Source organism: Gopherus flavomarginatus, chromosome 3, assembly GCF_025201925.1.
Source record: "Gopherus flavomarginatus isolate rGopFla2 chromosome 3, rGopFla2.mat.asm, whole genome shotgun sequence".
Lineage (NCBI taxonomy): Eukaryota > Metazoa > Chordata > Testudines > Testudinidae > Gopherus > Gopherus flavomarginatus.
In genome coordinates, this window is record NC_066619.1 from 153,642,185 (window position 1) to 153,786,363 (window position 144,179).

At 43.3% G+C, this 144,179-nt stretch overlaps 1 protein-coding gene and 1 pseudogene across 1 annotated transcript; both read right to left on the reverse strand.

Moving 5' to 3' along the window:
• Nucleotides 1-52,393: 52,393 nt before the first annotated feature.
• Nucleotides 52,394-98,470, reverse strand: NPFFR2 (neuropeptide FF receptor 2). The gene is made up of 6 exons (XM_050945038.1): nt 98,384-98,470; nt 65,028-65,087; nt 63,010-63,137; nt 62,004-62,343; nt 56,181-56,280; nt 52,394-53,392 (listed from the first exon to the last, which is right to left on the reverse strand). The coding sequence occupies exons 4-6, from the start codon at nt 62,329-62,331 to the stop codon at nt 52,549-52,551; spliced, it is 1,272 nt and encodes a 423-aa protein (XP_050800995.1). The 5' UTR covers nt 62,332-62,343; nt 63,010-63,137; nt 65,028-65,087; nt 98,384-98,470; the 3' UTR covers nt 52,394-52,548.
• A 45,337-nt stretch (nt 98,471-143,807) lies between these two features.
• The window catches only part of LOC127047359 (CAAX prenyl protease 2-like), a 1,654-nt pseudogene continuing 1,282 nt past the window's right edge, over nt 143,808-144,179 (reverse strand).

The following is a 144,179-nucleotide window of genomic DNA, read 5'->3' on the forward strand; positions in this document are numbered from 1 at the left end:
CCAGTCTGGCTAAGAATTTTTTTTCTTTGTCAGAAGACCATGTTTAGGTTATTAATTATCTTTTCTTTCTTTCAAAATCATCAATATAATCCCCTGGGAGAAATCAAGTTCCCTGTTTGCTCTAAATACTTGGTAATAATATGCAAGAATAGGTATATAATTGTTGCACATTGAGAGTGAATGTTGTTGTTCTCTTTTCTTTAACAAGATGTTACAGGAACCTTGCAGGGAGGGGTTGTTTTTGGTTCACTCACTGCTAGGGGTACCTTCTCCTGGCTGCTCTGAGGATTAGCTCTTTCCAGGAGCTTGCACCTGTCTCTTGCAAAGTCATCCCCTCTCTCTCTCCACCTGTCATCCCCTCTCTCTCTCCAGCCTCTCTTGCTCCAGGAGCTGCAGCTTCCTCTTTGTGACTTGGCCCTGTGGCCAGGTCACTCTGGTCCTCCCGTTCCAGGGTTGCAAAGTCTTTCAGGGCAAACTGTCCCAAGCAGTCCATTTTCCAGTGCCTGGTCTGTTCCATTTTCCCAGTGGCTGTCCAGGGAACCTGGACCTGCTCCCTACTCTGGGTTCCAGCTCTGGGACCCTCTACTTAGCAGCCACAGCCTGTGTGATCCTATACCTTGCTGAGCCTTTCCTACCTTTCTGGTTCCGTCCTCTCTGGGTTTGCCAGACCAAACTCCCTCCTCCAAGGGAATAACTATAGACTACACTCCATAGTCCCAAACATGCCTCCCTTCACCCAGGGAGTAACTGCCAACTATTTCCCTGAAGCTCCCTTTTGCTCTCTGCTACTGAGCTTTATAAAGGCCCCTTCTGTTCCCATCCAGCTGAGCCACATCTAATTAATCCCTGCAACCAGGGCAGTTAATTGGCCCACCTAGCCACCTTAATGCCTTTAGGTCTTGTGTGGGGTGGACACCACATCACACCATGTAACTGTCCAATCCTTTTTTGAATCCTGCTCAGCTCTAGGCTTCAATGATATCTTGTGGCAATGAGTTCCGCAGGTCCTTTGTGTGAAAATATATTACATTTTATGAATTTTAAATTTGCTTTCTTTCAATTTCATTGACTATAACCTTGCTTTCTTGTTTTTTTTACCATGAGAAAAGGTGAACAGCAGTATCGGATCTATCTGCTGTAGACCATCAACAATTGTGCATTTATCACTGAATCATAGAGTTTGAGGCCAGAAGAGATCATTAAAATGTTCATTTTGTCTGACTTCCTATATATCACGAGCCATTAAATTTCACCCAGTTGCCCCTGTACTGAGCTAAGTAACTTGCACTTGACTAAAAGCATCCAGAAAGGCCAGGGCCAGCGCTTCCATTCCATTCCAGGAGCACGGAAGGACCCCCGCCTAGGGCACCAAAAACTCTGGCGCCGCTCCTGAGAGAGGCATTTCAGTCTAAGATATCAAGAGATGGAGAATCCACCACTTCCCTTAATAGTTTGTTCCATTGGTTAATCACCGTCACTGTTAAAAATTTATGCCTCCTTTCTAATTTAAATCTGTTTGACTTTAACTTCCAGCCATTGGTTCCTGCTGTGCCTTTCTATTCTAAGTTAAAAAGCCCTTTCATGCCTGGTATTTTCTCCCTGGGAAGGTACAATACACTGTAATCAAGTTACCCCTCGCTCTCTTTTTTTAAAAAAAAAAAATAAGATGAACAGATTGAGCTCTTTAGTCTTTCATGGTCAGGTATTTTTTTTCCAGGCCTCAAATCATTTTGTGGCTGTTCTCTGCAACTGCTCCAATTTTTCAGCATCCTGTTTGACAAAGTAAATAATTGTTTATACATCCAGGGATCATTGCATCAAAACATCACAATCACATTAGTTCTGTTTGACACAGCGTCACCCTCAGAGCTCACGTTCAGTTGTTTCTCCCCTATAACACCTAAATCCTTTCCAGAGTCAGTTTTCCAAGATTCTATTTCCCATTGTGCAGGTATAGCCTGCGTTCCTTATGCCTAGGGATACGAACTTGTATTTGGTTGTTTTAAAATGGATTGTGTTTGAATGGGCCAAGCTTACCAATTGATGTAGATCCTGCTGTCTGGCTGCCCTGTCCTCCTCATGATTTGTCCCTCTGCCAGTCTTTGGTGTCCTTCTGCAATTTTTTTTCAGAGATGATTTTTATATTTTCTACCAGTTCACTAATGAAAATGTTGAAAAGTGTTGGGTCTAGAACTGATCTCTGTGGAAGCTCACTTTAAAAAAACCAAAAAAAGCCCAAAAAAATTAGACAATGATTTCCCAATAACAACTACCTTTTGAGCACTGTCAGTTAACCAGTTCTTCCTCCATTAAAGTTTGCTTTAGTGATATTGTATAGAGTTTGCTAATTTTTTAAGATTGTCAATTTAATCGCCGTTAACTCAGGCAATTAACTAAAAAATTAATTATAATTAAAAAAATTAATTGCGATTAATTACATTGTTAAACAATAGAATACCAGTTGAAATTTATTAAATATTTTTGGATGCTTTTTTCTACATTTTCAAATATATTTATTTCTATTACCACACAGAATACAAAGTGTACAGTGCTCACTTTATATTGTTTATTACAAATATTGTACTGTAAAAATGATAAACAGGAATAATATTTTTCAACTCGCCTCATACAAGTACTGTAGTGCAATATCTGGTAAAACTAACTTACAAATGTAGATTTTTTTTGTTATATAATTGCATTAAAAAACAAAACAATGTAAAACTTTAGCACCTACAAGTCCGCTCAATCCTACTTCTTGTTCAGCCAATCGCTAAGACAAACAAGTTTGTTTACATTTACTGGAGATAATGCTGCCTGCTTCTTATTTACAATGTTACCTGAAAGTAGAACAGGCATTCTCATGGCACTTTTGTAGTCGGCATTGCAAGATAGTTACATGCCAGATATGCTAAACATTTGTATGCCCCTTCATGCTTCAGTCCCCATTCCAGAGGACAGGCTTCCATGTTGATGCTCATTTAAAAAAAAAAAAGCGTTAGTTAAATCTGTGACTGAACTCCTTGCGGGAGAACTGTATGTCTCCTGTTCTGTTTTACCCGCATTCTGCCATATATTTCATGTCATAGTAGTCTCAGATGATGACCCAGCACATCTTTGTTTTTAAGAACACTTTCATAACAGATTTGACAAAACGCAAAGAAAATACCAATGTGAAGTTTCTAAAGATAGCTACAGCACTCGACCCAAGGTTTAAGAATCTCACGTGCCTTCCAAAATCTGAGAAGGACAAGATGGGAAGCATGCTTTCAGAGGTCTTAAAAGAGCAAAACTCCAATGTGGAAATTACAGAACCCGAACACCAAAAAAGAAAATCAACCTTCTGCTGGTAGCATCTGACTCAGATAATAAAAATGAACATGTGTCAGTCCACTCTGCTTTGGACCATTATCGAGCAGAGCCCGACATCAACATGGACGCACGTCCTCTGGAATTGTGGTTGAAGCATGAAGGGACATATGAATCTTTAGTGCATCTGGCATGTAAATATCTTGCATGAGGGCAGGGGACTGGACTCGATGACCTCTCGAGGTCCCTTCCAGTCCTAGAGTCTATGAGTCTATGAATGCGACTACAACAGTGCCATGCAAATGCCTCTTCTCACTTTCAGGTGACAGTGGAAACTAGAAGTGGGCAGCATTATCTCCTGCAAATTTAAACAAACTTTTTTGTCTGAGCGATTGGCTGAAGTAGGACTGAGTGGACTTGTAGGCTCCAAAGTTTTACATTGTTTTATTTGTGAATGCAGTTTTTTGTATATAATTCTACTTTTGTAATCTCAATTTCCACAATAAAGAGATTGCACTACAGTACTTGTATTAAGTGAATTGAAAAATACCATTTCCTCTGTTTTTTACAGTACAAATATTTTTAATAAAAATAAAGTGAGCACTGTACACTTTGTATTTTGTGTTGTAATTGAAATCAATACATTTTAAAATGTGGAAAACATTAAAAAATATTTAAATGGTTTTCCATTATTGTCTAACAGCAAAATTAAAAAAATTAAATATGGTTAATCACGCAATTCATGTGATTAATCTTGCGACAACCCTACTAATTTTATTACCAGAATGTGGTGTTTTACAATGGCAAACATCTTAAAATAGTCTCAGTATATTATATGTATGAAGTTACATTGATCAGTGATGTTCCCTGCCATTCTGGCAGACTATGTAGGATGAAATGAGCCAGCTGCTGGCCATTAGGCTGTCAGACTCCATTTATGTGATTGTTGATGCAGATGCAATCAAGGATGCAGCAAATTAAATTGCATATTCAAAATGGGAGATGGAATAGCTAAAGATAATAAGATTATGGAGTGTCAAAAAGAATCTTAGCCCTCTGGAATGACTTGTCTCCTTCCAAACTGAAAGGAAAGACTGGTGCTTTGTCAGAAAGAACCATTATCCGGCTACAAGTTAATAAGGTATCATGACATTTGAAATTCATCCCTTGTATAACTCTACTGACTTAAAGGATATTACACCAGGAATGAATTTGTCCTTAAACCTCTTTACAAATACACATAGGAGAAAACAAATCTTATAATAAAATTGATTATGTAGCACAGTGAATGAAGAAAATACCTTCAACTCCATTTTTCCTCTCCTTATAGCTGCTTAATTATTTTTCCTTTCCATTCTTCTCTTTCTCTTTCATTGGGATTACTATTTCTCTGAACATTTCATTCAATACAGTATAAAATACACACAGCAAAACATATGTGGAGTTGAGAGAAAATGCAGATGCATGAGATTAATTTTGGAAGCCTGTGATAAACTATATTATCACATGATTCTTCAATGTAAGCAGGCACCTTTGACCCCTATAACCAGGGGAAAGAGAAGGACCGAAAACTCAATGAATACTCTAGGGATCTATGCCAAACTCTTAAACTGGGGAGGGAGGGGGCACTCAGACCTTCAAAAGTATTTAGGTGCTGAGCTCCCATTTAAATCAATGGGAGTTTGGCCCCTAAATTCCTCTTAAGATCTGTGCCTCAAAGACCACTGTGATGAGCACCAGTCCAAAACCCTACGAAAGTATTTTGTAAATATGATGCTAGTCGTACAATTTAGAGACTGGAGTCAGGATGGCTGGATTCCATCCCTGACTCTGTAGCTAGCTCCCTGTATCAGTCAGCGTCTCTGAGTCACTTCTCTGTGTCTCTGTTGCTTCATCAGTAAAAATGGGTAGAACAGTTATGGCAGGTCAAATAGTGGACAAGAAAGATTTCATAAATAAAAGCACGGAGCTGGGTTTGTTCTGGGGGGTTGCATTGTTTGATATCTGAGGATATCTGAGCAGGGTCCGCTGTGTATTTGTGGAAATGTTCACAAAGCCAGAGTGTTTTTGGTGAGTTTCAGAACCAATGTTCGTTTGTTGCTTAGACATTTGTCCTGGGTGTTCAGCTTTGCTATTGTCCAGTTTTGAAAAGTTTGTTAGACGCAGGAGCAGGGAAGGATGTTTGCAGTAGGTTCTGTGGCCCCTCGGTGCCTCAATGAATGTGTGACAGACCATGAGGTAATGGATATTCCAGCCTCCGCACCCCAACATGCCCAGATCAGACTGCTCTGTGCAGGGGCCCCACTTGTAACACACTTCTGCTCTGTGCAGGGAGGGTGCACTTGGATTGCCACCTGTACAGATTTCCCCAGTATCTCCCCTTACTTGAGGTAGCTGTCCCAGGAAATCTGTAAGGGTTCTCAGTACACACTGCCAGTGGCCCCATTTTATGGGATCAGGATCATCATGGATGTCCCAGTTTTTGTACCTTCAAGGTGTCAACCCTACTGCACACCCTTGCATGAACCCCCTGCACCCACCCATCTTTGCAGGGGGGGTTAAATTTCACCCACACAGAGCTGGGGATGGATTTGCTCCTCTGTGCATCGTGTACTACGTATGGCAATCATTATGGTATGTAATGGTCTGCCTTTGACTGCATAAGAAAATACTAATTTAAAACCAATTCAATACTCTACCTGTGTGATAGTTAAAGCAGGGATCGTTTTTCAAACGCACGTTGCTTCACAAAGATTTGCAAGAGGCAGAACGCACCCACAGCCCATGAAAAGGTGCAGCACTATTTTGTATCACAACCCACAACCATGCTAAGTGTACACTCCACGAGGCACAGGGAGTCTCTTTAATCATTATAGGAGTAGCAGTCACACTCTTCCAGTCAAAATGAATGGGAATTTTTCTACCTGTTAGAAAAAGCCATTTGAAATGTCAAGGCCTTTTTTCAACAGTTGTTTTCACCTTGTAATGAGTTGGATTAAAACTTCAGAATTCAGCTTTCTCCCTTTCACTGGATCTTGGCTGTGGGAAGACACTTACGGATTAATTGTGACATACTTTGAATGCAATTTCACAGCTTGTTTTTCAGCCATATCTGTAGCAGTTTTTAAATGCCAGTCTCTTTTTACTTCATATTTTAAGCCAGGAGTTCTCAAGCTGGGGGTCGGGACCCCCCGGGGGGTTGTGAGGTCATTACATGGAGGGTCACGAGCTGTCAGCCTCCTCCCCAAACCCGGCTTGCCACCAGCATTTATAATGGTGTTATACAAATTAAATATCTTTTTTAATATATGGAGGAGGGGTTGCACTCAGAGGCTTGCCATGTGAAAGGGGTCACCAGTAAAAAAAAAAAAAAAAAAAAAAAAAAAAGTTTGAGACCCACTGTTTTAAGCGTATTGAATGTTTGTCAAAACCAAGCTGAGTCACTCTCCAGTGTTTGGTCCCGATTCTTCTTTACACTAAGGCCCCTCTACACCACTGTGGCAGCGGAAAGGGGTCTTAAAATTGGAATAAAGTTTTTCTCCCACTTTGGCAGTGTAGAGAGACCTTAGTGTAAAAGAGAATCTGGACCTTTATATTTCAAAGGAAGATTAGAAATTTTGCCTATTGTGATCTGAATCATCCTAAACCATATGCTGCAACTCTTACCCATGCTGAGGAGCACTTACTCAACTCAAGGGGCCTCATTCTCTGTGTGGTCACTTGGACCTGTGCAAAGTGGGAGTAGGATGCTATCGTTGTGATCTGGTAGCACCTTGCCCTGGTGATGGAGAACAAGGCCGAAGTTGTCTCATTGCCCTGCTTGCTCAGCAGCACATCGTGTCTGCAAGTAACCCCACTGAATTTAGTGATTACTAGCCATGAAGAAAAGTACTAGTCAGGATGGCTCAGCTTAGTCCTCAAGTAGCCCCCTTGCTTCAGTGGTCCTACATGAGGGCTAGCCATTACATGGCAGCAGAAAGGTTGCAGAGAGAGAAGTAAGGATTTTCCTCTCCATGTACGGTGCGGCCCACTTCTGGACCAATCTGAATTGCTACACCTGAACTCAGGGGAGCACACCAAATTACGCTTCCCTTTGGAACAACTCTCCAAAAAAAGAGGAGGGGGCAGAAAATTGGTGCTGCTGGGGCTTTTACCCCCTTGCTGGGCCATGGAAGATGGAGTAGGCTGTATAGCAAAAACAACTCTCCATCCAAGGTCACCAAGAGGGGAGGAGGGGGCTCGTGGATGTGTTCTGCAGCTCTGCACTCTAAGGGGCCTTAGTGTAAAGCAGGAATCATGCTCTAGTCCTGTGTGAGTGATGCTCAGTGTGAGAGTGGAGGCCAGCAGTTCGCTTTTAATCAGATTTGTAACCAAAATAATAAACACTGATATGAAACCTGTGTTACAAAAAATATTCAATTCAATTTTTTAAAAAAGTAAAACCAAAACAGTTGATATGCTGTAGTCTGATTATTTTTAACTGTCTTAAATAAAACAATCAATTCCAAAATGGGAATGCCCATGTAGATTCTCACTGAGAACACTAAAGGTGTGAATTCAGTCCTGTTCAGTTAATTTATGAGAGTCCTTCTGTATCTGCTCGTAAATGCTATTAATGACCTCATTTGTAATGTACTATGCCAGCAGTTCTCAAACTGTGGGTTGGGCCCCCAAAGTGGGTTGCGACCCCTTTTAATGGGGTCGCCAGGTCTGGCTTAGACTTGCTGGGGCTCAGGGCTGAAGCCTGAGCCCCACTACCCGGGGCCAAAGCTTGAGGGATTAAGCCCTGCGTGGCAGGGCTCAGGTTTCAGGCCCCCTGGCTGCAGCTGAAGCCACTAGGCTTTGTCTTTGACCCCCTTCGCTGCCCAGGGTGGTGGGACTTGGGCAGGCTCAGGCTTCACAGTCCCCCCTCCTGGGATTGTGTAGTAATTTTTGTTGTTGGAATAGGGTCACGGTGTAATGAAGTTTGAGAACGCCTGTACTATGCTATGTATATTTGCAGGGCTTGAAGGTGGGACTTTTAATTGTACTCGGCAGTGGAGTGGTTTGGGGCCTGGAGTGTTCCCCCCCCCCCGCATTCTTGGGAGTCTGAGGCGGCTGTGGAACATGGGGAGAAGGGTAGGCAGTTTATACAGTGGATGCAGCAGGGGTCTGTTATCTTGTTGGCTTTCCTGCAGCTCCCAGAGATGCATCATTTTGCTCCCCCATTAGCCTCAGCATCGTGTCCTGCCTATGCTCTTCAAGCTCACTTAATTCTTTTCTGGCCTCTGCCACCAAATGCCTCCATGCATTAAGCTGGGCCCTATCAGTGCGGGAGGACTTCATGATCTTGGAAGACATGTCATTGAGAGTGTAGGTTTTTTTCGCCTTCTAATCTGCAATAACCTCAGGGGCAGAGATGTTGGGGGAGTGTAGAAATATTCTATGCTCTATGTTTGGAGGGGACTGCATGGTCACCTGTGCTGCTGAGTTTGCCACGCTGACCAAACAGGAAATGAAATGAAATTCAAAAGTTCCTGGAGCTTTTCCTGTGTACCTGACTAGTGCATCGGAGTTCAAAGTGCTGTCCAGAGTGGTCACAATGGAGCACTCTGGATAGCTCCCAGAGGCCAATACCGTCGATTTGCGTCTGCACTACCCCAAGTTCAACCCAGCAAAGTAGATTTTAGTGCTAGTCCCCTCATCAGGGAGGCGTACAAAAGTTGATTTTTAAGAGCCCTTTAGGTCCACGGAACGAGGTTGGTTGTGTGGACACATTCATTTTTAACTTGACCTAACGTGGCTAAACTTGACCTAACCCCATAGTGTAGACCAGGCCTAAGGCATAGAAATTAAACATCTAAACTCCTTCGAACAGGATACAAAGAGCATTTCATTAATATTCACCTCTCTCTCATTGCTTTCTTTTACTATAGTCACCTCTACACTCTGCCTTAGGCAAACTCTCCCATTTCATTCCTTCACACCTAGAAAACTGAAACATTTTCTTTTCCTATTAAATGACCCTTTTGAAACGAAGACCCAATTGTCATTTTGAGTAGCAATGCCTAAGACTGTCTAATTTGTGTATGCAATCTAAATATTTCAGTATTGTGCTAAGCAATGAGAACCTGGAAGTAAAACTGACTAGAAACAGATCAATTGCATTTCAGTGTTTAAAGCTGTGTACACTCGCAGAAAGAGAGCCACGTAAAAAATGATGAAAAGCAAACTAGGTATTTTTAAATTTTCTGTTTTTCATAATCTAAGCTGTTTTGAGTGTATAATTAGAGATAGTTAAATAGTATTTGCCAAACTAATTTTATTTTATTTTATCTTATTTATTACTGAATTTAAGCCTTTTGTTTTGGTTTGAAAATAAGTTCTCAACAATTTCTGATTTCTGCAAATATAGTTGTTCATAAGTATTTGTTCAATTTTCAGAATGTGATTTTTTTTTCAACATTTTTTTGGCCTATTTATATTGATCACATGGTATTGTATCTGCTCCCTGGTCAGATGACAAACACTGTAATGTGATGGTAGTTAAGTAGCAGCAAGATTTGTGAAACTTTCCATGAATATCAGCAGATCTATGAATTATCAATAGATAACTAATGAATAGCAGTGAATCAAACTTGTGTTATTAATTGACCACTGTACTCATAGGTTGTCGTGTTTTTTTCTTATCCCATTTTTCAGCAAGGTCTATTAATAAACTACTGTAAGTCAGGAAACAACTTTTTAAAGGATATGGTTCTGAACTTGATCATTCTCCATTTTATTTTAAATCACTCAACTAATGCACGAGTGGTTAGAGCAATAGCTTTTCATATATAGATAATAACTGCATTCAAATCTTGGCACAGGTCGCAAGTGAAAAACAGTTTGGCTGACTCATCCTATCCTTCAGTGGACATCACAAAATAAATAGTTTAGCTAGGCATTCTTACACACACAAGAGATTGGTTCTTAATCATAGATTTTTAAGGCTACAAGAGACCATTATGGTCATTTAATGTGACCTCCTGCAAAACCCAGGCCAGAGAATATCATCCAGTGATTCTGGCATTACACCCAGTAATTTCTGATTTAACTAGACTAGAGCATATCTGGTCAGGATTGGCATAACGGCGCATTTGGGGCAGGTGGAGGCAAAACGGAGTGAGGCAGCTTGCATGACATCAATGCGCACTTGGGCCTGATCCAAAGCCCACAGAAGTCAGTGGAAGACTTTGCATGACTCAGTATTGCCATCCTTCGAAAATCGTGAGACAAGATCCAGAAAATCATGAGATTGACTTTAATAATCATTAGTTGTGTTTTGTTTTTTTTTTTTTTTTTACAACGTTGGCTTCTTTTTATTTGCTTTGTGGAGTTGGACCATTTAGGGTTCACATTTTCAATCTTTTCTCTGCAGCCATGAGGGCTAGAAACTTTTTTTAAAAAATTGTATTTTAATGTTTTTTAAAGAAAGCTGTAACTCTCACATAGTAACCTGATTGGAACAGCTAGGGCTCCAACAGAAGCACTAACTATCACAAGGCTCATGATAACATCATGAGAGTTGGCAATACTGATGAATTCAGTGGACTTTGAATCAGACTCTATACACCACATAAATCCCACTTCAGCCTTACTTAGGAAAAATTAACCTGGTGTACAGACCATGTGTGGGATCTCTGCACAGCGGTGAATTTTCTCCACTGTGCCTGGTTGTAACCTACTATATTTGCTAGTTAGCATTAAATTCAGTCACAAGAGTGTAATATTAGAAAAGCTTACCCTATGTTATTCCCAGTGATTAAAAAAAGAGCAAGCACGTGTTTGACTCACTTTTTGTATATTCCCTGATGTTTTTTAAGAACAATGAATGCTGCTATCTGGAAAGATGTGCTGAGGTTTGCTATGATCTAGCATTAACTTAATGCATTAAACTGCTGTTCAAAATACTTCTGTAAGATTAATAACAGCAGTCCTGGACAGGAGAGAGATTGCATTTCAAAGGAATCAGGTTATTCCATCTTAGCAAAACCTGTAATCACTGTGGTGTCTACAGTCTGATGATTAGCTTTCCAGCCAACACAGACAACTAGCTGGGCTAGTGAGATAGAATGGGTCATTCCAACAATCAGGTCTTTACTGATCCCTCTCAGAGCCAATAGGAAGGAGTATATTTTGAACTGGTGGTGTCCACCTGCACCCACATGTAATTATGTGCACAAACACTTGTGCCTTCTCTTTGCTAGTGCCAATATTGGTGTGGTTGCTAAAGCTTGCATACACTTTTTAAATAGTGTACCACCAGCATATGCACAAGTATTAGCATTTGTACCTGCTCTAGTCCAATGACTAGGAGTAGAGAAAGAGGGTCAGGTTCAAGAGGGGGAGCCGAGTTTGGCGTGACACCAGAGCTCAGGTGTGCAAGGTGGACCACACTGCAGCCTGACAAACACAGGCCCTTATCTTCTCCATGCAGCTACGTCATCTGGGCCCTCACTGCTGCCAAAAGCAAATGTATTAAATTCTTCAAAGACATCATTCCTAACGCTATGTGTAACCTTCATGCCCTTACTCCTGATGCTCTTCTTGGTCACTAGGGTTTTCCCATTCCTGTTAGTTGCCTCAGTAGATATCTGCATAATCCCTTGCAGATACTGGCAGAAGTTTGCCTTACTACTCTGACCAAGTGCTCCAGACCAGGTCCATAGTATTGCTGTCCTCAGAAAAAGCAGCTCACTGTCCTTGTCACTGCAAATAGTTCACAGAGCTATTGGAACAATCTGAGACCTAAAGTATTAAATAAAGCAAAGCTTATTAGAAACCCAAGAGAAAGTCAGAGGCAATTGGAATAAAATCAGATTCATAATAGGCCTAGTTAGCTAGCTTAGAACTTTCTGAAACTGAACATGGACTTTAATGGAGCTACCCTGATTTATACTAGTTGAGGATCTGTTTTAAGAGATACAGTTGTGTTAAATCAGAGATTAAAATCTTAGTCTGGCCCATCGTGCAGCCTGATGCGTTCTCTTTCTCCGCTTTTGCTGACAGGATGCACTTCCTAATTTACAAGTCTGTTCAGTCATTCTTCACAAAAATGTATTCTCTTTGTCAGGGAACCTTCTCAGGAATACTCTTGGCTACATGGCGTCAAGTTTAGGTGTGATCCCCCTGAATTACCATTATAACTCTGAACTCATCCTTCGTGTGAATCTATTGACTCATACAGCGTGTGTGTGTGTGTGGGAGAGAGAGAGGGAGGGAGGGAGTGCCTATTTGTGGGTTTGCTCAAATCTAGCACTTAAAAGCAACTTTATCACAACTAGAGCTAATCTGGGAATAGGTTCCCCTTCCCCCACACTCATGGACAATTTTGATTAGAGAAAATAGTTTTCCTCTAAATTTACCCATGAACATTCTGACTTTTTGGCAACAAATCAAAGAGAAAAAATTTCAGCTGCAAACTGAAAATTTCAATTAGAAAATGCTGCCCCAGTGCCTCATGGGAGTTGTAGTTTGAGTGCTTCGTGCCATCACTCTCCTCTATGCTCCAAGCTCTCTGACTGGACTATAACTCCCCTGATGTACCACTCTCCTCCTCCTTGGTGAGCCAGCATGGTCAGAGTGCACTGTATTATTGTTGGGGAAAGTATATGTGTAATTTTTGTTAAGGGTCTCTTCTTGGGACCACCCTCGGCATTGCCCCAGGATTTATCCTTCCTCCGGGGAGGGATAGCTCAGTGGTTTGAGCATTGGCCTGCTAAACCCAGGGTTGTGAGTTCAATCCTTGAGGGGGCCATTTAGGGAACTGGGGTAAAAATCTGGGGATTGGTCCTGCTTTGAGCAGGGGGTTAGACTAGATGACTTCCTGAGGTCCCTTCCAACCCTGATATTCTGTGATTCCCACATCTGGATAAAGGTATTGATCTATTGACAGGTCTCCCTGATGATTTAACTCTTGCTTTCCCAAAAGTCGGGGTTGGTATTTAGTCAGAGGTATGTGCTTTGGGATTTCGGATCCCATTAACCAATCCCAAGGGGCTGTGCCTGACATACTGGTACAAACACCATGGTGAATGAGAGGAAGATCAAACCTTCTGTATCTGACAAACCCCCATGTCCCCATCCTGGACCAAGCTGCTGTAATGAAGTGGAAATGTTCTTAATGTTTTCTCTGAATAGTGTGTGGGTGCCTCAGCTTCCCCTATCCATTTCTTAGGTATCTAGGTGTGGGGAACAGGGTGTGTAATTGTTGCAGAGCCCAAAAGGGCCCCTGTAATACTGTCTGCACAAAAAAATGGCCAACACTCTGTCACAGGGCAACTAATGGCTTGGGCCCCTCCTCTTCAAAGGTGCCCACTAAAGGTGTTGAAGAACAAAGAAATCAGGTGACTTCCTGGCCCGGGAAAGGAACAAAGCCAAAGGAGGGGCTGAAAAGTTTCATTTTAAAGCTGGCAAAAAAAATGGAGGGGAGGCCAAACAAAACTTCTGGCCTTCCCTGGCTCCCCAAGATGGACCCGACTGAGGGGTTCCTGTTTGTACCTGCAAGGCCTGTCTTAAACTGTGTTCCTGTCGTCTAAATAAACCTGTTTTACTGGCTGGCTAAAAGTCATGGTAAATTTCAAAAAGCCGAGGGTGCAGGGCCTTGTCTCCCCCAAACTCTGTAACCACCGTCTTCCATCCTCTCTGAGCCCTCTCATGCCAGGGTGCAGCATAAGCTCAGAATGATGAGTTTGTTGGGTCTGTGGAGTAGATTCATTCCAGTTCCCAAGCCTGTCCTGTCCTGCTGGCTCCAGAATGCCTTTTCTCTCAGCCCCATAGCTGTCTCTTCCTCTGTTGCTGCTTCCCAGCACAAAAGTGAAAGTGAAGTGAAGCTGACTGGCAGATGAACCACAGCCAATCCCTTCTCTTGATTTTTGCAGTAACATCGCATTTCCTCCTCTCCAGTGAAACTCAAGTCACTGCCAAACAAACCCTGGTCTTTGTTTGGGAGTGACACTCCTCCTCTGGAATGAAAACCTGATGGTCTATTAGCCAGTCTCCTGCTGCCATTCTGCCCGCACAGTAGAGGACCAGCCATGGCTGAAGTTAGGTGGTGGTACTCAATTTAATCCCATACTGATCGAGGCATTTTCCTGGGGAGAAGAGGGCTCTGTGCTATTCCACACATATAAATCTACAGACTTCAGCTGCGTTAAGGCTGATTTACACTTGTGCAAAGGAGACCAAAAATAAGGCCGAGAGATAGCTATCACAATGAATCAGAGCAGGAGTTTTCAGCAAACATGCCTTGTCTCAAAAAACAGCAAACAACAAATTTCACTTCCTGCTGACTCCTGGCCTCTGAGATATATTGTGCATTACAGTTACCATTTTCAGTTTATGAATTTTACAGAGCTCGAATGGAAAACCTTAAATAGAATAGAGTACTGGCTTTTTTCTCTCCCATTTACATATACATGAGATGCTTTACCCATGAGATGTTATATGTGTCTGTATGTATATATCGTTTATAAGCAGTAATAGTTCAGTGCTAGCTTTTAAATTTCATATTATTCTGATGGCAAATTATTGCAAGTCACATAGAAATATTCAGGCAGCATTGCCTAGCTGTTTTAACTGTATAATCTATGACCATAATGTAGTAATGTCTCATTCAGAGTGCAAGTTAGTGATCTCAAGGTAGGGGAGATGTCACTGGTTTCGTACATCTGCAGAATCATAATCTACAGTGTGGTGGGGGGACTCACAGCTTCCCCTGACCCCCAGCTCCAGGTCCTCTGGTTGGTGGACATTTTGATAATACAGTGTTGTCAAAAAGGGCTTGAGTTGGGTATCATTCAAAAGCCCTTTCTCCCACAAACACAGGAGTACTAAGTATGCCAAACCTAGAACAATTATATAGTTATATATTTGGGGAAAAGTTTATAAACAAACATTTTTGGATTACACTTTAACACAGGGATGCATTGCTTTCATGAAAAAGATGCTGATCTTTAGTAATCCTAGGGAAGTTAGCCTTGACATGAAGAACTGAAAACATTTTTTCATCAAAGTCGTCAGCAGTGTTGTCTCCACCCAGAGCACCACTGCTAGACATGTTGACACCCTGATCCTCGTCCACATTTCATTCGCACATCTCTGCACAAGGCAGGCTGCCAGCTAGACATTTGCAGGATGTGAGCATCTGGTCTTTGCACATGAACATTTGATTAGCTGAAGGATTGATTTGGGAGTATATGGTATTTCACACGCAACTTGTATGATCAGTCATCCCTAGACCCATCCATGCCTGATAGGGAAGGGTAGTTCTGGATATGCTTGATGATTCTGGAGCCATTCCATTGCTTGATAATTTGCCCTTTGGATAGCAGGCATAAATGCACCCTTTATTGGGAGGATTTTTTCTCCATTTGACTGCTTCTTGGAAAACATCTGTCAACATAGCTCTGCCACCATCGTTTAACTTTCTTCTTTGCATTTGAGCACAGCTGTAGTCTGTTCTTCTTGGGTTGAGCCCATAGATTGATGGAACCTTGAATAATTCTTTGGGTTTTGAAGGCTTCATACAAGTCATGACCCAAAGTATACAGTCAACTGACATTTTCAGCAATCTCCTCACTGAAGACTGACTTTCCATAATATTAACAAGCTACGGTCCATCATATGCAAATGGATTGCCAATGCAAGGAAGCTCATCTTGTAGCTTTAAAATTGCCTCTTCTTGAGTCTTTCTGAGTTACTTCTGGGAAAGTCATCCCAGCCACATTTTAATGTTTTGTTCAAAACGCAGTGGAGTCCTGGGAAAAACTGAGAAGGATCATTTGGATGCTATGTTATGCACACCAACCTCCCAACAACTTCCATTGCTCTATTTTCATGTTCTAGGGCTTTATCTGAACCAAATGCACAGAAGGGAAATGGTGACTTTTTCCTCTTTCCCAATTTCCTCTTTTAAATTCTTCCCACATGTCAGGGTCACTCTTGTCTACACCTCTGATTTCAGCAAGGCACCAGGCAGACATCACAGAATAGTTGGTTAAATCTGAAGCAGAAATGCATTTCACAGTCTTCCAGTGCTACAAGCTGCAAATTCCAATCAGCAATCTTGAGACTGAATAAAGAGCAGTGAAGATTCAGTCATCTTCATGTATTGCTGCAACCTCCCAAAAGTTGACTTTGTCATTGATTCAAGGTCATTAAATTGCTCGATCCATTCTATGATATTGCAGTTCTCCATCATGCATAATAGGTCATTTGAGAGCAGAGTGTACACTGGATCTGTGGAAGTGGTCTCGCAAGTCCTGTACCCTTTGGGAAATGACTTTGAACACATCAATAGGTTTTTCAGATAAGACATCTAGGTAGCATTTTTTGAAGGGCAGCCAATGTTCAGGTATGTGCTTCTATAGCACGTCACAACTTTTTCCCAGGAAGAATTTGGTTCACAGCAATGTCACTGTACAAAATCCACCAGATCTCAGGAGTACTAGTGGCATCGACTAAGGAACTTATTTCACATATCACTGCAAAGAATACATGCAGTTCACCAGGCTGTAGAATCCACCATCCACAAAGACCATCTCGGGACATTATTAGCTGTTGAAGAGGTTGTAAAAGCTCATGTACAGAGTCACAACACCTTTTGATTCATTCCGCTGATGTCTTTGTCCATGCATTCCAGCTGCGTAAAGAATGTTAACTAAATTGAGCCATCAGTGGGGCTAGCAGGTATGATTGGCAGGATGCATACATGGGTCCTTTGCTCTGGTATCTCATGTAGTGCTGAGTTAAAGGCTGACCATGTTGGAATGTACCATTCTCCTGATATGGTGTGGCATGGTATGTCCTGGGTGTCCAGAGCATTTGATGGTACGTCTCTTCAGCTGAGGTCACACACAATGATTTTTCACCTGTGAAGTGCATCTCACTTTTGCACAATTACTAAGTGAACATAGTAGAGCTTACTACAGTTGATTGAGCTGCTGCTTCATTGCAAATTGAACTTTTTGGCTTCAAAATTTTTGGACCTTGGTAGGAAAGTGAGTCAGTCAGGAAGCTCCTCCAAGGAACAGTTCTTTGCTGATACAGGCAGCACTTGAGGCTGGGACTGGTACCCATGAATAGACTCCTGATAGACTATAACAACAGATGTCAAAGATACCCTTCATGTTACTGTATCTTCAAGGAAGTCTAAGTTTTCTGGGCAGCACAAAATATGAACCTAGCCTTGATGAGGTCTGAGGGAATGTATAACCCTTCATTCAGTTCCATGCACTGAAGAACTTCCTTTGCAATTGCTCTCTCCAGGTGGAGTACTTCATTGTAGTCAATGGAGAAGCCAAAGCTGTGCATAAGCTCTATGACCAATTTGCTAACTTGCTACAGGTTTTGGAATGAATTGTTAAACCAGGGGTGGGCAAACTATGGCTCACGGACCGCATCCGGCCCGTCAGACCATTTAATCTGGCTCTCAGCTCCTGCTAGGGAGCAGGGTCGGGGGTTTGCCCCACTCCGGCGCACTAGCTGGGAAGCAAGATCGGAGGCTTGCCCCACTCCACACAGCTCCCAGGAAGCAGCCGGCATGACCCCCCTCCGGCTCCTATGTAGTATGTGGAGGTGTGGCCAAGCAGCTCGGTAAGCCACCTCATCCACAGGCACTGCCCCTGCAGCTCCCATTGGCTGCAGTTCCCTGTGCCTCGGAGCCAAACGAGGGAAATACTTCCAGAAGCTGCTTGCAGTAAGCACTGCATGGAACCTGCACTCCTGCGCCCTTGCTGTGCCCCAGTCTGTTGCCAGAGCTCTGATCCCCCTCCCACCCTCTGAACCCCTTAATCCCAGCCTGGAGTCCCCTCTTGTACCCCAAATGCCTCATCTCCAGACCCATCTGGAGCCCTCACACCCCTCCCCCATGCCCCAATCCCCTGCCCCAGCCCTGATCCCCCCCTCCTGCCCTCTGAACCCCTTGGTCACAGCCTGGAGGCCCCTCCTGCACCCCAAATGCCTCATTCTCAGGGCCCCACCCCAGAGCCCTCACACCCCACACACAAACACGGAGCCCCCTCCCGCACTCTGAACTCCTCATTTCTGGCCCCACCCCAGAGCCCTCACCCCCTCCCACACCCCTACCCCCAATTTTGTGAGCATTCATGGCCCACCATACAATTTCCCTTTCCCCCAAGCCAAAAAGTTTGCTCACCCCTGTGTTAAACCAACTTGTAATGGTAGATTATGTATTTGTCATACAGTTGTGTGTGCTAGAAACCTGCCATTCACTCAAGGAGCTATATATGAGGCTTTACAATAAAATGGCAGCCTTATGCACCACTTGCTTACTGTCATATGCTGAAGTCACTGGAACCACCAATGCACCACTTTAAGAAGTACAGGTCATGCGGTATTATCTTTTCAGGTTTGGTATCAGCTATGGATCCCTGAAACAATCACATACTGCAGGACAAAATGTGTTCCCATCAAAATTTAGCAAATGTAGATCGTCTTCATGTTACTGTTGACATCAGTGCTTTCTTATGCCTTTGATAGCACCATGTCTTTGAATCTCTTAAGGATATGCACTGCGGTTCATTTCTGCAGATAGGATTGCTAAAAATGATGTTCATCTTGCTGTCAGAGACTTTCTGCTAAGCATTTATTCCTCTTCGATCCTGTTCAAAGGACATATTTCTCTGTACGGGCCTCTGCATCGGCCATTACAATGACTCTTCCGGCCATTACAACCTTTGTGAGGCAATTTATGAACTCCAACTGAGTCTCATAGTTTGCTGTAGTAAAATCAGTATTTGCTTCTGTTGCTTTTACCTTTTGATGCAACACGTTACATACATTCTTGGTGTAGCACTCAGTGCGATACCCAATGTCATATGTGTGGGCACCTTTTGGGCCAAAGAAATCAGATGAAACGGGTCACTTGCTGGAGGATTCTCTGCAGCTTGAGGTTTTCAAACCACAATTTGAGGACTTCAGTAACTCAGACATAGGTTAGGTGTTTGTTACAGGAGTGAGTGGGTGAGATTCTATGCCCTGCATTGTGCAGGAGGTCAGACTAGATGATCATAATGGTCCCTTCTGACCTTAAAGTCTGAGTCTAACACACCCACTTAACTTTACTTTCTATGCAATGTGCTCAGTAAGAGTGATTTTCTTCATACAGTTTCTCACCTGTCTCACGTGTTGAAACTGTGCTTAATGGATGCCTTCAAGCTTCCAGCTTACTGCAGGAGAGGCAGGAAAATGCATGCCCTTCTCAAAATGCATGCCTTTGGCCCTACTGCCCATAGCTGGCACTTGTCCCAGCATCTTCAATTTTTTCCAGATGCTCGATGCACTTCCTCACCTTGCCAAATTCAGTTCACGAGTGCACTTCTCATAGCATGTAAGATGCTATGGAGTGTTGTGTTTAACCAGGTGCTCCGGGTCAGCTTTCTCCAAAGATTTAGCTACTATTTTTACAAATCAAATGACACTTCCCTTACCTTTTCATCATTAGCTTGCCCACAGAATTACACATGCTTCCAGACTAATAGTGGTTGGCGTGATTCTCCTTCCAGGTGCTTGACACAGAACTAATTCCCAGCTAGAGCAAAACAGCTGTCATCACTTATTTCCTAGTCATGTAAGTACATCCCTGTATCTGTCTGGTGCTCTATTGACTTCTAGGAGCACCTGATGAAGTCCTCCCCCCACATGCCTTTTTCAACTTCAGAGCCTTAGATTAAAGTCCTTCTCCAGGGAGTCTATATCTTCTGATATTACTGTACTGCAGGTTCTTATCTTGACTCAGGCATCAGAGTGCCATCATAAAACAAATACTGTATTGCTTTAGAAAACCCAGGTATAATGTTTCCTTATTAAAAATACTGCTTTTTCCATCAACATTGTATCTGCCACTCCTTGCCCCCAGGAGACTTGAGTCTTCTGTTCCTAAACTTCTATAAAAACAACGAGGAGTCCAGTGGTACCTTTATAGAGTAACAGATTTATTTGGGTTTTTATTGATACAGACTAACATGGGTACCCCTCTAAACCTCATCTGAAGAAGTGGATTTTTTGCCCATGAAAGCTTATGCCCAAATAAATCTGTTAGTCTTTAAAGTGCCACCGAACTCCTCGTTGCTTTTGTCGCTACAGGCTAACATGGCTACCCCTCTAAACTTTTATAAATATTGTGGGTGAGGAGAGACTTAGATTTGTCACTGGATTGATGTTGGTGTAATGGAACCTGGGCGACTGTGAAATCCAAATAGTCACAGGATACAACTACCCTTTCTATACACTATTCTCTTCTATACAGGTTCTTACATCACCCCCAGCATGACCTTGCAGTGGTGCATTAAGAAACAGGACTATTGTCTATCATGCTTCATTCATTCTTTCTCTCATCCTCTCCCAGGGCATAATAGTGTGTGCATTGTAATGTTTGGGGAACTTTTTTTGCTTGTATTATTGAGAACAAAATTAAAATAAATAATTTACTACACTGCTGATGTGTTTGGTTTTGTGCATTTTGCTTTTGTCCTCAGTGGCTGGTAGGGAAGGAATGAGACTATAATTCTCTGCTCTTCCTTAAACATAAATAAATAAAATATGCTGTGTAAAAACCCAGAATAGTTTAAAAGCCAAGTAAAACAACATCGTTATCAAGCGCTTTTATACACCTTGTTATTGCATAATCACTTTTACTCTCCTGACACATTTTTGCCCTCAGACAATCATTTTATTTTAATGAGCTGGTTTGTCTGCCCCCATTGCAATAATGTTTGGGGGTTGTTGTTTTTCTTAACAATGCAATTTACCTTCCTCTTTCAAAGCAACTTACTTTTTAAAAACGTAGTTTATTTTACGGCAGTGATTTTAACAGCTTGTTTGTTTTTTCCCTTCAGAATGGGAAGACTTTTTATGTCTCATTTATTTTATGTATGTTTGACAATGTTCTAAATTAATCAGTAAACAAGGCTTTGTAAATCTCTCAAAAGTTCACATGGATTTACAAGGAGGCTGCCAAAGTTTTGAGTTATCTTGGGATTTTTATGTTCATGATGCCTGTATTTATTTTTTTTAATTATGCAGGCAATGAAATCTTTGCTTCTTAAAAAGATATAAAATTGATTTTTAGTTCTTAGTTGACAGTATCGTAAGTCTGTTCTTATTATTACATGATGTAGTATTTAGAGGTTCTCACCATGATAAGGGCCTTACTGTGCTAGGCAATGTACAGACACATAGTAAGAGTCTCTGCTCTCAGGAGATTATAATCTAAATAGACAGACAAATGACGGGAAAACAGGTATAGAGAAGGGAAGTGAATTGCCCATGGTCACCATGTAGTTCAGCATTACTGCTTGTCCTAAGCAATTAAAAATCATGAGTCGGGCCCTGAAAAATCATGTAATTTGCTTTAAAATGAATATTTGAGCTTTTTTTAAAAATTGCCTTCCAGTTTTTGAGTTCTTGGAGTGCATTTGCTTCACATTTTCAAGCTTTTCTCTGCTTAAATGAAAGGCTAGAAATTTACTTTTTTAAATTAAAGCTGAGAGCTCCGTGTAATCTCAAGACTCATGATAAAACTGCAGAAGTTCCGTACTGGTTCGGTGACCGGGCACCCTGCAGAGTGTGGCTCAGATAACATTTCTGTGTAGTTTTCTTTGTTTATCCCTCTGTTGAATTACAGAGCTTTGTAGCCTTACAGCTGAGAACTGTACTGCTTCCTTACGAACCTAGTGCAGAAGTAACTAAGCAAATCATATACAACCTGAAGGTAGAGCTTTAAGGCTCCACAGAGAAACAGAAACATATGCAGGGAAGTTTTGAATAATGCTTTCCACCCTCCTTTGGAGATAGCTTTATAGCCACACAAAAACTGGTTTTTCTCTTCTGCAAATGTTCCCTTTCCTCATTTTTCAGTGTACATACACACACTGAGAGGGGTATTTTGCTGGCTATACCTGTCTCATGGCTGCATTTTAAGGCACCTCTAATGATTGGATGCAGCTTTACATCTTTATGATCTGTATCTCCCATTCAAGTGAAATGTTAGCCCCTGTCTCAGAAGAATAGTGCGATCGAATTGGGAATAACAGTGCCTTATTTATAATAAAATAATGCCAGCTTCCTGGGGCGATTTCTGTTGGCATGCTGCACTGTGCTGCAGCCAGTGAGTCCAGCGACGTTTTGCAGGCATGTTCCATCAGCAGAGAATTTACCAAACATCTTCAAAGCAGAGCTGAGTCTCCTTGTGCTGCTGCCACATAAGGGCTTCCAAAGGTTTTAGACAAAGGTGGGGAAAAAGCTGTGGAGGCAGTACCCATCCTGTTCTGTGCATGCTGTGCCCAGACCCACAGGTTCTTGGCTCCACCCTTCTCTGAGATATTTAATGACATCTGTGCTTATAAGTACAATTAAGTAGACATTTGAAAAATCAGCCACTAAATGTGTGGCCAGGAATGCTGCACTGCAATTGCTCAGCGTATAATGGCGTCACAGCGGTTTTTGTTGTCCATGGCGGGGACAATGGAAACCGGTCTTGGAGAAGCAGAGTGGAGGTGTAAATAAGCCCATTCTCCTGTTCCGCAGGAGGTGCTGGAACTCCCTGTCTCCACAGTAGAAGAGGGCTAAGGCTGGCCAATAATGGTTCCCAGCCAGTCTGTCTGAAATCCAGAGGGCAAGTGTGGCAGGGAAGTACAGTTCAGCATGGACACCATTGGAGTAGTTCTGTGCTTTGGGTGGGCGTGATGGGAAAGGGGAGGAACTTGGGAGAGTAGACTCTATCCCAGTGATCTTCCTCCTTTTCAAAATCCCCCTCCTCTTAACTCCTCATCAAACTCTTGTTACCCCACAGTCTTTTCTCCCAAGGGCGTCTCCTGACAGTCATTCATATCAGGGTATCCCCTGTACCTTACTTTCCTCATAACACTTCTTGAAAATCCTCACACTGCCCACTACTCCTTCGAGATGCTCCTGACATGCTCTCCGATACAGCTACCTCTAATCCCTTTAAAAGGCTTCCTAGAGACATTCCCCCATCCCTACAAATCCCGCAACAGGCACTCAGAAGTTCCCTTCCCCATCTTTCTTGATGAAGGTGCAGGGCTCTGTGGCCACAGAGGCCTCTACAGGGCACCCTCACCACGGAATTATGATTTCATGGTTTTCTTGTGCTTCCCCTCTTAGGCGCACCCTGAGTGTATTCCCCAGTATTGCCAGCCCTAAGCATTCAAAAAGCATGAGTTGGGCCCCAAAAGTCACAAGACTGGGTGAAAAATCATAAAACTTTTTTAAAAAATTAATAAATGTTGGGTCATTTTCTTTGCCTTCTGGTGTTTGAGACTGTAGGGGTCACAATTTCCCTCCAGAACCATGAGGTCTAGAAACTTACTTTTTTAAAAAAGAAATGAGAGCTAGGAATCTCAGATAATCACATGAATGCAGGAGCTGGAGCTTTAAAAATATGTAATACCGTGAGACCTGCAATAATAATACTAGAGTTGGCAACACTGCCCAGATTATGCAAAAATGTCTATTCAGAGGTGATCATGGCCCAGCACAGAGGCTGCTACCAATTGCTGGGGTCTTTAACTTTACCAAAGGGCTGGGGGACCCAAGAAGGAACATTTCAATTGTCTTAAAAGTTCAGGTTCAGGTCAGTTCCAAGATTGGTCCAAGATTCAAAGTGTCATCTTACTCCCTTCATCTTCCCTTGCTTGGGCAAGAAATGTGATCATGATAAATGTCATCTAAAGATCTGGACACAACAAAATAACAAGCTCCCCATATAAACTATAAGTGATGTGACAAAACTATAGTTTTATTTAAATCTGTTTTATGATTGCAGTAATCTTAAACTAATCAATTAACTGTAATCTATAGCTGTAATTTGAGAGGGAGCATGGGCTAGAGAAGCAGACATGGGGTTGGACTGGGAGTCGGTAACAACCGAGTTCTAAAGTCAACTCTGCCACTGACTTGCTATGGTACTCTGTGATTCAATTTCCTCATCTGTAAAATGGGGACAGGAGATGTTATCAGGATTAATGTACAGTCCTAATGTTTGTGCAGCACTTTGAACCTGTAAAATGAGGCATAAGGTAATAAATACTGTTGTTTAAAAAATACTTTCAATATTTTAGTGGTTCTGAAAGGGAAATGGTTAATTAGTTTAGTCCACAGATAAAGGCTTTGCTTAAAAAATTGAAATAAAATGTGTGTTGATGTGGGAGAGCTTGCAAACCCTAATATGACAGAAACCTCAAATTCTGGAAACCCAAAACAATAGTACTGTGCCAGTGCAAGAGACCTGGAAAATGTAACTGGTTAGAAACAAAGGTGAAACGGACCATGTTAGCAACATGCAAAAAATGTAAACAAAAGCCACATGAGATTTTCCATACACTCAGCACTGGCCTAATTCTGCACCCACTGAAGTAAAAATCCCACCCTAGATCTTCAAAATGCTTTCAGATTTCAGAGTAGCAGTCGTGTTAGTCTGTATCTGCAAAAAGAACAGGAGTCCTTCTGGCACCCTAGAGACTAACAAATTTATTTGAGCATAAGCTTTTTGTGTCCTGTTTGCTGGAATGGAACAGAAATGTCCTTGGGAAGAGAGGCCTGAAAAAGGAAGGGGTCTTGAGTTTACTGTTCCTGTTCTGTTTTGGTTATATTAACCCTTTTCCTTCTGGGTGATTCTTATTCACTTGGAGGTTATTTATGGTGATACAGAGACTAGTCCTAATGCAATCATGCAGGGGAGTGTGGAGGAAGAAAGAGGGAAGCCACACCTGGACTTCCCAGATTATAGAATCATAGAATATCAGGGTTGGAAGGGACCTCAGGAGATCATCTAGTCCAACCCCCTGCTCAGAGCAGGAGAAATCTCCAACTAAATCATCCCATCCAGGGCTTTGTCAAGCCTGACCTTAAAAACCTCTAAGGATGGAGATTCCACCACCTCCCTAGGTAACCCATTCCAGTGCTTCACCACCCTCCTAGTGAAAAAGTTTTTCCTAATATCCAACCACACTGCAACTTGAGACCATTGCTCCTTGTTCTGTCATCTGCTACCACTGAGAACAGTCTAGATCCATCCTCTTTGGAAGCCCCTTTCAGGTAGTTGAAAGCAGCTATCAAATCCCCCCTCATTCTTCTCTTCTGCAGACTAAACAATCCCAGTTCCCTGAGCTTCTCCTTGTAGGTCATGTGCTCCAGCCTCCTAATAATTTTTGTTGCCCTCCGCTGAACTCTTTCCAATTTTTCCACATCCTTGTAGTGTGGGGCCCAAAACTGGACACAGTACTGCAGATGAGGCCTCACCAATGTCTAATAGAGGGGAGTGATCATGTCCCTCAATCTGCTGGCAATGCCCCTACTTATACAGCCCAAAATGCCGTTAGCCTTCTTGGCAACAAGGGCACACTGTTGACTCAAATCCAGCTTCCTATCCGCTGTAACCTCTAGGTCCTTTTCTGTAGAACTGCTTCCTAGCCATTCGGTCCCTAGTCTGTAACAGTGAATGGGATTCTTCCATCCTAAGTGCAGGACTCTGCACTTGTCCTTGTTGAACCTCATCAGGTTTCTTTTGGCCCAATTCTCTAATTTGTCTAGGTCCCTCTGTACATTTGGGGGTGATGGAGATAATCTGCTTCCTTCCCACAAAGCATGTGGCTGGGGAGTGCGGAAGACAGAGCCGTGGCATGTCTGAGGCACAATGCCCCCCAGTGCTCTCCAGGGAATGGTGCACCTGTACACCACCATGTTAACTCAGGGCTGGCTAAAGACCTCTACTCCCTACCGTGAGTGGTTGCTTACTTGTGTGAGGGAGCACTCACCAGTGTAAGGGCTCACATTAGCTTTCAGCATTCGTAATGTTCATTTTTATGGGGAAATGTATAAGCGATTCTTACTTCTGTATCAAGTTGTGTTAGAAGAAGAAAATCAGCTGAAGAATTTTGCGTCACCTGTTGTTAGCTTGTCTCCTCGTTCCTCCCCTCACACCATTTGAAGAGCTGGCTGCCCTCTCACCTCCCTTCCACCCACAAGTCACCAGTATTTATCATGATGTCAGTAAAAGGCAATGCTAGATAATATACTCCTTCATTGCCTCTTGACTGTTCTTGGCTGAGCTGCCATATGGGGTGAAAGAACACTGCATGTTACAGTCAACAGCAATTATCCCATAAATGTTTTACTCAGTGATATAGACACAACAGTGAAGTGGGATGAAATATGGTCAGAGTCATTAGCATCTTGGCTTAATGAGGAAGGGATGACATTTTCCTTTCCTCTTCTGTTCGTGGACCCTGAGCACAGATAACTTCAAAGGCTCCTTTCAGAAAGATGTAGAACTTATTATGCAGTACTTCAGGAAATGAATGGGGCTGCAAGCACGCCCCAAAACAGTTTAGATGATGCATGTGCCATCTGGTGCTCTGGCACACCACGATTAGGACTAGAATTGTATGTAATCAAGTAGCTGACAGCAATTCACAGCCTTTATCAGCACCTGAATACCTCTTTAACACTGCTCATGGTAGAAAGATGCTTTCGTGGGTGTCGTATTGCTTCTTTTAATAACTCCAGCAGGCTGTTTGGCCAAGTGAGGTGTAGGATAATTGCTGCCTGTATCAAGTGAAGAGGAGAAAGAGATGAGTGGAAGTATGGCTTTGTGATGAAGGCACTAGGCTAAGATTCAGGAGAAAGGGGCCCAATTCCTGGCCCTGCCATAGATTTCCTGTATAACCTTGGGCAAATCACTTTATATCTCTGCCGCCATTTCCCATCAGTAAAATGGAAATGATCCTTTTTGTCTGTTTAGATTGAGAGATGTGCAGGGTCTGTCTATCATTATGTTTGTATAACACCTACCGCAATGGAATCCCCCCTCCTTGATCTCAGCTGAAGACTCTAGGTGCTACTGAAATGTAAAACATAACAGGTGAGTTCGCTTTTTGTGGTAACAGAAGTTTCCCAAAATAATACATAGTGTTTGAAAGTTGTCATTTTCTCTTGATCCTTGCTAGCTGTGGGAAAAGAGAGCGTACATGTACAAATAGCGCATCTCATTTGTTTCTTATCTGTTGCAATTGCATCCCTTGCATCTTCTCTTTCTCTGTTTTAAAGAAAAAAAGTCAGTAAGGAATAAGGGATTTAATCAAAAAGAGAACTGTTGCTGTGGCTTGCCCCCAAAATGCATTCCACAGACTTGTGCAAAATCTCCTATAAAAACTCAGTTAATACAAAAATAAATCTGTAGGAGTCTTACTGTGTCCTCAGAGGCCTCTTCTCACCAGTTTAAACAGAGCACTCTACTTCTGCCTTTTTCCTTGAAGGCCCCACTTCACAATAAAAGCAGCAAAGAATCCTGTGGCACCTTATAGACTAACAGACGTTTTGGAGCATGAGCTTTCGTGGGTGAATACCCACTTCCTCAGATGCATGTCATGCCACTTCACAATGACTGTCCATGACTGAGAAGGGCTAGAAGGCATTCCTTGTAGAGCGGCTCTTTGTCCATTGGCAATGGAAGCTGGAAAGAGACACGTAGTAATGCTCCCCTTGAGGTGCTCTGCACTGTGTCTTGTCCAGCCCCTACCAGGTCGTAGAGACAACTCTTGGGAACTGATCCTGGGAGTGGCTGGCCCATCAGTTTGTTGATTTACCCATGTGACCATGTAAATATACAGTGACTCCAGGATCAATCTGCAAATCCAAGATTCCAAAATAGGGAACATGGCCTCCCCAGAACCACTCCGACAACCCCAGCACAAACGCCAATGGGTGCTTATTTGAGGTTTAATTAGACTACAGAATGTGAGGTAATAGCTGGGTGAAACCACCCAGCTAGCTGGGAAAGCACAGGTGCCAATGAATGCAATTGCACAGGTGAGCAGTAGGAGAATTAAAGTTTTGACTTTGCTCATTTTCCCCCTTGTTTGAAGATGTCTTAATTCTGTCTGTCTGATGCCAGGAGTTACTGGGTGAAATTCTGTGGCCTGTGTTATGCAGGAGGTCAGACCAAACTTCTGGCCTTATGTTCTTTGGACCTGTTGTCTTAGACTAGCTAAAGACATGGAACCATTTTATTTAATTGGATTTAATTTAATCTGGATTTCTTTGTGTTCTTTCTATGATTTGATCATTGCATATTACTTAGTACGTTGTTAACAAAAGGCTTTTCAGTGAAATGGTGTTTTTACATTAGGAATAACTTTCTAAAAGCCCCAACCAAACTGCTGATGAGCAACCACTCCCTTTTTTTTATGTCCTGCAGAGAGACATGAAATGGCCGCTGCCTCTCTGTAATTTTTAGGGTATACCATTAATGTGGACAATGTATTCATTGCAAGGTCACACGTAATACAACATCTGTATACACCATCTATGGAGCTGCTTGGAAAGATAGAGGTGGTTGTGTTCATCACCATGGAGAAGAAACAGGACTAGGGGAGTAGGAAATCCAAAGAGCTGCTGAATAAGAAGCTTGTGAACACACAAGTCCTAGCTCACAACCACAGTGTACCACTCATCTTGGCCTGGACTGAGCAATCACAGAAAGTATTGCTGACTTCAGTTAACTCACAATCTGTAAGCTCTCCACTATTATCTCCTGGCCTTAGGTGCGCTTTGCCCACAAAACAAATGCAAAAAAAAGAGGAGTAGAGGTGGGTGTCTGGCCTTTAGTCAGGGGAAACAAATAGCTAATAGGGGCAGTGAGAAATGAGAACAACATGGGTCAGTATCGTGTCACGGTAGTGCTTGAAAGGAGATCTAGGAGCGGCCCTTTTGCCACTCTGCCCTGCTCATCCTATTTTCTGGGTTCAAATGTAACCAGTAGAGAATCGATTCCCTTTTGTTATCTGCAGGTGGAGGTACTATGACAGGTAATGTCTTAGGTTACGCCAACACTGCACAAAACCACCCATGGCAGCGAATCTCGGAGCCCAGATCTAGACTCAGGCTTGCGGGGCTCATAATGTGGTGCACTGGGTTTCTGAAACCTGAGAGGGAGTGGCTTTCAGAGCCCGAGCTCCAGGCCACGCAGGAATAAATTGCACATGGGCCCCACCCTAAAGTGATTCCAACTATAGTAACTAAGGCTCCAAAATTATAAGTTGTTACTATTTTAAGAATTTCCCAGGCATCAAGGCCTTTCAGAAAAGGTAGGACAGAGGGCTAAGAGAATAAAAACTTGAGGTCTAACAGCTAGATTTCTGCAGCCTTTCACAAAATTACAGTGTGTGTCCTTGCTTTGTAACAAGTTCCAATCAAGATTGTTGTAAACTGGCTTTGAAACGGAACAAGTTCCTGGAACACTGAATATATGTCTAGCATAGCTAATGGTTTTATACTGCCTTTCAAATTCTAGATGTATCTAGATCAAAAACAAGACCAAGAGTGCAAGCCTTTAGAATTACACTCAGTCTATAGAGTTTGTTATAAATGTAAGAGTTTGTTAGGCGTGTTAATCAGATCCTGGGGCTAATATAATTCATGAGGACATAGGTTCAACGGACTGATTACTATAGCTCCATTAGGGAACTGGCATGTAAGTACTTGACCAAACTGTGGTGTGTGTTAGCTTTGGATTGTGTTTTCCTCTGTTGTATTAGCAACACCATAGTTGATAATCAAATGGCACAAATGAGGCCCTTTTCTGAGGGAATCTTAGTCAAAATCTAAACAAAGTCATCTTCCCAGAATAGTGATTAAATATAGGTTTTGTTTTCCATTGCAGTTGTGGGTTTTTATTCTGAAAACCTGGATGGTTATCATATTGACCAATGTTCTGGTTTGTTAGCAAAGTTATAGTCCAGTACTACTATTTTTTCCTTTTCATGTATTATTCTAGTAGTTGCTGTTATTAAGGATAGTTAATAAAACTCTATAAAATTAAATTCATCTCTTGAATCCTTTTTCTTTAGTTAAGCAATCAAAATGAACTCTAAGCAAGAAAGGTGATTTAGGTAATCAGTTAATTAGTAGGCTTAATTAAGGTTTGTTTTGTACCCTTCCTTTGTTAGGCCATCTAAAAATTAAAGAGAGTACTACTGTGCTTTCTCTGTGATTTTAATTTGTGATGCAGAGAAACTGACAATTTCCCTCCATAGTTTTGCTGTAACCTTACAATCCATTTAGCAGGCTCTTTGCCTGTGATGTGGTTTTAAAGAGGCTTGTGCAATCCACTTCATGGTTTTAAACCAGTCTTATCCGTTCGCTCCTGCTACAAATTCAAGACAGAGTTCTGCAATGTATGCTCCTTAGCTGTGTTCAGCCTGAGATAATACACGTCTTTGTGATTCATCCCTGGAGATCCAAGTTTGCCTGATGCCAAATCTAGAAAATGTTGTAATTTTAAAATTGTTCTTGGGGTAATGCAAGAGCAGCTTGTTCTTTCATGTCTTACTAATCTGGAAAGTTGTGCACCAGTTGATATGGTATCTTTACACGCACCTTTGGGATTATTTGTCTCTCTTCAGACAGTATGATTTATGTGACTGGCATGCATTCTGTAGCTGAGGGCATGCATTCTATAGCTAATGACAATTGTCACCTGTTCCCTACACCGCCTCCATCAAATATAATATTAGCACAAAACAGCTTTTTGGAAACAGCAATTCAATTAAAATGTTACATTATCAGGGGCCTAATCCTGGAATCTACAGATAGCCCCTTTCAGGTTTAGGCACTAAATATCCCACATACTCAACAGGAATTGCAGATTGAGGTAGGTGAAATTTTTTCAGGTGAACATCTTTTTCCACCAAACAAATGCACATTCAGGTTGACTGAAACATTTCACAAGTCCATGTCAAATTCCCTGAATTGTTTTGGCCAAATAAATTTAACCAAAAAAAAAAGTCAGAACATTTTAATATTTGTCAGTTAAAAATGACTTTGTGTTTCAAATTCTGTATTAAAAATAAACCTCCACCAAAACAAAATGCTTTATTGAATCTGAATTTTAAAAAATAGCTTCGTTTGGCCACTGAACCGAAATACCCATTTTTCTCACACCTGTAGTTGCAGCTTACGCAGTCCTTCTCACAATCCTCATGCAGTTCTGGAATGAGAACATAAGACTTTTTTTCAATCTGTCACTGACAATTTAGGCATTATCTTGAGAGAAGTTTCTAGAGAGCTGGGCACAGAGGGATACTGAAGTAGGAGAAATGCTGGGCTCTCTGGGGTCATCAAGGAGAGAGAGGTTCGTGGGAACAGAGAACACCCTCCCCTACACAGCCTTGAGAATGTGACAAGGAGAGCCTGAGTATCTGAAGAAAGCTTTTGAAACAGTATGAAAATTAGAAACAAGAGCTTCAGGCTTGATTTGTCACACTTTGTAATCAAGACATTTAGGTATTGATGTAAAAGCACATTACGGCCAATGAAAGTCTTTCCTTTAACTGCAGTAGTGTTTGGGTAAGCCCTTGCCACCAAACTGTAGAGCCCTTTCTTATGTGAGTCCTCCCAGTGGGACATCTTGAGGAAGAAGAAATAAGTCTCATCTTTCCGTTGGCTTCACTGGGCAATGAGTCCGGTCCTACCTTTCATGAAAAGTGCAACAGGATCTTTAATTACTCTGAGGGCTTGTCTGTACAGAGATGTAACATCAGAATACCTTTGCTTAGTTTGTCTTAAAGTATCTTACAGCCACATACAACCATTTATTAAAGCAAATTATTTGGTGTTGTAGGTCCCAGTAAGTAAACTTCACTGGCATGGCAGTAACTCCACTTCACAGGGAGTTTGTTCGCTTTAAGGTTCACGTGGCTGCATTCCTAACTGTTGTGCTTCTGCCAATCCTCCAACTACTCTTGCACAGTGTATTGCTTCCCACCTGGGATGACCTGTCTTGGTATCAGTGTGCCCTGCATTGCTCAGAGGTCATCTCGACCCATTGTCACCTCTCTGTTTAAATGCTGGCATGCAGCTATGAGTGCCCCTTTTCAATAACAGCAGTAGTAACTTCACATATCCATCATAGCAGCCATGTCCCCACCCACCTGTGCTTCCACGTGGACCCCTTCCAAGGTAGGACTTGATTGTCCTCTGTGGAGAGCTGCATGTTCTGCAGAAAAGGACCTGGGGTTACAGTGGACGAGAAGCTGGATGTGAGTCAGCAGTGTGCCCTTGTTGCCAAGAAGGCTAACGGCATTTTGGGCTGTATAAGTAGGGGCATGGCCAGCAGATTGAGGGACGTGATCATTCCTCTCTATTTGACATTGGTGAGGCCTCATCTGCAGAACTGTGTCCAGTTTTGGGCCCCACACTACAAGAGGGATGTGGAAAAATTGGAAAGAGTCCAGCAGAGGGCAACAAAAATGATCAGGGGGCTGGAGCTCATGACTTATGAGGAGAGGCTGAGGGAACTGGGATTGTTTAGTCTGCAGAAGAGAGGAATGAGGGGGGATTTGATAGCTGCTTTCAACTACCTGAAAGCAGGTTCCAAGGAGGATGGATCTAGACTGTTCTCAGTGGTAGCAGATGACAAAACAAGGAGTAATGGTCTCAAATTGCAGTGTGGGAGGTTTAGGTTGGATATTAGGAAAAACTTTTTCACTGGGAGGGTGGTGAAGCACTGGAATGGGTTACCTAGGGAGGTGGTGGAATCTCCTTCCTTAGAGATTTTTAAGGTCAGGCTTGACAAAGCCTTGGCTGGGATGATTTAGTTGGGGATTGGTCCTGCTTTGAGCAGGGGGTTGGACTAGATACCTCCTGAGGTCCCTTCCATATTCTATGATTCTATGTTTGGTCTTATCTGGAGAAGAGTCATCACTATGCAGACATCTACAGGGCATTGTCAGAGTAAATGAAGGCAAAGGGGCACTCCCAGAGTTAGTCTCCATGCTGAGTCAAAGCAAAGGAACTCTGGCAGAAGTACCTGAGAACAGGAGCTCTGGTAATGCTCCCACTTCCTGCCCATGCTGTGAGGAACTGTAGTGCAAGCAATGCTACCACTGACCCTGAAAATGCTGTGCTAGATAGTTACCTACTCAGACAGTATGGCCAGCATCCAAAAACCCATCAAAACTCCCTTGATGCCATAGGGTCCAATCAGCAGGGGATTTATCAGGGCTGCCAAGAACCATATGACTCCCAAATCTGGAGATTACACAAGAACTCCATGTAGGCACCCTCACTGAAACTGCTGTGCTGGATTGCTGTGTCATGACCCAGCCTGACAATGCAGAGAATGGGAGCTGTACCTGTTAATTTGATTTCCTGTATTATAAAGCAACTGCCTATGGGGCTTTCAATGAATTTCCCAGTGCTGCCATTTTGGACAGAGCGAGGCATCTCATTCTGCCTACTTGGCATTTTAACCCTCTTCCCCCACTTCCAGTGTGCAGAAAATAATGTTCTCACCAGACACTTAATGCTTTAAAGTTATTTCCCTGCAGTATCCAAAACCATCGCCCACACTTGCTGCCCCCATAACTCCCTTCCTGATCTGCTTGCTGTCCCGCTTCCCCCCACTCCATCCTCCCACCACACAACCTGTGTCATCCACCCCTCCTCCTCTGGCTGCTCAGGGTGTCAGCACCATGGGGGTAACAAAATCAAACTCATTGCATGCCCAGCATGTTTACAGTAGCAGCACCTACAGAAAGAGAAAAGCAATAGTAAGATACATTGGCTCCATTTCATTAATGCACTTGGCGTTTAGCAAAGCTGAGCTTTCATGAGGTAAATGGCCCAAATCATGCTACAGAGACATTTCAAAAGACAGAGTTTGAGGCACTATAAGGCATTTGGGATGAGAACAACTACTGCAGCATTCTATTAAGTTTGCAGCACATTTTATGCTGAACTGTAGGCGTCATAAAAGAGACCGTAAGGCAAAGATGGTGCTCTGTTTTAGCATGCACGTTGCAAGGCAAAGTAGCTCTCTAGGGTTGCCCATGTAGCTAGTGTTTCCTTTCCATTCCTGCACCTACTGGGGGTGGGCACACCGGCCTGGTAAATGGTGCCTATCTTCATGGTTTGCCCATTGCCTCTTATGTTCCCTCAGGGTAACATCCTCCAGTGTACGAACAGCCTGCCAAGTTGCACATGCAATTACTAACCTGCTGACGGCTGCTTCTCACGTACCTGAAACCAATATGGCCACTCAAACATCCAGCCTTTGCTACGGGGGTCTGTACTATGGGGAGGTGGTTTGGAGTTTGTCTTACCCTCTTGGAGCAAACCCCAGAGTGGGAAGAGAAAATGGGAATGGTATTTCAAACCTGTAGGAAAAGATACATTTTTATCATTGTTGGCATGGAGACTAGGCATGGAACAATGAGTACTTCTGCTTTCTCTGATCTCCATGAGCACTGGCAATGCCACACCTCAGGTGATGTTTGGAGTTATCACTTGTTGAGAGGCCGACAAAACTCCACTTCAAACAAACAGAACAAGTCAAGAGAGGATCAGTTCCAGGAACGAATTCATCCCAGCCAAGGGCCACAAAGGCAGACTTGTGGAGGAATGGTTTCCTGGAGCAGTCTCAACAAATCTGAAGGGAGCATCATCCCTTAGCTATATCACTATGGTATAAACACTTCTGCAAAACCATAGAGCCAAATCCATCCACCTGCCCAACTGCAAATGCAGGCTTGCCATCCTGTCTGTCTGAATGGCTGCCATGGTCAGAATGTCCCCCATGCTACCTGACAGCAGTTCAAAAATTGGCCAAGTTGATATATGCCATGAGAGGAATTATGGGAGTTTTAGTTTGATTCCCCACGTGAGAATTCCTGTCATTTCTGATAGGCATCCCACAATGCGCCAGGAGAAAAATCTTAGTGAACAGAGCTGAGCGGTAGAGCATTGCGCTGTGGGATAGCTTCCCAGAATGATGAGTAGCGGTTAATTCAAGCAAACACAGAGCTGTGCAGATTCAATGGCCAACAAGGAAAGTATCTAAATCTGTCATAACAAAGTCATGTGGAGGCACTTCAGTTTGATAGCTCTACGTGCAGTGATTTAATAACAAACCAATCCAATGCAACCTCCCCAGGTAGACTTGGTCGATGACTGTTCAGAGCCTTCTGGTTTTTGCATTTCATTTGAAATTCAGACATCTTTCCAGCAGCTCATTTCTAAACTCTAGCAACAGTGTCTCCTAACACCACGCTGGAATGTTGGCGCTGTACTTCCTACAAAGGGGAAAATGCCACTTACAAAATCTCTAGTGTCGTCCTACAGCACAACTTGTAACTTCCTTGAAGGTCTCCCATCCATGTTGTCAAGGTATTATTCCCACTTTGAACTTTAGCATCAAGAAAGTGGGGACCTGCATGTACCCCTCTAAACTTAATTCCTAGCTTAGATCTGATAGCGCTGCCACCAACCAGAAATTCCAGTGTCTGGTACACTCCCTCTCTCCCCAAAATCTTCCCTAGGGGACCCAAGACCCAAACCCCTTGGGTCTTAAAACAAAGGGAAATAAACTCTTCCCCCTCCCAGACTTTCCCTGAGAGGTATACTGATCCAAACTCCTTGGATCCTAAAACAGAGAGGAATTAACCTTTCCCCCTCCCTTTCTCTCCTCCCACCACTCCCTGGTGAGTCCAGACCCAATCCCCTTGGGTCTTACACAAGGAAAAAAATCAGTCAGGTTCTGAAAAAAGAAAGCTTTTAATTAAAGAAAGAAAAAATAAAAATATCTCTGTAAAACCAGGATGGAAAATGTTTAGAGTCTAAGCTTATACATAGACTAGAGGGACTCCCTCCCCCCTAGCCTAAGATACAAGTTACAGCAAACAGAGGTAAAATACCCTTCCAGCAAAAGACACATTTGCAAATTAAGAAAACAAACATAAAACTAATTCACCTTTTCTAGCCAGTACTTACTATTCTGAACATGAGAGGCTGTTAGAAAGAATGGAGACAGATCTGGTTGTACGTCTGATCCCTCTTATCCCCAAGAGCGAACAAAGAACAAAACAAACAGAACAAAACAAAGACTTCTCTTCACCAAGATTTGAAAGTATCTTGTCCCTCGATTGGTCCTTTGGTCAGGTGTCAGCCAGGTTCACTGAGCTTGTTAACCCTTTACAGGTAAAAGAGACATTAACCCTTAACTATCTGTTTATGACACGCCCCCCAAATCTCAGACAATGTGGAACCACACTGGCAGTGATTTCTTCCTAGAACTTTAGAATAAACAGATTAATAACACATGTGCACAGTTACATATACTACTAATTAGGTAAACTACAAGATTTTTCACATTTTAAGGACAATTTTTAACCAGTTGATTTTGGGAAACTTTTACGGGAGAGTGCATCAGCTACTTTGTTAGAAGCTTCTGAAATATGTTGAATTTCAAAATCAAAATCTTGGAGAGCTAAACTCCATCGAAGAAGTTTTTTGTTGTTTCCCTTGGCAGTATGAAGCCACTTTAGCGCAGCATGGTCGGTTTGTAGCTGGAACCTCTGTCCCCAAATGTATGGGCGTAGCTTTTCCAGGGCGTACACAATGGCGTAGCATTCTTTTTCACTGATTGACCAGTGGCGCTCCCTCTCAGACAGTTTCTTGCTGAGAAACACGACAGGATGGAAGTTTTGATCAGGTCCTTCCTGCATTAAAACTGCTCCCACACCACACTCAGATGCATCTGTGGTTACTAGGAATGGTTTGTCAAAGTCTGGGGCCCTTAGCACAGGGTCAGACATGAGCGTCGCCTTAAGCTGAGTAAAGGCCTTCTGACACTCATCAGTTCACTTAACTGCATTTGGCTGGGTTTTTTTGGTTAGGTCTGTTAGTGGGGCAGCGATCTGGCTGTAGGTGGTGGTACAAATCGCCTGTAATACCCAGCCAAGCCTAAGAAGGATTGAACCTGTTTTTTTGACCTTGGGAGAGGCCACTTTTGGATAGCATCCATCTTGGCCTGTAGGGGGTTTATTGTTCCTTGACCCACCTGGTGTCCCAGGTAAGTCACTCTGTTTTGGCCTATTTGACACTTTTTGGCCTTAACAGTTAGTCCTGCCTGCCTGATGTGCTCAAAGACTTTTTCCAGGTGTTCTAGGTGTTCAGGCCATGAATAAGAAAAAATGGCCACATCATCGAGGTAGGCAACTGCATAGTCTCCCAATCCTGCTAGGAGACCATCTACAAGTATTTGGAAGGTGGCGGGTGCATTTCGCAGCCCGAAAGCAAGCACATTTAAATTCATACACCCCTGCATGGGTGATGAAGGCTGACCTTTCTTTGGCAGGTTCATTTAGCGGTACTTGCCAGTACCCCTTGGTTAAGTCTATTGTAGAGATGAACTGGTCACGTCCCAACTTCTTCAATAGCTCATCGGTGCGTGGCATTTGATAGTTGTCGGGACAAGTTACCACATTTAGCTTAAGGTAGTCCATGCAAAAGCGTATTTCCCCATCTTGTTTGGGTACCAGAACCACTGGAGATGCCCATGCCCATGCACTGGTAGATGAGCGGATTATACCCAATTGTAGCATGTTTTGGATCTCCCGTTCTATAGCAGCTTGGGCATGAGGAGACATCCGGTAGGGTGGGGTTCTAATTGGGTGAGCATTACCTGTGTCAATGGAGTGGTATGCCCGTTCAGTCCGTCCTGCGGTGGCTGAGAACAATGGGGCGAAGCTAGTGCACAGCTTCTTGATCTGTTGCCGCTGCAGACGTTCCAAGGTTGTGGAGAGGGTCACCTCTTTCACGCCACCGTTACTCTTTCCTTCGTAGTAGACACCTTCAGGCCACTTAGCGTCATCATCTCCCTGGGCTGTAAACTGACAAACCTTTAAGTTTCTGATATAAAAAGGCTTGAGAGAATTAACATGGTACACTTTAGGCTTTAGGGAGGAATTGGGAAATGCTATGAGATAGTTAACAGCTCCCAGGCGCGCTTGGACCGTGAATGGCCCTTTCCATGATGCTTCCATCTTATGGGCCTGTTGCACCTTTAAGACCATAACCTGGTCTCCTACTTTGAAGGAACGCTCTCTGGTATGTCTATCATACCAGGCCTTTTGCTTTTTTTGAGCATCCTTTAGGTTTTCTTTAGCAAGGGCTAAAGAGTGTTGGAGGGTGCTTTGTAGGTTGCTTACAAAGTCTAGAATGTTAGTTTCTGGAGAAGGCGTAAACCCCTCCCAATGCTGCTTCACCAACTGTAAGGGCCCCTTAACCTCGTGGCCATACACAAGTTCAAATGGTGAAAACCCTAAACTGGGATGTGGTACAGCCCTGTAGGCAAAAAGCAACTGCTGCAACACTAGGTCCCAATCATTAGAGTGTTCATTGACGAATTTACGTATTATGGCCCCCAAAGTTCTATTAAACCTCTCCACCAGGCCATTGGTTTGATGGTGGTACGGGGTGGCAACCAAGTGATTCACCCCATGAGCTACCTACAGATCTTTCATGGTCCCTGCCAGGAAATTAGTTCCTGAATCTGTAAGGATGTCGGAGGGCCAACCTACCCTGGCAAAGATGTCTCTTAAGGCCTGGCACACCGTTTTAGCCCTGGTGTTGCTTAGAGCTACTGCTTCCGGCCATCGGGTAGCAAAGTCCACGAAAGTCAGTATGTACTGCTTTCCTTTGGGGGCCTTTTTTGGGAAAGGACCCAGAATATCCACAGCTACTCGCTGAAATGGGACCTCATTTATGGAGAGTGGCTGGAGAGGGGCCTTGACCTGGTCTTGGGGCTTTCCCACTTTTTGGCACACCTCAGAAGACCAGACATAATTGGCAACGTCCTTGCCCATCCGCTCCCAGTGGAAGGACTTCCCCAACCTGTCTTTGGTTCTGTTCACCCCAGCATGGCCACTGGGATGATCATGGGCTAAGCTTAAGAGCTTTCCCCGGTACTTAGTTGGAACTACTAACTGTTTTGGAGGATGCCAGTCTTCCTGGTGTCCACCAAAAAAATTCCCTTGTATAAAAGTCCTTGTTCTACAACAAACCGGGATCGGTTAGAAGAGCTAAGAGGCGGTGGGGTGCTCCATGCCGCCGCCCAAGCTTTCTGAAGGCTGTCATCTGCTTCCTGCTCAGTCTAGAACTGTTCCCTTGAGGCTGGAGACACCAGTTCCTCCTTAGATTGTGGACTTGGGCTTGGTCACTCTGGAAGCGATGTAGGTGATGGGGTTGTTTTCGTTGCTGGTGAACCACTCTCCGCTGGTGCACCAGGTGGTATTTCAGGCTCTGGCTGAGCCTCTTGGGTATGGTTGTCTGCTGCTTCTGCCAGTTCAGACCTGCTGGCGCCCTCTGGCATTGGGGTTGGAGATGGGTTTTCAAGCGCTGGCGTCAGTGCTGGCAACGGTTCTGGTGCTGGTTGCTTTTCCAGTTCCGGGTCTGGGACTGGAGGCATTGTGGCTGTTGCAGTCATTGGCAGGGGATCCGGGTCCACCACCTCTGTCTGGGTCTCTGGTAACACAGACAGGGCTCTTGTGGACGGCTCAGGAATGGGGATGGGTCTGGAAGCTTGCCTGGTTTGGCTGCGTGTAACCATTCCCACCCTCTTGGCCCACTTTACCTGGTTGGCCAAGTCTTCCCCCAGTAGCATGGGGATGGGATAATTGTCATAGACTGCAAAAGTCCACATTTCTGACCAGCCTTTGTACTGGACAGGCAGTTCAGCTGTAGGCAAGTCTACAGATTTTGACATGAAGGGGTAAATTGTCACTTGGGCCTCTGGGTTGATGAACTTGGGGTCCACTAAGGATTGGTGGATAGCTGACACTTGTGCCCCCGTGTCTCTCCACGCGATAACCTTCTTTCCGCCTACACTCAAAGTTTCCCTTCGCTCCGAGGGTATTTGAGAGGCATCTTGGCCTGGGGATCTTTGGTGTGATGATGGTGTAATGAACTGCACTCGGTTGGGGTTCTTGGGGCAGTTGGCCTTTATATGTCCCAGTTCATTACATTTAAAGCATCGCCCAGCTGACTGGTCACTGGGCCGAGGTGAGTTGCTGGAAACTGGTGAGGTGGGACAATAGGGAGTCTGAGGCTTTCCTTGGGTTGTAGGTGGGGTCTTGGGTTGCCCTCGGTGATAGGGTTTATTGTCTGTTTGCCCCCTGTGATATTTGCTCCCCTTGCTAATAGCTTTTTTCTTTTCTGCCACTTCCACCCATCTGGCTCCAATCTCCTCTACGTCAGTTACAGTTTTGGCTTCTCATCTAGGATGTACCTTTCTATTTCCTCAGGAACACCCTCTAAGAACTGCTCCATTTGCATTAGGAGGGAAGCTTGTCCAGAGATTTAACATTTGCTCCTGATATCCAGGTATCCATATTCTTTCCAATGTGGTAGGTGTGTCGGGTAAATGATGCCTCTGGTTTCCACCTTAGGGCTCTGAACCACCGACGGGCATGCTCAGGTGCTAGCCCCATTCTGATTCTGGCCTTGGTTTGAAAAAGTTGATAATCGTTCATGTGTTCCTTAGGCATTTCAGCCGCCACCTCTGCTAAGGGTCCACTGAGCTGTGGCCTCAGCTCTATCATGTACTGGTCTGTAGAGATGTTGTACCCATGGCAGGTCCTTTCAAAATTTTCTAAGAAGGCCTCAGTGTCATCACCTGCCTTGTAGGTGAGAAATTTCCTGGGATGAGGAACAGTACTTGGAGAAGTGTTGTTAGGGTTGGCTGGAACATCTGGCTTAGTCTTTGCTAAGTCCATGGCCCGCTGGTGGGCCTCCCTTTGGATCTCTCTCTCTCTTCTGTGGGCCGCCTCTTTGGCTTGTTCTTCTCTTTCTCTTATCTCCATCTCCTTTTCTCTTATTTGTATCTCTTTTTGTTTTATCTCCATTTCTTTTTTTCTCATTCCTATTTCTTTTTGTTTCCTTTCCATGTCTGTCTTGTGGGCAGCTTCTTTGGCTTGTTCTTCTGCATCCAGTGTTGCCTGTTCCTTGGAACTCATTGTTCCTGCTTTCTTGTGCTGGCTGTGCCCTCTTGCAGCTTACTGCCTGGAATGTTGCAGCCCAGACTGCTTCCTTAACAGAGAATTCTAACTATCTATGCCCAAAGAGTTAGAAAGAAAAAAAAACAATTCATTTGCAAATGCCCTTTGCCGGTGTCTGCTGGCTCACAGCTTGCCCCCTTTTTAACAAAGACCCTTGTTAAAGAACTTAACACCTATGCCTTCAGGCTGCCTTCCTCAGCCACAAAGGAGAGAAGAAAAAAAAATTCACTGGCTGTGGTTTTAAAACCCAATCTTCTCAGCCTGCTTTCAAGCAGCTAGAAGGAGAGAAAAAAAATCCTACTGGCTTTTGCTTTTAAACCCAACCCCCTCTCAGCCTGTTTTCCAAGCAGTTAGAAAGGAGAGAAAAAAAAAACTCACTGGCTTTTGGGTCCTAGACTTTCCACCGCTGCCACCATGTCAAGGTATTATTCCCACTTTGAACTTTAGCGTCCAGAAAGTGAGGACCTGCATGTACCCCTCTAAACTTAATTCCTAGCTTAGATCTGATAGCGCTGCCACCAACCAGAAATTCCAGTGTCTGGTACACTCCCTGTCTCCCCAAAATCTTCCCTGGGGGACCCAAGACCCAAATCCCTTGGGTCTTAAAACAAAGTGAAATAAACCATTCCCGCTCCTTCCCCCTCCCAGACTTTCCCTGAGAGGTACACTGATCCAAACTCCTTGGATCCTAAAACAGAGAGGAATTAACCTTTCCCCCTCCCTTTCTCTCCTCCCACCACTCCCTGGTGAGTCCAGACCCAATCCCCTTGGGTCTTACACAAGGAAAAAAATCAGTCAAGTTCTGAAAAAAGAAAGCTTTTAATTAAAGAAAGAAAAAATAAAAATTATCTCTGTAAAACCAGGATGGAAAATGTTTACAGGGTTTAAGCTTATACATAGACTAGAGGGACTCCCTCCCCCTTAGCCTAAGATACAGCAAACAGAGGTAAAATACCCTTCCAGCAAAAGACACATTTGCAAATTAAGAAAACAAACATAAAACTAATTCACCTTTTCTAGCCAGTACTTACTATTCTGAACATGAGAGACTGTTAGAAAGAATGGAGACAGATCTGGTTGTACGTCTGGTCCCTCTTATCCCCAAGAGCGAACAAAGAACAAAACAAACAGCACAAAACAAAGACTTCCCTCCACCAAGATATGAAAGTATCTTGTCCCTCGATTGGTTCTTTGGTCAGGTGTCAGCCAGGTTCACTGAGCTTGTTAACCCTTTACAGGTAGAAGAGACATTAACCCTTAACTATCTGTTTATGACACATGTACAGACCCTACTCAATCCATCTTCATTTATAGGGGATAGGGTCACAGCTTGAGGTGGAAGCGTCTTTGTAATTGTTACTGTACTCAGAACTTTATTTTGCATGCTGTATGGAGGAATGGATTCATTCTTACTTTGAAACTATATTAATGCTACAAAAAACTGTCATGCCACACACAGACAAGCTATTTAGAAATGCAGCATATCTTTTTAATAGTGCTTAGTCGTTTTCTAAATGTCAATGGCCGAATTATCGTCTAGCAAGGCAGGGGCTTCCTTGGGGGATGCTGTAACAGAAACAGCTCTCTGCTTGAACACTGAACATGCTGGCTATGTGTTACATTTATACATGGAAATTAGGCTTGTGTATTTGATTTTTCTGACATTGATGCTTTTCTTTGCAATTTCGTATCTCCTGGGTGCTGACAGAAAAGTTCAAGGCATCATGAATCACAGGTGCTGCTGTCTATGATGACAAAGGTGCATAGTTATCAATTTTGCCAGGCAATGAGTGCATTGCAATTTGCAGTGGTGGCGAGATGAGGAACTGTAAACACAACCTGAAGTGTACATTTTACTTGTTTGAATTTTGTTCTAGACATGTTGAGACCATTTGTTTCAATACTATTCTTTTTTAAACTGATAACTTGAAACAGTATTCTGCACTGGATCTTTGAAGATATTGGTTTTCATTTTATTTTGAATCTAGCTAGGATTTGGATGAAAAGATATCAGTCTCTCTTAATCAGGAAGCATATATTAAAGGAAACAGCTGCTAGCTACAGAGAAATAGAAACAAAGCTTGAGTTCTACTTATCTCCAGTCTTTTCCAGGGTCCATACCTTGCCTAAAATGCTTTATAACACACAGTGGCATCTCTGAATAATATACTGCAAGTATCACTATTATTTATTTATCTACATGGGTACTTATATGGCTCTCATCACCATTATATCTGGGCATTTCCCCATATTTAAAAAATAGCATTTTTCTCCCTTTCTTCCTCCCCTGTTAATGAGAAGCAAGTGTTGAAGGTAATTTTTTTGTTGCTATTTATTTATTATTAGTTGGATTCCAGTAGTGCCTGAGGTCCCAGCTGGCAACAGGGCCCCATTTTGCTAGGTTATACATACAAATAATAGGAGATGAAGTAAATTTTTCACATGTGCCCAAATGGTTTAAAAGTCTAGATTCCATTTTCAAATGTGATTTAGGCACTTAGGTTCCTAAGTCTTAATAAAAGTCAATGGTCCAGGCTCCTAAGGCCAGATTCTCTAAGGATATGCGTACACAGCCATGAGCCTGTGCTCAAGCCTAAACCCCCTTGTGTCCATACACCAATTGTGCTAATCTAGGGCTTGGTCCCAGGACCCTGCAGGGCTGGAGGGTCCAAGCCTCTGTTAAGTTGAGACCAAGGCTTTGAGTCCTATTGCTTTCCTGTGTGCACGTGGCCCCGGCTTGACTCGGGTTCTAGAAGTCCTCCAGATGTATCCCAGAGTTCCCAGAGTCAGAGGAGCAGTGCTGCAGGCAGCCAACAGAGCTGATGGAAGTGCCATTACTGCCTGGAGGAGCGTGCTCACCCTTCCTGCTCCGGCTCCTCCTCACTGCTGTGCAGAGCTTGCCTGGAGCAGGGAGCCAAGCTGACAGGCAGGTGGTAGCTGACAGCCACTGGGACATTGGGGTTCATCTTTCCCCCAGCCTGTTGAGCTGGGAGCCCTGCTGCTCCCCTTCCCTGCAGGTCAGCTGCTTGGTCCCACTTCACTCTCTAGTCCTTGCTCCCCTATCCCCCCCCTCCCTGCAGCTGTGTGTGCAGAGGCTCCCAGGTCGCATGCCCAGTGAGGGCAGTGAATGGGAGTATTTTATCTTGTTTTGCCTTTGACTTGTCTGTGTCATACAATCAATACATAAATAAATTAAATAAAAAATCAAAGTCTGTGGGAAAGACATTAAGGCCCCAAATCAGCAAACACTCAGGCACATATTTAATTTTGGTCACTTAGCCATTGGAAGCTATGGGATGACTCATGTGAGTAAACTTCAGGATCAGGGACTTTGTGTTAAAAGGACAATTCCCACTCCATGCCCATATAAGGACCAGGATGTTGTAGAATTGATCTCCTTCCTTGTCTCCCTCTCATCATCATCTTTGTTCAGATTTACTTTGGCTGTGGCACCAGCTAGTGGAGTGCACCACAGCAGGTCTCTGCAGGGTCCTGTTTTGATGGAATTCTGTTCTCTAAATGCAGTTTATTATTTTGTGGTGATAATATCCTGTCTAGTCTGGGTGAAGTGTCATGAAATTCTGAACAGAAAGTAAGATTTTTCTCCAGAGGCTTACCAAATCTCCAACAGCTGTTTGGTGCAGATTTCTTCTAACAACTGAAATGGTTTGTTCAGTCTCGTCAAGGGAGCTTTAATCAAAATTAACGTTAAATGTCTTCCCTACAGAAATTCTTTATATAAATATTGAAGGTCTGACAGAAAATTAGATATAACTTCCCCCTCCCCACACATCCCCACCTCCAAAACACTACGAGTTACAGATGCATTACTTCAGGCTGCAGAGTCCCTGAGGTTAATGCATACCCTCCCCCCACCACACACACACACTCATCTGTGATTTCATTTTCACAATCCCTTTGATTTCCTTAAATGACTCCTCTCCTGGCTCTCAACTTCTCCACCCATTTGGACAGTCTAAAACACCACTGGTAAAGGCATCTGTGCCTGCTATTTTGACTGCATCACACCTTCTGTGGTTTTCTGGCTTTCCCTTCATTAAATTCAGGTTCCTTGTTCTCAACTTCAGTACCCTAGATTTCTTCCAGAAATACTCACATGGACACAGCTATGGAGCAAGTCACACTCTCTCCCACCCGGAGAGCTGAGACCAGACCTATGATAACTGGAGTTGGTAGTAAATCTCTGATCATCCCTATGGGTCAGACACTAAATAACGACCACACACATATATATTGTGGTCTGCTTTGTGCGTCCAGTAATGGAGCTTCCTGCACTTGGAACAGTTTCTGTTTTATTGTCTGCTAAGCACCATCTCCCTTTATAAGCCACGTCTTCCAGAAATCCTTCGTCCCTTATTATCCTCACCAATAACTTCTTCACACACTCCTTCACTTATATTGTAGTCTTGTCTCACCTTTGGCTTGTCTCTGTCAGTCAATAAGCTTTTTGCTGCAGGATACATGCCTTGCTCTGGGGTTTTTAAAGTTCTGTGTTTATTTGTGGCTATACTTTGCCAAAAAAGAAAAAAAATAATAGGAAAGTTTATCTATTGGGGGATGCTATAGAATTCCTGTATTTTATCCTCCATCCTAAATCAATTTTCTTTTCAAAGGTGCATAGGAGGATAATACGACTCTCTAGAAGTTTTACAGTAGTACTAATTTTGGCCATAAGCCAATAGCTCAGCCATTCCACTCAGCTATGTCAAACTGATGGCACTGCGTACAACAGTAAAGTGAAACGAAACATAAAAATGATGAAGTAGTAATCATAATAAAAATCAATAACCATGTCATTACTTTGAATAGCTCGAGTAGTTAGAGTTCAGTGCCTACCCTTTAAGTGGCTACAGGCAGGTTTTTAAAAAAAATAGTTACACAAGGCAAATCGCAATATACTGGGCCAAATTTTCAAATTCAGGTGCCTGAAACAGGGCCACCCAGAGGATTCAAGGGCCTGGGGCAAAGCGGGGGAGCTGCAGCACTTGTACTCACCCGACGGCGGTCTGGGTCTTTGGCAGCATTTCGGCGGTGGGGGCCCTTCAGTCGCTCCACGTCTTTGGCAGCACTGAAGGGCCCCTCCGCCACTGAAATGCCACTGAAGACCCGGACCACCATCGGGCCAGGACTCAAGGGGCCGCTGGGGAAAATTGCCCCACTTGCCCCCACCCTCCGGGCAGCTCTGGCCTGAAGTAAGTCACTGAAAGCTGTAGTTCAGTCTTGAACAAAGCTCTGATCCTCAGACTTCTCCGTGCCGGAGGACAAAGCCTGAAGGGAGGTTCTTTGGGGGTGGAAGGTTCCACTCACAGCGAAGCGTTCACAGCACTGGGGCCTAAAAGTCCTAATTTTTCAGCAATGCCAAACGCTCCCCGCAGCTCCCTAACACGAACATTGGAGACGTCACTTTAACAACAATGGGGGATGGGGGAAGAGATGTTTTCTAGCTACAGTCAGACGTTAAAAGATAAATTATCATGGTGTATGTGAATATTGACAGTGAATACATGTGCTGAGATATTATAAATGTTTGAGAGAATATGATTTGCAAACCAATGAAACTTGAAATGTAGTGTTTCTAATTCTGCTTGTTAACTCCTTAGCAAATGCAAGACATACTGTAACGAAACATTTATCACTTACTATAAATTCTCAGCGATTAAATGACGGGTAGATTTTTATACTTTGAGGTGAGAAGGCCTCTTATTTGTGGGCTTGTAACTCATTAATGTTGATGAGAAACTCTTAATCTAAACCTCAGAGAACAGTTAAAGCAAGGAACTATGTCGAATTAACTCCCAATACATGTTTGATAACAAAAAGGAGCATATGATGTGAATGAGGAACATTGACAATCCACTTGACATTGAATTATCAGCTATTAAATACCAGAGATAAACCTAAACCAAACCCATATACCTGAACAGTCAGAACTTTGGGGTGGGAGCATTCGGAGCTGCAAGGTGCTTAGCTCTTTGGAAAAACAGGCCACCTATTTAGATACTTAATATGGATTAAGCTACCTTGACCTTAATATATTAGACATCTCGGACCTGATCATGCTTTTACTGAAGTCAGTGGTAAAAGTTCTATTGACTTCAGTGAAAGGAAGATTGGCCCCTAGAAAGGGTCTAAAAATAATAATAAAAATTCAGGACCATCTCAAAACAGATGCGTATTGGAGTTAAGATGTGCATGTACCTATTCATCCTTTGATAACATTCAAATCCACGAAGTATCCAGTTTTTATGCTCACTACATTTAGTATCTATTGAAGATGAACTAAGGTCTATATGGCAATTAATTCAGACTGCTTGGTATTAATTATGTAACCAAGCATGCTAATTCACTGTTACCTGAATTGCCAAAAAAAAAAAAAAATCAGAATGTGATGTAATTAACTCTGCCATGGATTATCAGCAGTAAAACAGGCCAGATGTGTGATGATTTGGGGATGGAAATATTCCCTTTTAGTGGAGCTCATTTGAAAATGCAACTCCCTTTGCAATTGAAGGACTTCACAAAAGCATGCTGATTTTGCCAAAATTTCATTTTATGAGAAAAACAAACTTAAAAAAAGTTACAGCCATATATCTTTGGAATGAAATGTTTTGATTTTTCATTTGAAACGGCTTCTTGTTTCAGTTTTAAAAATTTTGTATTACATACAATTTTTAAAAGTTGGATTGGGTTGAAATTAAATGTTTTAATAATTCTGTGATGGGTTAACTACTCACTGCAGAGCTGTTTCCTTGAGGTTCATCTGTGAAATGTTTCTCAGCTGGTCTGACGCCCCCTCCTTTAGTTGCTCACCATGGTGTGTGTGTGTGTGTGTGTGTGTGTGCCTCTCTCTCTCTTTGGAGTCAGTTGCTCTCTCCTCATAACTCAGTCCACCAACTTTGTCACTATTGTCCTCTTCTTGTGGGGTAACAAAGGCACACTGGACAAACTGTCTCAAGCAGGCTTCTGATAGACTGCCTAGTCTGTGCCACTTTCCTTGTGGCCGTTAGGGGAACCCTGGCCTGCCCACTACTCCAGATTCCAGCCCAGAGACCCTATGCCCAGTAGCCACAGTCTGCTCAGTCTCTGGCCTTGCTGCTGGTTCCCTGCACACCTTCCTACCTTTCTTCCCTATCTTCTGGCTCTATCATGGGTTACCATTGGTGCTTCCTTTGCTCCATGTGGATACTTCACGCCTGTTCAGATTCTTGCCAGAGTCTATAGTCCAAGGCAGGATCCCAGGGCTCACTCTCCTCATAGAATCATAGAATATTAGGGTTGGAAGAGACCATTGGAACTGTGCCCTCTTACTTCATTTGGAGCAGGATCTGGTCCTGGCTCTGTAGACAGGTGAGTCTGTAGGATATGAGAGCACAATTCTTCCTCTCTTTATAGGCCTATCCCAGCTCCTCCCAAGGCTGGGCTTTATCAGACATTAGGCCTTGTCAGTTCTTGGCTTCCCTCCAGGATTAATTGGCCTATTTTGCCTGTTCAGGCCCTGTGCGGGGTGGACACCCTATCACACATTTGGAGGGGGGGGAAGTATTCCTTTGTGCAGAATTTCTACATTTTCAGGTTTTGTTCCAATTCAAAGCAAAGCCAGATTTTGAAATATAAAAATCCCTCCCAAAACAGAACTTCTTTTCCGTGTGGAGCTCTATCTTCAAAGCAGTAGACGCGATGTACTTTGTGAACCATGTCCTTTAATGAAGGGTAAACCTTCTGAACCAATAGCGGCAGTCAGCATCTGTTTTCTAGGCCCTGTTTCAGTAAAGCATGCCCCATTGACTTCAATTAGACGTACGTTAAACACACACTTAAGTGCTTTGCTGAAAACTGGGATGGACTTATACATACTTAAAATTCACCATGTACTTAAATGCTTTGATGAATCACCGCCTTGCTCAAGGAGCACCTTGTGGCAAAAACATCTCAGGCAGAAAAAAGCCACTGCAACATCCATCTCAACTATTAGTTTATTGAATGCCACTCTTGTATCAAAATGTAGCAGGATTAACTCAAGTAGGCCTTAAAGGTTTATACCATTAAACTGGGCACATTAATTTGATTATAGTTTTGGAGAGCCCAGAGGTTGTATCTCCCTTTGGTAATGTCATCTATCTCTCTGCTGCCATACAAGTGCACTCTTTCTTTTTGGACATACATTGAATGATTTGGACATTCTCAGGTATAATATATACAAACAGGGTGAGAAACTGATGAAGCTCAGGGTATTTCTCATCTGAAATAGCTGTATTCCTAACACACAGGCCACACCTTTGTTCACCCGCAACTCAGAGAATGTGAACCAGTCCACACGCAATAAACAGCTCACCCCAAGCCAGCCGTAATTTGGCCTGTAGAGTATAAAGGAATAAGCTTCAGGAATCCGTGAAGAACAAACCATGCCAGGCAACCCTAAGCCCATTTTTTAAAAGTGCTGTGAATGAAGGAAAGAGTAGTGGGCCGAAGGAATGCAGTAGGCTCATAAGACCAGGTCCTCAGAGGTATTTATGCACCTATGTTCCACTGAAATCAATAAATGGCTAAGTAAATGTGAGGATCTGGGCCTTAATAGCTGGATTTCAGTGAAGCCTTTATGCTGTGGTTTTCAAAGGAGCCTAAGGGTGTCAGGCATCCAAATCCTATTGGCTCCTTTGAAAATCCTAGCTTTAGTAGTAATGCCTCATAAAATCTTACCTGCAAAATTAGAGCTGTTGTGGCTGTTTCTTCAAAATCCCCAAATGCTGTTTCATTTTGACCAAAAAACACTGTGGAAAAATGTTTCATGTGAAATTTAGTTGAAATGTTTTGATTCCTATAAGCTGTGTGGAGGTTTCATGAACTAAAAACAGTCAAGTTTCATCCAAAAATAGCTGTATTGTGATGAATATTCCAGCCTGGACTAATTGCTGGGAAGAATTCAGCATTGACAGGTGGATACTCTCTATTATTCCATAGGCCTTCATCATGTCTGCCTTGTGAAGCCCCAGCTCTGTGTGAATGGAGCCTTGCGTCCACATGGAACCCCAGTGACTTCAGAAGCATGTGTGCTTTGATTTCAGTGAAGCTCTGTGTTGGGGGTGCAAGTCTCTGCCCCTGCGGATCTGACTGGAGGATCGGAGCCTTAAAATACTCCTGTTACTGTCTCCTGGTGGAGCATTGATGTCATGGTATCTAGAATAGCTACCATCAAAATGTGCAACTTAGATGCTGGACACACAATTTTGGCAAGATATTTCTTTATCAAAGATTTGAAAAAATATAAGAACAAGATTCTGAGAACTCACCAAAACTGCAGCATAAGAGCAGCTTTTCTTTTATTTCTCACATCCTTAATCCTTTTTATTTCTCAGACTGAGAGACAAACTGAATGACAGTTCAACCACAAAATTAACTAAAGAATCAGCCAGAAAGGGGAACAAATAAGAAGCTATAGAAGCTGCAGACCTCACACCAGTTCACACAGGCAGATATATTAAAAAAAAATAAATCTCCAGGCCAGAAGCACTGTGAATACAAATTACACATTTGCCTGGAAGCTGGGTGGCACAATATTCTATATTCAGAGGTATTAAAACATTAATGCTGGTCTATTAAGCAGATCTCTAACATTTGAGTTAATGGTAATGATAACGTAGCAGAATGAATAATTTCAGGAACAGGCTATTATGCCTGAGCAATCAATATAAAACAATGACACTGGGAGCGGCTATTAATAAATGAAGTGAATTCAACAGCTAACTTGTAAAAATGAAGGTTTGTTGGATTATCCTGACTTTGTAAAATGGATACTATTCAATTAAAAGTGGAGGATTTTTCATTAGTCTCATAAACCACTATCCTAATCTGCAAAATTTTATTTTGATCATGTCCAAAATTGGCTAATGAAAAAATAATGAAAGTGTTCCAGCAGAATCATTCCACAATTCGCACCCAGACCAAGGCCCAACATCTAAGTGGATATTAAATAAATCAATAACCTCTTCAGATTCTACTCTGACAAAACTGTTGTATGGATTAAGAGCAATAGCATTACATGCTGTAACATTTCTCTAACAAAACTTTATGCAACCCTGTTTCACCTATTCTGAGAACAGTGCAAACCTAAAACCAATACAGGCCCAATTCTGCTCCCCAATACACGAAATGTAAATCAGGAGCATCTCCATTTAAATCAGTGGTCTTCGTTCCGCTCTCACTTATACCATGTTTATGCCACTGACTTCAATGGAGTTGTTCCCAACTTACCTTGGTATAAAGGGGGGCAGAATTAGGCCTCCTATCTAGTCCAAGCAACCAGCTGTTCTACAAGTTATACGTACTTTACAATAACAACATCTTAAGATGTGGTTTTGTTTTTTTGCCATGGAGGGCTTAAATTAGGGGTCGACAACCTTTCAGAAGTGGTGTGCCGAGTCTTCGTTTATTCACTCTAATTTAAGGTTTCACGTGCCAGTAATACATTTTAACATTTTTAGAAGGTCTCTTTCTATAAGTCTATATTGTATAACTAAACTATTGTATGTAAAGTAAACAAGGTTTTCAAAATGTTTAAGAAGCGTCATTTTAAAATTAAATTAAAATGCTGACCTTACGCCGCCAGCCTGCTCAGCTTCCTGCCAGCCTGGGGTTCTGTTCACCTAGGCTGGCAGCGGACTGAGCAGGGCCTGCGGCTGGGACCCCAGACCTGGGGGCGGGGTTCAGGAGTCAGGGCTGAGGAGGGGGTTCAGGGCAGAAGGCTGGGGGGTGGGGGTTCAGGAATCAGAGCAGAAGGCTGGGTGTGTGGGGGTTCAAGGGTCAGGGAAGAGGGCTGGGGGATGTGGGGGGTGCAGGGCAAAAGGCTGTGTGTGTTGGGGGTTCAGGGCAGAGGGCTGGGGTGTGTTGGGGTGCAGGGGTTGAGGGCAGAAGGCTAAGTGTGGGGCAGGGTCAAGGCAGAGGGCTGGGGTGCTCGGCTCATGAGGATGCTCTCTGCCCTCTGCAGAGCAGTGAGCATGCTGCCACTCTTCCCCCTCCCCCTCGCAAGGGCCATCGGCTGATTGGTGCAGGGAAGGAGAGGGGGTGGGGCAGGAAAGCTGGAGGAAGAAGGGGGGGAGGAGGGAAGTTTGGCTGCCGCAGAACCAAGCTTCTGCCTCCTGCCCCCACAGGGTGCTGAGTGGGGCTGGGGGCCAGGACCACGGCAGGCAGCTGCATGCCGCTCAAAATCAGCTCGCGTGCTGTGTTTGGCACACGTGCCGCAGGTTGCCAATCCCTGGCTTAAATCATGTGAACCTCACACCACATCAGACTCTGCCACGTGAAGTTGGAATAAACCAGTTCATTGCAAATTTCATTTTACTTCATTGTCGTTGGTTGCCCTTTCTAGGTCTTCCATCATCAAGTCCTGCTGGTTGTTCATCCAGTTCCCTCTCTGCATTGGTTTCTCCTTGTCCTTGGCATTTTGAGAAGGCTGGTCCTCCAGCAGCTGGTGGGTGGTTGCCGGTAATATGGCATTGCTTTGGCCCCGCTGGGAGTAGAACTCCCTGCGCATCATTTCCCTGGAGCAGAGCTGAAGCTTAAAGGCTGCCTGGAAGCCTCGGCGAAAGTTCTCGTTGAAGAAGCCATAGATGATTGGGTTGATGCTGCTGTTGAAAAAGGCCAGCCAGTGAGCGAAGGGGTAGATGTAAATGTTGATGATCTGCAGCTGGACCTCCGTCAGATTGGCATAGTCTGAGAGCATCATCAAAGTCCACAAAGGGAGCCAGGACAGGATGAAAAGTAAAGCCACAATGATGAGCATTTTGATCACCTTCTGCTTCTTCTTGGACACAGAGCGGCGCTGCTCCTGGCTCTGTTTTCCCCCTACAGGTGCCGCTTTGTTGAAGAGCGCTATCCCTATCCTGGCATACATGACGACGATGAGTGAAAGGGGGGCCAGGTAGATGTTGGTAAACAGCACCGTTGTATAGATCTTTCTCATTTCCTGATTGGGCCAGTCCTCCCGACACCAGTATATAGGGCTGGTTTGATTGCCATAGCCAAGGATCACCCTGAAATACTTTTCCTCTTGTACCTGCAACATGACTGCAGACGGACACATGATGGCGATAGCCAGAACCCAGATGACTGCTAGAATGACAACCGCAGTTGATGTGGTGAGCTTCTGCTTAAACGGGTAAACAATGCATCGGAACCTGCAGTGAACAGAATGCCAGAGAATAGATCTAAAAGCCACATAAGCAATGTCAATAAAATCAAGTTCAGTCATTTATTTTATATGTATGTGCAGTGAGGGCCTCAGCTGGTGTAAATCAATGTACTGATGTCACTGGCCCATGATTTGTAACAGGGGGTCAGACTTGACAGTGTGGTCCATATGTCAGTAGAGAAATTGCCTCATAGACAGTTCCCTTCCCATTCACGATTGGCTGGGCCACCTCCCTGCCCAATGGCAATTGAATAACATCCCCGTGGCAATGGCAATAGCTGCTGATGTGGAAAGGTGGCATTAGGAAAGTATTTCATGTAGTTTTAGGTGTCTCAATGTCACTTAGCAGCTGGACATGAGGAGGAGGAGCCACACCATGTGACCAATCAGCGAACCATGCATTGGTAGCACATGGACCACAGTTTTGGAATGACTGATTCATAAACGTTTTACTTCCACTGCAAAACAGTCTCTCTCGCTGGGCCTACAGTACTCACAGAATAAGGAATTTTCTACCATGCTGCACATCTTAGGAAGGAGGTGCACAGCCTGGGGGGTTTGATCTATTGAACAGATCATTGGGCCAGGCCCCCAGATGCAACGCTGTATACACAGCTCTGCGTTGTCTCTGTTGTACGGCACCGAACAGTCACATCAAATGTGGTCCTACTCACTGACATCACTTGCCATTAAGAAAGGGTCAGACTCAACAAATGGCTAATCTTTCACTGAAAAAACATTTACTTTTATGCTAATTTTGAACATCCTCAACTGAATCCAAACTCATGCTTAGGCAAACTCCTACATCACCACAGGGGTGGGGCCAGCGGAAGCTGCCTGAAGAGACTGCAGCTGCTTCAAAGAAGGGCAAGGGTGGAGTCGAAGGGAGAAGGAAGCGGCTAGGAATCTGGGGCAGGAAGGGAGAGACATACCCCTGCTCCCAAAACGAGATGAGAGAGGCAGCAGGGGACTGAGGCGGAGCAACTGGCTATCTGCCCCCAGTGGTATTCTGGGAAGGGAACAAGGGAGAAGCACCCACCCCACAGCATTGAAAGGCCAGAAGTAGAGGCTGGGATGGAACATTTATAACATCCTCCCAGTGATGAGCTGCCAAAATATTAACAACAGGTTCCCTCCTCCTCACCTCACGAGGAGATTGTGCACCCCTGGGGGGTCGTGCCCCATCCAACCCCCCATGTTCCTTGACACACGCCCCCCCAGGGACCCTGACCCATCCCCCCCTTCCCTGTCCCCTCCCTGCCCCCTGCTGCTCCATCCAACCCCTCCTCTCATTCTTGATGTTCCCCCAGGACCCCTGCCCCATCCAACCATCCCTTCTCTCAGTCCCTGACTGCCTCCGCCACTTCATCCAACCCCTGCTCCTTCCTGACTGCCCCCCGGGACACTTGCCCCCATTCAATCCCCGTTCCCTGTCCTCTGACCGCCCCAACCCCTATCCACCCCCCCACAACACACTGAACACTGCCTCCCTGCTCCCTACCCCCTTACCACACTGCCTGGGGCCGGGACCGGTTCCCCTCCACCGCGACCAGCGCCGCAGGGCCCGACTTCCCGGGCCGGGACGGAGCCATTCGGCCAGCACCGGGACCGGCGCCATGGGGCCCGACTCCGCGGGCCATGCCAGCTGAAGCTGCTTGGCCAGGACTGGTGCTGCAGGGCCGGAGTTGAGCCGGGTCGGAGCCGTTCGGCCTGGACCAGCCCGAGCAGGGGTGCTTAGCCGGGACCGGGCTGGGGCACTCGGCCGGGGCCAGGTGGAGCCAGACTGGGCTGTGCGCGCCGCCTCCCCGGCTCAGCTTACCTGCCTGCTGCTTGTTTCAGGCTTCCCACGAACATTTGATTGGCAGGAAACAGGGGAGGGGGAGGAGAAGGAGGGCGGAGAGTTCAAGGGAGATGGGGAGGTGAGCTGGAGCTGGGGCTGGGGGCCGGGTGGACAGCTGCCCGAGCCTTTGTTAAATTTAAAAGCTCTTTTAGAACCGATTGTCCTGGAACAACAGGTTCTAAAAAGGCTTCTAAATTTAACAACCGGTTCCTGCGAATCAGTGCGAACCAGCTGGAGTTCACCACTGCATCCTCCCTTACCCCCAAGAGGGACCCAGCGCAGCCTGGCTGCGGGATGGGAGAAGAGACGCATCCTTCATAAAAGATGGACAGGCTCGGAGGGAGGAGGAGCCCTTTAGAGTAGCCCAATGGGCTAAGTCCTGTGACCCTGAGCACGGAATTGCCACCCCTCCTGCGGCTGCTACAGCCCGGGGAGGGACCCTTCTGGTCCCAGCAGCTCTTTGATCTGCCACTGGAAGGGAGAGCAGCAGACACAGGATCTGCCAGTCTCCACCGGGGCACTCTCCCCAGACCAGGATGAGTGAATTCTTTGCTCTGATGGGGGATGGGGACTCACAGGCTTCTCTTCTCTCAACAGCAGATCAGAGGGCCCGAGGCTCAGAATATAGACCCATTGTTCTCAGCTCTGCAAGCAGCAGGTGGGAGAGATGAAGCCACACTAAGAGGGTTCCCCTGCGGTGCCTGCTCCTCTACCATCTTTATGGAAATTAAGTGGGGAAAAAATGATGATGGCCACACTTTAACTTAGCTGTGCCTCATTCTGCCCATCCTCAAAATGGGCACAATACACCCCATCTCATCAAGGTGTAATGAGGATGAATTGGTGATTGTAAAAATGCTGTGGATCCCAGGACAATGAGCAATATATTTATTTTTTTAATGAATATTGGTTTCAGAGCTTTACATCATCTTACCTGTCAACTGCAATTGCAACCAAAGTGAAAACAGAGGCTGAGACCGAGATTCCCTGAACCATCCCACTCATTTTGCAGATCATGCTCCCAAAGGGCCAGCCTGGAAGGTACAAATTGAAATAACCTTAGAAAGGTAAATTGCCTCCTTTTCACTACAACGTTGAAGGCTCAGCAAAGGAGCATCCTTCCCAGAACACTTCCAGAGCTGAAGTGCTCCCTCCAGACATAATGCTGTCCACGTGCAGGTGAATGATGGTCCACAGTGACCCACCACAAGGTAATAAAAGGGGGCAGAGATGTTCTTCTGATGACTCTGATAGCAGCACACATGCATCTGAAGCATTAGCTTGAGCACCTGTTAGAGCAGCATCATGTGAGAGGAAAGGAAGATAGACACTATAGCTGCAATGGTCTCACATGCTTCCATATAAAACAGGGACCTTACCTTGCAGAGGTATAACTTTCACCTTGTCCTAGCTACCCACAGTATGTATCAACTTAGGCTCATTAGAATTGGTTAATCACTTAAACTCATTCCTGGTTACCAGCTTGCACACTACCCTTTACACGCCATCTCTGAATTTGACCACCAGAGTCTACTGAATCTAACTGAGAGTAATGGCATCTAATCTGTGAAAACGCACGTGCCAAGGGGTAGAAAGGAGGAATGTAGCAAGAAAAGCAATAAGGACAAGATATAGGAAGATGTGTGTTGAAGACGACCATGTCTTATTTTAAATGACACTTGCTGGTGGAATTTATATGCTAAGAAACCAGAGAAGACTACTTCAAGCACCCTTACAAATGTCTGAGTGTGAGTAGGGCTAATGGAGTGTGACTGTACATCTAACATAGACTGCCTCCTTCACCACTCTGAACATGTTTAATTCCCAACACTGCAAATAGTCATAGTAATAACTCTATACTTCCATCACAATGTATTTGTTGGCAAGTGTCCATGTCCAACACTGCAATAATGCACCAATCAAAAGCTCATTTTAGACAGCATGTCCCTCCCATTTCCCACCCTCTTTTTGTCCAGTGAGCTGGCTGCATGGCTCTAAAGGTCCTTTCAAAGGTCCATTTCGAAAGTGCCTCAGTATCGTTTCTGGACCTGTGGGCACTTTCACTGCCATTTGATCATTTTGGAAAACAAAGAGGTTTTTATCTTTATTTAATGTATCCTTCTGAATCTTTAAAATAAATAAATAAAAATATCCCCCTTTTTTTTCTTTTTTTTTTTTTTTTAGGAAAATATGCTTTTATGCAACTAGTGTAAATCTATATAAATAAATGCAAATGGTCAGAAGAATAAATAGGAAGTGATGAGATTATATTGCATGGATTTTCCAAATTTTCTTAATTATACAGCAAATTTACCTCACTGGCCAGGTCACTTACAATATTCATATAATGATTAAATATGATTCATAGCCTAATATGTAGCAGCTCCATGACTGTCACACCTGGATTAAACATTCATCATTTGTGAATTGAGAAGGAAGTTTTATTTCCAGGATTCAGCGTACAACCCCCTCATTTCCAAAGAAATCTGATGAGATTCAACAAGGACAAGTGCCGAGTCCTGCACTTAGGACAGAAGAATCCCATGCACTGCTACAGGCTGGGGACCATCTGGCTAAGTGGCAATTCTGCAGAAAAGGACCTAGGTGTTACAGTGGACGAGAAGCTGGATATGAGTTGACAGTGTGCCCTTGTTGCCAAGAGGGCTAACGGCATTTTGAGCTGTATAAGTAGGGGCATTGCTAGCAAATTGAGGGACGTGATCATTCCCCTCTGTTAGACATTGGTGAGGCCTCATCTGGAGTACTGTGTCTAGTTTTGGGTCCCGCACTACAAGAAGGATGTGGAAAAATGGGAAAAAGTCCAGCGGAGGGCAACAAAAATTATTAGGGGGATGGAGCACATGACTTATGAGGAGAGGCTGTGAGGGAACTGGGATTGTTTAGTCTGCAGAAGAGAAGGAAGAGGGGGGATTTGATAGCTGCTTTCAGCTACCTGAAAGGGGTTCCAAAGGGGATGGATCTAGACTGTTCTCAGTGGTAGCAGATGACAGAACAAGGAGCAATGGTCTCAAGTTGCAGTGTGGGAGGTCTAGGTTAGATATTAGGAAAAACTATTTCCCTAGGATGGTGGTGAAGCACTGGAATGGATTACCTAGGGAGGTAGTGGCATCTCCATCCTTGGAGGTTTTTAAGGTCAGGCTTGACAAAGCCCTGGCTGGGATGATTCAGTTGGGAATTGGTCCTGCTTTGAGCAGGGGGTTGGACTAGATGACCTCTTGAGGTCTCTTCCAACCCTGATATTCTATGATTTATAAAGATGTATTATAGTAAAAAAAGAGCATGAAAATTTTTTCACGGGCTATACTTTTCTATCTGTTTTGAAGAACAGAGATAAAAATTGCAACAGCTATCATTCACACAAACTCCCATTCTTCACTTCCCTACACTTCCTTTTGCGATATCTGATGGTAATAGGATGGTAAAAGAGATGTTCATTGTGATCCAGCCTCTCCAGTTCCTTCTGATAAACATTTTGATGTTTCATCAGAGATCTAATGAACAACAAACAACATTTTTATCTCTGTGCTTCAAACCGTTACAAAATTCTGGATCATTGCTTTTTTCTGGCTCTTTTTTACTATCAGATACCTCTGTGAATGAAGGGTTTGTATTCTCCTGGAAATTAAACTTGCTTAACTTACATCTAATATAAGAAAGAAATACAGCATTGTAAGCTGTCTGCAAGAAGTTTCGTTTGTTTGTTTGTTTTTCTCTTGTTTTTTGAATGCTATGCAAAATTAACAGACCTCTTGCATAGTTTGAGCCAAAGGGGCTAATTTTCAATAATTCAAAGTTACGTGAATAAATACATAACATTTATGAGTCAGTGGGAGAAATTTAGGAATATTTGGGGTTGGGGGACTCAGGGCTTGTAATACCATTAGGGATTCTTTATTAGTTTTAAATAAACATGTAAGAGGGAATGTGTGGAAAAAATTATTTAGATATGTTAGATGTGTGCTCCTTTTGGTGGGTATTGTAGTTTAAATCTCCATTTAACAATAGCAGCAAAGTTGGTGTTAGCTCAGTAATCAGGGTAAAAATTCCTCTACTATTTTAACATTGTACACTAGTGAATGGGCTAAGATTAGGCCAAAAACAAGATAAAGATGCCTTTTATTTTATATATTCAGAAAACGAAAATCCGTAGCAACAAAACCAAAGTCTATGTAGTCATTCTTCAAATATTGATGGCAGGCTCTGAGATACAAAATGCATGTGGGAGCTTAGATGAAACATAAAATAAAGGATACTTGGAACACAAAGTCTGTTTTATCTTTAAAAAACAAAACACCTATTTTTCAATGTCTTAGAAATAATATTGCCCATACAATGGGCTATGGTCTTAACTGGACAAATTCAAAGCTGTGTCTCTCTATCCCGTGTGGTTTGAGTGCCATTATGTTGCACTACTCACGTACTATGCATACCCATTATATCTGTTAAAATAATTTGAATAAATAGATTTTAAAAATTTGATACGGAAATCTAGATGAACATTCCGCTGATAGGTACACAAGTGCTAGATAGGCTCTTTTGTCAATAGCTACTGGTCAAAAATATTGGGTTTTTTGTTTGTTTGTATGCTTGTTTTAGTCTAACACAACTCCGGAAGCAAGGGTTCTTTATGCTGTGTCCTTGAAACTAATACATTCTTGGTAATTCACAAATGATAAATTTCCATGACAGGTGAGAAATACATACTTATAAACTGTTTCTATAGAGTATTTTATATCCTATGCAATTAATTAGGTAAAAACATACTAAAATTAAAAAGCCTCTTATGCAGTTTAACCCAATAGGTACTAATTTCTAATAAATGTAAAAAGATAAGAAAGGTATTACTTTGAGCAAATGGAATATGAATAGAGATTAAATCTGTGATACCTCTAGGGGTTCTCTACCAGTTTTGAAAAACAGTTGCTACTAGATTTTAAAGACAGCTATTCGAGGGATTTAATTAGAAAGAGGAAACTTTTATTCCTGGTTGAAAATTAAAAAAACATATATGGCTAACTAGTAGGTGGTATATAGGTTTGTGTCTTCTGATTTTGGTATTTAACTTTTAACTTGCATTTTGATATGCTACTGTGTGTAATCCCATAAAAAGCCATATTGTTAAAGAGAACCTCCCTCTGACTCAGGAAAATGTGGTACATTTGAACGTGCTCTGATGTATAATTCCATTAAAGATGGTTAAAAATGCCTTTTGATTGGCTCAGCAAATGAGTGTTTTTTCTCAAAACTCTTCTGCAGCTTCTGTGCATTTATTTAATTTGATTTATACAGAATTTTATTAGTGGCATTCCAGAATAATTCCATCTGAAAAGAGGTAAAATGCATGAAACATACATGATTTCCCATTTATTCCTCTGTCATCACGCCTTTCTGCATTTATGTAATTGATTTAGAATTGTACTAGTAGTTGTATACAACGATTTAATTGAATATATTCAGATTTATGCTAACTGCATAAAAGCACATTTTCCTAAAAGGTAAGGAAAAGGCATGAAATTTATGTTTGTTTTTAATCAGTCTCATTAAGAATAGATTTTTAAAAAATACAGTTTTCTCAAAAGAGCTGAGTGGCACCATAAATGCACACCTGTCCAAAATGATACTGATGGGCCTCAGAAAGGGTAGTTGGGACTTTGAAATCCATACAGACAACTTATGTGAGAAAAAGGGGGCTGAGGGGAAGAAAGGTGAGCAATTTAACACAGGCTTATATCACAGCACTGAGTGTGGACACCTGTCAAAAAATATGTGGGGTGGAAATAAAGTTATTACCACTAATGTTCATCACATTGTGTAATTGTGTCCAATGTCTGACATCAAAACAAGCTCAGTTCAGGGATGACCATACCTATTTAAATGAAAAATATATATATTAAATTAACCACATGAAAAATCTGCCATATAAATATAGTCAATTTAAAAAGTCAAAATTTGCCAACTGATCACACACAGTTGCCAGGCTATTTTCTATTCTGTTCCTGGTTCTGCTCTCATTTACACCAGATTTTTGTCAACTGAAGTCAACAAAGCTTTGCTGTTGTACACTTGGTGCATTGGAATGGTGTACTGGCCTTCTAGGAATGCCTGAGGTACCCTGAGAAAACAGATGTGCCTTAGCTGTGGGTGTGCTAATGGCTGGCAAACACTCACTTTTGATGCTAGCCCTCTATACCATGTTGGTGATCTCTGCCATGGTTAGGTAAGGATTGGTGACAGACAGAGCTCAGAAGGTTCTGACATTTATCTGAGCCTCTGGAGGCTAAAAAACTGGGTTTGAGATTTTTACAAAAAAAGAATCTGTGTGAGATTTTTTTAAGCTGTCTGATTCTAATCCTTCTGGAAACAGAAAGAGGGGAGATTCACTCAGTACTTTCACATTTCCAACTCTGGCTAGGACTTGGAAGTGCAGGGACACGAAAAATAACAAAGAAAAAAAATGAACTGGAGGCCAGGTCCTTGGGTCCAGCCAAGATTCACTCACTGCAAGACCACAGAAGTGATGGGAAAGGTGGCCAAGTTGGTGCCCTCTTGATCCTGGGGGGCAGCCAGGGACTGGACTGGCTCCCTTTTGTATATCTGAGTAGCCTCAGAGCATGGTAACTCATGCCTCCAACACACATCTCCCCCCACACATCCCTGATACCAGGGGGAGTTGGAAGTGGTGGTGAAGAGCTAGCTAGGCTGACATTTTATCATTGTGGGGTTGGGGTTCACCTACCTGCTATGATGTTATCCAGGAGAGTGGTGGGCATGCAGAATATCCCCACCAGTAAGTCACTGACCGCCAGATTCAAGATGAAGAGGTTTGTGACTGTGCGCATGTGCTTGCTCCTCAGAACAATGAAGCAAACCACTCCATTGCCAAGCATACACAGGAGGAAGATGAGGAGGTAGGAGATGATGAAGATGGCTGCCACTGGTGGCTGATGAAGGTAGAAGTCCACATAGGAAATGTTATCATCTGGGTATGGATACTTGTATGTGCCATTGAAACTCCATATGTGAGGCCAACTGAGTGAAGAATTGGAATCCACTTTCTCATCCATATTGAATTGTGCCTTGTAAAATTAAGAAAAAGAGCATACTATAATATGCCTGAAAGCGGCCTAAAGCGATCCGTGTGCCCATTTCCCATTAAAATAGGCACTGCTGCTGTATTATAATCTTGTAATACCTGTACAAACAATTATATATACCACATCTGGCACCTGTACTATGCCCACACATATTTGCCAGGACTGATTATAGCAGCCCATCATCTGAGCAGCCACAAACAGCTGCTGCTTTTTCTTTCAAAATATACAATGTACCATAGAAGTTATTCCTTCTTTCCTTCACTAATTGGGGTGCTTGTGGTTTCTGGGTGTCCAATTTGAGACAGCTTGGGCCTCCTGTTTAGACATGGCTTCTGCAGGCGCTCAACGGGCTGTGTTTAAAATTGGGCACCCAAAATTAATGGCCACTTTAAAAAAATGTGGACCTTTCCATCTGGTACTTCACACTTTTCAGAGCTAGAGTAAGGAGATTTCAGTCATTAGAAATCTAGGAATCCTTCCTTTCCAATGAGATGAGGCTTTTGTTTCTAGCAACTGGAGATCATAAGATATCATGAGATTTTAATGTCAGGCTATTTCTACTGTGGTATGTTTAGCTATGTATCTGAAAGGGGATGTGGTCATTCTGTTTTCTGTGAGCTGCACCTTCCAATGAAGAGAAGTTGCTACCTGTTTGCAACGGCAGCTGCGAGACTGTTGATCTTTTGTGTTTCGCTTCAGGTGCAGAGTATTAGTGAATCATCGTTCTCTCTCTCTCTCTCACTCACGGAGACTTTATATTTGTTGTTTCTTCTTTCCTTTAACAAGAAATAAGACATTTAAACCAGGAAATGCATATTTTGTGCTTAGGATCATCTAGCAGTTAAGGTGCTGGCCTAGAACTCAAGATATCTGGATTCATTTCCTGGCTCTGCCGCTGACTTCCAGTGTAACTGTGGGTAAATCATACTTAATCTGTCTGTGCCCCAGCTCCCCATCTATAAAAAGTAGATAATACTGCCTTTCCCACTCTTCATCCATCTCATATATTTGCACTGTAAGCTCCTTAAAGCAGAGATCATCTCTCACTCTCTTTGTACAGCACCTTGCACCGTGGCGCTCTGATCAGGGTGGAGGCATCTACGTACTACTGCAATATGATTTATAAATATTAATAATAAATAATTATGTTTCTTAGAGCTTTTTTTAATTTGCTTGCTTGTAAAATGTTTCCTATCTTTGTGCCTTCCTTGGGTATATTAGAAAACTTAACCGAGTTCTGCATCATCCTGGAATGCAGTAGATTTGACTAACCAAGAATCGTAGAGTGCCAATGTTTGTTAGTATTAGAAACAAGGTGGGAGTGTTTTGGTGACATGGGCATCTGAGTCTGACAGCATCAAACTTGTATCGGTCATTGCCCACAGATATTTCAACAGTGTTGTTGACTATTCTAGAGTGGCCCTTAGAGGCAATGTGATCTGTGCAGTTTTCTCTTCCCCACCCCACCCCAAAGAACCCACTCATCAAACTACACACAGTAACTTATTGAAAATAACACTGTAAGCCAGATTGTCACCCAGCTCCCTCAGCTGTGCCAAGGAGTCAGGGATCATAGGCTAGCTCAGCCACTGAATCCCAGTAATAATACTGTATTGATGGTAGCTCAATAGATAGGTGCGGCTGAGCATGTTCAAATGCAGCTGGTTAACATTTCCACCTGAACCATTCACCTGCCTTGGAACTTCAAAACATCTTGCGGAATTTCACACTGCAAAAACTTGATCTAACATTTTTCAGTTTTACTGTGACGAGGTTGCTGCACAAACCATAATATTTTGCAAACAAACTAGAAGAAAGCGCTTGGGATTTAAAACACGTCTTCCCCCTTATTTGTTTTCATCAATGTTTGAAGTGCTTTTTTTCCGGTCCCACCTAAATATTGGGGCATAGAATGTAGGGGTTTAAGGACAGATTGTAAAGCCATTCCTCACGTGAGTGACATTGTCATCAGTGGAAGTGCTTTGTGAGGAAGGGGTTCACAAGCTGGCCCTGAGTGTTTAGACTGATTTAGTCAGAATAGAAATAACTAAGAGGTAGAACCCTCCCATGCTCCACCCACGGCACACCAAAATGGGATGCCACTCACAGGAGTTGCACAGCTGTAAAGAGAGACAATGAAATTATAAACGTGTTAGCCTTTCCGTTGCTTAACTATTCCTTTGTAACCGAGAGCTGAGCCTCGCTTGCTCACAGTTCTCTCAGTGCTAGCCCAGCTCTGCTTTTATCGTGTTTAATTTTTATTTAGAGATTTTTGTCTCTCTCTCTTCAAACTTTGTTTCACTTTGCATGTGTGCAATTGGTGGCAGAGACTGCACACTTAGGGCTATGCTTTTGTCAGATGTTCATAAGTCAGGGAACCCGGTCACTGATCTCAGAGAGGAAGGGGTCATTAACTTCAGAGGAAAAGGGGATCATATGATCAAAAATGAGGGCTCTGCAAGGACTGTCCCCAGCAGGTGCTGTGTGGGAGCTAGTATCAACCAATGTGAGGACAAGGACTGCTACAGAACAAGAGGATTGCCTGGTGAGTGCAGTTGCAATACCTCACCCAGATGTTCCCCAGGTTTGCATGTCCATACAACTCAAGAAATGAGTGGACACCAAACCAACCAAAATGGCGGACACTGAGAACTGTGGGTACTTACCTACCGCCTCTGAAAAGCAGGCCCCAAGTGCCACAGCAAATCAGCCTTGTTCAGAAAAGCCTTCCAATGTAGAAAAAGAGGAAAATCTTGTTATGAAACCCTTTCGCATTATATGTCTTATATAGAAAGTAACTTTCTAGATCACTGCCTAACATATATCCCAATAGTACCTAACCCTTTATGGGCCAGATCCTCAGCTGATGTAAATAGGTGTAGCTCTGTTGCTGGCCCTATTCTTGTACACAAAACTATATATAAAATTAAAAGGAGGGGAAAAGCAAAAATCGTTGTGTAGGAAGGATTTTTGTTCACCTTGAACCTGAAATACAAAACAAATATTAATAATGCAGCTGACAAAATATTTCCACCACACTTCCACCAGGTCTTGAGGAGTTATACTGTGCAGACATTTTAGATTCATCCTCTCTTTTTATTTTACATTTATATTTATATATTGATATTTTTTGCCTTCTAGATCCAGTAGAACTGTGAGATCCTGCACATTCTTAATCATAATCTTAAACCATATCAGACTCTTAACCTGTGTGACACAACCCATGTAAAACGGATATTAGTCACCAGATTACACCTACATTGATGTCATGACATCTACAGTGACTCCAGAGGCCCTAACCTCTTTTCAGCACCCAAGTGGCTTAAACCGATTCTTGATTTTATCTTCGATGGAGACTTTGAAACTCAACTAAATTAGATACTGAATAAGGTCAGATTTCTATCCAACGTACAACTGACAATTCGGAAGTAATTTAATTAAAACAGGCTTATTTATTTATATACTGAACAGGCATATCTAACTAGGTCAAAGGAGTAGTGTTGATTTTAGTAAGACCAACTAACTTCATATTAAAATAGGTGACGAGACACAAAAATAATAAATAAGAAAGGAAGCTCTCAAGACACTTCCAATAATTGTTTCTCTTGACTGGGTCATAAAGTGAACCTGGGAGCATCCATGAGTGTGACTAGTCATGGAGAGGGAACAGAAATGCTGGCTGGATCTTCTCTTTTGATGGAGAATTGTGATGGGCCCACGAGCGTTAAAAGTGTGTCAGAGTGTGAATATAGACGCTGGCAAATAATGACACCCAGGACTGGCCTCAAATCAGGGTTCTGAAGAAGAGATGTGTATACTGGAGCTGGAATGGTGTAAATTCCCATGCTAGCTCTGATCTACGGGAAAGGAAAGGCTCTGCCACCAGGGAGGCAGCAAGAAACTACACTGCCAAAAATAGCAGTGTAGGCAGGGAAGGCACGGCTTGGGCATGGGGAGAGAGAGAGAGCTGAACCCATAGGGTTCAAATATGTCTTTACTCATCTAAGCAATGCCTCACCATCTACACTGCTATTTATAATCATTCTAGGGGCACGCAGTGCATGTCCTCTGTATGCCACCATAAGATCTGTGCAGTATAGACATACCTCCAGAGCCAGGCTCTGGGTAGATCATACATGGCTTGGGATGGGACCTTATTCCACTGCTGGGATGACTAAAATAAGGACACATTCTGTCCCAGTGGAAACACCAAAAATTGGTGGGAAGTCCTGATTTGTTTTAAAAGTTGTATTTGGCTTCATTTTGTTACTAATCAAGACAAACCTGTGGGGATGCCCAGCTACCAACATTACAGATTGCTGCTGAGACTCACCGAGATACTTAATGAAAAGTAAATGAAACACCAAGAAATGAAGCAGCATGTGTAAACAATGCTGCATCACCGATTTGTCTTGCAGGGTAAACAAAGCACCATAACATAGCTTTATAAAGGTAATAGGATAGTGCAATCAAAATGTAAGAAATTCACACCCATGCGGAGGGCCAGCAGGAAGCTGCTGCCTCAGTTAAGACTCACAGCCTATTTGGAAGGCTTAAGTGGGACACTGGCAGTACAGTCAACCCCCTATGTTCTTAAAGAGCAGAAGTCAGTCCCCCAAAACCCATGAGATTTAAAAAAAAAATACATTTTTGCTTCTTTTTATTTGCCTTCTGGTTTTGAGCCTCTGAAGTCGACTTGTTTCAAGTTTTCAACCATGAGGACTAGAAATTTACTTTTTATTTTAAAAGAAAGCTAAGATTCTTATAGAATCACTTGACCCCAAGTACTGGGGCTTTAAGGAGAAGACCAAATATCAGGAAAGCTGGCAACACTGCAATGGTGCAAAGACCTTGCGCTGCTCTTTTGCAATGGCGTGAATTTCATGCTATGTTGCATTCCCTGATTTGCATGGCTCCCAGAGAATCTTTGCCATCAAAGGGCAGCAGAGGGGTAGGGGAGGAAATGTCGTCATTGCAGGGAAAAGAAAATTGTGTGCAGATGCCTCTTGCCTTCAGCAGATCTATGGCTCTTCCAGAGATCTATAGATTGTAGAGGATGAACTCCCTGCCATTTCAGAGAAAGAATTAAGAGGAAAGTCCATCAACCAGATGTGCCCTTGCTCTGTGCCCTATGTTGTCATTTATATCAGTGCAAAAAGCTGCTATTCTGATTTAGAAGGGTTTTACAAACAATTTGGGTCCATGGGTATGTCTACACTGCAGTTAGACACCCGTGGCTGGCCCGTGCCAGCTGACGCAGGCTTGTGGGGCTTGGACTAAGGGCTGTTTAACTGCAGTGTAGACGTTTGGGATCAGTCTGCCACCTCACAGGGTCCTAGAGCCTGAGCTCTAGCCCAAGCCTGAACACCTACATCGCAATGAAACAGGGCCTTAGCCCAAACCCTGTGAGCCCGAGTCCGCTAGCAGGGGCCAACCATGGGCATCTAGACATACCCCGTGAGTACAAAGTCTCTGCTGTCCTTAGTATGACTCCTTAATCAATGGGGAAATTGAATTAATGCATACAACTAAATCAATGGGGAAATTGAATTAATGCACACAACTGATAGGCATGCCTAACTAGTGCACTGTTTCCTGCAAACGCACATCTCTGTCCCTTCCCATACATCCGCAAGATTCTACCTCTCTGTCTTTTAATGAATTATCCATAGACTGTGATTTTCTCAAGTGTGTGTGTGCATCCAAAATTATTCCCCAAATAAATACCCCTAAATAAATTGGGATAAGTTTTGGTCTGTACTCTAACTCTTCTGGAGCAATTGGCTGCAGATATTCCACAGTTAAAATCTGAGCTGTTTTAATTGAACATCTAGGGCCTGTTTGACCTCTCTGCTACTCCAGTTCTATGCCAGTGTAACTCTGCTGGAACCAGCATGAAATTGCAGTAACCTGTGGCGAGTCAGATTTCTGGAGTAGCCCCCATGGTACATTTCTTATTCCCTGGCTAGATGAGTTCAAAGCCTTAGAATCAGAATTCTAGGGTGAATATTATAGATTGTAAATTCACTCTCTTCTCAAACATTTTGTAGTATTTGTTTCAAATTCGCAGCTTTAACAAACATGGCTGGCTGTAAACTCGTTCACTGGACTGTTCAAGGGAAGTGAACCCAGAAAGGGGTGGAAACACAATCGAGACTAATTCACAGTGAATTGTTTTTCAGCGTTCATCCGGCTGTACTCCTCTCATTCAAGCCCACCATTGGAAGACACTCCTAGCTATACATAATAACACTTTTATATACTTAGAAGAATTATGTGAGACAAACAACTTCAAGCCAGGGGGAAACTGCACTTTCAAAAGGCAGCCTCCCCCTCTGCTATATCAGTGCCCTTCTCCCTCTCACTGTTGCCCTGCTGTTGAGGTTTTGTGTTGCTTTTAGATAGAATGTCTCTGGGCCAGGATGCTTGAGCCAGATCCTGGTCTATGTGAAGTCTGCTTTGTGCTGCTCTGACCTAAATGGTCAACTAAGGATTTCTGTAGCGTATGGGGAGTCCCCAAGCAGGGGTGCTGCAACAATTTTTATAGTGGGGGTGCTGATGATGGAAACCATGTGTTAGGCATTTGTTGTTACTACTTCAAGCCAGAGCGCATGGCGGTGCACCCAGCATCCCCAGTTCCAGCACCTCTGTTCCGAAGTAGCACAGAGCCAGTGTAACCAGCCCAATGCCTCTTTGAGCCTGCAGCACGGAGGGTATGTTGGGCAAGACGTGGCCAGGGTCCTGTACTGCTCCAGTCATCCTCAGTTGACACAGTAACCTTTTGTGGGGAGGCACTTCAGCTGGGCACCTGCTAGATCAACCTCAGAGCTACTCTAACTCATGCCAGGTCTACACTTAAAACACTACAGCAGCGCAGTTGCAGCACTTCTGAAAGTTGCCGAACCCTGGTCTATATTGAAGCGGTGTGCCGAGTCTTCATTTATTCACTCTGATTTAAGATTTCGCATGCCGGTAATACATTTTAGCGTTTTTAGAAGGTCTCTTTCTACAGGTCGATAATATATAACTAAACTATTGTTGTATGTAAAGTAAATAAGGTTTTCAAAATGTTTAAGAAGCTTCCTTTAAAATTAAATTAAAATGCAGAACCCCCCCGAACTGGTGACCAGGGCCCAGGCAATGTGAGTGCCACTGAAGATCAGCTTGTGTGCCACCTTCGGCACCCGTGCCATAGGTTGCCTACCCCTGGTATAGACACTCAATGCAGTAATGGGAGAGGTTCTCCCACCACTGTAGTTAATCCTCCTCCCCGAGAAGCAGGAGCTAGGTTAACAGAAGAATTCTTCCATTGACCTAGTACTGTCTGCACCCCTGAACGATGTAACTAGGCCAATAAAAGTTTTAGTGAAGACCAGCTCTTGAGACCAGTTCAACCACAGTGATCGGGGGCATACAACACATTTGTCCCTCAGCTCTTGGACTGAGCTCGGCTTTGCTTGACTGGATCCAAGGACAGGGCCTTTTGACATTGTACTTGCTGGCAGAGCCCTATGTATATATCTTTCGTGTCCTATAAAGATGAATTACAATAAGAGAAACTTCATGAAGTCAAAGCACATTTGAAGGTAATGACATTCTTGCATATTCTGTAGCTGGTCTGAGATGAATGTGGCACCGTGAATAGTGCTGTTATTCTCAAGGTTGCCAATAATGAATATGAATCAGGAATATTAATTCCACAGCTTGGAGACTACTGTGTGGTAGGGAATTTTTTGTTGGGTTGAAAGTGATGGAGGAGAGCATTGGCATGAAAGAGGAAAACAAGAAGGAATCTTTTATGCATGGACATGGGCCTTGCTGGTTAAAATAGACAAGGATAAGTAACGTGCAGAGGCTGAGAGGACAGATGCATAAGTCATTTGAGGAACAGGAAAATATCATAATGTGATGCATAAATTCTATGAGGCAATAAATAAAAATGATCTATTTTAAAAATAGAGAGACAAGGCAGGTGAGGTAATATTTTGCATTGGACCAGCTTCTGTTGGTGAGAGAGATGAGCTTTCAAGCTGACACAGAGCTGAAGACCAGCAGAGGAGCTCTGTGTAGCTAGAAAGCTCGTCTCTTTCACCAACACAAGTTGGTCCAATAAAAGATTTTACCTTACCCATCTTATCTCATTAATATCTGGGACCAACACAGCTACAACAACATTGCAAACTTTTAAAAAAACACTTGACAAGGGCACAGAGGCCAGCATAATTACCTGCCTTTAAATTTCATGAGACAGAGAAAGGAGGAAGAATTGGCAGAGAGATTATTTTTTTTAATATGCAAAATGAAAATCTGTGAAAGATGAGAGCCAAATCCTCAGCATTGTTCCACTGAATTAAATGCAAAGAGGCCAATTTATGTTAAATTAAGATCTAGCCCTGGGACTTTAACACAGCCATGCTTTCGAAGGAATAAGAAATGGATTTTTATAGATAAGACACTTGCAGTAAATTACTTTGTATGAGTGTGGATGCACCGTAGGCAACTATAGTCAGGTAAGCGTGTTTGTTTGGAGATGTACTGAAATTAAAATTTTTTTTTGCCAAAGACAGAATTTATTTGCACCCAATTCTCACATGCAATTGTTTTTTTTAAAATCAAATAACCCGCTCAACACAGTGAAACAGCAAACAAATGAAATTCTGAATGAGACGAGAATGAAGTTTATGAATTAAAAACCTTTCAAGTCCTAGGAAGGGCCCATGCATCAAATTCACTGTATTAAATAATGCTTTGGGAAGCATAACTCACTCTCTTTTGAGAGTTGTATAGCACTCTAGGCTCAAATCCTGAGCCCTGGACCTATCCCAATATGTGAGGGGTGGAGGGGGGCGCAGGAGAATCCTCTCTCACATGCTGTCCAAGCCCCTCTGCACACAGAGAATGGAGGTCAGGGCTCCCAAGTATATCTCATGTGACAGTCGTGCATGTGGTAGCCCAGCTGCCTGTCCAAATCTCAGTCTGAATATCGGGTGTCTGGCTGAGATGCAGGCAGAAGCTGCAGAGCCCACTGTTGGCTGCTGGAGGATGCTGTGGAACTTGGCTTCAGGACGTCAGGTCTCCTGTCTGCCATCCCCACTACAGAAGATGAAAGAGTTCAGTACTAGCCCCAGGCACACCGGCCCCCAGGCGGTGACACTCTGCCCACAGCCAAACTCCAGACCACAAGAAAGATCCCTGCGGCCCAGCCAGACCAGGCTCCACTACCTCCAGCTACACCGCAGGCCCCTGCTCTCCAAAGAGACCTCGGCCCCCCAGACAGACCTCTGCTTTCCTCCTAGACAGCACCCATTCACCAACCCAGCTCTGTCATCTCCCTGGATCCACTCATCCCCAACAGCACCCAGGACCCACTCGCGTACCTGAGCCATACATGCACCCACCCCTGAAAGCGGCCCACTACCCTCAAGCAGCACCCAGAAACTCCAAGCTATTTCAGACCCACTCCACCACCCAATACCCAGCAAACACCCCAAAACCTACCCACCTTACCCAGACACCCCCCAGCACCCTCATGTCAGATTCTGGGCAACTGCACTTGTATTGCCCCTCTATGGTCCGGAAAGGGCACCCACTCTAGGCTTCCAGCTCCCCAGCCAGTGGTAGACCTGGAGTTTGGCCTGACCGGCGGATACTCAACGTGGACCACCGTGTGGGAGAGTTGCCAAGCCTACCCCTCGCCAGCTACCCAGATGAGTCGCTGAACCTTCCCGTCACCAGCTGCCCAGATGAGTCGCTGAGCCTACCCCTCACCAGCTACCCTGAGGATCCAATGGTGATCGACCCCCCTGAGGACATCACCTTGACACAGGTACCTCCAGAGGGGGAGTTGGGAAGTAGCCTGGGGGCAGCCGACCCTAGTCTGGCTGCAGCACTGCCAGAGCCCATGTCAGTGTGTTGTGGCCGGGATCCCCATTGACTCAGCAGCGGGTCTTCTGCCACGGCTAGGGCCCCAGGCTGGGATGCACTGGAGTGGGAGGGCCTGTGTCCCCCCTGCCACCCAATGTGTGGGTGGCCGTCTCCCCCTCCCCAAGCTGCTTGGAGCCTGAAGCCTGGATGTGCAATTTACCTGTGTTTGCTCAGCCCCTGCTTGAGGGCCTGAGCCTTGAACTCATTACTGCCCCGCCCTGCCCCAGGGCCTGGGCCTGTTAACTGCTAACGGTTACCCGTGTTTGCTCAGCCCCTGCTGGACGGCTTGAGTCAGGACTCCTGTGGCCCGACTGATTCCCCAGGGGCCAAGGAAGGCGGTGTGGTGCCCTGACGAACCCTCCCTACATGGAGTTAACAGGGATGGCATGTGAGAATCATGCCAAGATCCATGCCAAGATCCAGAGAAAGCAGAAAATGTGCTTGACTGCACCACATGTGCTAGGAAATGGGATTGGGTTTACCGAGAGGCAAACACAGACAGACTGATTACCATCTGTCAACCAATTAATACCTGATAGCCAACGAAGATGACAGTTTTAGATTTAGATTATATCCCCCCAGCCAAACTGAAATACATATCCCCAAGAACAGTAGAAGAGCCCGATCAATAAGCAACCTGATGGATTAGGCAGGGACTCACAAAACAACCCGTGAGGTGCTACGCTTATGTCTAAACGCCCATTGGAGAGAGAGCAACCTGACTTGGGGGAAGGTAGGGTTAGAAAAAAATGCTTTGGAAGGGGAAAAAAAAAAAGGGCTTCACCTAATGTGATAATGAGCTTTAATACTGGAGCCTTGAGAAAGAGGTTTTATGGGAGAGGAGGGAAATTCTTGCTTTCTGGACAAGATGGGGTCTGGCACACTCCTCACAGAAGAGGTCAGAGCCAGGACTTGCTCTTTAAACACATGAGCCTTTCTTTTCTTTAAGTAAGATGAGAGTACCTCAGGTAGTGGAGATTGTGGGGAGTTTGATCTCAATCTGTCAAACAAGCTGTTTTTGCTATAACAACAGAGAGAAAATGGAATTAATAAATCTTGATTTAAGCAGTTGTACTGTTGTGTGGGTGTTTTCAAGCAGCTGGTGTCCAAGGAGAAAAGAACCCTGAAACCTTGAAGGAGAGGTGCTGGCCAGTAAGGAAACCTGCTCAGTCTTGATCAGAGAACAAGTGCAGAGTTGTCCTCTCTCGTGACGTGTATTGCAAAAGGCTACCGCAGTAACACGTAGGGGGCAATGCTTAACAGACCAAGGCAGAGACTTCAGTTGACTGATAGTTGGATCATAAAGCAGTGCCGTAACAAGGGCAAGGTGAGTTCAGCACTTGCCTCGGGTGCGCAAAGCGGAGGGGCACAGCTCTACCACGATCGGCGGCACTTTGGCAGCAGCTCTACTGCCACCGCTTCTTTGGCAGCAATTCGGCAGCGGGTCCTTGAGTCCCTATCAGAGGGAAGGACCTGCTACCAAATTGCCACCGCCGCTTCATTCATAATTCGGCAGCGGGTCTTTCTCTCCAAGAGGAACTCAGGGACCCGCCGCCGAATTTCCGCAGAAGACCCTGGAACCAGCCCTTGCCTCGGGCAGAAAAATTCCTTGTTACGGATCTGTCATAAAGTTCTGCCTTTCTCATCTGTGGGTTCTGCAAAACATGCATTGTGAGTTGCCATTTTGTGTAACAGAATTTATAGCGAATGGTTTCTCTTTTTTAAAATAGGAAAACTGAAATTACCAAGGGATTTTCCACTTACAGTAGAACCTCAGTGTTACCAGCACCTCGGGAATGGAGGTTGTTTGTAACTCTGAAATATTCATAATGCTGAACAAAATGTTATGGTTCTTTCAAAAGTTTACAACTGAACATTGACTTAATACAGCTTTGAAACTTTACTATGCAGAGGAAAAATACTGCTTTTAAATGAAACAAGCACAGAAACAGTTTTCTTACCTTGTCAAATCTTTTTTTTTAACCTTTCCCTTTATTTTTTTAGTAGTTTACAATTAATACAGTACTATACTGTTTTTGCTTCCCCCCCCCCCCCCCCCCCCCCCCCCGCTGCTGCCTGATTGTGCACTTCCGGATTCAAATGAGGTGTGTGGCTGACCAGTCAGTTTGTAAATCTGGTGTTTATAACGTTGAGGTTCTACTGTAGTTGAAAAGTCCAGTAAATCTTTAGGAAGATGGATGAATCCATGACACAAAGATAATTCAGGGGATGAATTTGATCTGTAAGCTAATGGACTATCCTATTTGCCTTCTGAAGCTTGGATTCCAGCCTGACATGGACCTCTTGGGGAAAATGTGTCTGATGGTCTGCTTTCAGTTCTTCTTTATAAACATCACAAAACTACTATACGCTTTAGCTCAGGTTAGCATGTCTGCTGAAAAGAAGCTCAAGACAAGAAAAGCAGGAGTATTGCAGATCCAACTGAGGGACACTAGCAGAGCTGTTGAGAAATTTGCCTGGCACCTGCTTGTGCTGTCAAGGAATCTAACATGATATGTCTGTAACCCCCATTAATGTTAACGAGAGCTAGGATCACATTAAATGAGGACTTGACCCAGATCCCTGGCTCAAGCCAGCCCTCTTAGACCTTCACTTTTACAAGCACAAAATTCAAACACAAGTGAAAAAAATAATTCTTCACTGAATTGATCTTCTAGTATTCTCAGTGCTAGGCAGAAAAAAATTGGATTTTATGTGTTCTCATTCAGACCATTTTGTTTTACTCATTAATTAAATGTCACTTGCTATAATTGTGAGAAATTGATTGAGATCACCTTCCAGATTACTTTTCTGAAGCAGAGATTGAAAATTATGAATAGAATAATACAAACACAGTAGCCATATAAGCTTTTTCTCACTAATTAACACCTTCCTCAGTACCCTGAGCAGACAAGCCAGGATTTGGGAGCTATGGAAACTGAACTGCCATATAGATTGGAACAGGAGTGGCATTTCCTAGTTTTGGGGGGATGGAAATTATGTGGGGACATTTGCACAGCTAATAACCACTCTTTGCTGGATGAACAGAGAACTTCAGTCTCAAGGGCTGCTAATGTGATCTGTTCTAGTCTGGTCCTTACAAAGCACCCATCCCTGTGACATATCTTTCATGAACAATAAATATCCACTTAGGTTTTTAATAAATGAATAAAATCGTATTAAAAAGGCTCAGATAGAAAAAGTCAGAGTAACCTGTTTGGTCAAGGACTTCTTGTAGTGTCATATTTAAGACAATTTTCCTTCCTAATGTATCAGCAGACATGAAATGAGAGCTTCTGGATAATGATTTATATATTACATAAGGGGAGAAATGTCAGATGGAAATTTATAAAACTTTTCAAGAATTGAGAAAAAAAGATCTTACCAAATAGTCAGTATGTTTTTCTGAAACTGTTTCACAGCACAATTATCTTAAGAGTTAAAATGCACTAGCAGTTAGAATCCGGCCTGGGGAAAAAAACAGATGAGAGCTTTGAGGTTTACTTTGTGTGTTGCTGATTTTCCTTTGAAGCTGTATGTGTTTGTTCTTATTAACATCAAACTCATTTACTGGTGAACCCCCAGTGAGGTAAATTGAGTGCCACTACCAGTTATCAAATGTACAAACAAACCTCTCCGTTTGAAGGTGGTTTTGTCACAACTAGAAAAATAAAATTCCATCAGAAATGGGGAGCGAATTCTTCACTCTAAAAGTAATGGCTGAATTATAAATATGGCTGATATACTCCTCTCTTCTCTGATTGTATTCCCTTGCCATCTCTGAGACAGGCCATGTGGAAGCATGCTCCCTCCAGTAGATGTGGTCAATGGTTATCCCCTGCCACTCCATCTGCTTGATATTTGTTCTGGACCTTTATGCCCAATGACAGGTCAACCATGGAAGATTATAATGAGGCATTGGAAGCTGAGAGCATCTCTGCTCCATCAAGCATCTGTCCATGCTCAGAAAAAACCTCTGTACCTGCAGACCCTCGTTGTTCCACTTCAAAAGACTGAACTTCCCAATTCTCCCTCCTCAAGCTGCCCTGCCCACTGAGTAAACTCCCTCAGTCTCTCACAGCCACACCCCTCACAATCCAGAGGAGGCAGAGGACTTAGGATTCACTATGAACTTCTTGTTCCCATGGAGGATCATCCAGAGGAGCAGACCCTAGAAGCCACTCATACTCCTAAGCTCTCTGTGGGATAGTTATGGAATGAAAGAATTAAAGGTAGCTTAATTTTGGTTAAGAAAATTATATGTTTGCTTTCTAGTTTGTGGTGGTAAGTAGAAAAAGGTCCTAATCAGTAAGTATGGGAAGGCCGTGAGAACAATGAGTTAGAAGACCAGAATGGAATGGGAAGGATGTGTGGTTTAAAAAGTAACTAATAAAATACAGGAAAGTTTTCTCTCAATGAGAGGGGGGCTATAGCTACAAGACAAAGAATAAATGTCATGTAAAATATAAGCACGAACCTTCCCATGCGCCAATGTTATCTTGAAACTGAGGCCCATGTGAAGAAAAGGGCCACGGAAGAAAACCTGTTGATAAGAAAGGTGGGAGGAGGAGGTAAGGAAGAGAAGGCCTTAGAATGAGAAAAGTAGCAAGGGTGAACTGTCCCTGACTGGGTTTTACTGACACTAACAATTACGTTTGCTGAAGAGTCATAAATCTAGTCCAATCACATTGGAGTGAGCTGGGATTAAAGGACTCTTCTCTGGTCTGGTCCATCAGTGAGTATAAATGATCGTAAATTTGTAACTGTTTTGTTACTGTCTAGGTGTTGTAAATGCTTAATGGTTAGGCTTGTATACATGTTTAGAGCAATAGTATTAATAGCATTTGGGCTTTGGATTTCATAAAGGAATTTATGGTTAAGTTCATGTCTGCCCTAACTTGTTAACATTCATAATTCAAAATTCCAGCACTTTTTGACATGAAAGCAAAGCTGTCCATTGCATGCTTCGACTACAGGTTTACTTATCTAAGGGAAACGTATCCTACCAGCATCCATCAGCCAAAGCACTGGGCTCCAACCCAACATAAAGAGACAACAAACTCTGCTGTGAAGCTCCTGCCAAGCATTTCAAAAATCTTTGTTACAGCAGCATGAAAGAAAGCTCTGCAGGTCAGAAAGGATTCCTAGCCTAGACCATTTAGACACTCCTGATCTGGAGAAGACTTTTCTGTGATTCTTGACAAGCAGGATTCACCTTTGCATCCTACTTTTGAGCCATGCTGAGCTCTCTTCTGCTGCAGCCAAAGGTTGGGCTCACATTGCTAGCAGACTTGAAGAACTTTCATGCAAAACTGGCAATGCTCTTGGAGTGTGCAAGCTCCATAGACAGAAATTTTCAGTCACCACCAGAAATTGTAGCCCCAAAGTTTGCTCTTGCAATGATTACAATCACCACAGGTGAAAGGCTCCCTCTTGTGGAGCTCAGACGCTACACAGGAGCATAAAGATTTCATTACAGAATCTGTTTCTGTATTAAACTATAGAGCTTACCAAATGGAAAAATGTCTGTGTAGATATTATCTATGATATTATTTTAATTATGCCAGTAGTACTGCACTGCTCAACAACAGCAAAAGTCATTACTGTGTATGTGCAAAACTGAGATTTTACTCCCTATGAATGGACCTTGCCAATGAAAAATACTGTTCTGAAAACTGGACACACAGCTTTGACTATAGAGCTATTACAGTAGCATACCGCCTCCCCCCAAACCACTCTAAGATTAGCTAGGAGAATATGAGTCTGCTATTTATGCCTCCCTAGGGCTCATCTCTGGTGCACCTAAAACCACAATTAACTTCAGCAGACATTGAGGGTGCCTAGCAAACTCAAGGGCAATAAAGCAGAAGAAGTAATGTGAGAGTTGCTCAACAGAACTCATCACTGAAGAAGACACTTTTCTAGGTTGCATCGCTCAATTTTTCAACTGCAAAAAATATATGACAAAAATACTCTCTTCTATTTTATTCTGCTTCTCTGTGGTGAATAACATCACCTAATCTCACAGGGTCGTATGAAGATAAGTTTATTAAAGCTTGTGGAGCACTCAGACACTATAATGAGATCACCATAGAAATGCCCGGGAGGAAATTAATAATGTATTCAGGGCAGGGTTTGGATAGTGTGTGTTAAATAATACATGGGACCACACACTGAATGAGGATAAGCAGAAATATTGAAAAACTTCCCATTCAGAGATCCTGTGGGGGAAAATAAGGTATGAGACCATGTAATTAAATATTGTATCATAATGCATATGCACATGGGGACTGAATTAAGATTGCCCGATCAACCGTAATTCCTGCATTTCCTATCTTCTGAATGCTTGATTTTGCAACCAGGGCCGGCTCCAGGCACTAGTGCACCAAGCAGGTGCTTGGGGTGGTCAACAGAAAGGGGCGGCACATCCGAGTTTTCGGCAGCGGGACCCTCAGTCCCTCTCGGAGGGGAAGACCTGCCGCTGAAGAATAAAGCAGCAGCGGGAGAGCTGCCACCGATCGTGGCTTTTTTTTCTTCCCCTGCCGCGTGGGGCAGCAAACACACTGCGGCGCGAACAGCAGCGGCCCTAGGGCATCCCCCACGCATGACGCGCTGCTGCTGCCAGGGCGGCTCTAGGCTTTTGCCGCCTGAAGGCAAAAGAAAAAAAAAGGATGGCCAGAATGCTGCCCTGGAAAATGTGCCGCCTCGAGCACGTGCTTCGTTTGCTGGTGCCTAGAGCCAACCCTGCCTGCTGTTAATTGATTAACCTTGTTAGACTGACCTAACACTTGGTAAAGCACCTCCCCTCCTTTCATGTATTTACACCTGCTCCTGTATTTTTTACTTCATACATCTGATGAAGTGGGTTCTAGCCCACGAAAGCTTATGCCCAAATAAATGTGTTAGTCTCTAAGGTGCCAGAAGGATGCCCCCTTTTTTATTTATTTAGCTGATGCAGACTAACACAGCTACCACTGAAACCCTTCAGCGCTGTTACTTTTTATTGTACATTTTCCAAAAGAGACTAGGACTCACTGGAAGAAAGTTGTAAAAATGTTGATAACCAGAAAGGTGCTAAAACCAGCATTAAAAAGTACTGGGCATATTTTGTAATTTGTCCATGTATGTGGGATGAGACTCTAGGACCATGGGCAAAGCCCATTGACTCAATGCTAAGAGTCCAATTGACTTGAGAAGGTTTGGATCAGGTCCTTGGTCTTCAGGAGAGGCCAAATCCTGCAGCCACAGGAAGGGCTGCAGAAAATCCTGAACACTGTGGGGCTGGAACATTTCCATTGCAGGTGTGAATCAGCACAGGCAGTTCACTCCACAAGAAGCTGCAGAGCACAGCTCCTTGTGCACTAGCACAGGAGAGAGTGTTTTGGAGACAGGCCTGGGGAGGAATGGAACTTGTGCATCCATTGCCTCCTCAAATCTACCAGCCAAAGGAGGATACTGCAGACATGCGCTCATTTCTCTAATAAAACCTAGACAGAGGTTCATTAAATAGTCATCCCTTTGGAACCCTGCCTGTAATTTCTGCTACAGCTTGAGAACAGCTCGGTTTATGGCTACCCTTTGCCCTCAAATTATTTTTTGATTCAATGAGGGAAAAATGGCCTCAGCTGTAGGGAACTACGTGCTGGGCATGAAGTTAAAGTGGCTTGTTTAGAATGTCCAGTGTTGTCTCCAGGCCCTTCCATAAAGAGTGACTTTGTGCACATCACATTCTACTGGCAAGAGATCTCCCTTGGAATAACCTGAGCTGCTTTGTGCTCTGCTCCCACACCTGGCAGGTGCTCTTGGCAACAAGGAATTTGGATTTTGTACCTTAGCAGCTGTACTGTCAATCATTAGTTGTTTCCTGTATCTTTCCCAGTGCCTAATGCTGAAGTCCTTGTGCATGCAAAATACCTAGTGGTGTCAGGGATTGGGGAGTTAGACTTCTAATTTGCCATCTTGTATCATTACAGATTTTCATCTGCTCCATCCTTTCATTGTGGAGTGAAATTCATACTGGTGCAGTGTCCAAATATTAAGACGATAAGAAAGGCTGTACTGAGTCAGACCAAAGGTCCATCTAGCCCAGTATCCTGTCTTTCAACAGTAGCCAATGTCAGGTGCCCCAGAGGGAATGAACAGAACAGGTAAATCATCAAGTGATCCATCCCCTGTCACTCATTCCCAGCTTCAGGCAAACAGGCTAGGGACACCATCCCTGTCCATCCTGGCTAATAGCCATTGATGGGCCTATCCTCCATGAATTTATCTAGTTCTATTTTGAACCATTATAGTCTTAGCCTTCTGAACATCTTCTGGCAATGAGTTCCACTGGTTGACTGTGTGTTGTGTGAAAAAATACCATGCCATTTATCTGCCAGTTAAACCCTAATTTATGCTTTGTACTGGAACTCCCTTTAAGAACTCATCCAAAAACAATACTACTTTTGTATATTTAATCCAACACATGAATTGTAGAAAATGGGCAAATAATTGGGAATTATAAGGACCGGAAGAACCATAAAATAGGCCAAAGCACTTGTATCAATGTAAACAGAGAAAAGAGACAGAATGGAGGTGGAGTGTCAGACATCTGGCTGTACGTATTACTTGTCTAGTCTGAGCACAGGTGACTAAACAAACTTGCAGTGGAGGAAAGAATGCGAGAAGGGGCTGAAAGCTGTAGATCCCAGCTGTGGTGAGCAGGGAGTGAATGGAAAGAGGGGTGCTGCAGGCATGGAACCCCTTCCCTACCTGAGTTACTTGCTGGTTGGTCTGTGGGATTCCTGTTCCGGGCAAGTAAGGAGAGGGAGAACAGAGTTAGGGCTGGTCACACTTTATCACCCATAGGCCAAATGGAAGCAAGTTGCTGTAGACTGAGTCTGCAATAACTAGCCCAGGTTCCCCCTCTATCACGGCTTAAATTTGTGCCAGGGCCTGGCCGTTCAGAGCCCCCGGCACCTCTGGGCTTCCAGCATCGGTTATGAAAGTAAAAAAATTGCTTGATTCCCGGCACCTCTTTCATTACAAGTTAAGCTGTGGAATCCTTCCATGCTGCCTGGCACTGCATGAAGCCAGAGAGCTGGCCAGCAATGCAGAAGCCAGGGGCCACACTATGAATGGCCTTGATTTCTGGCAGATCCCCTGAGTTCTGCTTGGGCCAAGGAACAGACTAGCATTTGGGTGCTACTATATAGAGTGATCGGCTCATGTTTCTAGAGTTATGATGACATGGGGAAAAGCTGGGGAGAGAAAATTTAAGCAAAACAATCAGCTATTTAAATGTTGGCAGAAACAACTGAATGGTCAAATAGATTTTCAACATTAATTTCGTTGTATTATTCCATTAGTGGAGTCATTTTGGCCAAGTATGCAAACAGCTCTCCTCCAGCCACAGCAGCATGGGAGCCAGAGGATGGTAGGATGTTCACCGATCAGAAAAATGAACAAGGCAATAATCTGTGCTTCGTGTACAGGTCACCTGGATAAATCTCCAGGTCCTGTTCTGCTTTAAGCCTAGCATCTTAGGACACTCTTAGTTTGATTAATATATTTGGCTTGCTATAGCTATATTAATGGGTCTTGAGATACTTGTAATGTTGTTACTATAACTTCCTTTCACAACCAAGTTGCATTTAAGATGTAGTAACTCAGGCCTAGACTGCCATGTTCCTTCTAGCCTTGACTAAGAGTATGTCCTCACAGCGGCTGGGAGGTACAATTCCCAGTCCAGGTAGACATATGCTCATTGGCTCTGCTAGAGCCTAAAGACAGCAGTGTGGCTGTGGTGGTGTGGGTGGTAGCACAGATTAGCTATGTGAGAACAATCCCACCCAAGCCCTTGGGTAAGTACTCGGGTGACTAGCCCAAGCTGCCATTCGTGCTGTTGCAGCCACACTGCTAATTTTAGGTGTTTGCTTGACAAGAGCTAGCACATGTATGTCTACCAGCGCTGCAAATTACACCTTCCAACTACTGTGTAAACATACCCTGGATTAGTGCAGGGACAAGGAGTCATGGCTTCTTCCTTTGCTGCTCCCTTGGCTAAGGTAATCAAACACCCAACTACAAACATTCCAGGTTGACAGGGGCCTCTGGTGAATCATAATAAAACAGGGGCATTGCTAGGTATGTCAGCTGTGTCTCCAGGCTGGTGATGGCATTTCAAGGAACGACTGTCTCCTCCCTGGAGATGGAGCCTCCCTATCAGAAATGCAGCATGCAGTCTGATTCTCCACTGCCTTGCACCTTGCACAGCCCTTGACACTTGGGCGAAGTGGGGGAAGAAATGCTATCAAATGTGAATGGTACCATTTCACACTCACTTTGCACAAGTTTAAATGAAAGTGGTAGAGAGTCAGGCCCACAGACTTAGGTCTTCAGTTTGCTTGTGCCGTTGAATGTATCTCTTAATAAACAGTTTTTCTAGTATCCCTCCAAACTTTTAATGTTCTACAACGAAATACTAATTTTGTATGCCAGACACAAGCTAATATAACATAGCTGCTGGAAATGAGGAAATTACTTTTATTTCTATCCACCATCATCCCACCACTTCCCAAGTTGCTTAAAAACAAACAAAACAAACAAACACCCTACTTTCAGTAACATTTTTTATTAGTTGTTCTTTTAAGATGTACAATTTTGCAAGTACCTTTACTGGTTAGATTGCCCAGGAAATTCATTTCTAGTTAAACTACTATGAAACTGAACTATGAAATGTTCCCTTTGGATATCCCCACAAACTCCTTCTATTCTGCCTCAGTCTCAGTGCTACTGTGCACTGCTAATTAGAAATCTGAATAATAATGAATATAGTCATGCGAAGAGTGCTTGCACCATGCTCCTTTGCACGGCTAGATTTCCACTGCACTCCCCAGAAATTGCTGAGCCATAGGATTACTCAAATCACAAGTTATTTTAACCTATCAATGTCACTACCTGTCATAAGAAAAGAACAGACATGGAGCCATACAGACCCTAAAACTCTGAATATATTAATGGCAACCCTGAAGCTAATAGAATAACTTACATTTATATAGAGACTCTCATCCCAAAAGAGGGTATATACATTCTTTTGTATGAAGACAGGAGTCCCTTCACAGCTGTTTAATGGGGCATGGTAAGATTATCAAGCACAACAGCTGTGGGTGGGAAGTGAAGAATAATATATCATATCCTGATGAAACTACAGGGGGAATCTCTGGCCCTCGTCTCTTATCAAATTAAAGGGACAAGTCACAAACCAGTTGTAATAATATTGTTAGAGATTGAGGCCTTGTCTACACCGTGGATTTACCCCCATTGCAACTATTAGTGTAGCTGCACTGGTGCAAATGCCCAGTGTAGACAAGGAAAGCGAAAGTTTACATACATGGAACCTATCTCTGCTTGAAACTTAGCTTAGCTCAACTAGTGCCAGTCACAGCTTTCCTTGTCTAGCCTGAGGGCTTCTGCTGGTGCTGCTATCTTGGTGACTCGCAATGACGGCTGCATCCCTGGCAGATCCCCCATGCAGACAAGACTGAGATCATCAGGGCTGTGTAGCTCTAGCTCAAAGTAATGTCATTTCCTAGTTTGGCTTCTTACATATTACAATCAACTCATTAGCTGGAGGCCAACACTCCCACTCTGTCTAATCTGAGCCATTATCTGGTTTGTAGTAGCCTGGGAACGTGTGTAATTCTGTGGGCAAGTTAATGACAGAAAGGTAAGGGAGGTGACATTTGACCTATAAGACTCAACTTCAGTGGTGTCACCCTCTGTGGCATAGCAGGAGGGACTTGCTGCCCCTCCTCCCAGCCTCCAGCTCCTCCAGTTGGTGGAGATTTTGATAATACAATGACATCAGAAAAAGATTGAGTTCGATATCATTCAAAAGTCCTTTCTCGCACGAATACCATGATACTAAACATGACAAACTAAGAACGATTATGTAGCTATATAGTCAAGAAATTACTTAAAAATTAAAGTTGTTTTAATTATACTTTAACACAGGGGGACCAAGGAAGGTGCTTCTGGCTGGTTATAGGCGCTGCAAGGGTCAAGGCAGGTAGTTGCTGGCAGGAACCAGGAGAGCAAGGAAGGAGCTCCTGGCTGGCTGCTGGGACTCAAAGACAAGGGAAATGGCCCAGGCAAATGCAGTTAGTTAAAGGGACATTGCACGAGGCTGCTATACATAAAAGTTTCCTGGGTTGGAGCCTGGAGCAGTTGGCAGGCTGAGGTCCCCCCACCTCCACCCACAACAGACACTGGAGAAGTGACTATGACCTGAGAGAAGGGAATTTAGACAGGCCCAGGGAAAGGACTGTATGTGGAACTGTTACCCCCTCTCCTCCAGAAGGGGGCCAAAATGAGACTGACTCAGCTGGAGAAATGGCTCACTATTGATTCAAGAAAAAGGCAAAGAGTCTCCAGGGAGGAAGCCCTGTGAGTGTGCTCCTCTCCAGACCAGGAACCTTTGCAAACTAGCCAGATCCCAACTGAGGGTACCGTGATGGGCCCTATGGGGCTGTTAAAGGACTGAGCTCAGGAAGGGCTGCAGGGACACACCAACTGAGGATACTGTGCTGACTGGACTGTTAAAGGACTAAGCCCAGGGAGGGCTACAGGACGTTACTGAGGACTCTTGAGATGGGCCTAGTTAGATTGTGTGCCCCAGAAGGGGTTGGTTTGTTTTCGCACATAGTCTGTGTTTGACTTGGCAGATAGATGAGTCATCAAAGACCTGCCTCATGAACGCAGCGACTGACAAGGTGCTGTGAGCAGAGGAAACAGAAGAAAAACTACAGGCAAGCACACACTCAACCAAGAGACGCTTGCATGAGGTGAGTGCGCGCCGGCACAAAACTCCTATTTTGCTTAGCCACCTTGTGGCTTATTGTAGAAAACCCTGTGGTTACAATGTGAGGACGCATTGTCCCAAATCAGTGAAATGGCCATCTGAGCTTACAATTCATAAAACTTTAAAAGAGATAGCTCTCAGTTCTAGATAATTAGTTTATAGGTGCTGGTAACCTGTCTCTGGCAGAGACTGTACTTAATACGTCAGCAGATGGGGTCATCTATTTACGTAGCACCTCTCATCCCAGATTGCTTTATAATTATGAGCCCCATAATGCTCTCCCACCCAAAAACTTCCTGCTTCAGGGTATAAGCCAACCACTGTATCAGGAACAATGGAACTTGAGTCAGAGAGCCAATGTTCCCGGGAGCTTCTGTTAGTGATGGGTCACTTGTGGAAGAGGGAACATGGGGAGTTACCCAGCCACACAGAAAGAGCAAGGCACAGGTTTTAATAAAGTTTCACTTGTTCAACTTAAACCTCATTCAGCTTCACTTTTTCACATTGCATATTCTTAATTGTCAAAGTATCTAACAAGGGTTATAATCTTTTTCTATATTTTAAATTGAAATTTGCTGACCAGATGAGTCTCACAGTGAAGGCTGTGCACCAGTAGTGGTAGACTGTGTGCTCATAGTTTGTACTGCTTGAGAGTAGATATAAATGTACGTGAACATCTAATGTAATGTGCCTCCTTTATCAGAAGGGTAGCCATATTAGTCTGGATCTGTAAAAGCAGCAAAGAATCCTGTGGCACCTTATAGACTAACAGACGTTTTGGAGCATGAGCTTTTGTGGGTGAATACCCACTTCATCAGATGCATGTAGTGGAAATTTCCAGGGGCAGGTATATATATGCAAGCAAGCTAGAGATAATGAGGTTAGTTCAATCAGGGAGGATGAGGCTCTGTTCTAGCAGTTGAGGTGTGAAAACCAAGGGAGGAGAAACTGGTTTTGTAGTTGGCAAGACATTCACAGTCTTTGTTTAATCCTGAGCTGATGGTGTCAAATTTGCAGATGAACTGAAGCTCAGCAGTTTCTCTTTGAAGTCTGGTCCTGAAGTTTTTTGCTGTAGGATGGCCACCTTAAGGTCTGCTATAGTGTGGCCAGGGAGGTTGAAGTGTTCTCCTACAGGTTTTTGTATATTGCCATTCCTAATAGATGATTTGTGTTCATTTATCCTTTTCCGTAGAGACTGTCCAGTTTGGCCGATGTACATAGCAGAGGGACGTTGCTGGCATAGGATGGCGTATGTTACATTGGTGGACGTGCAGGTGAACGAACCAGTGATGGTGTGGCTGATCTGGTTAGGTCCTGTGATGGTGTCACTGGTGTAGATATGTGGGCAAAGCTGGCATCAAGGTTTGTTGCATGGATTGGTTCCTGAGCTAGAGTTACTATGGTGCGGTGTGCATTTACTGGTGAGAATGTTTCAGGTTGGCAGGTTGTCTGTGGGCGAGGACTGGCCTGCCACGCAAGGCCTGTGAAAGTGTGGGATCATTGTCCAGGATGACGAACTTCACTAAAATAAGACAGGAGATCTACATTACTCACTTCACCTCTCTACAAAGGAAAAGGACTGTAAGCTGTCTAAACTTCTACCTGCCACATGGGACCACAACCGTAGTACCCCCAATCCACCCAGCAATATCGTCAATCTATCCAACTACACACTCAGCCCAGAAGAAAAGTCTGCCTATCTCAGGGACTCTCTTTCTGCCCTGCCACCCCCACCAACATGATACAGTTCTGTGGCGATCTGGAAGCCTACTTTCGCCATCTCCAACTTAAAGAATACTTTCAGGACAACACTGAACAGTGCACTGATACACGGGTACCCTCCCACCAACAGCACAAGAAGAAGAACTCCACATGGACTCCTCCTGAGGGTCGAAATGACAGTCTGGACCTATACATTGAATGCTTCTGCCGATGTGCACAGGCAGAAATTGTGGAAAAACAACATCGCTTGCCTCATAACCTAAGTCGTGCAGAACGCAATGCCATCCACAGCCCCATAAACCACCCTGACATTATCATCAAAGAGGCTTATAAAGGAGGTGCTGTTGTCATCATGAACAGGTCCGACTACCAAAAGGAGGCTGCCAGACAACTCTCCAATACCAAATTCTACAGGCCACTTCCCTCAGATCCCACTGAGGAATACACTAAGACCATCTACTCAGGACATTCCCTACACTAACACCGGAACAAATCAACATATCCTTAGAGCCTCGACCAGGGTTATTCTATCTACTACCCATGATCCACAAACCTGGAAATCCTGGACGCCCCATCATCTCGGGCATTGGCACTCTCGCTGAAGGACTGCCTGGATATGTGGACTCTCTACTCAGACCCTATGCCACCAGCACTCCCAGCTACCTCCGTGACACCACTGATTTCCTGAGGAAACTACAATGCATTGGTGACCTTCCAGAAAACACCATCCTAGCCACCATGGATGTAGAGGCTCTCTACACAAATATCCCACACACAGATGGAATACAAGCTGTCAGGAACAGTATCCCTGATGATGCCACAGCACAACTGGCTGCTGAGCTCTGTGCCTTTATTCTCACACACAACTATTTCAAATTTGATGACAATATATATCTCCAGATCAGTGGCACCGCTATGGGCACCCACATGGCCCCACAATATGCCAATATTTTTATGGCCGACCTGGAACAATGCTTCCTCAGCTCTCATCCACTCACGCCCCTTCTCTACCTATGCTACATTGATGACATCTTCATCATCTGGACCCATGGGAAGGAGACTCTGGAAAAATTCCACCACGATTTCAACAGCTTCCACCCCACCATCAACCTCAGCCTGGACCAATCTACACGGAAGGTCCACTTCCTAGACACCACGGTGCAAATAAGTGATGGTCACATTAACACCACCTTATACCAAAAACCAGCCGACCGCTATGCCTACCTTCATGCCTCCAGCTTCCATCCCGGGCACATCACATGATCCATTATCTACAGCCAAGCACTGAGGTACAACCGCATCTGCTCTAACCCCTCAGACAGAGACCAACACCTACAAAATCTCCACCAAGCATTCTCAAAACTACAATACCCCCATGAAGAAATAAGGAAACAGATCAACAGAGCCAGACGTGTACCCAGAAGCCTCCTACTGCAAGACAAACCCAAGAAAGAAACCAGCAGGACTCCACTGGCCATCACATACAGTCCCCAGCTAAAACCTCTCCAATGCATCATCAGGGATCTACAGCCCATCCTGGACAATGATCCCACACTTTCACAGGCCTTGGGTGGCAGGCCAGTCCTTGCCCACAGACAACCTGCCAACCTGAAACATATTCTCACCAGTAAATGCACACCGCACCATAGTAACTCTAGCTCAGGAACCAATCCATGCAACAAACCTTGATGCCAGCTTTGCCCACATATCTACACCAGTGACACCATCACAGGACCTAACCAGATCAGCCACACCATCACTGGTTCGTTCACCTGCACGTCCACCAATGTAACATACGCCATCCTATGCCAGCAACGTCCCTCTGCTATGTACATCGGCCAAACTGGACAGTCTCTACGGAAAAGGATAAATGAACACAAATCATCTATTAGGAATGGCAATATACAAAAACCTGTAGGAGAACACTTCAACCTCCCTGGCCACACTATAGCAGACCTTAAGGTGGCCATCCTACAGCAAAAAAACTTCAGGACCAGACTTCAAAGAGAAACTGCTGAGCTTCAGTTCATCTGCAAATTTGACACCATCAGCTCAGGATTAAACAAAGACTGTGAATGTCTTGCCAACTACAAAACCAGTTTCTCCTCCCTTGGTTTTCACACCTCAACTGCTAGAACAGAGCCTCATCCTCCCTGATTGAACTAACCTCATTATCTCTAGCTTGCTTGCATATATATACCTGCCCCTGGAAATTTCCACTACATGCATCTGATGAAGTGGGTATTCACCCACAAAAGCTCATGCTCCAAAACGTCTGTTAGTCTATAAGGTGCCACAGGATTCTTTGCTGCTGTTACTCCTTTGTAAGCTTTTGTGTCTAAAATGTAGGATCTAGTCTGCATAGAAGGTTTTAATTTGTAATTGCCTGTGCATGCAGTACTAGCCTTTTGAAATACTCAAGAAGCTAGCTTTTTAATTCACTGACACTTATGCCTGGGTCACTATTAGTGTTAGAGATGACATTACACTGCTTCATATTATGAATATGCAAAAACTAGGAGAAAGAGATGTGGCCTAACAAGTAGTAGTAAAGACAAGGTCCACAAACAAGTCTTTGCCTCTGCACTGAAGAGGAGTGAAGAGTATTTTGCATCTTTTACTGACCACTTCATCAATAATATGCCAAATCCATTTAACCCTGAATCACATCCAGAGGTGCTTATTGACACATTTACTGGACTGCATGTAATATCAGATGTACAAGAGCCTCTACTGAAAACAAATGGAGAGGTGCACTTGATTCTAATAGGACAGGTAGCTTCTTCAGCCCGGTCATGAAGTTTGATATCAAAACATTTGCTGATGTGGCCAAAAAGACCAAATTTAAGTCTAGCAAAACAATCACAGCAGCCATCAGTCAAGAAATTATTTTCTGCACAGCCTTGTCCTTAGCAAGAGATGATGTTTCAATGGTAACTGTTCTTAGTCACCCAATAGGACCTTTGCCTATATCCCTTTTCCATGCTGATGGAACAAGAACAGACAACGCTGAATTAGGACATCAGGTGGAAGCTCAGGCTAAAAAGAATCCATGAGCTGACAGCATACAACAAAGAGTCTGTAGTGTATGTCAGAGATATCATGGCTGTCCTACAAATGTAGCTGGAGACAAATTCCACACATTTATGAATTGTCTGCTAAGTAGTTGAGGTAGGTCCTAAAGGAGTAGACAAAGCTAACTCTATATGTGAAGTGTTTGACAAATATGAGAACAGTAACCCTGTGAAAACTGCAGAAGGACAGCACTGGACAGGATCTAATGTTAGATGCAAGTAATATCAGGTGATTGATGGATGCTCTATGCCTCCATAGAAAAAGTTTCTAAACGTGGCATTCAACAAGTGGTCACTTGTAAAATTCCTCTGTGAATGTATGATTCAAAACACACCTGACAGCGTAGAAGCTTTCCCAGCACAAACTCTCCTTCTTGCTGGAAGCTTTTCCAATGGTGAAATAGCAAAGTCCATCACTGGTAGAGATGTTGAAGAAGCCCAAGACCTGCACAGTACTCAATAGGAAATGGACACAAGACTGCTTCTGCATGCTGTATGTGCCAATATGGCTTTTGGGTTGCTTGATGTCTAAGGAGCCATAATATTTAGGTCACATGATACAGATGTTTTGTTCCTTGCTGTTCACTACTTTCTGAAAACGGACCACGTAGATAAAATGTGGATTGAAATGTGCACTATTACCAGCACAACTGACTAGCATCGCTTCATACTTATGATGCACTCACTCCTGACTTCCACAACATGCTTCCTGCTATACATGCAGTGACAGGATGTGACTCTGTGTCATCCCTGTTTGGTATGGGGGGAAATCTATATTTAATATTGTCAAACCAAAGAGTTACCGCTTCAGAGATCTTGCCAAATTGGGAGATAGTGATGAACAAGCTGCAATTGCTCCAGCAAGAAAGTTGGTAGCAGTGCTGTATGCCCACAGCAAGAAAAAAGGTGATCCACAGAGACCAGAATTGCTTGCACCTCAATCTAGCCATCAAAAAGGACAAGTCACTGGCCAAACTCACACTATGTGAGGACAGTTTTGAATAGCATGTCAAAAAAGCATCTTGGCAAACAAAGCTTTGGATGTCTTTGCACATAGGTAAGCCAGATATCGGATCACCATTGCAACAGAGATGGAAAAATGTGGATGATAAGCTAATTCTTCTTTTCTTCATGGGCCAGTTAGCTTCTGAGCTTCTATGAGACCTTATTTGTGCCTGTATAAGTAGGGGTTGCTGCACAATCAACTGTGTCTGTAGTCAGAACAATCTTCCCTGCACAAAACTTTGTACATCCAAGGCAATGAAGGCTGTGGTAACCCATGCACTCTCGAGAGAGATCATGATGATGAACAAGATGACGATGATGTTGACTAGAAACGTCACCAGTGCTATTACATTCCAATGATACCTGTACAGATGTATTGTTAGATTTTGTTTTACCCTTTAGATTGCTTTGTGAGGTTTTGATCTCACAAATAAATCCATGTTTATGTCTTGATATAATACATGGAACCATTAAACTAACAAAGATGAATGCAAATATTTCAAAGTGGTCATTTTAATGTGTTGGTGTTTATTCCTGTTTCTTTGGTAAAAGCCCCATCTAACAGCTCCACATCATACCTCATCTTAAAGGAGGCATAAAAAGCTTTCAAATTACATATGATATGACTGTAAGAGGGTACATTAAGTTGATCAAAGGAGTGGTTTCTACTGCTCACCTAAAATCCCTTACCAAAAAAAGAGACCACTTTCTGCCTTTTGGGTATTCCTAATTACTAGTGAAAAAGTTGTGTTCTAATGAGATTCTCATGCAGTAGATTTGCAGTTTCAATTGTAAAGGATGTCACAATTATCAGGGCAGATGAGAGTTCTTTTTTAACATAAGGATACAGAACACCCAGACTAGATTTTTGTAACAATGTGAAAGAATAATAGTGGCTTAGCTTTAAAAAATATGCAATATTTCTAACGTACATTTTCTAAAACTCCCTAAAAACAGAAATACTCTCACTGTAAAGTGTGTGGCATACTGTGATGGGGTGTCCACCGCACACAGGACTGGAAGCGGTTAAGGTAGGCCTACTAACTCCACAGGCTGGGGCCTCAAGGAAGAGTCAAGGAGCAGGGATTGATTGCAAGCAGGCTGCTGCTGGGAAAGGGTAGTCACTCCCTGGGAAAAGGGAGGAGGATTTGGAGCTGGTACACCCAGAGCAAGGAGGGGAGCCAGGAATGGAAGGAAGTGGTCCAGGGAAGAAGCAGTGAGGGCTAGGAGAGGAAAGTCCCGAACTGCTGATTTGAGGGTCCCTGGCCACTGGGGAAGTGGCACAGGCAGGGCAGTGAACTGGAAGACTGCTTGGGTCACCGTGGGAGTGACAGAGAATTTGGAGGAGTATACCCCTTCCTCCCAGAAGGGGGGAAAATGCTGAGTGACCTAGCCGGAGGGCTGAGTCACAAAGATGATGCTGCAGCTCCTGGGACAAGGGAGGAGCTGCAGACTAGAGAGAGAGAGATGATGTGATGGCATGTGATCACAAGAAGGGGGTTCACCCTCAAGTGCTAATCCCCAGAGTGACCAGGAGGAGGCAGTGAATGGTGTGCCCTGTCACAAACACACAGAATATATGACTGGTGACCAGGGGTTCCCATAGACACTCCTGCTATCTCTTGGCAAAACGCTATCCTCCTAGCACCGAATTATTGAGAGCCTGATTGTGCAATCCTTACACTGGTGAAGACTCCTGCAAGTGGTCCTACTGGCTTTAAGGAGACCTTGTGTAAATAAACACCCAGCCATGTAAGTAAGGGTTGCACAATGAGACCCTTAGAGTACGTGCCCTAATTTTCAGCAGGTGAATTGTCCCATCAATGGGACAATTCACCTGCTGAAAGTTGGGCATCTCTAAATATCTTGCTGGATTGGGGCCTTCCAGCCCAGGATCTGCTTATTCCAATGTTGTTCACGATCAGTATCCCTTATGAGCCTATAAATTCCAGCTTGCCGGAGGAGGTAATTATTCAGTCATCTACCTAACAAAAGATGAAACCAAGGCTACATAGTGGGAGAGTTAAGTTTCCTGCATCGTTAGCTTAGATGGCCTTTTCATTACTTCTGTTGTCATGGGAAAAATTCAAAGGAGAAGATACTTAGCAATAAACTTCCACTGTCTCCTCTCACTCCCCACCCCAATCATCACAAAGTACCTTCTGCTTTGATTTCTATAAGGAGTGTAATTTGAGGACAGCAACGAGAAAATGTAATTGCATGGTTTGGATCAATAGTATTTTTAATTGTCTAGAAACGTGTCTCTCCTGATCATAACCTTTTCTGCTGCATTACCTGTTCTAATTTCAATCTTTTCCTTGCTTCAGGTGACAGAGCAATGTCCGTAATACTGTATTTCCAACACAGAATAGAGCAGCCAAAAAAAACTCTCTTGTATCAATACCATTAAATACTTGGCTCATTTGCTACACTTGGCTGACTGGAACCTCTCTTAGAATGAATAGGGTCTTGATCTGATCAAGTTCAAAGCACTGCCTGTGAGGTGCTAAGCAACCTACAACTACTTCAGAAGTCAGTGGAAGTTAAAGGTGCTCCGCAGTTTACAGGATCAGGTGCTACACAGATGACCTTGTGAAAATGACTTCTTTCAGCTTCATCTAGGGCAGTGGTTTCCAAACTTTAACAACCCACGAACCCCTTTCACTAAAATGTCAAGTCTCGCGAACCCCCTCCTAAAAATTAATATTTCCAGGGTTTTTCTCCTTTACTGGAGTATAAATTATAAAAGCAGTGATCTTGGAAATATAAAATTTGTTTTTATGGCATGCTTCTTACACACTATTTTTTATTATTGATCATTATAGTATTTTTATTATATTATGAAAACGGCAACACTCTTCCAAGATCTCGCTTTCGTAGCTTGTATCACTTTGAATAAGCCTGTTATAAGACAAGGCTCCTATGTTTCATCAAGGAATATCCAATGTGAAACAGCATGAAGGGATTTAAGAAGCCAACTCAAAAGCCACGTCCAGACTAGGGTATTAAAATCGATTTTAGATACGCAACTTCAGCTACGTGAATAACGTAGCTGAAGTCGAATTTCTAAAATCGAGGTACTCACCTGTCCAGACGGCGCGGCATCGATGTCCGCGGCTCTCCGTGTCGATTCCGGAACTCCGTTCGGGTTGATGGAGTTCCGGAATCGATGTAAGCGCGCTCGGGGATCGATACATCGCGTCCAGACTAGACGCGATATATCGATCCCCGAGCAATCGATTTTAACCCGCCGATGCCGCGGGTTAGTCTGGACGTGGGCAAAGAGTTCCTCCTACACAAGCATTCAGATCCTGAGCACTCCAGGCAAGCACGTTACAACAAAGTTAAACTTGTTCTTCATAATAATTTTAAAAACAACACTAGCTGCCTATTTAATTTTAAAAACAGAAAAAAATATCCACCTCCCTTTCCATTTCTTATAAGGAATCTTGAAGTTTAAATCTCCTCAGTGTGATAGATATGCTTGCTTTGATCTGCTTAGCTCTTGGAAGTCCAGGGGCTCCAGGATGCTAGCCCCATGTTGCCCGGGGTCCCTAGGGACAGCTCTGTCCACCATGAGGGAATTTTCCCCCCCCAAGAACCCCTTGTAACTTTTCATGAACCCCCAGGGGTTCACAAACCCCAATTTGGGAACCACTGATCTAGGTGTACAATGTTCCATGTTCAGCATTTTAACCTTAACTTTCAAATCTTATTTCTGCAAGTACTCCCATTTCTTTCTGCACTCAGACGGTATGAATGAATAATGCCAACTCACTGGAGTAAGGGCTGCAGGATCAGGTCCCATATCAGTGTATATCATTATTTCTATAGAAGGTATCTAATAAGTTTGGACTGATGAATGGAAGAGAGAGAATATAATGTGAAAATATAAGAATTTGGATGTAATTTAGCTATTACAAGGTAACTCATAACCAACAAGCCCCATGCAGCAAGAAATAAACATTCTAGTGGAAATCTTCACTGTTAAAAACCCAGTGCTGTTTCTAAGAACCAAAAGTTGTGATGCCACGAGAGCTCAGATTCTGCAGTGCCCTGTGGCCCTCGTGGCATAAAGGGGCTGGAACCTCTCCTAGGTAATAATTCTGACATAAGGGGGGTCCCCAGCAGTGGTGGCTCTGTTTTTTGCTGCCCCAAGCACTGCAGTCAGGTGTCCTTCGGTGGCACGCCCGCAGACGGTCCACTGTTCACACGGATTTGCCAGCATTTCTGCAGGTGATCTGCCATTCCCGCGCCTTCGGCGTACCCGTTGCTGAATTGCTGCCAAAGCCACGGGACCGACGGACCTCCCGCAGGCATGCTGCCGAACACTGCCTGACTGCTGCCCTCACACCAACCGGCAGGCCGCCCCCCACCCGTGGCTTGCCGCCCCAGGCATGCGCTTGCTGTGCTGGTGCCTGGAGTCGCCCCTGGTCCCCAGGCACTGTATAGCTGCCACAACAGATCTACTCTGTCCCCTGCACCCCCCAGCATAAGGGGTTTACTGAGGGCATGTAATGGAGGAGAGAGTAGAACAGACTATACCCCAGCTATTCTGTGCTACAGAATGGCCCCTGGAGAGGCTGCTGTAATTTAGGCTGGGTGCTGGGCATGCCCCCAGAAGAGCCTGGAATATATACTGTGCAAAGTTGGCTTAAAGGTGTCAGAGTATAGTAATGGAGGAATGGAAAGTCTGGCCCCAAAAATTGGAGAGCCAAATTTTGATAATTTTCCTCATCTTGAAGAGTATCTGGGGTAGTCCCACTATAAATCAGTAGTGACTAGGACTATTTGTGGACTAAGGCACTTCTCAATGTGAGAAAAGAGATCAGATTCTGGCCATAAAAAAGCCACTGGCTCACTTATGTAAAAACAGAGCCGGGTAAAGGGTCTAACTCTGAACTGTTAAAATGAATTGAATCCCTCTCAAACTGCAAAGCCCAGGGAAGGCACTACTAAACATGAGAAATGATGACAGAATCTGGTCTTAGCTGAGGAGTGAGAACCTTTATCAGATTAAAATGTGAATTTTGAACACGAATACAAATTTATTTTAACATTGGTAAACCATGTACAGTGTCAAGGTATCAGCCCCTGTCCCTAGAAGTAATTCAGCCAAAAAAGCGTCATTACATTTTACCACTTACTAAGGTGCATATTGAGACAGTATATTGTCCGACATGCGTGATCCACTAGTAAATCACTCTCAGCCTCGTCCAGGAGCAAATCACCACGCCACATGTCAAATTTCAAACTAAAGAGAAATTAATTAGGGGAGTTTTGCCATGAACTTCAATTAATATTATTACTGTATGTATTGCAGTGGCAGCCAGTGGCCCCTGCAAAGGATGAGGAATCCACTGTATTCGGCATTGCACACACACAATAAAGCGAGTTGACCCAGAGAGTTCACAATTTAAGTATAGGAGGGTCAGGCCCAGAGAATTTATAAAACAGTTTGTAACAGGAACTATTCAGAAAAATACCAGTGGGCAGTTTTCTGTGCATTCTGCTGTGATCTCTCTGTAAAGAGAGTCACAGAGAAATCTTTGTCGTTAAAATACTTGGGAGAGGGGGGTGGGATTCAAAGAGTTCACCCTGACAGTCCATGAACTGCTGAAAGATTCTGCTCTCATTTACACCTGTGCTCTTAAATCCAGGGAAGTAAATTGAGTTACATCAGTGTAATGGCAGTAGGACTCCCACCCAGAATCTGTAATTGTTTTGTTTGGTGACATTGTACACTGTAGCTCCTGCGATGTAATCAGAACTGATATTTAGATGGTAAGCAAAGGGAGTCTTTAAGCACTAGGTGTGTTTCGCCTGCTGCTTGTAACCATGGATATGCCAATAAAAGGAAAGATAGGAAATGGAAAACATTTTCTTCTCCATTTAGAAGATAACCTGAATGCTCAAATCACCCCCTAAAGGCATATTGTGAGGCAAATGTGCAGCATGTCAGGCTGGGTACAAAGTATTACATTTTATGATAAAGAACAATAGCACCAATTTGTTTTCATGGCTGTCTTCCAGGTTGGTTTTCAGTGCTCACCTGTAGTCTGAGGGTCTGCTTCTCCTCTCACTTGCACCAGTATACATTTGGGATAGGTCCATTTTAATAAATTAAAACGAGTGCGGCAGGACAAAAAAACTTAGTATGTACGGCAGAACTTGGCTGCTGTTCTACTGAAACCACAGTAAATGATACAGATGCCCCTGAGTAAGTGCACAGCTATGGGCCGGATCCTCTGCTGCTGTAAGCCAGTACCTCTATGCCAATTCAAAGTAGCTGAGGATCAGCCCTATATAAAAATCATTTCAAGTACGGGGATTTCCACCCTATACACCTTTAGCCATTCACAGTTTAGCACAGGAAAACAGCCACATTGCCTGACCGGCGCAAATAAGCATTATCGTTCATCTAGAGGCAAATGCATCAGTTTTGCCAGTCCAGGTGATGATAACCCAGAGCTCCATGCATTATTTAACACATGAAATGAAACCGACAGCTCCTTTGGATTGTAGCTCTCTCCAGACACATTGTCTGATTTCTTCATAGTTGAGTGGCTAGTGTGCTTTTAAACCATTGTCACACTCTCACAAGGACTAGTCTTCCCACACTGTTTGTATCGATTAAATAAACTAGAGTGGCTAAAATCGAATGTAGTTCCATGGGTGCAACCCATCTAGTGTGGCAGCAGATATACCAGCATCAAAGTGCTGATACCACATAGCTCATTTCTGTCCATGATCCTTAGACCTAAATAAGCACTTTTTAAACGGTATAACTGTGCCACGCTGGGGGAGTTACCTCCATGTAACTGTATCCGTTTATAAACCCAGTTCCTTAGAGTAGTACAAAAGCTGGGCGTGGATCAACTCTCAGAATAACAGTTTGCCAGCTTCACTCTACTGTATTGAAATGTAAAATTACAGAGTCCGTTAGCTGACATGAACCCCGTTCAGCCACCTGGAGAAGTTGAAGGTGCCAAGGAGCAGGTCTGTGTCAGAAGCGGAAAGGAAACACTCCTTGAGTGGCCGCAGCACACTGACCTTTCCGAGCCATTTCCCCGCTGTGGCTGGCGTGAAACATTTTCTTGTGGGTCGGCGCTGTCCAGACGCGCCAGCTTGGGTCAGGATTTCCAACCTGTTACTCGGCAGGGCTGGAAAGACCCCGCTCGCGGGTCCAGACAGAAAGACGCTGAAATACCCGTGAGCCAAGCCAGCACTCCCGGACTGACGGGCAGGAAAGCCTGGCACGAACTGCCCCGCACACGGCCGCGGAGAGAACCAAGCCTGCCTAGCCGGGACCCGGACAGAAGGGACTCAGCCAGCGGCGGCGCCGGTGTGATCCGCTGGCTTCCCCACGCATGCACACCCCGGCCCCCGCGCTCCTCCAGCCGAGTTTCCGAACACGCGTGGGGCCGGCTGCCTGCTTCCCGGGCCCACCTACCTGGTCAGCGCAGGGACTCCGCCCGGGGCTCCGCGGCGTCCCCCTGCTGGCCCGGCCCCACGTGCTCCGTGGCCCGGGAGCTGCGCGGCGAGCCGAGGGGGCCCCAGCCCTGCCCCGCTGCCGTGGCCGGCATTTGAGCAGCACTGGAGAGGGGCGGACCTGGGGGGCGGGCGGCCCTCCCCCGTATTGGGGGAGCGGAGGAGGGAGGGAGTCAGAGACGAGCCGTCCGTAGCCAGCCAGAGAAATGCCGCAGAGAGACACCCAGAGCCCGGAGTGCAGCCACCACTCACCCAGCAGCAGCCCCCGCGTCCTTCCGCAGCTCGGCACCCAGGGGTGGCCGGAGCCCCGCTCCGCTGCTCTGGGGGTTCCTAGTCGGGTGTGTGGTGGGGAGGGGAGAGTGAGTGCGAACATTAGGCAACGTTTACCCCATCTTCCTAGCAAGGGTCTAGTCCGCCCCTCGAGCAAGGGATGGAGGAGGTCTTGGTTGCCTAACGTGTGTCTTCCCTCTCTGCCTACTGTGCTTCTAAATCCCCTTTGCATTAACTACTCCAGCTCCCGCTTTATCCAAGGAATCACAGACAAGGTACGGCTGGAAAAGACCCTGAGAAGACTTGATGACTAGCCCCCCTGCCCTCAGGCAGGACCAAGTAACCTAAAACTATCCCTGGCAGGGGTTTGTCCAGCCTGTTTTTAATCTCCAGTGATGGGGATTCTGCAGCCTCCCTTGGGAGCCTGTTCCAGAGCTTAGCGATCCTCAGAGTTAGAAAAATTTTCCTTTGATGTCACCTTAATCTCCCATGCTGCCCATTTTTTATCCTACCTTCACTGGAGATGGGGAACAGTTGATTACTATCCTCTTTATAACAGCCCTTAATATGCTGGAAGACTGTTACCAGGTCCCTCCTCAGTCTTCTCTCCTCCAAGACATGCTAGCAAGTATGTTGAATTTGAAGGCTATCAACAATAATAATTAGTAAATAAACCACATCCTGAAAGAACTTTCCCAAATCCCATCTTCTGGCTGTCAGCCAACTGCCCAGCCTCTCCAAGCTCATCATCAGAAGCAAGATTCCCACAGATCAGGACACACCAATTCAAAGCAGCACCACCGGGCAAAGTCATAACAACAGACTCAAAACCTTCAGACGTATCTCGGCCGCTGTAATGATCAATACCCCCCACAACACACCTTTCAAGATCTACGGGTCTACCTGTTGTACTGGTGTACCTCAGCCACTGCACTAAATGCCCCAATAACAACTAAGTGAAATGAGACAATCACTATGGTCTTGAATAAACTCACACTAAAAAATGATAAAAGACAAAATCATCCATCAGCCATGGATAAACACTTTTCACAAAGTGATCACTCCATATCTGATCTCTCAGTCCTTGTCCTCCAAGGAAACTTGCACAACACCTTCAAAAGACGAGACTTGGCGGTTACATTCATTTCTTTACTAGACACTAAAAATCATGGACTTAATAAAGACACTGGATTTATGTCTCACTAGAACAATCTGTAATGCACTAACCCCACTTTGTCCTACAGCCATAGAGGTGCTAACTGCCTACTGCCCCTAGAATGGTCTCTTGCAACATGTGTTAACTCTTCATCTGGTGTTAACTGTTTATCTGGTCCACTTTGTATTTTGCTTTGTCACCCTAAGTACCTTTCCCAGACCTGTATCAGAGGGGTAGCCGTGTTAGTCTGGATCTGTAAAAGCAGCAAAGAATCCTGCGGCACCTTATAGACTAACAGACATTTTGGAGCATGAGCTTTCGTGGGTGAATACCCACTTCGTCAGATGCATCATGCTCATGCTCCAAAACATCTGTTATTCTATAAAGTGCCACAGGACTTTTTGCTGCTTTCCCAGACCTGAAGAAGAGCTCTTGTGTTAGCTTGAAAGCTTGTCTCTTTCACCAGCAGAAGTGATCCAATAAAAGATATTACCTCACTCATCTTATCTCTCTCCTAATACATTAATACATTATTCTTTTTTGTTACAGAAGCACCCTGAGGATCCATCCCTGATGGAGGTGGGGCCCTCCATGATGTAAGGCACAGTACGACAGCAACCTATTGTAGGACAAATTTCCTAAGATTGATGCAAAAACTTGTGCCCACAAAATGCGTGGGCACCCATTGTGCAGGTGAACTGCTTTGGAATGCACTAGATGAGTAAATGCATTCCAAGACAATAAAAAGAGTGTAGGATTGCAATTAGAATCACATAGGGAGGGGTGTTTCATGTATAAAGGCAATGCTCCAATTTAATAAGTGCATATTAAAGGATATATTATTTCATTATACATTGAGTGGCGTTTGGCCATATGGTGGAAAGGTACGCTTAAATGGAAAATTCCATGTGGTGGATTACAATGACCTTAGCTGCAGGGTGAATACTGGTCAATTTTCAATTCAATGGGCAATAGTTTTCCACCATGAGCTGAGTTTTATTAAAACTTCTAGAAAGCCTGCCAAAGATCACACTCTGGCACAAAGACTGAACTTGACTGTGTGTAGCTCAGAGGAGCAGCTGCATCTGCAGCAGGAAAATGAGCACAAGGATTTAAAATATAATTAATTTCATGGAACAGCTGGATGTTTGAGTTGCATGCCATTAATTTTGCAGTAACTGTTAAACATTTTGAAGCTGAACTAAAAAGGGATCATGGTGTTGGTGGCTGGCAAATGATCAAGGGTGGGAAACATGTGGTGTTGGCCTAACTCAGCTCCCACTGCAATCACTGGTAAAATTCCCATTGAGACTTTCATAGAAGAAGAGTTGGACCAGTGCTAAGCACTTTTGAAAATCCCACCCCACTTGTCTTTAACTGCTGCTCAGCAGGCGGTGTTGAAGTCTCAAGGCAATTTGGCAAAGCTCTGGAGAGCAGGACGTTAAACAGTCCTGTTCAGATCAATTGTATCATGAGTTTAAAGTAAAAAGTTCCCCCCTAATTTAAATACATTGTAAAAACTACATCCATTTGTAACTGAAACATATTAAGTTAAATGTCAAAATAGCATACAGTAGTAAAGCCAAACATATGCAAAAGCATTCCTTGCAATACCATCTTGGTCTCATTCCCAGAGCTATAAGCTTAGGACCATAAATGCTGAAAGTTTGTCCTGTAGACACTTTCTATAGAAGGGTTTTTTCCATCACTGTAGGTAACTCGTGTCCTCAAGAGGAGGTAGCTAGCTAGATTGATGGAAGAATTCTGCCATTGATTTAGCTACATCTACAACTGGGGTTAAGTCAACCTAAAATACAATATTGAGGGTACAATTTTTTTCACAGCCTTGAGTGATGTAGCTAAGTCAATCTAATTTTTAAGCGTAGACCAGGTCTTATTATGCATGTACTCCTTACTCACAAATGTATTCCCATTAAATTCAGTAAGATTATGTGCTTGATTGAGGGTTACTTATGTGAGTAATGGCTTGCAGAACTGGGCCCTATAAACTGCATTTATACAAGAACTATACCGTGGCTTTATGTAGCCTGACTTGCAGTAATTCAATAGTATAAGTACTCCAGATGGCCAGTGTATTGGTGATCGGGGGAAGAAAAGCAAAGAATTATAGGACACCTGGTTATTTTAGGCATTTCAAAGTATTTCTCTAAATAATGAGCAGGAATAATTTATCCGGAACCATTCCATAAATGAACCTGTACAGGACATCTCTTTACAAACAGATTCAAAAAGTAACATGGTTCCATCTCAATGATAAAAATTCCATTAAATGGTAGAACTCATTTTATGTTCTATTACGAATTTATGGCATCTGAATTTCTACTAGAACTGTACCTCAGTAAAGTTGCAGCCTTGCTTGCAATAATTCAATGGCATAATACCCCACATGGCCAAGGTGCATGGGAGATGGAAAGAGAATGAAAAGAATTAAAGGTTACTTTAGGAATTTCAAAGTCATTCTCTGAATGATGAGAGAGATTGATTTATTTTGAATCATTTTACAAATAAGTCTGTAGAAGGCATCCCTCAATGATAGATTCACAGAGTAATATGACTGTCTCAAGTAGTGACACATCAAAATGTCCCATTAAAAAGATCTCATTTATTATGATATATTGAGAGTTAATGAAGAGGCATCTGAAAGAAGCCATTGTATTTTCACTGTCACTGTTAAGAAAGTTCATGTGTGAACTGACTCTTTTATGACTTGCAGTGTCATTGTAGCTGTGTTGGTAGCAGGATATTACAGAGACAGCGTGGGTGAGGTAATATTTTTATTGGGCCAAGTTCTGTTGGTGAGAGAAACACGGTTCAGAAGAAGAGCTCTCTGTAAGCTCAAGAGCTTGTCTCTCTCACCAACTGAAGCTGGTCCAATAAATTACACTCACCTGGTCTCGCTAATATTCCGGGACCAGCCTGGCTGCAACAACAATGCATACAGAATATGGTGAGAGATCATTCAAGGTAAATCGGCGAGTTAACAACTCTTCAGTCACAGGACAAAAACGGGAGATTAGTGAGTTATTGATTGTTGTAATAAGCCATAAATCAAGTGTCTTTATTAAGACCATGATTTTTAGTGTTTAGCATAGTTATGAATTTAAGCTCCAGGTTCATCTTTTGAAGGTGGTGTGCTGATTTCCTTTGAGAATAAGGACTGAGAGATCTGGTATAGAGCGATTCCTTTGTGAAAAGCGTTCGCCCGCAGTTTTGATAGGATGGTTTTGTCTTGTATCATTTTTCTGTCTGAGTTCATTCAAGAGCATAGTGATTGTTTTGTTTCATCCACATAGTTCTTACTGGGCCATTTAGTGCACTCGGTGAGATACACAACATGTTGTGATGGATGTGTAGAGTCCTTGGATCTTGACAGGTGCGTTATGGGGGGTATTGATCATCAGAGCAGTGGAGATAAGCAGAACGTTATTCCACAGGTAGTTGCACTGGAATCAGTGGACCACCTATTTGTTGCACAGTGTGCTACTTAGTAGGAATTATGATGGAAGAGTCAGCTTCAATTTGAGGTCAGCTGAAGAATAATCACTAGGAGTAGATGATGTGTTAGGGGAAAACAAGCAGTCTTGTTCTTTTGTTAATGCCTTCAATGTCAATGAGCTAAGGTCCTCTCTCAATTATGCCATTGTGAATCTGGAGTAACTCTACTGGCTTCAGTGGAGGTACTGGTGTAATTGAGAACAGAATCTGTTCCAAGATAAAAGGAAAAGAGAAATCCAAACGATTTGCAGTAAAAAAACTTTCAGCTAGTGGGACCAATCCTGCTCCTTTTGCAATCAGCATATTTTCCACAAGACTCCAGGATCTGTATGTCACAGTTCAAGGTATTACTGATATGAATACCAGAGGAAAAGATAATAAATCACTCTTTATTGTGAAGTAGTCTGTTCCCATTGTAAATTTATATCTGGAATCCTGAGGGACACTGCCTGTTCTCATTCAACAATCTACTTCACTCTAGCTTGAATTGATCCCCAGGTGACACAGGAAATCAGTGATTGTGTTTTATAATGAAATACATGAAAGCGTATAATGAAATACAGGAAAATAACAATGGACAAGAGCCCAGTTGTAGCTCCAGCTGCGTGGTGTACTGGACAAAGTTGACACTGAGACAGTTATGTTCCACTGAACCATGAACAGACTGCAATTATTGATATATTTCTAACAAAATTATATAGTACAGCTAAGTTCCTTCCAGAACAGCTTGCTATAATTAATTTTGTTAAATGAGCATCAGCATTACCTGAAATACGCAGTAATTAAGTTCCTCAGGCTTAGACAAACTAGCAAACTGCTTCTCCTGTGCCACATGTGTAAAGAACAAATGTAACACAGCTAGGGTGACCAGATAGCAAGTGTGAAAAATCAGGATGGGGGTGGGGGGTAATATATAGGACAAAGCCCCGAATATTGTGACTGTCCCTATAAAATCAGGACATCTGGTCACCCTAGACACAGCTAGGCTCTCTGGCTAGAGTTTTGACTGCTTAAGGAACAGGTACCCATTTAGGGCTTTACTCTGTGGTGTTGTGTGCAGTTATGGGCTAGATAGGGAGTTTAAGAAAGTGTAAGAACCTGACTTTTATCCCTGCATGGGTGACCCAGACCTTCTGTCCAGATGCATGGGGTAATGTGGATACGGCACACTCACTACTCCACACTCTCCAAAATAGGAGGGTGGGAAGGGGCGGAGCCTATCGTCCATACACAACCTCCCAATATACTGGCCAGCATCATGTCAGCATGGAGTGGGGTGGAGCACTAGTAACTTGCTGCTGGTATAGGGCATCGATAAAATTATTGCCTCCTGGATCAAGAGTGAAGCAGAGAGGGAATTGTGGTTCCCTGAGCTATAACTCCTCCCCTGGGGTGCTCTTAGAGAAGTGATTTGCTGCACAATCCTGGCTGGCTTTCCCAGCCTCCAAAGTCCCCCAGGCTTCAGGATATCAGCCTACTGCTAATCAGGGCATGTACAGTCAGAACTCTTAACTTGTTTTTTTATTAATGCCTTTCCCCCCAAAACTTGATAAAGCCTTCATTCTGCGTAAAGGGCTACCAGGCCAAGATACTAGGCCAAATGCTGTTTGAGTTATAGAAGTCTCTCTTCAAGCCACAAATTCTGAAGTGCACCAGCAACGTTGTTCTTCAGAAGGGCAGCAGGAGAGGAAGGGGACTCGTAGCAGACATTATTCCTCCTGAACATGTTCAAATGGACAATGAAGGTAACACTGTCTGGAAATGGACAACATAATGCCTGGAACCGAGCCAAGACCTAATGTTTCCAGAGTCTAAGACTGAGCCTCAACAAATGTGGAGCTGTTTTCCCTGATAGGTAGTAGCCCCTGGAAGTATTAAGTCTCATTGCACTGGTGAGCTCAGGGCCCAGTCCAGGACTAGCTACCAGTATGTGCCTGGGTGACATTCAGGTAGGATTATTTCAGATGCTATTTAACCAAGGCATGGCCAGGTCCACTTTTCTACCAAATGATAAACATCCTGATCTCAAGTCTGCGTCTATGCTTGCTCTTTTTGAAAACACCTGCTGGGGGAAGGTGAGCAAATGAGGCTTAACTCAGCTGCTCTCAAACATACGTATGTTTTACTCTCAAGCCACATACACACCAGGTTCAGGTAGCCTGACCTGAGATTCGATTTTGAGAGCAACAGTGTAAGATCTATGTTTACTGGTATGCAACATATCACTATATATTAATCTCTGTGTAATAAGATGTAAAATACTACAGAGAACACATTTTACTCCTATCAAGTAACCTCTTTTGACCCTTATATTTTCCAAAATTGCTTTATTGCAGAATCCTTTGTGGTGGGGGGAGGGACCAAACATTATCTGGTGGAAATAAACAGAAGACTGAGCACCAGGAATTCCTGAGTTTCAATGCTGAAGGTGATACATCAGCATGTGAACGTTAACATGGCAAGTAATTAACCACTGGAACAACTTACCAGGGTCACTCACACATTTTAAATCAAGATTGGATGGTTTTCTAAAAGATCTGCGTTAGTAATTATTTTGGGAGAATTCTGCAGCCTCTGTTATACAGTGGGTCAGACTAGATGATCATAGGGGTCCTTTCTGGGCTTGGAATCTATGAATCTGAGAAAGTCACTTAGCCTCACCTCTTCATTTCCTCTATCTGTACAATGGGGATAACAGTCAAACTTACTTACATACCTCAGATGGCATTTATGAGTCAATGAACCAATAGAACCACAAATATAAAACCCTGAGGCAGTTGATTGTGGGCACCAATTTATTCTTGTCACTTTAGTTCTCTATGCTAACTAATGCAAAGAGATTTCTACAGCCTGCTACTTACAGTTGCCTGGTAGTAGCAGGACAGTAGCTGACCTCTACCTACACATCGGCTATACTGCCAAGTCCCAAACAGTAACATTTTAGAAGCCCACTCAACCCATGAGAAATAAGCATCCAGCTGCTCTTGATTCTCTGTTTAAATAGACCAACAACTTTGCCAGCTTTTTTACATTGGCTAAAAGAGAACCTAATGTGATGTCTGTAGTCAAAGGAGTTAAACAACAGAAGCTGACAATGTTAATTCGTTTCCCCTCATAGACTCAAAATTGTACTCCTGGTGAGCCCAAACCTCCCTTGAAGTCCATGAAGTCAGTTGGAGTTTTGGGTGCATAAGCAATGCAGAACTGAACCCTATAATTCCTGTATATCCTGATTGTCCCTTATTGCTTGAACAAATGGATAAACGATGAAAAAAATGAAGAGGTTTTGAAGTCACCCCTTAAGTGTCTTTTTGCAGAAAAAAGTGACCCTCTAATTTCACTGCTTTGAGTTGCCTGTAGGCAGGTTCTAATGTGTGATCCAAATCCAGGTGATAAAGAAACATATGAACATGATAAAGATACTCAGAAAGTCACTTTCTTTTAACACTGAACAAGGGACTGTATTAGAATAAGGAAGATAGCATTTTTCTCTAATTCTACTCTCTCTCTGCTTTACTGTAGAGCTTCTGCCTAGAACCTGGCCCATTTTCTCCTGCTTTGCTTCCTGCTACAGATTTATGTATGTTCATAGAGCAAACTTAAAGTCTCCCTTCATTTAGCTGTAAAGCTCTTCTGCATACAAGGCTATTACAAACTGAAATCTGCTTCACTCATTCCAAGAAGTAATACTGAACACATGTCCACTATTAACTGGCAAAATGACTGATAGGATATGATAATACCTTTCTTGTCTTTATCAGTTTAATTCTTAATAATATGATGGGACCTACTGGTCATACTCTGGACACAGCTTCAACATAACCATTTAATCACAGTAGTGGCTCATGTGATTACAAGGCACAGTTATTCCTTGCTCTGCAGTCCCTGGGAAGCAATGTAATATTGTTTTTGAAATTACATGGAATCTGGGAGCCTATTATATAACAATGCTGTGCGGTTGAAGATACTTGTATCTCCATGGTCATATAAAATTAATATGTGTTGCTTTCTCATTTTCTAAAATCTTAAATATATACTTTTAATCCAGTTACACTTTCTTCTAATAACATTTCAAATACTGATTTATTTTTGTCTTCCCTTAGGATTCTGGAGAATACAGATTCCTATAAGAAAAGGCAAATGTATTTTTAATTAGACTGTATTAATTTTCTTCTAACCCTATCTCTTCCATTATTTTCCTCTGTCCTCTAAAATTCTAAGCAATGTTGTATGTGGTTCATTAATTTCAGCAAAGAATTTGCTCTCCATTAGCTTAATCAAGTATTCAATTTTCCACACAGTAAATTGTTTAGCTGATTTCTGTCCGCTATTAACCTCCTATAAGTATGCCCAGTAGGGATGCAACTAGGGTGACCAGGTGTCCCAATTGTACAGGGACAATCCCAATTTTGGGGTCTTTTTCTTATATAGGCTCCTATTACCCCCATCCCCATCCCGATTTTTCACACTTGCTGTCTGGTCACCCTAGATGCAACATGATAAGAAGGATGAGGGGGACAGGTAACAGTTGTCAAATATGTAAAAGGTTGTTCTAAAGAGCATGGTGATCAGTTGTTCTCCATGTCCACTGAGGGTAGGACAAGGAGTAATCAGTTTAGTTTGCAGCAAGGGAGATGTAGGCTGGCTATAAAGGAAACCTTTCTAACTATAAGGATAGCTATGTATTGGAATGAATTACCTAGGGAAGTTGTGGAATCCCTGTCATTGGTTGTTTTTAAGGACAGGTTAGACAACTGTCAGGAATGGTCTAGGTATACTTGGTCCTGCCACAGCAGAGGGGGATGGACTTGACTAGAAGACCTCTTGAGGTCCTTTCCAGACCTACTTTTTTTATGATTCAGTAACATGATTATAATATAGTTTGGTCTTGACCAAACCAATGCAGTCCCACAGTCCAGAGGACATGCTTCCATACGGATGACAGGTTCTGCTTGATAATGTTCCAAAGCAGTGTGGACCGACACTTGTTCATTTTCATCATCTGAGTCAGATGCCACCAACAGAAGGTTGATTTTATTTTGGGGGAGGGGTTGGGTTCTCTATTTTCTGCATGGTACTGTTGTTCTTTTAAGACTTCTGACAGCATATTCCACGTCTCATCCCTCTCAGATTTTGGAAGGCACTTCAGATTCTAAAACCTTGGGTTGAGTGCTGTAGCTATCTTTAGAAATCTCACATTGGTACCTTCTTTACATTTTGTCAAATCTGCAGTGAAAGCATTTTTAAAATGAACAACATGTGCTGCATCATCATCTGAGATTGCTATAACATGAAATATATGGCAGAATGTGAGTACAACACAAAGCAGGAAACATACAAATCTCCCCAAGGAGTTCAGTCACAAATTTAATTAATGCATTATTTTTAATGAATGTCATCAGCATGGAAGCATGTCCTCTGGAATGGTGACCAAAGCATGAACGGGCATATGAATGTTTAGCATATCTGGCATGTAAATACCTTGCAATGCCACTACGAAAGTGGCATGTGAATGCCTTTGCTCACTTTCTGGTGACATTGTAAATAAGAAGAAAGGAGCATTATCTCCCATAAATTTAAACAAACTGGTTTGTCTTAGCGATTGGCTGAACAAGAGGTAGGACTGAGTGGACTTGTAGGCTCTGAAGTTTTACATTGTTTTGTTTTTGAGTTCAGTTATGTAACCAAAAAAAAAATCTACATTTGTAAGTTGCACTTTCACAATAAAGAGATTGCACTTCAGTACCCATATGAGGTGAATTGAAAAATACTATTTCTTTTTATCATTTTTACCATGCAAATATTTGTAATAAAATAATATAAAGTGAGCTCTGTACACTTTATATTCTGTATTGTATTTGAAATCAATATATTTGAAAATGTAGAGAAACATCCAAAAATATTTATAATATATTTCAGTTGATATTCTATTATTGTTTAACAGCACGATTAAAACTGCAATTAATTTTTTAATCTTGTGATTAATCATGAATCATTTTTAATCGTTTGACAGCCCTAGAAAAAAAGAAAAGAAAAAGAAAATCTAATAAAACAGCGCATGGTCTGTCAAGGGAAGATGCTCAGACACCTGCAGCAAAACAGGCTAACTGAGAACAATGGACTTTTGAGTCAAAGATTTCACACGCCCTCTTCCAGGGCCAGTCTATATCACTGAGGACATCAGCTATTATGACTAAAAAATCAAACTCAGAATTGCCCCAACCAAAGGACACAAGTGAGCGCTCCCTGGTCTATCTCTGCGTACAAGGTTCAGGTGATGAAATCTTGCCCCCAAGCAGCCTGGGATGAAATGTGGCACAATGAAATGCTCACCGTGGAAAGATATGCTACATGAAGATGACTTCTGCCCTAGTGTCTGCCTGGGAATGATGATAAACACCCTCTCAGGCTGATTCACTGTTGCCGTACTCCTTGTGTAGTCATTTACACCTGTACAGAGTGCACAATACGCATAAAACACTACTGATTATCATTATTATTATATATTTGTAGGGCTGTCGATTAATTGCAGTTAACTCGAGATTAACTCAAAAAATTGATCGTGATTTAAAAAAATTATCACAATTAATCACACTGTTAAACAATAGATTACCAACTGAAATTTATTAAATATTTTTGCATGCTTTTCTACATTTTCAAATATATTGATATTTATTGCAACACAGAATACACAGTGTACAGTGCTCACTTTATATTATTATTTTTATTACAAGTATTTGCACTGTAAAAATGATCAACAAAACATAAGAACAGCCATGCTGGGTCAGACCAAAGGTCCATCTAGCTCAGTATCCTGTCATCTGACAATGGCCAGTGCCATGTGCCCTAGAGGGAATGAATAGAACAGTGATCCATCCCCTGTCGCTCATTCCCAGCTTCTGGCAAACAGAGGCAAGGGACACAACTATCTACTGCAAATTGTAACTAAACTTGTTTGTCTAAGCAATTGTCTGAACAAGAAGTAGGACTGGTGGACTTGTTTTACATTGTTTTAATTTTGAATGCAGTTATTTTTTAGTACATAATTCTACATTTGTAAGTTCAACTTTCATGATAAAGAGATCGCACTACAGTACTTGTATGAGATGATTTGAAAAATACTATTTCTTTTGTTTTTTTACAGTGCAAATACTTGTAATAAAAATAAATATAAAGTGAGCACTGTATACTTTGTGTTCTGTGTTGTAATTGAAATCAATACATTTGAAAATGTAGAAAACATCTAAAAATATTTAAATAAATGTTATTCTGCTATTAACGGCGCAATTAATGATGATTTTTTTTTAATTGTGTGATTAATCATGATTAATTTTTTTAATCATTTGACAGCCGTATATATTTGTGTTGTGCTAGTAGCTAGGTGCCCCAGTCATGGACCACAACCCCATTAGGGGTGCTGAAACAATGTGTATAGTGGTGCTGCTGAGAGCCATTGAAGCAAACTGTAACCCTGTATATAATGGAAACCACTTCAAGCCAAGGGTGTGGCAGCACCCCCAGAGCCCCTAGTTCCAGCATCTATGGACCCCATTGTAGTAGATATTTGTAAGAGGGTTGCTTGGCCATGGGCTGGAGAGTCTGGGACTAAGCCAGCCGGATTACAGAATGAGCCCCATTGAGAGGAATCAGGCCATTCCCCATGAAGAGCAGAAGATGGCTGCAGTAAAGAGGGAGTGGCCAGGTCAGGTGAGGACAGGAATGGCGCCAGGGCAGAATTCTGGGGGTGACATTTTGTGCACTCCCCAAGGGGCGAATGGGAGCTTCCGGTTCCACTCCCATCGCGCCGCCGAACAAGGACCCTCCGCCAAAATGCCACAGGTGACAGCGGCAGCCACTGAGCTGCTCATTTGCCTGCCACTGTTTTCCACGGCACGTCGGCAGAAGGTCCTTCTTCGGCAGCGCGACGGGAGCAGAGCCGGAAGCTCCCGTGCACCCCGTGGGGAGTGCACAAAACACCGCCCCCCGAATCCTGGCACCCTAGGCATCCGCCTAGGGTCGCCTAATGGAAGCGCCGGCTCTGGGTGAGGAAACAACTGGAGGGAGAGGTAGGAAGCTCGGAGTGGGGAAGATTCAAGTGCTGAGAGTGAGGAGAGAGACCAGGCTGGGAGAGACCCTGGCTAAGTAGGGAAGAGACTGGGAGAGACAGCAGGGTAACAAGAAGCCTCAGAGTAGGAGCGCAGCGGGTAGAGGAGCAGCCCTAGAAGCTTTGAGCTAGGAAGTGGCCCAGAGAAAATGGCAGCACAGGAGAAGGAGCAGGCCTGGGTGCCCAGTGCAGAATCCCTGGCTGGAACTCAGAGTAGATGATGGGATTAGGTTCCCACTGCTAGCCCCAGAGAAGGAGGCCTTAAGCTTGCTTCAAGGGCTATTATCTAGGGTGACAAAGGGGCTGCAGAATAAAGACTGAAAAAGTCCCATGACAGAAGGATTTTTTTTTCTCTTAGGGACACTTGCCCACCTGGAAGGGTTGGACTTAAAATGGTGACCTGGCCAGAAGGCTGAGTTACTGGCAGAGAAACCACCTCAGCTTTGGAACAGCTGTTGGCCTCAGGTATTGGTGAAAGGAAAGAGCTGCTATGCTGTTCCTGGCCATGAGGGGGCGCCTAGCAGTGAGTGAACCTGTTTTCATTGCTGTAACAAACCCAGAACAAACAGACCATTCCTGCCCTAATCTAAAACTATTGTTCTGGTCTGGTAGCATGTTACAGGTGTAAATTACTGCCCAATTCGCAGGGCAATAGTGACTAGGATCCCACATATTTATTGGGGTTAGCTAGATGCTAGGTGACCTGGGATGGCAAAGATGGTTGTGTCTCTTTGAAAACAAACAAACATTTTATTTATTGCCTGGCTTGTTTTGCATACAGCACCTAGAACGGTGCCTTTTTTTTTTTTTTTTTTGGACTTTTCATGCATCTCATCAGTAAAACCTGTTTAGCTGGTATTCAAGAACCAGACAGTTAGCTCTGTCTTAGTACTGTCTTCCCTTGGCTTGACCTCACTATGTGTGATGGTGCCGGTGAGAGGCAGAACTGGCAGGCATTCTGTGATGCCAATCACAAAGTAGACAAGGCATTAGAAGCTAGGTTTTCAAAAGAGCTCTGCAGCCATTTGGTACCTAAAAGAAGTGAGTGACCAGCCTTTCAGAATTGCTCAGCACCCACTGAGAACAATGAGAGCTGCTGAGCCCTTCTCTGAAGCTGGCTATTTGTATGAGCCTAATTACAGTGTCGCTGATTCTTGAGATGGGAACCAGACTGATGATAGTCTGGATGCTCCAGCCCTCTAGCAAATTTCAACCCTGACTGGGAGAAAAGCCCCTTCTGATTGGCCTTCCTCAGCTCCTGAGGTGGAGCAGCTAATCAGAGGTGCTTCAGGAAGCTGACAGAGTTCCTCTTAGAAGCTGAGGCTGTTCTCACAGGAAGGGAGGAGGCAGAAAGAGCCTAGTAGCTGGGGAAGGGGGCCTCGGCTGCATGTCCTGTCCTGAGAGCAATGGGAAGACTCCTCTGGTCCTCCCTCATTCCCTCCAACACCTGGGAAGGGAGCAAAGGGGTGAAGGATACCTGGAGTCCCTCCCCCTGCAATAGAGAGAGGAGTTGCAGCTGCAGCCCTCCACCCTCAGGACTGGGAGAGAGGGGTGGAGAGCCCCAGGAGGGGCAGGGATGAGGCTGGGTGGAGGAGGTAGGGTGGGCAGAGCAAGAAGCAGATGTGAAGGTGAATGCTCCTGCAGTGGGAGCCCAAATGACCTTACCCAGTAAATTTGGGAGTGTTCGCAAGCATGTGCATGGACACACACAATGAGCAGGGGGAGTTCAAAAATCAAGATAGGCCAAAAAACCCACAGCCCAATGCTTTAAAAAATAAGTCTCAGGACTTTAGGGGTCTGATTTGTTTTTTAGCCTTTGGGCTGGCAATGCTGTAATTGGCAAGGGAAAATACTGTCACCGTGTCAAAAAAATCTTCAGTAAAGCTGTTCAAAACACTCTCTGGGAAATGTACCGCAGGTAGAATTTGCAGAGTGTTGGTTGAAATGCAGCAGGTTGTACAGAGCTTTCCACAAAAGCAATCACTTCATCAGACCTGAACATCAGAAACCTCTCACGCTATGTGGGTGTCCTTGAAAAGGTCATTGCTGGCTTTAATATTCTTTTTGTGGGCAAATTTACTTTTCTTTTTTCCCCCCTGTCAGTTCTTGTGGGCTGTAGGTCAGCAGACTGGGTTCCTTCTCCTAGTCAGTTGTGCATGGAAGTGTGGCATCCTTTAAAAGGACCTGTTCTATGATGGAGCTTGTTATCTCTCTGGCGTGGCAAGTGTGATAAATGAAATGTGGGGGGGGAGGGTAGCTCCCTTTGATGGACACTGAGCCAGCCAGCTAGCTGTAAATTCCCTCTTGGTAGCTGTTCTCTACTTGCTTTACCTGTAAAGGGTTAAGAAGTCCCCCAGGTAAAGAAAAAAAAGTGGGCACCTGACCAAAAGAGCCAATGGGAAGACTAGAATTTTTTTTTAAATTGGGGAAGAAATTTTCCCTTTGTCTGTTGTTCTCTCTGGGCTGAAGAGATAGGCAGTAGGAATCCTGTGTAACATTTGAACTAGCTATGAAAACCATCAGATCATATCTAGAACTACTTTTAACAACCCAAATATGTAAGTAAATTAGGAATGTTTAGGAAGATGCGATTAGGTTTATTCGGTTTATTTTTTAAGGCTTGTGGACTACTCTGTGCTAACCCCAGATGCTTTTGTTTGCCTGCAACTTTTAAGCTAACCCCCAAAAGGCTATTTTGGGTGCTTAATTTTTGGAATTGCTAGCAAACATCTAGCCAAAGCCTAAGTTCCAGATGTGTTTTCTTCCTTTTTTGTTTTTAATAAAATTTACCTTTTTTAAGAACAGGATTGAATTTTTGGTATCCTAAGAGGTTTGTGCATTTTGTTTGATTAGCTGGTGGCAACAGCTAATTTCCTTTGTTTTCTTTCTCAGCTCTTCCCCAGAGGGGATGGTAAAAGGGCTTGAGGGGAACCCACAGGGAGGGATTTCCAAGTGCTCCTTCCTGGGTCCAAGGGTGGTTGTTGGGAGTTTTTTTGTTTTTTTTTTTTTGTTTTTTCTTTTTGCATTTGGGTGGTGGCAGCATTTACCAAGCCGAGGTCAGAGAAAAGCTGTAACCTTGGGAGTTTAATACAAGCCTGGAGTGGCCAGTATTAATTTTTAAAATCCTTTTGGGCCCCAACCTTCTGCACTCGGAGTGACAGAGTGGGGAATCAGCCCTGACAGCAAGGTGCAGCAGCATCAACAACAACCAGGCTCTACTAGGTGGGGTCTAGCAGAAGATACAGCATACAGGTCTGAACAGAAGCATGGGGGGGCACGCAGGGGCTGTGCAACTAGGGAGCTGAATAGAGGGATCTTGAGTGCATTGGCTGCAGCAGTTTATCTTGTATTAAGAGCACTACAGGGCTGCTGCCCCCATGCATCCCAAACACTGGGGATTATTGTGGGAACGGGAATCAGTGTGATCTGATCAGGTGTTAGGTCTGAAGGGATTGGGTTGCTGCACTCAAGAAGAGCAGATAGGAGGCAGAGATATTGGGTGGGGCTGCAGGGTGGGGCTTGCTGCTTAATTATAGCCTGGCAACCTGCAATCTGGAGAATTAAGCAGAAAAGTTTCCAAAACAAGGCCCCAGGAGATGGGCCTGAATCTTGGCCAGTGAGATCTACAGGCCAATACTTAACTGCTCTCGAATGTAGAGAGAAACTAGAATGGGGTACCCCAGGTGCTGGGCCTGAATAGTCCCAGGAAGCCAGATTGCTCCAGGGGGACAAGTCGGGCATGATGCATTTAGCTTAAACTATACCTGGGTAAGCCTTCTTCCCTAGGATATTTTGCAGCCTTTCCTTTCTGTCCCCTCTTGTGATGAATCCTTCCACTTAAGCTGTGCATGTGCATGCTTACTGGGAACCCAGCAGATGTTCGTGCAATCTGGCAGGCAGAGAATCTTCCGAGCTGATCGCTGACACTGTGCTGCACCTGAGGCTTTACAGAGCACCCACAGCTCTCCATTGTCCCCCTTTGGGTGGAGGGAGCGTACATTGAGTTCTGGATTCCTTGTTGACTGGCGCCACATGGTGGTTGGTGAAGAGGTCTAGCAGAAGGCATTTTGACTTGCATAGTCTTGGGCGGGGGGAACATCAGGCCAAATTCAGAGGTGATGTGTAAAGTCACCTCTCCTTACGCTGACTCTTAATTAACTAAATTCTTAATTATTCTTCCTCAGCAGTGTTGTGTGTTCTCTCCTCTCAAATCACTATTCTGTATGGACTGTAGTAGAATCCCGGGAACACTACCATGGAGACTGCAGGAGGGAACCAGAAGTGGTTTTCTGTGTGTCCTGGGGAGTGTCCCAAGGCATCTCTCAAATTCTCCCATAAATGCTAAGCTCCAGCCGTTGCCACTCAAATTCCGAGGGAGACAAAGAAATGTGCCAGTCAGCATTTATATGACTATTGCAATTACCAGGTGGTGCCTTCCATCCATATCTGCCTTCAGATGCTTCAGGCCTGTGACTTATTCATGAGGCTGACCAATTTCAGGTGGTTAGGTGTTTGTGTCATCCTCCTTGAAGGAATGATTCCTGCCACTATACCTGGATGAATGGTGTTCATGTGTCAATTATGGCTAGTCCAGGGGGAAATTTGCACCTTCCTGGTAAGGTCAGGGCTATCCTGGATAACCATTGCTGTTGACAAAAAAAAAAAAAAAAATTAAAGCCCATATGAATGTTTTCACTTCTACTTTCCCCTGAGCTGAATAGGCTAAGTGTTAAAAACATTGTTAGAGAAGACAGTTAACATCTCTTCTGTTCTCTGTCTATTATCAAACTTGCAGCCTTGCTTAACAGTTCCAGTGTTGCTCTCATTGGCTGGTCCCTGGTACAGATGGTGTCTGCCTTAACCTACTCCAGTGGAGTGGAAAAGTAAATGCCATTATGCCTTTTGTGTCGGATGCCTGCCTCCAACAGGGTGTTAGTTTGAAGAGGATTGACCTAATAGAGCTATTATTGTGTGCTCTAACTTGTTAATGCATGAGCAAAATCCCACAGCATTCAGGCTAGCGCTGCGGTAAGTGGCAATAATAACTAGTGATTGAGTGCTTGAGTCTCTTCTCATGGTAGTTTTACACCATTATAGTTTCCTTGATTTCAGTGATAAGAACCGGGTGCTGAATGTTTACAACAAAACTAACTGAGAGCAGGGGCAGCTCCAGGAACCAGCACGCCAAGCACATGCCTGGGGCTGCAAGCCACGGGTGTGCGCTCTGCCAGTCGCTGCGAGGGCGGCAGGCAGGCTACCTTCGGTGGCATGCCTGCGGAGGGTCCGCTGGTCCCGTGGCTTCAGCAGACCTCCCACAGACGTGCCACCGAATCCGCGAGACTGGGGACCTCCCGCAGGCAAGCCGCCAAAGGCAGCCTGCCTACCGTGTTTGGTGCGGTAAAATACATAGAGCCGCCCCTGATTAAGAGTATAGTATCCTGAAAAGAGAGCATTTTTCAGAGTTCTCTCTCATAAAAACGCCATGTTAATTTCTGTGGCAGTTTGGAGGTGGACAGTGTGTCTAAAACTGGTATCCAGTTGATTTCATTGGTAGCTGGTTGAATAGTGTGAAACCTGATTCATTAACTTATTAGTGAGTTGAAGCCCCATGTCACACCCCTACTATTCCTGGGGCCGTCTTGTTCATTATTTGCAAATGTTCGGACAAAAAATGTATGTGAATCCTGAAAGCTTCCTGAATTCTAGCACAAGGATTAATTCATCTGAGTATTCCTAGCAGAAGTTCATTTTCTATTTGTTGGTTGTTCTCTTATGTAAAACTTTCCAGTCATCCAAGCAGAAATATCACCATATGATTCAAATCAGTAGTTTTCAAGCTTTTTTTCTGGGGACCCTGTTGAAGAAAATTGTTGATGCCCGTGACCCAACGGAGATGGGGATGAGGGGTTCGGAGTGTGGGAGGGACAGAGGGTTGGGGTGAGGGCTGCGGGGTGGTGGTCAGGGCTGGGGGTGCAGGCTCTGGGGTGGGGCTGGGGATGAGGGGTTTGGAGTGCAGAAAGGAGTTCTGGGTTGAGGGGGCTCAGATCTGGGGCAGCGGATTGGGACATGAACTTACCTCTGGTGGCTTCCAGTCAGCAGCACAGCCAGGATGCAGAGGCAGACTTCCCATCTGTCCTGACACTGCGAACCATGCTGTGCCCCAGAAGCAGCCAGCAGCAGGTGTCTCTCCTAGGCAGAGGTGTGCAAGCAGCTCTGCATGGCTCTCACCTGCAGGCACCGCCCAGCCAATGGGAGCGTGGAGCCGGTGCTCAGGGTGAGGGGCAGCGTGTGAAACCCTGTGACTCCCCTGCCTAGAAGTCAGAGCTACTGCTGGCCACTTCTGGTGCTGACCAGGGCCACTAGGGTCCCTGGGTGCTGAGCAAGGCAACTCAGTGCCTTACATGCTGCTACCCAGTACTGGGTCACAACCCGAACTTTGAAAAACATTGATTTAGATGACTAGCCACAGAAGAAAATCTGACATAAATGGCTCTCATGTTGTTTTCTGCGACTACTCAAATAATTCTGAAATAACAAATATATCCACAGAAATAGGACTGGTTCATGAATGACAAGCAAATGGAAAAAAAAGCTCCATTCTTAACTTCTATACCTTGCAATGACTAATGTGATATTCTCCATAAGAATGGACAAACTGTGGTCCATCTAGCCCAATGTCCTGTCTTCTGACAGTGGCTGGTGCCAGAAGCTTCAGAGAGAGTGAACAGAAAAGGGCAATTTACCAAGTGATCCACCCTCTGTCATCCAGTGCCAGTTTCTAGCAGTCAGAGATTTAGTACTCCAATTACTCTTTCCAGTATCTAGGAGTGTTCTGCTGTGTGAAACGTAAGTCCCTTGGATAGCAATAATTGATTGTGATTCAGTATATCAGTTTTCCTAAACAATAGTGAAAATGCCAATTATAGTCATATCCTGGAATCATTGAATCAGTTCTTAATGGAGCCATTCTCCCATTAAATTGGGTTCTGTCCATGTTTATAGGTCGGTTGTTTTTAAAAACACTTTTGCAGATTACAGAATAGGAACTAACATAATTAACAAGGCAAGCAAGATAGATCTAAGAGTCAAAGTCTCTTTCTGAGTGTACTTTATTGGATTCTAATGCATCACTGCTTCCTCTTGCCAAACACGTTTAGCTATTCTGGCTAAAAAAATCTCTTCTGGCTACAATGAGCCAAAATACTTCTTGCTGAACAGCTTAGAAAAAGTGGTCTGATGGGTAATTTTAATGGGCTCTGAGGATTAAGTGCTAACTGATAAGTTGCATCCCGAATATTAATTCCTTTCTTTCATTGGCTGCATTTGTACTTGTGCCTATAGCTTGTGGTGTTTGCTTTCAGCACAAGATATTTTTGCTAGCCGTTATTTGCATATCAGTCCATCTATCTTTTACTATTTTAGGTGCAAGTAAATCTTCAGTGGCAGACCCCTGTGCCTGTGCAGAGCCCCAGTCGCTTTGCTGGGGCTCAGTGTGGGCGTAAGGATCTGTGAGGCAATATGGAGGGCTTGTGGCCAAGCTGTTGGGCAGAGACTCAGTGGGTGGAGGCAGAGCACTAGCTCTGCTCTTTAGGGCCTTGGCTAGTAGAACTGAGCAGGGGTGGAGTTGGTAACGTGTTGGTATAGACCATCAGCAAATTACTCCCTGCATGGAGGAAGTGGGAGCCGGGAGAGAACTGTGCTCCATGAGGTGGTGTAGTGACATATTCCCCACTGCCCCTTGGGCTCAATCTAGCCCTTATTAAAACAATTTTTGGAAAGTTCTTCTTCTCAATGTAGTTGAAGCTGCCAGTCCATGCTTAAACCTTTTCTCTTCTTTATTCTTTTTTAAAGGACCATTTGGTTGATAAGATCTAAACTGCATTCTGGTTTACCGTAACATATACATGTTGCAATGTCAAAAGCAGCTGGAAAATCTGCCAGACTTTCCCTTTTTATATGCTAGAAGGGAAGATGTATATGTAATGCAATAATGTAGTTCAGCCTGGCGTAAGTATCTCCTGAGTAGGAGAGTTGCTTTTCTCAATAGTCTATTCAGGGACAGTTGCATTGTACCTCAGGCACAAATGGTTCTGTAATCTGCTTGTAATCAATTGCCAATTTGTTTCAAATTTGCTAGCTTTTCTTGTAAATGCATCTTAGTTATAACAGACACATAGATGACATGAACATTTTGTTAGATGGACTACATGGCTGATAGGATACATCCAACATGCAGACAAGGCCTCTTGGGCCTGCTGTAAGCCATGAGGACACATTTTCAGCCTCATAACTATATTCATGAAATTACAACTTATTACATTACTATAACAACGATTACTATAACAGTACCATAGCAACAACGCTCAGTACATCATGAGCCTTCCAAAGACACCCAACATGACAATCATATTACAAGGATGAACATGGGGGTGCTGGGTGTTCTCCCGAGATACACAAATATGTAGTTGGAAATGTTTCCTGTTGGTACAATATCACAACAGGAAAAATCCTAGAAACTGTTCGGCAGCCTTTATTTTAATTTTCTTTACTGCTTTAAAAATATTTAATAAAACAATGATTTTGAAATCTAAATGTCTAAGGACTATATTTTGCTACTCAGAATGAGTAATTTATTATTCTAGGCAAAGCCCCACTGATCTAAATGGGAATACCCCATTTATGATGACCCCACCCACAGCAGTCAAGAAGAGATTAAAGAGCGCCTGTGGTCATAACCACCTGCTACAGGCCAGAGAATGGCTTGAAAGCTCTGCCAGCCTGAGCCCTCTGAGGAAAGAACAAGGCCCAGTTTGTTTCTTTTGTGGAAACCTCCGGGACTAAATCCTGAGAGCAGAGACTTCCTGGAACACGGCCTCCCCTCTGCTGTGTGGAGGAGGGGGCTGGTCCTTGGGGGGCTGTGGAAGTATTTTCCTTTTTGTGTGGACTCGCTCAGGGCTGGACCGCATGACTGCTGTTCGCCAGGGATTGCTCTAGCAGGTCTGTGGCCTGCCTTCACGCTGACAATGTGACCCTGAGACATAACCATTGACATCAGTATTTCTTAGCGTAAGGGTGGCTGAACTTGGCCCTGTGTTAGTAAACAGTATTATTTAAAAATGATAATGTACAAAACAGAGCATAATACAAAGCACAGGGACATATAGGAGGGTACACATTACTTCACTTTATCTGCAACTAGATGATAAACGTAATCTGTTAGTGGCTGGTGACTAAAGAAGAATCCTCTGCAGAGAAGCCATATACACTACTATAAATGAAAACATACCAGCTTTGAAGTGAGGTTAGAGAAGGAGGCCAGGAAAAGCCTGTAAATGTCCACCCCACTATTCTGTTGTAATTAAAAGCAGGTACATGCAGGGAACTGTTTCACTAGAAGAATAATGCTGGATAAACAGGCGAAGAGCAATGTTCTGGTGAACATACCATTGCATGTCCAAGCCTGATTCTCCTCTCAACCGTCTTATATCAATGTAACTCCACTGACTTTGGTGGTTACTTCTGATTTAAAGTGATATGAGAGGAGAATCGGGCCATCAGAATATATATGGTTTTGTTCAGATATTTTTGGGTGGGAGGAACTGTTAAGCTACCTTTTTTGGTTATGATACCCAGAAATGGAGACCATACAGAAATGGTCAATATTGTTAGATTGGGGGAAACATTCACAAATCATTTTTCTGACTATCCAGCCTAAACAAAGCACCAAGCTGAGTTTGCTATGAGTTCTGGGTCACGTTTTTCATTACTCTTTAATGTTTAGACAACCACCAGCTTCCCATGACAGTGGCCGCAAGTCCCCCAAATCACTCAAGTTTAGTATTAATTAATCTGAAATCCTTTGTTCGCCTGTTTAAAAAGTTCTAGTCAGGGAGTAGAAATACTGCCATATGACTTAGAGGATTGATTACATGACATAAATAATGAATATGGAATATTTCAGGAGAACAGTTTGCAAACAATCAATAGGGTAAAAATTACCAATCAGAAGTATTGAGTCCTAGTGAATAACAGATATGTCCAAAAAAGTCAAGATTGGTTTTCAGACAGGGAAAAAAGGGCTGACTTCCCAACAAATACTCATAACATAGAATTCAACCAAGCCTACTTGTTTCCAAGTGGTAATCACTGTTCATTTCCTGCAAACGTGTAAAAATGGTCCACACTAGAAAACTAGATCAACCCAGCTACGCCGCTCTCGGGGAGTGAAGAATTCACACCCGAGAGACATAATTAAGCCAGCCTAAATCCTTGTGTAGGCAGCACTAGGTAAATGGAAGAATTATTCTGTTGACATAGCTACCACCTCTTGGACGTGAATTAACTACACCGATGGGAGAATCCCTTCTGTCGGTGTAGGTAGTGCCTACGCTGAAGCGCTGCAGGCTGTGCTGCTGTAGTGTTTCAAGTGTAGACAAGCCTGTAGTATTACAGGGACAAATCCTGGAGCATTTATAGTTAATCCCAAGGATTTGGAATCCTTGGCAGAATAAGCACTGCATCATTTGGCCCATATAACGTAAGAATTATCTAGTTCTGGTTCTGTTTATATATATATATATATATATATATATATATATATATATATATATATATATATATATATATATATATATATATGGAGAGAGAAGTTCGGTTACAATAGGTTCTTGGCAAAAATATGTTTATCTGTTGCAGCTGTTACTGACTCAGATACAAGAGTATAAGAAAACAAAGTTTGTAACTTTCTCTTTCAATGGACCTTCATCACCTCCCATGTGAAAATCATAACTTTTCATCTGAGACACGCATTTCACAGCTTTCCTGGGCCACTGAGAAATTGTTACATTACTTGTACTCGGATGTCAGCGCAGTATGCTGTGCAGTTATTCACAAATGTACAGTGGCTTTTTCCTCCCATGTGAACTGTACAGCAGTTAGTCTAAAGTCGCTACACTGACAAAACGGTAAAGCCAAACGGCTACTTGTATCCTTAGAATGAATCCAAGAAAAACATGAGATTACGTTTTGCTGATGAAGTGCACTGTGATTACCAGGATCAACAGAAACAAAATTAGCAGTTACAAGAAAATTAGGAACTGAAACTTTGCAGAAAGCTAAATCATTTCTGCAATGTATAGAACAACATTCTCCTAGAATTTCCATAGGAGGACAGATTTAGGAGTAAAAAATTATTTAGGATTGGCTTCTAATACACTTAGTCACATTGTCTAGTACCTTACTCAACATAGTCCCATTGACTTCATTAGGATTGTTCAACATGAGGGAGATCTGGTGGGAGGGTTTGTTTTTTTTTGTTTGTTTTTATGCGGGGGGTGAGGTGCATGGGTTGTGATTTTCTAAACAATGATGGAAATTAAAATATACAGGCTGAACATCTTAGAAGCACTGAAAAGTTTTATTAGGAATGAAATGTAAGAAAAATAACCTGTATGTTTGTCAGCCTTAGATAAATGAAAGTACGATATTTCTTTCCCAAGAAATTCTTATCTTGTCACATTAGGAGGATGGGGAGGAATAGCACATGCCTCACTAAATTTGTTTTGGTTTATAATACTGTCAGACTCATGGACAATTCCTTCATTTAAAAAAAAAAAAGCATGAGAATGCCTCTTCCGTTTATTTCTTCAATATATCATTTGATCTTTTATTCCTAATGCAGTGTTTCCTTGGATATATGGTTCTGCAAACTCTCTTAAATTTGATTTTGATTTGTGATGTTTCTACCACATCTTTTAAGAATTTGTTTTTTGGTTTGTTGGTTTTATACTCTTTGTCTTCAAGGGTTCCTGGATGACCCTCATCTAACAGTTTTTCTACCCTGAGCCCCAGGTATTAATGAGTTATGATTAATTTTAAGTATTCATTTGAACAGTAAATTATAGCATGTTTCGAGTGAAAGGGGAACATTGGTAACACACACAAGGAGTTTGATTCTTGTCAATGCACACTGGTAAAAAAGCAGCAAAACACCACTGACTTAATGGAGTTATTCCTGATTTACACCAGTAAAAGTAAGATCTGGATTAGGTCAAAGGGTATTGGGTAAACTGCAATAGCCACAGTCATGCCATCTAAATATAATAAGCCAGCTCCATTGGTGCAGTCCAGTTGCTTTGCACCACTCCAGGGACTCGGATCAGCCAAGCCAAGATTGTGGCTGCTTTTCCTTGCCAGAATGGTGCAACAGAATGATGGTGTGTACCAGTCAAACTGGCCCATTATATTAGCAGGCAATGAACAATTCATTTTATTGAAACTAAAAAAGGAACCTTATAATACAAGATGGAAACTCTCTGTATATGCCCTGTTAATTCACACAGGCAGTCAAATATTTCTTACATTAAGAGTTTATAGTGCATCTGTTGGCATTGCTGGAATTTACTATATACAGTAATAGTAAACACAGCAATATAGCATGTTAGATCAAAAGAGACCTTACAGTCACAATCATATCAACTGAATATTGTAAGGTACAAATAAACTTGTAATGATTTCTAGCTGGATAATACTGTCAGATTAGTGGTTTTAAAGAACACAATAGGTGTAAATAAGGATTAATTTCTTGTAGCCTGCACAATCCTTTTTAAAAAAACGGTTTTTACTGGTTATTTAAAAAAAAAAACCCGCTTCCTTAGTATCATCAGTTCCTCTCTGATATACTGGTCTGGCTCGCTCTGTAAACTAGTCCATTAGAGGAAATTCTGCACAGAAATTACAAATACAAATACAGAAATACTTGACAGCTTTTAATTGTTCCCAATCACTGACTATAACCATTTCTCCTAAAATAGCTATTGAAGAAAGTTGGTGGGGGAAAAAACAAAAGACATAAGACACACACATGAGGCACAATCAAAAGGAGCAGGAAAGTGTTCAGAGAACAATATGCACCGTGCATGATGTGGAAATAAAGGAGATGCAATAGAGAAATGCCAGTGAAACAGGCAGGAACCTGAGGTGAGACAAAGAGTATGAAATAAAGAGGAGCTAAAAGGAGGAACATGTTCTCATTTCTCTGAGTTTAAAGATAGATATACTACAGCTCATGTCCACTTCAAGTTCTCGCATATATTTTATTTAAGGTCCCAGCTCCTACCAAAAAATCCTCAAGGGAGACTACCATATTCACGGGCATGAGATATGGAGCCTTTAATCTCTGGGTCACCAATTTGTGCCTCTGTGAAGTGCATTGTTGGTCTTGGTTAATTTCATACCAAACCACCCTAACAAATGTAAATAATTGCCCCCTTGGTTGGCAGTCTGAGCAGAGCGGCCAAGCACTGAGTGGGCATAAGATGATTCAGCCCGTCGCTCTGAGATGGTTTCTCTGGGGAGAATGGGGCATGATGGTAGGACAAGGAAGGGAAGTTTGGCCCCTCAATAAATGGAAGTCTGTTCTATGCAGTACAGGTACAGTGCAATCTGACATTTTCTAAGTGTATAAAATTTACTAAAAATGAAAGTAAGAGAGAAATGTTTGGTACCAAACTATTTGCCTCTGCAGTCTGCTTTATTCATGTTTAGCTAGATTCCTGTTTTAACGAGGGATGGGCTGAGCCTTTTCAGAGAAGTTATGGATATTATCTAACCCAGGGGTTCTCAAACTGGGGGTTGGCACCCTTCAGGGGGTTGCAAGCTTATTACATGTGGGGGTCATGAGCTGTCAGCCCGCACCCCAAACCCTGCTTTGCCTCCAGCATTTATAATTGTGTTAAATATATTAAAAAGTGTTTTTAATCTATAAGGGGGGCTCGCACTCAGAGGCTTGCTACATGAAAGGGGTCACCAGTACAAAAGTTTGAGAACCACTGATCTCACCTAACACTGATAATGGGCTTTCAGTGCCTGTCCTCTCATGATAACAATAGTGTGTGAATATATTTTCTGTATGAAAATTTACATTTAAGAGAGCTGCCATAGGCTGTGGAAATATTGCTGAAGTTTTATATAAGCACATAGCATCTGTGTAATGAAAACCAGAATGGAACCACTGAAAACATCAGCATGAAGGAAGTCACCAGTTTGCAGCTTTGAACGGCCAGAAGAAAATGTGAGTGGATATATCACAAAATTATAATGACATCTATTGACGTCACTATATAGCACATGGTCTTCTTGCTAGTTTTGTTTTATCTGAATGTAGAGGAGTTTGATCTTGGAAGAAATGTTTATTACTAGATTCTATGCTGGGTATTGGGGGTGAGGGGCTGTTTGATCATGGGTGGGTTTTTTGTTGTTGTTTTAAAGCTGAGCATATCAGCAAAGTCTGTTCTATTTGTTTCTCTGATAGACTTATTTCTTACATATAGCAACAGCCTTTCATATTGTGAAAATGAGACTAGCTGATAGTTCTTAAATGTTAAAAGGCTTTCATTTCCATTCTGCACTTAAGCATCTGTTATACAATAAGAGGTTATCTTTTCCTTTTATAGAATTTCAGCAATATGTAAGCAAGCGAGCATCTGCTTGACATCTGTCCCATGAGGGCAGGGGTTTTTTCATCCATTTTTTTCCCCATCAGTTATCAATACAGAATCTTCCTTTGACAGTGTTGAAAATATTGGATTCCTGTTTTTTTTCCCTACAGAATATTAATTGCATTTCTGTTTCTAGACATTTTATGCTCATGGAAAATCTCTCACTTTTGAGTTTGAGCTTTCTTATTGACTTAGACTGTAAGCTCTTCAGGACCAGGACCATTTTTGTTCTGTTTGTACAGCACCTGGCACAGTGAGGCTCTGATTCATGACTAGGGCTCCTAGGTGCTACTGCAATATAAATAGTAGTCTCATTGCATTTCACTAACCACATGACCAGTTGCTTATTTGGGGGTGAGGGTCAGGGAAAAGGTTAGCAAAAAGAACAGGAGAACTTGTGGAACCTTAGAGACTAAAAAATTTTATCTGGGCATCAGCTTTCATGGGCTAAAACCCACTTCATCAGATGCATGCAGTGGAAAATACAGTAGTAAGACGTATATACAGAGAACATGAAAAAATGGGGGTTGCCATACCAACTCTAAGAGACTAACCAATTAAGGTGGGCCATTATCAGCCGGAGGAAAAAAACTTGTGTAGTGATAATCAGGATGGCCCATTTCAAACAGTTGACAAGAAGATGTGAGTAACAGAAGGGGAAAAGTTAGCATGGGGAAATAGTTCTTAGTTTATGTAATGACCCATCCAATCCCAGTCTTTGTTCAAGCCTAATTTAATGGTGTCCAGTTTGCAAATTAAATCCAATTCTGCAGTTTCTCATTGGAGTCTGTTTTTGAAAATTATTTTGTTGAAGAATGGCAACTTTTAGGTCTGTAATTGAGTGTCCAGTGAGGTTGAAGTGTTCTCCGACTGGTTTTTGAATATTATAATTCTTGACATCTGATTTGTGTCCATTTCTGCTGATCCAGACTAATTCGGCTAGCACTCTGAAGGGAAAAGGTTATATGTATGCACCCAGGAAGGTGCATGGCAAGTCATATGGTGTATATTTAATTATACAACAAGGGAAGATACAAAAGGATAACCTGAAATATTTTGGGATTTTGCTATTTTTAAGCAATCCTAAGCATATTTTAATTTTTATTGCATAGTTACCAAATGTCCAGTCTCTCTTCACTTTCCTCATGCACCTGCCAGTACTCCCCAGGGAAAATGCTCTTTAAAAGTATCTGATGCAGTCAGGACTAACACTGGTCTGGGGTTCGATCAGGGCCAACCCTAACCCAAATGGCGCCCCTGGCAAGGAGCGTCTTCGGCAGCACCCTCCCTCCATTTGTTAGACTTTTGAATGCCTTATTTTTATTGCATTTGTAGCCCATTTCACAGCTTTACATCGTTTATATGCATGATTTATCCCTTTATATGTCCTTTATTAGTTGCTACTTACTCTTCAACTCTTAGAACACAAAGTACATATTAACAATTGCACAATAAAACAAGGTTCACAATATCACAGCTGGGCTCTCACTTCACTTTGTTCTTATATCTCTTCGAATGACTGGCAACACCCCACCCCTTATATACCCGCAAGGGTGTCGCTGACAACGTTCTAAGAGGTTCAAGGAAAATGTAACTCTCAATCTGGAAGGTTCCACAAGATTCTACAAAGGTCCAGAATATTTTAGGAGGTTAGTGAAAAATGAATCCACATAAGAAAAATGTTTCAGGTATTCCTTCAAACACTCACTCAGGCAAAACGGACAGCATAAGGAGTATATATTTTTTCCATTTCACATCAAGTAGAAGCCTCTCCTTGAATCCATCTCTATCGTTAGCTGGCAAGCTTATAGTCCCTGAGGGTCTTATTGTAATCACATATCTTAATACACTCCACCAGAAATTGGTCAAAGAACTACTATTCAGTCTTTGTACAAAGTACTGACCTTCTGGTACACAAAAGGGATAAATGGCAAGGAATGTCATAAATGGGAAGCAGCTGCTTATGACATAATGTGACTGTTTGGAGTTTAAAAAAAACGAAAACACAAATCCAGTGTTTCACTACTCTCTCCTATTTAACCTTCCATCCTCTGCACATGGCAGTTCCTCAGCCCATTTTTGCCTAGCAGGAAGCCGAATGAACTATCAGTGACGACTGTGGACTAAATATGGGTCCTTGTAGAATCCTGCAAGTATTGTTCTCTAATTGGACTGATTTCCACTCCTGCTGAGGCTTGCCTCTTTCATTCCCTAAACGGGATTTTTATTTTTTTGGGGGGTGGGGAAAGACATAAGATCTTCATTTCGAAAGTAAGATAACTGGTACCCCATTGCATGGAGCTGTATGGGAGGTGTGCATGAGTCCTTTGTGCACAGAATATTATCACCTTTTAACCTTAAGTGAAAGAATATCGGTTTTGCTGTATGATAGTTGGAACAGCTGGGAGCACTAACACTCTGGCAATATTCCAACCTAAAGCACTTCCCTAAAAGAACAAGCCTCAGGGACAGAACTTTTCTACGAACTGGAATTCTAAAGTATCCATTTACTTGAAAGTCATGCAGGAATAGGACTCAATTTTACAGTCGTGAGACAAGAATGAGGGCTAAATCTTGGGAAAGAATTTACAAGTGACCAAGTGATGTAACATTAATGTAATTCAAAATTTTCCATTTTTTAAATTGGACTCCATCCAGGGTGACCAGATATCTCGATTTTATAGGGACAGTCCCATTTTTGGGGACTTTTCCTTATATAGGCACCCATTACCCCCCAACTCCTTGTCCTGATTTTTCACACTTGCTGTCTGGTCACCCTAACTCCATCTCACATGTACCGGCTTGGATTAAGCAGCAGCAATAAATTGTGGCAATGGCTTGCAATTTTTGGAGGCCCCCAGACACATGGGAAAGAACGGTTGTTGACCTCCAGTGTGCTGTCGGTAGCTGCAAAAGTAATTGGAAAGTAAGGCTGTAAGCATGCAAGCTGACCCATTCTATGCCTGTGTAGAGCTCTATTGATGTCAGTAGATGGATATTGGTTAATGTATTTATTATAAATGCGGAAGAGTGAGTGAAGTAGGAAATTGAAGATATCACACAGTCAAAACCAGGAGAATGAAAGAGGGAGGACAGTATTTATATAGGATCTTTCTTGAGCCCATGGAAGGCAATGGAAATTTTGCCCTGGCTATAGTGGGAGCAGAGGTAGATGGAAATGGCTTACCCAGAACTGATATGCAGAGTACAGCATTATAAAGAGCTCATTGTGTCACATAACCTTTCCTTGTGGAAAGATAACCTTATTGTGGGTCCCCTATGATTCAGCGACTGTATAAACTTGTAATGAAGGCTAGCCAATGGCCTGTGCCAGAATAGCAAACTTTTAATCCCCCCGGAACCAATATGTAAGGGTTTGGCTACACTTGCAAGTTAGCACACATTAAATCAGCCCCAGGCGCCCTAACTCCTGAGCCATCCACACTGGCAAGGCACTTAGAGTGCAGCTGGAGCACTCCTGGTAATCCACCTCTGTGAGAGGAGTAGAGCTTGCTGCACCCTGGCTGAAATTCTCAGGTGTCAGTGTGGACAACGTGTTGCATTACTGCACTGTGATTGTCCTCCAGAAATGTCCCATAATCTCCTGAAGTCAAGGGGCCACTCTGGTCATTGTTTTGAACTCGGCTGCAGGCATGGGGATATCCCCTTTCAAAGCTCCGTTTCTCCGGGATGAAGCAAACCATTACTGTGGAATACTGCTGTCAAAGTTGTGTGTGTGTGTGAGAGAGAGACAGACAGACCAGGGGGGCGGGGAGGTCTGCTGCTGTCTGAACTTACAAGATAGCATGCTGACACACTGTCTCTCCTCCCACATACACACAACACACTCCACCCCATTTGAAAAGCACGCTGCAGCCACTTGCACACTGGGATAGCTACCCCAATGCACTGCAGAGCTGCTAATGTGGCCATGCCAGTGCACTTGCAGCTGGCAGTGTAAACACACAGCAACCCTTTCCCTGCTGCTGTCTCTGAAGGCTGGTTTAACTCCCAGTGTTCTACATTGGCAAGTGTAGCCAAGCCCTAACGAAGGAGCACCTTATCTAGCTAGAGTGTGCCACATCACAGCAGACATTAGGATTCCTCTCAGCTGAACTTCTGAGAATACCACCTTTCATACAGAGCTGGGTCTTGCAATGTATTGTTCCAACAAGCTTTGTCACGCAGCTGGTGTAAAATGGTGCCCTATCCGCATGGTAGCTTTTTTACACTCACTTTGCACTTCTCCAGTGGTGTAAGTCTTTATAAGTGGTAAGACGGAGGAAAATCAGACCCGCTCTCACTGTATCTATATGCCCTATACACAGGAAAGCGTCACTTCCATCTACAAGGATGCTGAACCTCATCCGTTCATAATTTAATTTTTAATGAGGCAAGCTGATTTTGAACTCTCAGAAATAAACCAGACTGTTTGGGATATCATCAAGCTGCAAAGTAACCTAGATCTCCATGATAATAATCCTAGTTGTGGATAAGAATCTAGCTGTTTAGGGCAATTGTTTGGCTGCCTTCTCTCAAACTGCTTTGTTATATCATTCCATTGTACTAATAAACTTTTATTATTTCCCCTACCAGTGCTGCTAGTAAAAGAGAAAGTTGTAGTGTTGTATTATTTTTTATTGACAATATGTCACATTGTCTCAGGAATTTTAGACACTAGGAATAATAAAATGCCCTTAATGACCTGGATTTAGGATACCCATTTTAGGGTTTTATTAATCTTTAGAAAACTTTCTTCTCTAGATTTAGTCTCCAGGTAGAAAGAAATACTTGGGTTTATCTGTTCTAAGGGAAAATAATCCATACCTGCCAGCTATAGCTCTATATTTTGGATGATTTTCTGTTATTTCTATTCGGACAAAGTGATGCTGTTTAAAACTGTTGTTGTTTTGTTCGTTGTCTTGCTCAGAAACCCCAATCAGAATGGAGCCTATAGCGCTGGAAAACGTATGAATTACACAGGACACTGTACAACCTGACCTGAAGGGCTTTGCCATTTTATTTGAAACATGACACAAAAGATGTAAGAATTAATGGGAAGCAAGTGAATAGGGAACAAAAGGTAACCGTAACTAGCGCACATAATTACTTAGGTTAGTGAAGGGTACAGCTTGGTGGTTCTGCATCACTTACATTCTTTTGTTTTATAAATATATTTCAACCAGGGTACCACTGACTGCCCGTCAATCTAGCCAGCACTGGTTGGTTTTAGTTAACTGCATGCCCTAGATGCCCTTACTACTGATACTATCTCCTTCATGAGCATTACATTGTTTAAACACGGCTTTCTCAGATTATGGCCTGAAATTCTTCTCTGGCTTTATTTTCAAATGTGAAAATAAGAACATATTGCTGTGTAACCTGGCCATCTCCTTCTTGGTGGGTTAGCTCAAGCAGGCCACGTCTCTGCCATGTTCCTGTTTATCTGCACTATCCTAGCCCTTATGGCCCAGGTGCTGAGATAGACACTCAGGATGTTGGCACCAGCTCAGTAACAACAGACCGTGTGTTGATTACTGGTAAGGGGGACAGAGGCAGCTTTTCACTTTGTCCCAGGCAGGAATCACCCTCTCCTCTGATTTTTCTCTCAGGGTTACTTCATGGGCAGGATCCCCCTGCTTTGGAAGAAACAATACTCTCCAGGAGCTGTCTAGGGATCTACCACTGCCAGGCATGCTGACCCAGCCACCTTGTTACAATACCATTGACTGCCTGGGATTGAGTCACCGGTGCTGTCATTGAACATGAGGAGAATCTCCCAGCACTCCCCCTACAACTGCCCAGCTAGGGGAGGAGGTGCAAGAGGCAGGGACAGGGCAAGGAAGGGTAACTGACAGAACAGGCGGGACAGGGACAGGGACTCAAGGGGGAGCAGAGTGGCTTTGAGAAAGGAAAAAGCTGGAGGAATCCAAACGGGGACTCCCCTTAGCCATTGTCCCTGTGTTGTAACTCCTTTTCCTGGGAGATTTTCAGGTCACCCGCCATCTCTGGAAAAATTGCCACCAACTGAAGTCCAAGCTCACAAAGCAGCTCCCTCATCACTGGTACATGCCACAGTAAAGTCCATGATATCTGTTTATATCTCAGTATCGTAATAACCGATATCTATGAATATTCCCCTCGCACAAATCAAGGTGGGGCCAGAGTTGATGTGCTTTGATAGAAGTGATGAAAAAATTTGAGAACAACTAGTTTTATATCTTTTTGAGAACAAAACTCGCGTCTAAACAGCGCTCATTGACTAAATACAGGCGGCTTCCCATTTTTGCTGTGTGTGTTATGTTCCACAAATGGCATTAATGAAACTGACAAAATGCTGGTCCTAGGAGATTTCTCAAGGATTATGGAAGGCTGAAGTACTTGGCCTCTGATCTCTCGATGTTTTTGAGTGGAAATACATTAAATGAAACTGAGTATATATCACCCCGTAAAAATAAATGTCCCTGGACACAGAACACATTATAATATAATACAGAATTATTCACAGGTATTTAGCAAGCCATTCACAAATTATTTCCTTCACTTCCAGTTATGCTGTCAGCCAAATCCTTTCCAGCCAAATTTGTTAGATTGGCCTTCACATATCATATGTAAGGCTCTATTCATATCTGAGGCATTTCAAATGCTTTCTTCATGGAAAGCGTTGTTAAAACTTTGCTTTTTCTATAACTTGATTGTTTTGAAATTTCAACCAGGAGCTCTGTGTGCAATTCTAGGTTTAAATGATATAACAACTCTCCTAACCATTGCCCTGACCCCGTTATAAAATGAGTTGACTACTCAGGAACTACAGTTGAAAAATATTTGTAATGCACTCACAAGAATGTGCAGAATAACATTTGAATAATTTCATCATCATATATATGGCAGTGTAGTTTGTAAATAATAATTTATAATTTAGTATCCCAAAAATTTCTGGTTTACACACTTGTGTCCTGATTCAGTAACGTATTTAAACACATGACGAACTCTAAAGGTATGCACATTGGTAAGAACCTTGCTGAACTGGAGCCTTAGTTTGACAATCTAACTAGATTTTTATAATTTCATGTATATAGGATTATAATTCCAACATCACAGGGCAAATAAATGTATATTTAGTACCCTTGAATAAAATGTGTACTGTGTTTCCAGTAATATACTAATTATATTGCTAGTGCAGTGTGCATTTTGAAATGGGGTATGGATGTAGAGATCTCTTATTCTAAGTGGATTACCTTTCTTAGGGCAGTTGTCTGAAAATATCTGGCATTGGTAATAAGTAGACCAGTAAAACCAATAATGGGAAAAGCATAGCAAATACCATGTTAAATGCTTTATTTAAACAAAAATGCATAACCTCCTAAACAGAATAATGGTAGGCAAGTATTAGCAAGAGGAGCAATGCTGTTGCTTTTTTGTCAATATATGTATCTTTTTGAGGTGCCGGACTTCTCTTAATAAATTTTTCAGTTTTTCTAATAGTTTGCAGGAACAGACCTCAGGAGAACTGAATTATTATGTTTTTCATCATCACAGCTCTGGTCCAAAAAGAGACAAAGGTTGGCATAAAAGTTCCTACCCAAAGCTCACTGCAGTCAATAGACTCCCATCAGCTTCAGTGGGCCTTGGACCAAGCCCAAAATGCTATACTGATGTTGAGCTGGTATAAAAGTCAAAACATGAGAATGATTCCAGGTTCTTGTTGATACCATTTGTTCCTGAAAGGTCTCTTGTTTGCCTGTCACTCAGGGCTGACGCTACCATTTAGGCAGCCTAGGCAATCACCTAGGGCGCCAGAATAATTGGTGGGTGCATTTTGCCGAAAGGGGCGGCAGGCGGCTCCAGTGGAGCTGCTGCAGTGGTGCCTGTGGAGGGTGTGCTGGTCCGCGGCTCCGGTGGAGCTGCCGCAGTAGTGCCTGTGGATGGTCAGCTCCTCGCGCGGCTCCGGTGGACCTCCCACAGGCATGACTGCGGCAGCTCCACTGGAGCCGCGGAGCACCAGACCCTCCGGAGGCACCACTGCGGCAGCTCCACCGGAGTCGCGGGACCAGTGCGAGGGGCGCCCAAATTGCCGGCCACCTAGGGCGCTCAAACCCCTAGCGCCGGTCCTGCTGTCACTATCTACTTTTATTCTAAGTAGGCAGCTATGCAATGTCTTTTAAAGGAGAAAAGGGTTTGTGTGATGTGGTCCCGGAAGCTTTTGCCAAAACCGGCCCTGTTATCTATTTTGTCTTTATACATGCCACTAATGAAGCTGCCATATCTTCTTGTAAATTGGCCCACAACAACATTCCAGAATCGAACATTTCTGAACTTTAGAAATATTGGCTCTGCTTTTATGGAGAAATTCTCTAGAAGCTTAAATGACTTCGGAATGTTACAAAATGTAACATAATTCTGTTTCTATAGGCACTGAATTTCTCTAGTTCCAGCTTTCAGCCACCGTATTTCATTCTCTGTCTACTAGATTAAAGAGCCCTCTAAATACAGTGAAGATACCTGATAGTAGGTACTTACATACCATGATCACATTGTCTCTTAACTACCTCTTCAAAAAGATAACTACATTACTGCTTTAAGCCATTTGAGGTCTGGAAAACCATGCCGTGCTATGATTCTTTTCTCTTTTTCCCTGCAAGTTTCTCATCATCCTTTTTAAAGTGTGGACCCCAAAACTAGACTTAGTATTCCAGTAGGGGTCTCTCATTCCATATGCAGAGGCAATATTGCCTACTTGATATTCTCCTGTTTCTATGTATATGGATTGTGTTTGTTCTTGTAGTCACTCTGGAAGCTCATGTAGAAAAATCATCAAATGAAGATTTTCTTCTATTTATTGTTTTTTCATGCGTCCCTTTTAATGTGTCTACATTTATCAAAGTGCTTATCAAACACTCTAAGAGCAATGTCCTAGTAATTCTTTGTTAAGCTTTTCTGTGGTTGAGAATATAGTGATGTGCTTCTTCCACTCACCCCATTCTGTGGGTTTATTAAGCTGAAATTCTTGTGGAGGGTTGAACTTTAGGGGTTTCGGGTGTTTTTCCTCTTTCTTATGCCAGCTAAAAATGAGTCCACGTCTAACACTGTCATGTGACAATGAAAGAATCCCAGGAAAAAATAGTTTCTTCTATCACTAAACAGGGAACTTTGTTAAATATAAACAAAACAGTAAGATAACTAAAGCCTCTTTCCCTGCAGAGTGTCAGCCATTAAACTTCCCTGGCTCTCTGCTATAGATGTAAAAAAGTCTATATATCCCAAGGCTACTAATGACCACAATAAGAGCATGTATACATGCTGCTTTTGAAATCAATAAGTATTTTAGCTGTGCATGTAAATGTTGGACCAGAATTTTTAAAATAAAATTTACAATTTTTTTTCCATGAGTAGTTGTGCATTGGAAAAAACCAACATGCAGCCTAGATTTATGTCACTAGATCTATATCTTAAAAAGCTACAATCTTTTTTCTATAGCAATCAGCATTTAGGAATAAAAGAAACCAGCTGAAGAATAACTATATTTTTTACACATCCTTTTTAAAGAAAAGCTTCATCCACGCCACTGGTTTGTGTGTTTTTGTTGATGTTGTTCGGTTTTTTTTTTTAATGCACCTTAACATTTCCAGGGAATGAATTTTTTGTCTATTTTAGTTTTATATGCAGAGAAACTACAGCAAATCTTTCGATCAGTCTTAAGTTTCTCCAAGTACACTTTGAGAGGGCAGGTGTATGCATGTCTTGGAAGAAATAAGACTAATCTGGTCCTGACAATTTGCAACAGCGTAATGGAGTTATGCAACAGGAGTACATTGGTAGTGATTGTCAGGCTCTCTGGAGTGGTTCATGACCGACAGTGAGTGCCAAGCAGGGCCGGCGCTTGCATTTAGGTGACTTAGGCAGTCGCCTAGGGCACCAGGATTATGGAGGGGGCGGCATTTTGCTGGAGGGGGTGGCAGGTGGCTCTGGTGGAGCCGCCGCAGCCGTGCCTGCAGAGGGTCACCTGGTCTGTGGCTCTGGTGGAGCTGCTGCAGGCAGGACTGCGGCAGGTCCACTGGAGCCACGGGAGCAGCGGACCATCCGCAGAAATGCCTGCAGCAGCTCCACCGGAGCCGCGGACCGGGGGACCCTCCGCAGGCACGACTGCGGCAGCTCCACCGGAGCCGTGGGACCAGCGCGGGGGGCGGTGAAATGGCCGTGCACCTAGGGCGCTAAAAATACTAGCACCAGTCCTGGTGCCAAGCTCAGAGGAGACTGTCAAAATCCCCAAACTGGTGGTATGTTCCATAATTAGATTTCACCAACCCAGTAACAAATGTGAACTCCTGGATCACTATACCAGTCTTCCCATGGAGTCAGACCCCTTAGGCTCTCCAGTCTAACTTTACCAGTTTATCCACTTTTACACACACCAATGGTCCCATTCTGTGATGGGAGTAAAGGGCCCAGCACCTCAGTCCCTAAGAGATGATAGGCTAATGTGAGAGGGCCTATGTGCTGGAAATGAAGTACTGGGAAAAGAAATCTGGAAGAAACGTTATTCTTTCTAATCATTTACACAGAGCATCAGTTTATATAGTGCTTTACAGCAATATACCAATGAAAAAGGAAAGTAAATGACTGGGGAAAAAACAGGTGCCAAATACTTTATTCTTTGGGGGGGAAGAGGAAATGATACTAAAACTTGTAATTTAGGATGGAAAATGTATAATTTAATGTAAGGTATAATAGAGCCCAGATTATCGCTACTATCCGCTTGGTTAATTACCACCTTGTGAGCGTTTTTCTCTAGTATAATAGGTATTCAAATAACCTTGTTGATGAGATAACTGATACTGGGCTCTGCAGAGATTCCACCAGGCTCATTAAAGCATGAAATGGCATGCGGAATAATAGAGTTGAGAGCAATTATTACTTTTATCTGCTACTTTTCTAGCTGGCAATCAGCCAGAGCTGAAGGAAAATCTCCAGTAAAAGACTTGTAACGCTAGAATAAAATGGCAAATAATAACTTTGGTTTTCTTTTTTCTTTTATGGATCCATTCTCTGGGGCCATCATTTGCTATGGGGCAAGCAGGGCAGTTCCCCCCACACACACCCAAATTTGGTTTATACCCCTGGCTGTTCATAGATCTAGATCTTTCATTAGTCTTCCACTTCAACCTTCCCTCCCCAACTTTCTAGACTACAATATAATCATATATAATGTTTAATATACTGACACAGCTTTGCCCACCCCTTGAATATTTCTGAAATAATACCCCTGCTATTCTCCTCTATGGATTCACATGCCTTAATGGTACTTGCGTTGTAATGAATATCTGGAGGCATATATGAAATCAGGGATAGTGGTTTCGACAATCAGGGTCCAGACACCCCAAAGGGAGAACAGGAGGTCAGAACCCTCTATGAATAAGCAATTGAATCATCTGTATACAATTGTATATCAAATACGGACTTTTATAAAAGTTTGTAATGTTCTTAACTTGATGGTCATTAGGAGATCTGTATATAGGTTATGATTACAAATGTTCATGTGCAGAATGTTGTAATGGTACCTAAAATGCAACTGCAGCATCACCTCACAACATGGAGTGAAGAAATCAGGCAGGGAGGGTCACCTCCCAAATTAGTTTTTTACACAAAACGAACTGCAAGCATCTAGCATTTTACAGCCCAGGGAAAGACAAAGGTGAAACATTAAAGTAAATGGAAAAGGACTGAAAGTGAAAAGAGAACTCCAGTCTTGGAAAGCTAAGGATGGGAGTCAATTTCCACTGCTCTGTGAAATCACTTGAAAACCCCATTAAAAGGAAGAGGGTTTGAAGTGGCAGCTATCTAGAAACTAAAAGAGACGGATCTAAGTGAGCTGTAGTCAGTGAAGTGCGAGGACCCCTTTAAGACAGAGGGCACTCTGAGAAACTGTTTAGAAGCTCTAGGTAGCTAAATTCCCTTTTCTAATACAAGTTCACATAGAATTGTAAAGCCTGAGTCCTGGTCTACACTAGAAAATAAGGTTGGCTTAACTGCATCACTCAGGGGTATGACAAATCCACGCTCCTGAGTGGCATAGTGAAGCCAGCCTAAGTCCCTGTGTAGACAGTGCTAGGTCCATGGAAGAATTCTTTTGTCGATGTAGCTACCACTTCTTGGAGAGGTGGATTAACTATGCCAACGAGAGAGTCCCTCCTGTCAGCATAGCTAGAGGCTGCACTGAAGCATTGTAGCATGTTAAGCATAGCCAAGCCCTCAGACTGCATCTGTTTGTTTTCTGTGTAACTTGTCTGGGTTTGCTTTTCCTTACCACTTCATCTTTGAAGTTGTGTTCTTTCTAGTAAATAAACACTTTGTTTTCTCTCTGTTGTGCAAACTGTGAGCATGTGTGCTAAAGGGAACTGATAATTGCGGTCAGGTTTTACTCCTTCTGGGGTGATGAACCCGAAGGGGAACAGTCCATGGGTCTGGTAATTAAGAACTTGGGGAGATGGATGTGGAGGGACTGAGGACCAGAAGGGCTAGTGAGGTCATTCTGCAGGAGTAACTGGGCTGCTGGAAGCCAGGGTTGAGACCTTTACTCTTAAAGGCTGGTGTCAGAGCTCTGAGCCACAGCAGCCTAGCATTAAGGCACATACAGTTATAAGGCAGGTGGTGGCAGAACCCCTTATTGATCTGGGTAATCCCCAGAACATCACATCAACTAAATCACACAGGCAGTGTAAGAGACACCTCAAATGTGTGCTCTGAAAGCACAGATCCTCCTCGCTTCCCTACTTGCCAACAGGCCCTTGGCTTCTCATTTTTAATCTCTAGACAGCTCCTAGATGAGATCTGGTGGCTCCAGTGTCTTCAATGCACCTCTTCTCTTGGCCTTTCAGGAATGGCTCACTGGCCCAATTCCCCATCCTGATCCATTGATGGGCCACATGGTAACCTTGATTCCTTTCTAAATCTTCCAGAAAGGATCTTTGTGGCAGGCAAGCCTGCCACAGTCAAGCTCCCTGTCTCATCTCTTCTCTGTAGTGATAAGGTTCCTCCGATCCTGCAGCGTTCCTTTACTACTGACTCTATTACTATGATGAGGAGGTGTGCCAGAGTCCTCTGTTAATCCTGGAAAACTTTGTCCTTTTGTGGGAAAGGAATTTCCTTAGCCTAGGGCACTCCAGCGTATGTCTCAGCAGCAGAATCAAAAGACCAGTTGTAATGGCAGCAGTGGACCAGAAAGGAGCCTATCTGGTCCTGCTACTGCAGAAAGGGGAAAAGGGTTGACTGTCTTCCTTCAGAAGAAGCTGATGGGGAACTTGAGGGAGATGATGGGCGTGGGGGAGGTAGTTGGCTTCGCCTGACGACAGCTGAGGTGATGGTGAACAGAGAGAACACCACCTGGTTTTCTCTTCCACTACCCCATGATCAAGGATGGTTAAAGTAAAATGTATAGGACCTGTTAGGAGAGCTGTCTTTGAGAATGCAGCTCCAGGTGAGTCTTGTCATATGAACTCAAAGTTAAAGCAAAACTCTGGTGTCCTAAAATCGGGGAGGAATAGGAAGCCCAACAATGGTTATGGGTTTTTTGTTTTTGTCTTCAGTTGCAAAGCACAACGATCAGATTTTACAAAGCATGGGTTATGTCTTTGTTGGCCAGAATGCTAATCGCATTAATTTCAGCAGGTGTCATAAACAGATAGCTAAGGGTTAATGTCTCTTTCACCTGAAGCACCTGACCAGAGGACCAATCAGGAAACTGGATTTTTTCAACTTTGGGTGGAGGGAATTGAGTGTCTGTGTCTTTGTCTTTTTTCTTTTGTCTGCCTGCCTGCTTTCTCTGAGCTTTGGAGAAGTAGTTCTATTTTCTAGTCTTCTGTTTCCAAGTGTAAGGACAAAGAGATCAGATAGTAAGTTATATGGTTTCTTTTCTTTGGTATTTGCATGAATATAAGTGCTGGAGTGCTTTGATTTGTATTCTTTTGGAATAAGGCTGTTTTATTCAATATTCTTTTAAGCAATTGACCCTGTGTTGTATCATCTTAATACAGAGAGAACATTTGTACTTATTTTTCTTTCTTTTTATATAAAGCTTTCTTTTAAGACCTGTTGGAGTTTTTCTTTACTTCAGGGAAATTGAGTCTGTACTCACCAGGGAATTGGTGGGAGGAAGAAATCAAGGGGAGATTTGTGTGTTGGATTGCTAGCCTGACTTTGCATTCCCTCTGGGGAATAGGAAAGTACTTTTTGTTTCCAGGACTGGAAGCAGAGAGGGGGAGTCACTCTGTTTGGATTCACAGAGCTTGTGTCTGTGTATCTCTCCAGGAGCACCTGGAGGGGGGAAGGGAAAAAGGATTATTTCCCTTTGTTGTGAGACTCAAGGGATTTGGGTCTTGGGGTCCCCAGGGAAGGTTTTTCAGAGGGACCAGAGTGCCCCAAAACACTCTAATTTTTTGGGTGGTGGCAGCAGGTACCAGGTCCAAGCTGGTAACTAAGCTTGGAGGTTTTCATGCTAACCCCCATATTTTGGACGCTAAGGTCCAAATCTGGGACTAAGGTTATTACAGCAGGTCTGATATTCCAAGCAGCAGATGATAGAGAATCATAAAAAGAACCAATATTAGATGGGGCGATGATTGAGGGGAAAATTAAAGGGCAAAATCATCCATTTTCTGCATCCCATCTTCATCACAGATTTAAAAAACAATTTGTATTAGCATAGTTGTGTTCGTGAATGCCAACCAGTGTGGACAGAGCAGTCATAATATTAAGTATAGTCTAATACAAATTTCCAAAGACCTGGCAAATGACACACATGAATCAGAATTCACTGCAGAAGTGGAACATCAACTGATGCCACTATCCTATTAAAGATTATACTCTATTGTGAGTATCAGCTAAAAAAGCTGGTTTCAGAAAGCCCTTAAACAGTTCTGCCCATGCACGCTGATGAGGCAAGGACCATCAGTATACTTGTGATTGTTTGCTGGAAATAGTTTCACAACTTATTCTACCTTTCAACAGAGCTGGAACCACAGACGATTTCTCATTTTTCAGCTAATGTACTGACACAACACACGCTGTTTCTGTATATCCTGCCATCATTGCTAGTGATGAGACAGCGGGCCCAAGAAATTAAATGGTTGGCTCTAAAATGCCTGTGTACTAAACAAACAATACTGATGAGCAGTGTTCATTCAGAGGCAACTTAATGCACATTAATTAGCAGTTTAAATTGCTGCAAAAAATAAAAAAGGAGTTTGATCTTTAATTCGACAGTGGCATCAGTCTGTGTCATTTTTTCTGCAATGTATTATGAACCATATGCTAGCTGTTCGAACCACTGTGGAGACATTTAGTTTTGATAGGTACCCATAAATCTATTGTTTGTTTCTTACACATTAGAATTCACTGTAGGTTTCCTTTTCAGTGCAATATTATAGCAAGTAGAGCTTAATGGAGTCTGTTGCTAAAGAAAGTATTATTAATGGGTAATGCAAAGTGGGGGTGAGGAGTAGGGGAAGGAACTTTAAATAACATGAGGGTTGAAATTACATATGTTGAAAGCAGCAATTGAACTGACCAAAAAACCCAAGTCCTACAGAAAGAGATTAAATAAATTCTAATTCAAATTGCACTTTAGTAAAATGATTAAGCATATGATTCTGTCACAGAGGTCCCTGATTCTGTGATTTTTTTTTTTCCAAGGCCTCTGTGACTTCTTTGGCGCTGCCAGAGCAGCTGGCCAGTGGTCGACTCTGGAGCCACTGGAGAAGCAGCCCCAGGGATGAAGCAGCATTCAGGGTTGGGTCAGTCCCTCTGGGACTGGAACAGTGTATCACGTTTACAATGGTGCCAGTGGCACTGTGGTGCAAGGCCCATACTCAGAAGGGGCCTCAGTGCCCAGACCATGGCCACCCTTGCTCCTCCTGCACTCTGCTTTGTGGCCCCGCTCCCACTTGCCCTGTTCCCCCTAGCCTCCATGCTCGCTCCTTACCACCTCCTCCCCCCGCCCATGCAAGCAGCAGGTGGGGCCTCGAGGGGAAGAGGCCAAGCGGGGGTGGGGCCTCAGGGTGGAAAAGGGGCAGGGCCCACAAAAGGTTAATCCAGCTTTGCACAGGAGCAATAGGCTTAACAATCCTCCCGGTTTTGCCAGGAGTCTCCTGGAATCGGGCTCTATCTACCGGAGGCTACTGAAGCCAAACTGTGAGATTTTTGGCCGTTGAAAGCCCATCTGCGAAGGGAGGCTCCCTGCCTGTCCTGGCTCTGTGCTGCTCTCAGAAGTAGCCAGCACATCCCTGTGGCCCCTGGGGGGTGCCAGGGGTCTCCATGCACTGCCCCCGCCTCAAGCACTGACTCTACAGATCCCATTGGCCGGGAACTGCGGCCAACTGCTGCATTGCTGACCAGGAGTCACCCAAGGTAAGCACCACCCGGCCAGAGCACACACTCCTTACCCCCTCCCATAACCCAAGTCCCTGCCGCAGCCCTGAGCCCCCTTCTTCACCCAAACTCCCTCCCAGTGCCCGCATGCCTCACCTGCTCCCACATCCCAATCCCCTGCTCTAGCCCTGAGCCCCCTCCTGGAGCCTGTTTTGTGTTTGCTGTCTGTGAATATTCTAGCCAATTAATCGGCTGTCAGGAATGGCTCTTTTTTTATCTAAATTCTATGTTGGGATTTGCAGAAAGAAAATTTGGCTTCATCATTTTGTATGTCTATAGACACCAGATTGCAACAGGGATAGTGTAAGCCCCACCACATGAGCCAACGTTTTTATTTAATAGTAAGTAGCAGGCTCTTGTTTTCCGTGGGCCAGTTAGTAGCAGAGACATGATTGCACACACTTAGCCAGTGGATTACATGCATCATTTATTAGACAAACATCTGAAGGCTGCAGAAGTTCAAATCACATCTGAGTGTTGTTTTGTAATCCATCCATGTGCTGTAGGCAACAGACATGAGATATTAGATCAATAAGAGGCACGGGCAGGCAGAGATTAAACTACCATTTGAGCTAAAAGTGGTCTCCTTCCTTAACATATCTGTGAGTCAGTCACTCCAGGACAATATGTCAATATCCACTTAAACAGGGTGGATTGACATCAAAGTGATTAAATCACCCAGTGGAAAGCCTCGATTTAAATCAATTTGGATACATTTTTTTCATTTGTGCTTCAATTATTTTCTAAAGAAAGGTGCATTCTCATTGGTTGATATAATCATTAATGCATGTTGATTTACAGCTCAATGGAGCCTTTACACTAGCTTTGGTACATCATTTTACTACCTAGCAGGAAACACTATAACTATGTACATTTATTTAAGCAATTATATAGCTTAATATTTTTAGGTTCTTCTCAATGGTATGTTTTTACTATGTTTGAAAACCATGAATGATACATGCATATTTACTAGATTAACTTTTTGCTTATGATTTGTGTCAAGCTGCATTAGGATGATAACTGGAACTTAATTAAGAATACAACGGCACATACAATTTATTTTTACTAAACAAAACAACCTTAAACGTTTTGGCTAGATAAACTTCTTTTATCAAAGCATATTTCACACTTATACCTGGAAGACTTATTAAATGAACAGATAGATTAACCGTTATCAGTGAATTAAACTGATTATTTCAGGTCAGGCCAAGGAACATTTTCAGATATGTCTAAGAAGCGACTGGACCTTAAGTTCCTACTCGCCTAAGTCTCTTGAAAATGAGACAGCAGTCTCCTTAGGTTGTTTTTTTTTTTGTTCCCCTTCACCTTTCAAAGTACTTTAATAATAAAGAAAAGTATCTCTTGCTCTCAATGGAGTTGGGGAGGTGGGAGGGCGGGTCTGAAACCCATGCCCCAGGTGTCAGGAGCACACAGAGAAGCCAGAGCTGTCTGCAGACAGAGAGCAAATAGGGATGTCTCCAAAGAAAGCTGGGTCAGTCATGGGGTGCAGGAGCAGGAGGAAGAGCACCATGCCCAGCACACAGAAGATGACAACAGTGAGGCGCTGAGGATGCTCCAGGGCAGCACAGATGGCAGGGAAGCCAATATAGTTGCAGAAGGAGTGGCATAACACAGGGCCAATCGGGTGTCCTGTCCTAATGAAGATGAACTCTGAGTAGCCTCTGAAGACAACCGTGTATGAGAACTGGAAAGCTGCCGACAGGAAGATGCTGGTCACACTGCCCTGGCAGAACCGTAGCTGCTCAATAACATGGTGGAAGTGAGCGACACT

Coding starts and splice junctions, on each gene's coding strand:
- NPFFR2 (XM_050945038.1), bottom strand. CDS start 62,331: ATGGATGAGAAAGTGGATTCCAATTCTTCACTCAGTTGGCCTCACATA. Junction 56,281..62,003: donor CCTGGATAACATCATAGCAG/GTAGGTGAACCC, acceptor TGTACCTTCCAG/GCTGGCCCTTTGGGAGCATG. Junction 53,393..56,180: donor GTTGCAATTGCAGTTGACAG/GTAAGATGATGT, acceptor TGTTCACTGCAG/GTTCCGATGCATTGTTTACC.